The sequence below is a fragment of the Equus asinus genome, chromosome 29 (genome assembly GCF_041296235.1).
Source record: "Equus asinus isolate D_3611 breed Donkey chromosome 29, EquAss-T2T_v2, whole genome shotgun sequence".
NCBI classification, from domain to species: domain Eukaryota; kingdom Metazoa; phylum Chordata; class Mammalia; order Perissodactyla; family Equidae; genus Equus; species Equus asinus.
The window spans coordinates 38,963,323-39,105,892 of record NC_091818.1 but is presented as its reverse complement, the minus strand read 5'-3'; the positions used below and the strand labels follow the sequence as shown (position 1 = coordinate 39,105,892).

The window sequence follows — 142,570 nt, the reverse complement described above, 5'->3', positions numbered from 1 at the left end:
CTGAAAGTCTAAGATGAAGGCGCTGGCAGACTCGGTGTCTGGTGAGGGCTGCTTCCTGGTTCATAGCTGGCCGTCCCCTCCCTGTGTCCTCACATGGCAGAAGGGCCGAAGAGCTCTGTGGGGCCACTTTTATAAGGGCCCCACCTCCTAATACCATCACCTCAGGGGTTAGGTTTCAACACGTGAATTTAAGGGTGGCACAAACATTCAGGCCATAGCACATAGATCTTGATGCCTAGAAGATATTTATTAAAGTTTTTGAATGACCAAGGGCTCCAATAACATGAATCCACTTACTCCTCTTCTGATCCTAAACAGTCACCATGGAACCAAACCCCAGCTCTCATCCTTCAAGATAAGCTCTTTCCTGGAGACTCTTACTTGCCTCTGAACGTCCAGAGGATTTATCTTAGGTGCTGGGTTGTGAGTCGCTTCTGCACATGGTCCAGGACATCGTGGAGGGGTCGGGGGAGAGGAGACAGTCTTTTACCTCCATGACCCTGGTATGCTGGATGCGTCATCCAATTTGTTCCTACTTCTCGAGGGCCCTGCTAGTGGGCTCAACATAGCAAATGTGGGGGTTGGTATTTAATTGTGGACGGACACGCCAGAAACATCCCAAATCCTCAGCTTCCTACTTCTCTCTACGCATCTCCTTCCACCACTGCTCTGCTGATAGAGCAAAGGAAGAGGCACAATGAGAGGCCAGCATCGTGGTGCCCACTTGGGTCTGGGCAGCTGGAGGATGAAAAGACAGCTTTAGGTGCATGGGCTGGACTCCCTCATGGGCCAACTGGGAGGCGATGGTGTGGCGGTTCAATCCCTTAGAATCGCACGACGGGAAAGCTCAAGGTGGACTCAGATCTCAGCTCCCAAATCTGGATGTGGGAAGGAGAAGAGAGTGTGCTGTTAATCCCTTGTTGCAAAGAGCCACTGTCCTGTCTAAATATAAAGGGCATGGCGTGAACCCATCAGAAAGTTATTGCCACTTCTTTCTGAGGAAGGTGGGAGGCGGGGGTTGCTGTGGGCAGAATTCTCAAGAGTGTGAGCAGCCACAGTTGGGCCCAGAGGAGCAATACAACAGGGAAACGCCACCCTCCACCCCACATGACAACACTCTCCAGCCCCTTAAGTGACAATGGGAAGAGAACATGTCTTGTTTCCTTGTTACATACCCAGCACATGGCACAAAGTCTGGCATAGATTAGGAACCCAGTAAACATTTGTTGAGCAAATAAATTTGTAGAGCAAACTCACGCACAATGAAACTGCTGATCTGTGGCTTTAGAGCAAATCTTTGGGACCATCGTAAGTAGTTAATATGGAACAGATGCAGCATGGGAAACTTTGAGACATAAATGAACACGTGCTCCCCTTGGGCTTAAGGATTTTGATAAACCAGCAAGAAATCGGGAATAGAGCCCTGCCCTTTGTGTCCTTTCAGCCACAGATCCTACAACCTACATAGGCTCATGAATAGTCCCCTGAAAACGTTCAGAAACTCTTTTCTCTCTCCTTCCCAAGTTGGCGCCTCGCTCTAGTGGAGCAGACGAACCGTGGAGACACCTGGGTTCAAGTGGAAGTTCTGTGCGTGTGAGCAAGTATGTGTGGTCAACTCGATCAATTGATGGCCTCGCTCTACACCTCAGCCATGGGGAGAATGGAGATCACAATTCCTGCTTGACCCCACTCACAAGTGTGTGTAGATATCAAACGGAGGAATGACTTTGCAAAACACTTGTAAAACCCCAATGTCTAAAATGCAGCATGTTATTTCCATTTTCTAGCCTTTTCTGTTTTTTCCCCCTTTCTAAGGTTCTTAACTCATAACCTTTTTTTACCCTTTCCAACGGTCTTCTTATCTTTGTAGTGTTTACGTGGGTTTGTATGCTTTTAAAAATGCTGGAAAAATCCTTCTGATCTGTGAGCTCCACTTGGTTTTATCTTCATAAAACTGAGCAAAGGACTTTGTACAAAACATATATTCAATATATTTGGTGGCACTGATCTCGGCTGGAAGCGTGTGCTTGGGGCATAAAGGTAAAGACAGGCTCTTGGTCTGAGCTCGGGGCGTCCACAAAGCAATGGAATTCTCGAGTCCACAGCTTTGACATAATCAGTTTCTTAGTTCCATTAGGAAGCGCCTAATACATTTTGTGCAAAGTTGTCCTCTTTATATCCCCGTTCCTCCAATTTTCTTCTCAAATATTACTTAACCACAATATAGCATCTCCATGGGAACCTCTGTGCAAAGAGAAAAGAATCTAAAACTATAGATTCCAAATTGCGCCAAAGTAGGACATGCGAGCATTGGGTCAAAAGAAGGAGATGGCTTGGGGGTCCCCCAGGACACAGAATTTCATTTTGGTTAAAAGTAGACCAAGACTTTGAATGATGGGGGGGGGGGGGGGGGGCTTCATCCAGCCAAGCATCTCAAAGCCGTGACTGACTCACAGTCAGAGGGGAAGAGCCAAATGCTGAGAAAGACTTTATCTCCCACCTCCCAGAAGTTGATGTTCCCCAGAACAATAAAGAACAATGACCACACCAAACATTTAGCAAGTCTATGTTCGTTTTATCATTTAACCCTCAAAAACCCCCCAAACACACATCAGTACTATTATTAATATCGTTTGACCAAGAAAGATTCTGAGGATGAATAACGTGCAGAAAAGGTCACCAACCGGAAGTGGCAGAGCCAAAATTTTAACTAGGTTTTCTGGTTCTTTTTACAGTTTTCTTTTTAGTTAATCTATAAATTTATTTTGGTTTTAAGTGCCACAGGAGTAAAAAGTTTATGCTGTTCACACTTCAGTAATACTACAACTTAAATGCTGTAAATTAATGGGATCCACGGCATTTTTCCTCTGGAGTTTGCGGAAAGCTCCCTTGATTGCTCACACCGAGGATTCAAATCCCGCATCATGAGATGGGGTGATCTGAGTTTCTCCAGATCAACGAGCTAGGCATGGGGACCTCCTATGATTCTGCACGTCTCGCCTGGGCTACACCACAGCCCTTCTGTGTTAACGGGGTAATGAATGTTCCTTCGTAATGGAAAGTCATTTTTATACATTGTAACTTTTGATGAAGTTGATAGTGATGACGTGATCAGAGTGGGTTTAAACCTCCTGTTTTCCAACCATGCATGTGATTTACAGAACTTGTAGGAATTTTTATAAAAATTGTAGAACATTCAGAACAGAACAGAAAAAAATCGCTTACAATTGCTACAAACTGCAGGCTATGGAATATCGGGAAATTTGTGCACATTTCCTTCCGGCCTCCTTTCGAAGTCCATCACTGGCATCACACTTTGTATGTTGCTACTTTGTTCACTTAATATCATATTGGATTTTTTTCCCCACGTCACTAAGAATTATGTGGGGACATTTTTATACCTTTCAATATGGCATGACTTGCCGTAATTTATTGAACTCTCCTCCCTGTAGTTGAACATTTAGGTTCTTTTCTTTTTTTTCTTTAAAGATTTTATTTTTTTCCTTTTTCTCTCCAAAGCTCCCCAGTACATAGTTGTATATTCTTCGTTGTGGGTCCTTCTAGTTGTGGCACGTGGGACGCTGCCTCAGCGTGGTTTGATGAGCAATGCCATGCCCGCGCCCAGGATTCGAACCAAAGAAACACTGGGCCGCCTGCAGCGGAGTGCACGAACTTAACCACTCGGCCACGGGGTCAGCCCCATAGATTATTTGCTTTTTTAAACAAATGTCATAAATAACCATGTCTATTTTTACTTAGTGCGCATCCCAGAGTAAGCTGATTGGATAGAAGGAAGGGACGTTTTCACTATATGTGCTGCCAAAGCGAGCACGGAAGGCACATCGTCAAACTTTTTTTTTTTTTTTAAAGATTTTATTTTTTCCCTTTTTCTCCCCAAAGCCCCCCGGTACATAGTTGTATATTCTTCGTTGTGGGTCCTTCTAGTTGTGGCATGTGGGACGCTGCCTCAGCGTGGTTTGATGAGCAGTGCCATGTCCGCGCCCAGGATTCGAACCGAGGAAACACTGGGCCGCCTGCAGCGGAGCACGCGAACTTAACGGCTCGGCCACGGGGTCAGCCCCCACATCGTCAAACTTTTGCAATGTGGTATGATGCCAGCAAATTGTTTGCACAAAGGCTGGCTCAATCTGCACTCAGCGAGGGGGACACTCTCATTGCGGGGTCCCAGGTCTCCCCAACACTTTGGGATTCACCCCTGGATTTCCACCTCTAGGATCATCAGGTCCCTTCCCCTCAGAGAACCTGTGCCTGTCTGAATAGGTGACAGAGCTGGAGAAGGATGCCCCAAATGCCTTTCAGAAATCCGTCAAGATACCCTCTAAGCACAGGTGTGGGTGCCCTTGTGGCCCAGGGGCCACTCCCCATACATCCCCTGGTCCCCACTGTCCTGTCTTCTCCGTGTGTCTGTGCTCTGGGACCCATGGGCCACCCCATCCCCCACACCTGTCTCCCATGCAGGTGGACGGGCAGGGGACATTTCCTGAAACAGCCAACCCTGAGGAACCTCCCCCTGGCTGTGTCCCTCTCCCCATGTGCCTCGGCTATGTCCCCACCCCACGAATGCAACAATAGGGTGCTGTTGGACCCATCTGGGATCACTTTACAAGCCCTTCTGGCTGTGGGTTCCTCCAACACCTTGATGTGTAAATAGGGAGTTTTGGTTTGTCTTCCCCCAATACCTGTCAAACCCCTAAACACCAAAGAAGTGGTCTGTGAGTTTATTAAGAGTTCCGCCTAGACTTGGGCTGTCTGCAAACATGTTCTCAAGCTGTAGGGAGCTCCCTCTCACGTTTGTATTAGGATTGGGGGACAGTGGAGGTGGCATTGGTATAGGCAGTGTTGAGGGTGCTACTAGCAAGTTTCCATTTGATAAATGATGCAGATCGGAGGGCAGAACCATCTGGGCCTTGGGCCTCTTAGGATTCCAGCAAAGGAACGTGTCAATCTGGAAGCAGGCTCCTTGTCAAGGGTCTTGAATCCACCAGCTGGTCTGTGATGTGAATGGAGAAACTAATGCTCTCGGAAAGTTTACTATCAAGGACCACAGCTTCCCTGTCTCTGGGTCAGTCCTAAAATGAGGAGAATGATTTCCTCCTTGGAGACAAGAGTCTTCCAGTTAGACCGGGATGAATAGATCTGATTACACTTGTTGTGAGCATTCACATCTCTTGTTCTCAGTTGTGTGATTTTCTAGGTCAATAACATTATTTCCCCAATTGTGAATAAAAGCCAACTGTAAAAAAAAAATGAGATTGAATGCCTCCGGCTTAATATACACTGTTCTACTGAATTATGATGATGGAGTTCATCTGAGAGGGTCTCAGAATGAGAAGAGAAAAGTCCAGAAGTAATTGTTGTTCTACAGAGGCTGAATATGGGGCAAATTATTGATCAGATATAACTGAAATCTTTTTATGATTAACTTTGTCATAACGTTTGAAATGGAAAGAAATGGGACAATGACTCAAAGTTAACTCTGTCCTGTTGCTTCTTCAGCGAGAGAGCAAGACCACGCCGGATTCCACGGCACTGAAAGCAGGGCCTGGTGAGGAGCAGAAAGCAGAGGCTATAAATACTTGGGCTGACAGAGCAGCAGATGGTTGAGTTGGGAGAGGATGTCTGGGAGGGAAATGTGCTAAGTGGTACTGGCATATGTTTCCTTAAGTCTTTGACCTGCTTGTTTCTCAAAAGACTTAATTAAATGCATGGAAAAATAGATTGGGAAGTTGTGACAGCAAAAGAAAGTTAGAAAAGAAAAGGGAAAAAAAAAGAAAGAAAGATTCACGGAAGCATGTGCCTCTCTCTCCCTATGGGATCAATTTGTATTATAAGTAATCATTTTATTCATCCTGAAAAATAGCAAAACACCACCTCAAATTTCCCATCCTCCTCCCTCTGACCATCTCTCCCATTGGTACTAGATTGCAAAGCAGAAAACCAAGAGAGCAGTTGGGTGGGAGGTCTGTGGGCAGGCGCAGAGTTGATGTGACCCCATAGAAACTTCCTGTTAGTTCTCCTCTTAGGAACATCTGCATAGGTATTCATTGTGCAGCCCTGTTGGTAAGAACGGCACTATCATTCTGAACTGTTTATCCAATAAAGTAATAGATTTCCAAAGTGTGATACCAGTCTTGCTCATGTTAAACCAAGACTTAGGTTTCTGTTTGGCTCGAATGGATATTTTCTTTGACTGAGAAGTTACCCATTGACCCTATGTATGATTTATCCTTGGTTCACTATATCATAAACTCCCTAAGGGAAAAGAGTTGTCTTCCTTCACCCAGCGTGGGGCTTCAAGCTTGAGCAAGAAGATGCTCATTCATTATCCAATTGCATTGTTTGTGTCTCGCTAGATTATAAATTCTCTGATGGCACCAGTCATGTCTTCTCTTTTAATGTTTTAATGCTCTGGAGCAGCTGACACAGTGTCTTGCACTCGGATTCTCACTAAACGTGGAATCTGATAGTCTGTGGTGGGCGGGATACACTCTCTTCTCTCCTCAATGGAAGAAAGCCTCAAGAATGGAAAATGGGCTGCTGTGGGCCCACCTGTACCTACCGGCTGTACCAGTGAATTGGGGGCACGCGGAGGCTCAGGCTGTGAAGCCAATGTTCCACCTGTCTGGAAGGTGGAGCAGGAGGAGCTCTAAGACTTGCATTCATGAAACTGATGTAGGATGGAAATAAGAATTCCACAACTCACAATCAGAATCCTTTGACCTGTCAGGCAAGTCAGGGCCACTAGAGTCCACAGGGGATCAAATTCTGGTCTGAGGAGCTGATCGCAGTGGTAGAGTGGCCCAGTGCGGTGTCAGGATCCCCATCGCTTTCTCAAGGCCCTGCTACCTGCAGCCAGTGGGGACTCCTCACCTGCTCCATGGAAGGGCATCCTACGGAGAGCTGTGCTTGGGACTGGCCAGTGGTGTACTGCTTTCTAAAGCGGAAATGGAAAAAACAATTCTAGAATTCATATGGAACACAAAATATCCTGCGTAGCCAAAACAATCTTGGAAAAGAACAAAGTTGGAGGCATCATACTTCCTGATTTCAAACTATATTACAAAGCTAAAGTATTCGAGACAGTATGGTGCTGGCGTAAAAACAGACACCAATATCAATGGGACAGAATAGAGAATCCAGAAATAAACCCAAGTGTATATGGCCAATTAATTTACGATAAAAGAGCCGAGAATATACAATGGGGAAAGGACGGGCTCTTCAATAAATGGTGTTGGGAGAACCGGTCCAGTCAAAAGAATGAAACTGGGCCACTCCCTTACACCATATGCAGAAATCAACTCAAAATGGATGAAAAACTTGAACCTAAGACCTGAAACCATAAAACCCCTAGAAGAAAACATAGGGGCTAAGTTCTCTGGCATCAGTCTTGACAATAATATTTTTGGATTTGACACCAAAAACCAAGACAGCAAAAGCAAAATAAGTAAGCGGAATGAAATCAAACTAAAAGCTTCTGCACAGCAGAGGAAACCTCCACGAAACGAAAAGGCAACCTACAAAATAGGAGAAAATATTTGCAAATCATGTATTTGATGAGAGGTTAATGTCAAGATATATAAATAACCCAAGAGCACAAAAACAATTTGCTTAAAAGTTTGGAAGAGAAACTGAATACACATTTTTACAAGACGACATACAGATGGCCAACAGGTAACTGAAAAGGTGCTCGCCATCAGATCATCAGAGAAATGCAAATCAAAACCACAATGAGATATCACCTCACACTTGTTAGAATGGCTGTCATCAAAATGACAAGAGAGAAGAAGTGTCGGCGAGGATGTGGAGAAAAGAGAACCTTGTGCACTGTTGGTGGGAATGTAAATTGGTGCAGCCACTATGGAAAACAGGACGGAGCTTCCTCAAAAAATTAAAAATAGAACTATCATGTGATCCAGCAATTCTACTTCTGCGTATGTGTCCAAAGGTAATGAAAACTTACTCTTGAAGAGATGTCTGCACCCCCATGTTCATTGCAGCATTATTCACAGTAACCAAAATACGGAAACAACCTTAGTGTTTGTCAATGGATGAATGGATAAAGAAGATGTGGTAAATATGGATACACACACAAGAGTTATATTATATCAGCCGTGAGAAAGAAGGACATCCTGCCATTTGCAACAACATGGATGGACCTTGAGGACATTATGCCAAGTGTAATAGGTCAGACATAAAAAGACAAATAATGTATCCTATCATGTATTTATGAGATCTAAAAATGCCAAACTCATAGAAACAGAGACTCAAATGGTGGTTACCAAAGGCTGGGGGATGGGGGAATGGGGAGATACTGGTCAGAGAGTACAAACTTCTAGCTCGAAGATGAATAAGTTCTGGGGCTCTACTGTACAGCATGGAGATTATAGTTAATAGCACTGCATTAGATACTTGAAAGTTGCTAAAAGAGTAGATCTTAAATGTTCTCATCACATTAAAAAATTGTTAATTATATGACGTGATGCAGATATTAGTTAAGCTATGGTGGTAATCAGTTCGTAATATGTAAGTGTATCAAGTTAACAGATTGTCCTTCTGAAACTTATACAGTGTTATGTCAATTATATCTCAATAAAGCTGGAAAAAAAAGAAAGACGGGCGCATTGCGTATATAGAGAGAGTGTATATACACGTATACACATGATGTGGACATGGGTGCACATGGAGGCCAGAGGCTCATTTTCAATCACTGTGGGCTCTCAGTGTGTGTGCCAGATTTTTCCCCCCAACTCTGATCCTTACCTATGATAAGTCAAGTGGTATTTATATTGCATTGGAGGAGTGGTTTCAGGAAGAAAAATTTTCCAGGAAGTCATGGATACATAGTTTCTTCCTTCTTCTTTTTTCTTAATGCACTGCCCTGAGAATAGGTTACTCTGCGAAAATGTGTCTAACCTCCCTGGGGCGGACAGGACACTTGGATAGTTGTCTCGTCTTGCGTGGAGAATTGGCTCTCCAATCATTGCTTGGCAGTTGCCGCCTTCTCTTCCTTCCGTGTCTTCCTCCACGTTCCCCTCTCCTGCCTCCCCTCCTTCCTCTCGCCTGCACCAGATGTCCAGCTGACATCACCACGAGACTGTGTTGGTTTGCGAGAAGGGGCATCTCTCCTCTGAATCTTACAAATAAGCTCATCCTTTCCTTGCATTGTTCCTCAAATAACAAAGACCAGTTTAACCCCCAGGAAGGCGAGCCAGTCTGGAGTTTTATCCTTCCGGAACGTGACAGATGGGATATGAAGCATGTGCTTCTGTAAGTGCCCTTATAATGAAACTTCTATTCGGTACCCATTCTATGGTTTCTTGCAATGCATCCTGGAAGAGGAAGTCTTTGCTCGGGAATATCCTGCACCACTAACAAAGGTCTCCACACACACTCTCTACAGAGAGGCGTCTTGGTGTACAATATCTCCATGAGAAAAAAGTACAAGGATCATGAGTGTAAACTCCAAATTTGTTTGGATTTTTTTTGTTGGTTCATTCTATTCTTTTTGTTATGAAATATAACACAGATGCATAAAAGTGCGTAAAACATAAAGGTACAGTTTAATGAAATATTATAAAGCAAATTCCAAGTTAGCCAACGTCTAACACTAGAAATTGCCAACATTCCAGAAGCCCCACCTTCCTGCACACCCCTGCCCTGTTGTGATGCTCTTTGTCTCCTCTAGAGGGAGCTGCTATCCTGACTTCCTTTCCCCATAGTCTCTGGCTTCTATGTGTGCATGGTTTCCGTATCTTTTACAAAGTTTTAGCACTTAAGCATCTCTAAAAAATACAGTTTAGTTTTGCAAATTTTTGACCTTGTATAAACAGAATTGTATAAAATGTATTATTTTGTCTGACTTACCTTGCTCAACATAATGTTTTAAAGATTTAGCCAAGTTCTTCTGTGGACCTATAGCTCGTTCATTTTCTTTGCTCTGTAATATTCCACTGTATGAATATACTACCATTTAGCTGTTGATTTTACTATTGATGGACACTGGAGTGTTTTCAGTTTAGAGCTATTACCAAACATGCTACTAAAAACATTCTTGCCCCTTTCTAAGGGAATGCACAGGCACGTATTTCTCTAAGGCAGTGGTTCTCAAAGCGTGGTTCCAAAAAGCAGCAGCGGCAGCATCTGGGAACTTGTTAGAAAGGCACATTCTTGGGCCCCACCTCAATGTACTGAATCGGAAACTCTGGGGTGGGGCCCAGCCATCTGTGTTTTAACAAGCTCTCCAGGGGATCGTTGAGCACACCAAAACCTGGGAACCACGGTGCTAGGGAACATCCAGCCTAATCCAGGGGTGGAGTTGATAACATAGGAGGATTATAGGATATGCACACATTTCTTCAAGTTTATTGCATGATGCAAGAGATAACAAGTGTTGGTGAGGATGTGGAGAGAAGGGAACATTTGTGCACTGTTGGTGGGAATGTAAATCGGTCAGCTGCTATGGAAAACAGTGTGGAGGTTCCTCAAAAAATTAAAAGCAGGACTGCCATATGATACAGCAATCCCATTTCTGGGTATTTACCAGAAGGAAACAAAAACATTAACTCAATAAGACATCTGCGCTCCCAAGTTCATGGCAGCCTTATTCACAACAGCCAAGACATGGAAACAACCTAAGTGCCCATCGACGGACGAATGGATAAAGAAATTGTGGTGTATATAGACAACAGAATATCATTCAGCCATATAAATGAATGAAATCTTGCCATTTGCCACAGTGTGGACCTTGAGGGCATTATTCTAAGTGAAATAAGTCAGACAGAGAAAGACAAATACTATATGATCGATCTTATATGTAGAATCTAAAAAACACCAAAAAACCAAGCTTGTAGATACAGAGAACAGATTAGGGGTTGCCAGAGTGGGGCTGGGGTAGGCAAAATGGGTCAAGGGTGTCAAAAGGTACAAACTTCCAACGATAAAATAAGTCATGAGGATGTAACATACAGCATGGTGGCTGTAGTTAATAATAACGTATTGCATATTTGAAAGTTGCTGAGAGTTAATCTTGCGTCTTCATCACAAGCACCAAAAATTCTCTATATGCGGTGACAGATGTTCACCAGACTTATGGTGGTGATCAATTTGCAATATATGCAAATATCAAATCATTATGTGGTACACCTGAAACTAATACAACATTGTATGTCAGTTGCACCTCAATTAAAAAAAGAGCATTTTAAGCGTATCTTTACCTATTCAGACAGCATAGCCAACTATAAAAAAAAAAAAAAAACACGGTTCCCATCCCAGCGAGGCTGTTCTCCCTTCTTGCCCAGCCTGGCATTGTTGGTTGGTGTTAAGCCGATTGCAGACTGCTCGATACAATGTCTTGTTTCTAGCGTGCAGACAAATGCAGCGCTTTCCAACAACGTGTTGTCGTAGCCTTAGAGATTTCCAGCTTCAACAATGTAAGTTGTTTTTTCCCCCCATGTAACCCGGACCTGGATCAATAAAGTAAAGGCGTAATGACTTTCCCTGCTTTATTTTAGCAGGTCATCTGATGCTATCTGTTTTTCAGTCTTAGTCAATATGGGGTCTCCTGGGAGGCAGAGATTATATCTCTTCCCTAAACCCATTTCTCCACAACCACAAAGAAAAAGCCGGCCGGGACAAGGATACCGACCAGTGCTGGTAATTTTTTAAGTGATTCTCAAATGATAACTCGCCAGTTTCTCTCGTGATAATTTCCTTTGCCTCCGCTGTAAGCAGTGGTGGCCGCATCTTTCACTTAGAGTTCACAGCTGTGTTAACATCAGGGCTGTGTTTTGGAACTGGGCAAGGTGGCCACGTGGCTCGGCTGAGGCCCTGCCACACATCACTGGCAGCTCAGGGATAAGTTTTAACGATCAGGCACAATAAATTGTGCTGCATCATCAAACAGGAGGGGAAAAGGAAATTCTTCCGCTCACACCTGGTTTTCTCAGGCTGTGATAAATTTATGACATGGTGGGGGTGCCATTCCCCATTTCTTTTTTTTTTTCTTTTCTTTTCTTTTTTATTGCAGTAACATTGGATTATAACATTATATAACTTTCAGGTGTACATCGTAATATATTTTGAATACTGTGTAGATTACATCATGTTCACCACCCAAAGACTAATTAACATCCATCCCCACACACGTCTGCCTAATCACCCCTTTCACTCTCTTCCCTACCCCCTTCCCTCTGGTAGCCACCAATCCAATCTCTGTTGCTATGTGATTGTTTCTCATTGTTTTTATCTCGTACCTATGAGTGAGATCATACAGCATTTGACTTTCTCCCTCTGACTTATTTCACTCGGCATTATACCCTCAAGGTCCATCCAGGTTGTCACAAATGGCTGGATTTCATCGTTTCTTATGGCTGAGTAGTATTCCACTGCGTATATGCACCCCATCTTCTTTATCCATTCATCCCTTGATGGGCACCTAGGCTGCTTCCAAGTCTTGGCTATTGTGAATAATGCTGTGATGAACATGGAGGTGCAGGTATCTTTATGCATTTGTGTTTTCACGTTCTTTGGATGAATACCCAGCAGTGAAATAGCTGGATCATATGGTCGATCTATTTTTAATTTTCTGAAGAAACTCCATACTGCTTTCCATAGTGGCTGCACCAGTTTGCACTCCCACCAGCAGTGTACCAGGGTTCCCTTCTCTCCACATCCTCCCCAACACTTGTTTCCTGTCTTGTTAATTATAGCCATTCTGACTGGAGTGAGGTGATGTCTCATTGTAGTTTTGATTTGCATTTCCCTGATAGCTAATGATGTCTCACATGTTTTCATATGCCTGTTGGCCATCCGTATATCTCCTTTGGGGAAATCTCTGTTCAGATCTTTTGCCCATTTTTTAATTGGGTCGTTGGCTTTTTTGTTGTTGAGACGTCTGAGTTCTTTGTATATTTTGGATATTAACCCCTTATCTGATATATGGTTTGCAAATATCTTCTCCCAATTATTAGGTCATCTTTTCATTTTGTCGATGGTTTCCTTTGCTGTGCAGAAGTTTTCTAGTTTGATGTAGTCCCACTTGTTCATTTTTTCTTTTGTTTCCCTTTCCCGGTCAGACATGGTACTTGAAAATATGCTGCTCAGGCCGATGTCAAAGAGCGTACTGCCTATGTTTTCTTCTAGAAGTTTCATGGTTTCAGGTCTTACAGTCAAGTCCTTAATCCATTTTGAGCTAATTTTTGTGGACGGTGTAAGATAATGGTCTACTTTCATTCTTTTGCATGTGGCTGTCCAGTTTTCCCAACACCATTTATTGAAGAAACTCTCCTTTCTCCATTGTATGTTCTTGGCTCCCTTGTCAAAAATTAGCTGTCCATAAATGTGTGGTTATTTCTGGGCTCTCAATTCTGTTCCATTGATCTGTGTGTCTGTTTTTGTGCCAGTACCATGCTGTTTTGGTTACTATGGCTTTGTAGTATATTTTGAAATCAGGGAGTGTGATACCTCCAGCTTTGTTTTTTCCTCAGGATTCCTTTGGCTATCTGGAGTTTTTTGTTGTTCCATATAAATTTTAGGATTCTTTGTTCTATTCTGTGAAGAATGTTGTTGGAACTTTGATAGGGATTGCGTTGAATCTATAGATTGCTTTAGGGAGTATGGACTTTTTTAAACTATGTTAATTCTTCCAATCCAAGAGCACAGAATATCTTTCCACTTCGCTGTGTCTTCTTCAATTTCTTTCAACAATGTTTTATAGTTTTTGGTGTCCAGATCATTCCTCATTTCTTAAACCTGCCCCTTCCTTCTTTCCCTCCCTCCTCATTTCTTCAACAGCTTATGTCAAGCGATTAAGACCCTTAAGGAAACATTTTGGAGCTGCCCAGTAAGACTGAGAAGATGAGATTCCACATGGCATAATTTCCCACAGATCCTGTTTCCTGGGGCTTTGAAGCTTAATCTGGTTTCAGAAAGTCAGCATTTGTGGGGGCATTTCTTCTTCCTAATTGGACTTTCACATCAACCGTGACAATGGTACCCACGAAAGCTTGTCAAGTGACTTCTCATCAACCCTTAAAAAATTGTTTCTCAGGAAGCATCAGTAGTATTTTCATATGAATTAACCTCATGTGTGACCATGATCATTGTCTGTGTTCTCATTTTGTATATGGGTAGACTGAGGCACAAAGAAATGGACTTTTTGAAAGCCATAAACTTAATATCTGGAATGCATTGCTCCTGGGCTGGGTCCAGCATGGCTGTGAAAACAGTATAGAAAGGGGGGGCTGCTCTGGATTTGCATTCCAGCTCTGACATTAAGTGGCTGTGTGACCTTGAATAGGTCATTTTACCTCAGTTTCCTCATCTATAAAAAGGAAGAGGCTGGATTAGATGCACAGGGCTTTGAGGTGCTAACACTCCCTGATTTCCAGTTTCATTTCCCACAGGGCAAAGGGCGTAAATTTAAACATACTTACAATTTGCAACCTACACGTACGATGGAATAAAATACTTTATTCATAGTGTTAGAATTTGCAACAGGGGAAAAATATATAGGTTGAGTAGATTTATAAGGAAAACTGTGTAGGAGTCATGAATAAAATATAGCTCTTGAAAGCTTTATTGACCAGATCCGCATCTTTCACGGGCTTCCCGTTTGGGAAACGTTGCGCTCCCTTACTTATCTCCTGGAAGTGAAATAAGGGAGAGGAGGGCTGTCTCAGAAGCTCCATTTTTAGCACAGTGCTTCCAGTCTTGCTGCTATTTCCAAAACACTAAGCATAAAGCATTAAAATTGGAGCAGCCTTCTCTTCTCTTCAGTGTTTATGAGATAGACATGCCACTCATTTGTTCTGCCTCAAAAGTCAGATGACTTTATCCGCCAAAGATGATAATTCAGCACGCAGGTCCTAGAATAAATACATTTGATTGAATTCATTTTGTTTTGAATAAAATCTTACCTCTCCTTATTTGTACTCAACTCCTGGTAAATTTGAAGGAACAGAATAAAATATGGATTCCTTTACTACCTTCTTTCTGGATCTTTCTAGATTAGCATTTCTTAACCTGCGGTTAATGGACCCCACTTAGGGAGCTCACTATGCATTCTCTCCTGAATGATAGAAAATGGTTTTGAATGCTCTGAATAGAATCAAAAAGACTTCAGGTGTATGTCTGTACCTGTAACTTTTTCTTTTTAACCTGGGAAGAAATTTCAGAGTTTTCATTCTATTTTTAAAGGAGACCATGACCCTCCAAATGATAAGAATCACTGCTCTAGGTACGAACTTACAACTTGACTTGTTGACAATAGAAGAGTTCTTTTTTTCCACTTTCTGAGCCAATGGTAACTAGATGACTTGAATAGAACTAAGGTCTTCATTTGAACTAGTGATTGTCTAGCTTTGAAAAATACCCAATTTCTGAACTGTCAGCTTTGTAGATCAGAGCATCTATCAGTCTGGGGAGATGGGGAACTCCACGCCCTCCAGACTAAGCATCTCTTTGTGCCCCATTTAGTGCAATGTTAACAGGCTACGTTTATTGGTCTTAAGAAAATCCTGTTGTAAAATGAATTTATACAAGATGTGAATATCCTGAGACCTGCAATCTTTTTTAAATTGCCTGTCTTTTGGGAGGATGATTATGTTTCTTCTTTCTCTCTTTACCAAGCAAACAAACAAAAACGCTACAAACTCTCTTTTTCGCTCCACAGCTGAGCTCCCAGCTCAGATCACTTTAGTGCAATATTTATACCTCTGACTTACTTCCCATTTCCTCCTTCCTGTTCACCAGATTTGAATTCTGACTGAGGTCAAGCATATAAAATGTTGTCTCTAGAAAGAAGGTTGGCAGAAATTGAGTAAATACAAAGAATTTTAGTGAAATAATCTGACCTGTATAAAGTAATGCAATTTAGAATCTAGGCCAGGAAGTTTCCTTTTTCTTTTTCCCATATCCACAAAATTAATCATGTTAATAATCTTTTAAATGGGCTGCAAGTGCTTACTGGGATCTAAAGTAAGGAATTCACAAGAAAAAAGTCTATAGAAACTATATTGGTGGAAACTTGAATTCCACTTGGTTCATGCATTTACTGAGGACCTCCTGAATGACAGCACCGTGGGAAATACTGAGGAAGCAATGTTAGAGCTTCCGATCCCGTGATGGGTTCAGTCTCATCGGGTAGATGAAGTTTGCACCAATGAAACAGCAAGCGAACAATATGTGGAACATACAGTTGAGTTTAAAACACACTCTCATTTAATTCCATAGGAAGTTAGAAGAGGTCTGAATTGGAGGCATTGAAACAGTTGAAAGCAGAATTTTAAAAATATACTTGGGTGTGGCCCAAGAGGTGGAGGGAGCGCTCGAAGCTGGGATGACAGCATAGCAGAGGCTCTCCTGGGAGCCGTGAGAGAAGAGGAGGAGTGGAATCGACTTGGAGGAACGTGGGAAAATGTAGGATGAAAGGATAAACCTGGGGTTGATGGTGGCGAGGGCTGAGTATCGCCCTGACTGGTACTACGGCTGCTAAAGAAAGAGGGGATAAAAGGGATGGACTCCAGCGAGAGTGAGGAATCCTCTCAACTTCTGGTACCATTAGGGTCAAGCAGTTATGGCACCAATGACCCACTGAAGGTTTGGACAGGTACAATGTAGAGTGACAAAAAAGAGGAGAGGATTAGGCGATGAGAAAGGGACAAGGAGGAGGAGAAGAAGGAAGAGAGAGAGAGAGAAAGGTGGGAAGAGCCTTATTTAATAGCTACCTACTTGTGACCAGGCCTTCATAGGGCCAGCCCAATTTGGTGGTGTTTCTGCTTTATGAAACACTCTGGTGGGTAGGGTAGCTTCTCATGTAACAAGTGCAACTCCTCAGAGGTGTTGCGATGCTCCTAGCCAGTTTCTTTCCTGGAACTGAGAGCTCCTGTCTTAGATGAACACCTTCACTCACCCATAATTATTCAGGAGGTTTCCGATAAATACACGAATTAAGCAGAATTGAAATTTCCATCAATTTCATTTATGAAGGATGACCTTGATTTCTTCCATTCAGATTTCTTAACTTAGATCCCAGTATATGCTTGGAGTCCACTTAAAAGCGTCTGGTCCAACCACCTCACACTCGTTAGGATGGCTACTATCAATAGAACAGAAAACAGCAAGCGTTGGTGAGGATGTGGAGAAGTTGGAACCCTTGTGCACTGTGGGTGGGAATGCAAAATGGTGCAGCCACTATGGAAAACAGTGTGGCAGTTCCTCAAAAAATTAAAAATAGGACTACCACATGGTCCTGCAATTGTATTTCCTGATATAAACTCAAAGGAACTGAAAGCAGGGTCTCAAAGAGATATTTGTGTACCCATGTTCATAGCAGCATTACTCACAATAGGCCAAAGTGGAAGCAACCCAGATGTCCACCAAGAGATGAATGGATGAGCAAAATGTGGTCCATACATACAACGGAAGATTATTCAGCCTTAGGAAGGAAGGAAATTCTGACACGTTACAATATGGATGAACCTTGAGGACATCATGCTAGGCGAAATAAGCCAGTCACACACAGACACACACACAAAATACTGCATGATTCCACTTATATGAGGTCTCTAAAGTAGTCAAAGTCATAGACACGGAAAGTAGAACTGAGGTTGGCAGGGCTGGGGGGAGGGGGAAATGGGGTCTTATCCTTTAAAGAGGACAGTTGAAGTTTTGCAAGATGAAAAAGTTCTGGAGATGGATGGTGGTGATGGTCGTACAATTACGTGAATGTACTTAATGCCCCTGAACTGAAGACTTAAAAATGGTTCAGATGGTAAATTTTATGTTGTGTGTATTTTACCACAATAAAAAAATTGAAACTAAAAAAATTAACGGTATGGTCCAAATGACTAACGTTGCCCGAGGCCCCACCCAGTCGAGGGCCCTCTGCAGCCTCTCGGAGTCTGATCCTCGGACCCAGGAGCTCAGCAGATGCCCTATTAAGCAGTTAATTATTTCCCTTTGATACTGGCTTTTTAATCTTTTAATACAACAGTTTTACTGTCTCTGATAATTACTGTGTCTCGATAACTCTTTTAAATCTAACGAGGCGTGGCAAGCTCTGCTTAACAAGGCAACACTCCATTAGCTTCTTGCCTCTCTGTCATCGTATCGCCCTCGTTTACTGTGTCACCAGCCAGACACTAACCTGCCACTTGCCAATGGCGAAACAGTGTGAAGTGACCTGCTGTCAGGACAGCTGTAGTGGTACTTAATAAACTGCCGGGGCCACTCCCAGTGCCGCCTTTTGTCCTGCCCACAGTCCAGGCTGAGAGGACTTCAGGTGTAAATCAGTTTTCCACTCACCTAAGAATAAGATCTGGAGGCAGGCTCCTCTGCTTTCTCCTCCTCTGCTCCCAGGAATTCTAATGTTTGGTCTCAAGGGTCCCTGATGGAGAAGCAACGAGAATAATGCAATGAGCCCTGGGTTTAGTCCAAAGACGCTGGGTCAGGCTTGCTGAGCTGTTCGCCAGCTGTGTGACTTTGGGAAAACCATTTAACCTCTCTGAGCTTATTTCTTTATCCCAAATACCGTATTTCTGAGCATCATTTTGAAGTTAACTGAGTTCATGGCTATCTAGGTTACCAAGCCACATTAAGCTGGAGGAAAAAGTACGATAGCCCCTTTAGTCTACTTTTGAATGAGTTAGGGTAGAGAGTCAGGATGCCATCAAAAATCTGTCTCTTTAGGTCTTCCCTCTCCCCCATACTCTGTAACAACCGCCACCAATCTTCTAATATATCCTTCCCAAATCATTTGGGATGTGCTGGGGGTTTATTTACTCATTCAGCATCCAGCTGCGGTCTAGGCAATGTGCACAACGGTCAATGAGACAGCGACAGCCTCTGCCCTGGGGACACTCATCTTCTCCATTAGCGAGAGCTCGATGGAACGATTACAATGGCCGTGACTTCACGCCGAGGATGAGAAGAGCAGAAGGTCAGCCACTTTTCACTTCTCTCTTCCTGCTGCCCAGAGGCCGGCACATCTACAGCAGGTCAAGTTCAAAGTTCTACCTCCGTACACATGGTGGCCTTTGTAGTGAGTGAGTGTCATGAGAAGGTGAGGAGGGTCAGCAGGCAGAGGTTGCGTGTGTGGCGTGGTGGAAAGTGCAGAAGCTCCAGTGCCAAAAAGGATCAAATTCAAGTTCTGCCTCCCTCACCTGTGAGCACGGTGTCCCCCGGGCGAGGCCTGGAACTCTTGACTCATCATTAAACTGAGAGGGTAGTGTCTCCTTACGGGAAGCATAAACGGACTGAAGCGTCTGAAAACTGCAGACTGTAAATTACTCTTGGAAATACTATCATTGATTTTGATCATTTCCTTGGGCTGTGGGTCACCAAAACACTTATGATAGAAAGGGGTGTTATTAATTTAAATTTGCTCTAACTGAATCATTAAAATGGCTGCAATTTCGTGCCAAGAACAGTCTGTCCCTCCGCCATCTTTTTATACTCATACTCTTGCTTTGCTTCCAGGTTCATTCTGTTCCCAAAAATGAACTCCAGAGGCAAGATCACAAGGAAGTCTTTCCATCGGATCAGGGTTACTGCCACGATTTTGAAATGCATCTCGAACATGCATCTTTAATAGAAGGTCGGCTCTCAACTGAGCGCACAGATTTCTTTCATTTTGGGAAGGGACAAGGTTAAGTCATTTGTCACCGGTCATTTCCAGGTTATCATCTTGTGAATTTGGTCAGCTTACAATAAACATAACAAACTACATTTCTGTGCTTCCAGATCAGGAGAGACCACTGGACGGTGACCCTCAAAAACCCCTTCCTTCGCCCAAAGCAGAAGACCACGTGGAGTGCGCCTTGTAAATGTTGACAACAGCGGGTGTTCTCCACGTTGCCGTGGGGTCTGCTGGCTCTTGGGAGGCTCAGGAGCCCCCAGGAAAACCACGAGTCTCTGTTTCCCTACTGCCACGTACAGTACCCCAACATTGCCACCAAGATGCTTCCTTCCAGTCTGTTCCAATGACCTAGAAGTTTCTTTTGCCCACAAAGGAGTTAAAGAGGTGGGAGGTTCAGGCCCCCATGAGTTAGCATGCCCTGTTCCAGGGTAACAAACTCCCTCTGCTCCGTACTCACAACTTCACTATAATTCTGCAAATTGGTATTTGATTTCCTCTTTATTCCACCCCTCTGTCCCCAGGAGACTCATCCAAAGGAGAGCGGGACAGGCTAAAGCCAAACGGAGGGGTGCTGGCTCAGGATACACCTTCGACTCCTGTCTGCCTTGGACTGTGAGCTCCCGGAGGATGGGGATCACAGCTGCCCAGTTCTCCTGATGTCCACAGCCCTCAGTGCACGACCTTGCACAAAGTAACACCCAGCAAGGATTTCTTGAGTGGATGAACGAATAACGAATGAATGCCGACTCACCTTGACCTTGAGGACCACCCGCACGCAAAGCTGTAGACTCAGACCTGCTCCTATAACCATAAGGTCCTCCCTTAGGGACGCTCTTCAGCACACTGAGTAATGCGTGACTCTCATCCCCCCAGGCTGAGGGAGCCGTTAGTTCCTCTCGCAGCGGGCTACCATGGCGGCCTCAACATGTCTAGTCACTTGTCTTTCTCATCAAAGTCATATGTTCATTCACTAATCCCTGCTTTCTTTCAACACAATTAGCTGAGCATCTGCCATGTGCCAGGCACCATTCTTTTTTCAATACATAATACGTTTACACAGCTCAAAGTTCAAAATTAGATAAAAAGATATAAACTAAGAAGACTCCCCCACTGGTAGCTATTGTTCCTTATTTTTTATTTATAAGCAAATATAAATATATAAATCTCACTTTGTGTGTTAGAAAGCACTCTATGTATATTCTTTGTCCCTGGATCTGTCCATGTCTGCACATAGATATCTTCTGCAATATTTTTAACATCTGTATAGCATTCCATTTCCATATGTACCATAGTTTATTCAACTTATTTTCTACTGATGGGCGTGGGTTGTTTATAACCTTTTGTTATTATAATACAAACAAAGTCACAGTAAATACTTTTGTGCACATGTTATCGTATACGTGCAATTGAATCTGTAAAGGAAATGCCCAGAAGTCGGGTCGCTGCATCAAAGGATAAACGCATCTGCATTTTGGGGAGATCAGCTTCCCTTCACTAGGAGTTTATCATTCTGTACTGCTGCCGGCCACGTAGGGGATCCAGGCATTGTCCCAAGGATCAGTCGGGATGCAGTCGGGACCGAGATGGACAGGAGCTCAGCTCTTATGGAATGGATGCTCCATAGTGGATATTCCAGTGTGGGCAGCCTGACAACCTTCAAGTGCAAATACAAAGGTAACAGCAAATTGTGATAAAATGCTGTGAAGACGATAAAACACAATACAGTTGTGCATTGCATGATAACATTTTGGTCAACAACAGATCACACATATACGACGATGCTCCCATAAGATTAGTACCATAGAGCCTAGTTGTGCAGGAGGCTATGCCATCTAGGTTTGTGAACATGCACTCTGTGATGTTCACACAATGACAAATCACCTAAGGAGGCATTTCTCGCAACAAATCCCCATGGTTTAAGCAATGCACGGCTACTGTGGTGGAGAGTTGTGCAGAGTGGTTGGTGAGGGGTGAGCCATGCTAGATAAGATGGTCAAGGAGGGTCTCTCTGATGAGACAACATTTGATCCAAAACCCAGGTAGTGAGAAGGAGGCAGCCAAGAGATCAGAAGAAGAATGTTCCAGAGCATATGAGGGGATAACATGACAAAGGTATTTAGGTTCCTTCTGGAAAACAGTCTCTGCCAAACTCACCCAGATTTCTCTCAGAAACAGGTGGATCAACGAGACGTATGGCTTAGTTCTGGGATTCCTGTTTTACGTTAATCAAGGGCCATTGAAGTTAGTTGTTCTAGATATTTCCAACCCCAAGAGTACATAGAAGTTGGGTGAGATGGAGAAAAGGCAAGTTCACTTAGTTGCTTAGAAGTGGATCTCTCTGTTGTTTACACATAAGATGTTTTTCCACAATATTTTTAAAATTTCCAGAATCTGGTAGATACACAAATTTTTTTAAATTGTGTTTTTAAAAAAACCTATAACAAAATTTACCACTTTAACCAAGTGTACAGTTCAGTAACGTCAGCTCTATTCACATTGTAGATTCTTAAATCTTTTTAAGATTATTTTATTGAGGTCATATTGGTCTATAACACTGGGTAAATTTTAGGCGTACACGATCATATTTTAGCTTCTGTAGAGACTGCATCGTGTTCACCACCAATATTCTAGCTTTTATACGTCACCATACATACGTGTCCCTTTACCCCTTTGGCCCTCCCCCCAACCCCTTCCCCTCTGGTAACCACCAATCTGTTCTCTTTATCTATGTATTTGTTTGTTTATCTTCCACATATGAGTGAAATCATATGGTATTTGTCTTTCTCTGTCTAACGTTTCGCTTAGCATAATACCCTCAAGGTCCATCCACGTTGTTGCAAATGGCATGATTTTCTTTGAAAAGATAAATAACATTGACAAACCCTTAGCCAGAGTCACTAACAAAAAAAGAGAGAAGGCTCAAATGAATAAAATCAGAAAGGAAAGAGGAGAAATTACAATGGATACCACAAAAATACAAAGGATGATAAGAGAACACTATGAAAAGCTATGTGCCACCAAACTGGATAACCTAGCAGAAACGGGGGATAAATCCTTAGACTCACACAACCTCCCCAAACTGAATCAAGAAGAAATAGGGAATCTGAATAGACCAGTCAGAAGCAAAGAGATTGAGACAGTCATCAAAAAGCTCCCAAAAACCAAAAGGATGGGACCAGATGCCTTCTCTGGTGAATTCCACCAAACATTCAAAGAAGATTTAGTGCCTATCCTTCTCAAACTATTCCAAAAGATTGAAGAGGAGATGATGTTTCTTAAGTCATTTACGAGGCCAATGTTACCCTGATACCAAAACCAGATAAGGACAACACAAAAAAAAGAGAATTACAGACCATATCACTGATGAACACAGACACAAAAATCCTCAACAGACTGTTAGCAAATAGAATACAACAATATATATTAAATGGATCATACACCATGACCAAGTGGAATTTATTCCAGGGATGCAGGGATGGTTCCACATCCACACATCAATCAATGTGATACACTCATTAACAAAGTGAGGAATAAAAACACATGATCATCTCAAAAGATACAGAGAAAGGATTTGACGAGATCCAACAGCCATTTATAATAGAAACTCTCAATTAAATTTTTTAACTGAAAAATTAGCCTAGGCTGTGAAAAAGATTGAAACAAGATAAAAATAACTAGAACCCGGAGCAGAGTTACATGAGTACCTATGATTCCAGACTTCCAGGGAAATCAGAAGAGGGAGCCGTCAGTTGTGGATGAGAATGCAACCGAGGGTCTTCCACATCTGGAAATGTCCTTTCTCTAACAGATTTTGCTTGAAACAATAGGATCAACTCATTCTCACTGACCATTCTCATCTCGGTTATAACATTGTTGCATTTTTTCCACTCTTACAGTGCACTTTCATGCTTGGGAAGGAATCTCATCTTTTACTCAGCAATAGAAAATAAGTAACACCATTTAGCAAATGATTCAATCAAGTCAGATCAACAGCAGGCAGGTCAGACTCTCTCCGGGGCTCACCTGCTAGCCTTTGCACCACCTGCAGGCACAGTCTGACCACCACGGGTCATAACCATCCTTTCAGGTTCCTGCTGAACCAGCGGGTTGCCAGAAGGATTCACTAATTTCCGCTCATGTTAGAATTTTATGCCTTTTATATACTCTCCTATATTGAGTGGTAATTGCCTGGAAAGTGAGAATTGGCTACTTTATAATTTTATAACAGACCGATGAATTTTGAAAATCTTTTAGAGATATACCATGTCATCTTCAGTGACAATGGGCTGCACTCTGAGTCCTCCTTCTCCTTTATGGAGAGAGGATGTCCACATAGATATGCGATAGAAAGTAGCTCTACTATCGAGAAGTGAAATGGGAAATGTATTGATAGTGAAAAAAATACATCCATGAGCGTCATCTTCAGCCCCAAGAGAGAAACTGTTATCGTTTCTTTCTCTTTAAACAGTCGCTTTCCCTTTGATTCAGGTTGCCTTGTGAGAAGAATCCACTAGATGGTGCTATCCAGCCGTTTATCTGCGGCGCGCGCGCCTTCCGCTGGGTGGAACCCAATTTTGAGATTTGAAAGCTAGAGGGCAAGATTTCCTTAGAAATAACTTATCAATTTAAAAAAACACATAAAATAAAGATCCCTTGGAGTACAAAATGCCTAGGAAGGTCCCAGTCATCCCGCTACAAAGCTCAGTACAGCAAGGAAGCCATGGATGTGCCAGGATTTTGTACAAAAGAGAGAATGTGCGATTTCATGGAAAACCCTCAATTTGGAGACGTTTTGCTGTTGCCTGGGGAATACGTCTTTGATCCGTGTGCTGTATTTCTCGTCGATTGCCCACCGTGAAAGGAGGCCTCGGACGCGTCGGGTGCTTCCTCCATCCCCACGTGCGCGAATGCCGCGCAAGGACCCTGCTCCCTGAGCCTGGGAAGCACCGTCATCTGGAAGTCATCAAGCCTCTTTCGGAAACATTTGATGTCACCCTTTGCACCCGCAGCTCATGTTTCAAGGCCTTTCCTTGGGTTTGAGCTCTGCGGGCGCGGCGCTGGCTTGAAGCGCTCATTTGCACACGTCGATCTGCAGCTTCGGCCACCAGGGACGCTGGGCCCTTCTGTCCTTCCTCCCCGGGACCCTCGGCCCCGGGCCGCCTGCGCTCTCCATTCCTTTCTTCCCACTCCCTTTGTCTCCTTCCTCTCGCATCAGGCTCTTGCTTTTTTACCCGTTTTGTGACCTCTGAACAGAACAGTCTGCCACTTTCTTTCTTTTATAATTTTCCTTTAAAAAAAAAATTTTTTTTTTTTGGTGGGGCTGCATAGGGACCGATTATTTCCGATTCACAGAGAACTGCCCTTGTCCTTGGTGGGCTATGACTTACCAGGCCTTCCTGCCTATGACCACCTCTCGACCTGGAAGTGCGGGGAGCGAGTCCCAGAGGCTGAGAAAGGGGCGCTCCGTCGCACTAGATCATCAGGCTGATGAGATGCGGGGTGACAGCGCTCCCCAGACCACCCCGTGGCGTGTCCGCTTGCATTAATATCAGCGTTGTGATGGCGGTGCCGCTTAGCTCCTCAGAAGGTGCCTGGTCACACTTAGGAAGGGAATTCTGGCAAACAGGCCACCATTCCATTCTTGTGTGACCTCCACAAATACTGTCTGATGCCAGAGACCTCTCCTCGGGGCGCCCTGCTTTCATCTGCTTGGGGTGCCTCTACAGTACTTGTTACATCATTAGGCAGATTTGGCCCAAGTTGTCTAAAAGCCATCACTTAAAATCCTTTCCAAAACGAACTTCATTTTTTAAGTTGAACAAGAGGGGCGGGTACGGAAGAGTAGGAGTGAGTGTGCACAGCCTGTGCAATTACTGGGTGGGCTTTTGCAGCCTAAGTAGAGTCGTTGGAAGAGTCAACTGATTGACCTTTTGTTTAACCAAAGAGATGAGAGAGAGACGTGATTGGTTGATAGATGGAGGGATGGATGACGGATAATGGATGATAGGTGGGTGGAAGATGGATAGACTTTATCCTCCAGTGTATTTTTCATAACTATAAAGGTAACCCAAGGAAGAGGCAGAAATAATTTACTAGTTTATTCCACAGAGAAATCCCATTGAAAGGTGAGCTGTTCGTCTAGTTTTGGTTAAATGAGCTATAGATTCCCCCTCTGGTTTGAGATGTCTCAGCCGGGTGCTGGGGGAGCATGGACGGGTTGGGATGGCCCTTGGCTCCGTCCATGGAGGTAGCGGGCAGCTATGTGGGGGCAGTGGGGCCTTTCTCTGTAAACAGGAGCCACAAAGCAGAGGAAGCCTTTAGAGGCTGAAAAATAAACACGGTATTTATTCTGCCTTTAAATGACAGAGGTCTTGGGACCTCCACGAGACACTCTGTATCTCCATTTCAAGGAGGCCTGGAGATGCAAGTCTGATGCCGCTCTGCTTTGACCCAAGAAAGCTCTCCTGGGCACTTGACTTCAGAGGAAGACAGGCTACTTGCATGGGGGGACATAACAGACAGTTTTGGCCCTTTTATTCAGAAATTAAAATATTCAACTTGAAGTCACACCAGAAAACGCTCTTAGCGATTTCTCTAGAGGTCTTAGACAGTTCCAGTGATTTATGCATCCATCAGGTCTGTATACCTGGCTGAAGCAGCCACTTTAAAAATGAAAATGACTAATTAAGACCAGGTCCACCTAACCCTTCTGCTTTTTAAAAAGGAACCCCCTAACAACAGATTTGTTGTTTCAGGGACTGGTTTAGATACAATGGGCTCGCTTGATTACAATGCCACATGCTTCAAATATTTTAACTGAAACTGATCAGGCCCCAGGGAGACCCTCAGTAACGGGGGAGGCTGTGCAAATGCCCCCTGGGGAGAAAATGGAGATTGCTTCAAAGGTTTCAGGCTTGTGATTAATAACAATAAGAAAAAAGACTCTACACAGCTCTGGGCGAGAGGTTCAGGTCTGTCTTTTTTACATCCTTGTCTATGGATTTTCCTACTGCGCAGCTGAAAACATTGTTGTGGAATTCTGATTTTTCTTTTCCATCTCTTCCAGTGGACTGTTTTAAGGAACCAAAGGAAGAAAGGCATCCTTGGAGAATCTGGTCCGATTTGACCACTTTCAATGTGGAACTGAAGAAGATGGAAAAATTTTACCAATTCCCAGATGGTTTTTTTGCCCCAATGATAACTTGTAATCACATTGCTTTTTGCTCCTGAATATTCCAAACATGACCCATTTGGGGGGTAATTTTTCTTAGTTTATCAAATAACCACAAGACAAAATAATTTGTTCTTATTCCTGTTACACACCACACATGAAAGTCAAACGAGATAAATCTAACAGTTACCAAAAAAGCACAAACTATTTCAGAAATACTTATTGACTTTATTTAACTTCAGCTTATGTTAAAAATGCCATCGGTGGGGCTGGTCCCCGTGGCCAAGTCGCTGCGGCTGCCCAGGGTTTCACTGGTTCGAATGCTGGGCGTGGACATGCCACTGCTCATCAGGCCACGTTGAGGCAGCGTCCCACATGCCACAACTAGTAGGACCTGCAACTAAGGTATACAACTATGTACAGGGGGAGATTTGGGGAGAGAAAGCAGAAAAAAAAAAAAAGAAGATTGGCAAGAGTTGTTAGCTCAGGTGCCAATCTTAAAAAAAGAAAAAATGCCATTGGTTAGGTATATGGATTTTGTCCAGATTTCTAGTTTATCTGCCGATCTGTTGATTTTTCTGAGGATGTTTCTTAAACTCTCTGTAATTTCTTCCTCTGGGGAAAACAAAATGGCATTAGTACCTATGGTCAGAGCTATTGTGAAAGTAGATGTAATATAAATATTGTAATTTAATTCCTCTATTGAAGTCATTGGGAAAGACATCATAATGTAAAAAGAACTGTAATATATAGTTTATGCCCATCTCATTCATTGCTAAATGTTTTTCCTATGCGAATGGCATAGAATTAAATGCATTTGCAAATGTATGATAGAGAATATAGTACAGTTTCACGTGGAATGGTATAATAAAACTAGGACATTTAAAGAAACCTGTTTCTCGGCTCTATGTTACCTCGAAACAAGTAATGGGAGCCCTTTTCACACACTTGGCTAACATGTCCATATCAGATCTTACAGAATAGGACCCTTTTCTCTCTTTGCAGGCAGATTCTCTCTCTGAAACATGCCATTGTCCTTGCAACAAAAATTAACTGAATTTTGTATATAAATAAATATGTATAATATATTTAATTTGTCACTAATTGCTATGCAGCTGAAAATTGGCTCTGGCTAGCAATTAGCAGTGCTGAATGAATCTATAATTGATTTTCCGTCTTTCTTTGCCACCATGGCGCTTTTTAAGCAGGAAAACCTGATGTCACGGTGATAAGCTTTTCCTTTCCTTCAATCCTTATTTATTTGACTAATAGCATTTAATATTAAATGAACACGTCTTTGGGAAAACAGCTCAATTCATTTTCCCTGGATATGCTGCATTGCATTTTGCTTTTGATCTGCAAAGATGGATTGGTCAATTTCTTTGAAAGCTATTGGGGATATGGTGGTCATCAGAAATGAGACAAGCTGGTACAATGGCATTCGATTCCACAGATAGTGATTGGAACCTACCACTGCATACGAGACGCTGTGCTGGGATTGTGACATACAGAAATTAATTAGTCTCTGCCCTTCGCTTGTGGTTTTGTGAAAAACACAGACATCTGATTCTCCTGCCCTGTTGTATGCAAGGTCCCATCCTTTCTGTTTATTCCTATGCATAGTCAATTATTCAGCCCTCTTTCGTCTTTAGATTCATTCATTCATTCGTTTGTTCTTTCAACAAATCTCTACTTAGTACCTACCATGTGCCAGGTACTGCGCCGGGTACCAGAGAGAGACAGAGGTACAAAACCAGCCCTGGTTCCTGTTCACAGAGCTCACACTTCAGCGGGGAGAAAGATGTCAATCAAAGAATCATCAAGACCAAAGGCAAAATTGTACCCATGACAAGAGCTGTGATGGAGAAGGGTGGTGGGTGCTGTGGGTCATGCGACAGTGGCAGGCGGGCCTGGCATCTGAAAGTGGAGGAGGGGCTGAGAAGCGGACATGTGAGCAGAGCAGAGAGCACAGGGTGGGAGAGGAGGCCATAGTTTGGTGAAAGACTAGAAAAGAAACGAGAGCAGAAGTCCACCCATGGCGGGCTGTGTAGGAATTATTCTGAATGGAGTGGTGACATGCTCACACTTGGATTTTTAAAAGATCTCTTGGGCTGCAGTGCAGGGGACACACTGAAGCATGCCTTGCTGGAGGTTATAACTCCAAAGGATTCGTGATACACGCGTGAGAGCAGAAGGATGCTCGTGCGTTGATGCCTAAGTGAAGGGCGCTTTGTTGTTTGCACTTCCTTGCCAATCCTAGTGGACTTGCTGGGCTGGTCTTTATAATATATCCTCCCAATGGCCTGAGGAATGAAGTTACTCCCAGTGGAACACGAATGAATAACATGGATTTTATTCATTATTTTTCTGTTGTAAGAAGCTCTGAAAACACGGCAGAGTGAGTAAAATGGTAGAAGAAAATAATACCATGACCTCCTAACATCCTCATTACTTTGCAGACTATTCTCTCCACGAGGGCAGAGACCATGGCTTCGTTGTCTAGAAACAATGCCCATCTTCTTTAGCCAAAGAACTACGGGAGAAGATGGGATCATTTAGATAAAATGGGATTGCTGTTACAGAACTGGCTGCCAATATAAAGCCTTGAGTTTTTTCAAGTCAGGAAAAGGGAAGCCACGTTTCCTACAGTGGAGACACATTTATAGGTCTTTTTTAATGGACAAAGCCTCTGAGTGTTCGTTTAGCAGCTCCTGTTCCCTTTCCTCTCTTCTTACTTACCCAATGAACTTTGTCTTGGGTGCTACTTTAGGTCTGGAGTGAAATTAGTGTCCTGTAAGTGGGATGTTGAGGTTCCATATTCCTATTGGTATCTGGAGAGTACAGTAAGAGATGAAATCCGGGTTGGGTGAACTTAGTCTTTGCACCATAGAAAGAGACATTGTGTGGAGTTTCTGTTTCCTCAGAGCCTCAGCTTAATTTCCCTCACAGTGTGGGCCTTCATAGAAGGTTCTTTGTGAGATCAGTGCTACTCTTGTGTTCAGGTAACAATGGGAGTTTCGGAGCTAAAATGACCGACGTGCCACATCGGTCAGGGTTCACTTGCAAAGAGCAGAGTCTGCCCTGGTTAGTTTACGCAGAGAAGGATTTATTACGGGGCGTGAAAGGACTCCCAGAGTCATTAGTAAGACTGAAGTCGTTGAAGAAACTCCAGGCTGAGTTTCCAGGAACTATTCCCAAAGCCACATTGCAGAAGTAGGCCACCAAGGAGCTACGATTCGGTCTCACCAGAAAGCCATCTGCCACTGCGGCTGCAGCTCTAGGAGGCCCCAGTGTCTGCCATGTCCACACCAGCACATGCCTCGCACGCTGCCCTGCTCCCCTCTAAATCGGTTTGGAATTCAAGTCCCAAGCGATTGCTTCTGTTTGATGGAACATAAATCTCATTAGGTGCCCTGTATTCATCAGGGCTCTGGGGAGAAACAGAACCAATAGCATGTGTATACATATAGTAGGGGATTTATTTTTTTCAATTAGCTCACGTGATTATGGAGGCTTGGCAAGTCCAAAATCTGCAAAGTGGGTTGGCAGGCTGGAGACCTAGGAAGAAATGAAGTTGTTGGAGATGAAGTCTGAAGGCCGACTGTTGGCAGAATTCCCTTTTGCTGGAGGAGCGTCAATCTTTGTCCTATTCAGGCCTTCCACTGACTGGACGAGGCCCACCCAATTTATGAAAGATACCCTGCTTTACTTAAAGTCCACTGATGTGAATGTTAATCCATCCAAAAACACCCTCACATAAACATCCTGAATAATGTTTGACCACATATCTGGGCATCCCCATGGCCCAGTCAAGTTGATGTAAAGTTAACCATCACTTGCCTGGTTGCAAGGGAATCTCATAAACATCTCCCCTCTGGCTCTCTGCAGTATGGGAAGGCACCCCAGAGGGAGGTTGGAATAGATGCGTGGGAGTCAGTCTGCAGAATCTGCTAGATGTCTGCAGAGACATGCCTGTGAAATTAGAACGACACATCTAAGTTTATTTACAGGATCTTCTCGGAGATTAAAGATAAAGTGTCACTGTTGCTATTCTTGGTTTTAATGGAAGGTGAACAATTCGATCAAAGTTCAGTTCTAAATGTGGGGAAAAAATATCTCCATTATAAGCACAACTGTTTAGCTTATTCGAGCAAAAGCAGAGTCCTACGCTAACAAAGAAGCACTTGTCAAAAAGATTGTCCTGGGCCTGTTGCAGGGTGTTCACAGGGGTTTCCTAAAACTAATGATTTTCCTTGTAAATAATGTAGAAGTCTCCTCATTTATGTCCGTTTCCCCAAATTAATGTAAAGTGACCAACTTCCAAGGTCTTTAGCTTCTCTCAAAATTTCAAACAAATGCCTTCTCCTTGAGAGAACACCTCGGGTCCACCCACCAGAACGTAGCAGATCAACTCTCAAAGCTTCTATCTTGAACTTTGAATAGCACTTCCGTCACATCAGGCACTAATTAAAACATGCAACATAATAATCATTCACATCTCTATGGTGTTTCATATTTTGAAATATTTTTATGTGTGTTGTATTCTTGGGTCTTCATGACAACTCGAGGTCAGTCTTTTTTTCTCAGATGAAGAAAACGGAAGTTCTGGTACATTAAGTGACTTGCTCCGTGTGGCACAGTGGTTAGTCCTGGAGGCAGCGAACCCATTCTCCTTACTCTACTCCAGTCAAACTTCCTCCAATCCATAGCTTACCTTCGCTAGGTTTTGTTCCAGATACATTACATTACTCCAACACTATCAATAAGACACTAACTCTTAGTCTTGGTTCACGACATCCTATCTGAGCTCCCTCAGGCAGGTTGTGAAATATGCTGAACCTTAATTTTGATTCACTCTCATTGAAATATCTTTGGGGTGTATATTCAGGGTATACTCAAATATACTCTTTCTGTTTTAACGTTTCTCAAACAGTTCCACAAGGGGGCAACAGGAGTTCTTGGGGTGGTCAAAAATTCTAGCACAGTCTTTCTTGTGACAGTTGGTTAGACGTTCTTTATTCATCGCCAAACCAGAAACCTTAATATTTCTGAGTTTTGTGACAAAAGTTCGAAAGAATTTGCTCTAGCGTACTTGGTAAAAGTTCTATTTTAACCCACTAATTTGAACTGTTTTCTTATCAGAAGTACTGGCTAAATTTAAGTTTATTTCCCTCACCCCCGTTTTCTTGTCTCTGCCCTGTTTTAGTTTGTGCTGGTCTTTTCTTATAATTAGGTCCCTCTGAGGTTTATCAGACCATTCCCACCTCTTAACATGCCCCACACGAGCCTCGCGGTATCCGGGCAGAACCACCCTAAGAACTAAGGTCATAATAATGTCAATATAATGGTGTAAGCTCCTCAGAGGCAGGGAGCATGCCATGCACTTCTGTATTCCACAAATGCACTGTACGATGGGCCATCTTAGTATCTGTGTGACACTGTGATTTGGCAGATGCCCTCTGCACATAGCAGTCACTCAAACACTTGTTGAATGTGTGGAAGAATGAAAGAGGGAATGAATGAATGAATCAAGAACCGCTCTTCAGGGGAGATGGTACAGGAGGACCACAGACTCTTGAGTCCAGTACCATTTCTGCTAAATGATGTTTCACCCCTGGAAGCAACGCCCGTCCCTCGAAGCCTTGACTTTCCCATTGATAACAGTCACAAACCCTGTTGCCTATCTCGATGCCTCAGTGAAATTGAAAGGCAATATGTATTTAACCAAGATGGCACCGTAACCTTGCTGCATTTTCACATGCTCTGATTTCCTGCTGGAGTTCGGCTTGAAGTAAGGGGTTAATATGAGATCTGCTCCATTTATTGATTACTGTGTAACAAACTACACGAAAAGTTACAGACTTAAAACAACAATCATACCTATTTTTCTCATGAATCTGCAGTTCACGCAAAGCTTACAGGGATAGCTTGTCTCTGCTCTGCTCACTGTCAGCTGGGGCACTTCAAAGGCTGGGGATGGAATCTTCTGAAAGGAGTCTTCACTCACCTGTCTGGTGATTCACGCTGGCCGTTGGCTGGTACCCGAGCTAGGCTTGTCTGCTGGAACTCTACATGAGGCTTCCTTACAACATGGCGGCTGAGTTCCAATGGTGAGTGTTCTGAGAGAGAGTGATGGACGGAAGCCATGTCATATTTATGACCTAACCTCTGAAGTCACCCAGCATCGTTTCCACTGCAGTCTCTTCACTGAGGCCCCCACAAAGGAAGTCCCACTCAAATTCAAGGGAAGGGGAAATAAAATCCACTTCTTGGTTGAGGCAGAGGCAGCGTTCTGGAACAGCATGTGGGACCAGAAATATTGCTGTGTCTATTTTTGGAAAATGCAATCAGTCTCAGAGTCCATTGTGTGGGAGTGCCCAGAGAGCCATATGGTGGCAGTGTCATCCTTTGACGATAGTTGGGACTCTGAAGGGTAGATTACCCTTGTCACCATGGTATGATGTCCTACTACTCTCCAATGCCAACTGGGAAAGGCTATCTTCTCACAGTGGGCATTGAGCATTTCTCTCTCCTCTTGACTCATGCTATCCTAGCATCTTTCAAGTCTCAGCCTTTCCTGGCTGCTCCAATGCCTTTCCTGGCTGCTTAGTTCACAATATTCTCTCCTTTCTCTGAACTTCCACTCTCTATGTCACTGACAGTGCCCTACACACACTTCCTTCCATTATGAGGTAATTCTCTATGTTTATGTTCACCTCTCTAGATAATAACCCCTTGGCATCTCTTACCCTGCCTTTCACAGAGTGGGCATTCAATAAGTGGGTCTTTATTAGATCACACATTCATTACATCACTGTAAAGTTAGTCTCCATGGGTTACATATCAACATGGAAGAAAACTACGGCCCCATGACCTATTTAGAAATGGGACATCCCACTTCAGTGCTGGGTGGCCCTTCAAAGATGAGAAAAGAAGTGTCAGATTTGTCTTTGTGTTTTTCTGGTCTTCATGCAATCGTGGCTTTGTACTGCTGGGGACGGAAAGAACTGGATCATTTCATGATGCCTTAGAATGAAGCATACAAGGCACTGAAGCATTTAGCTCTGGGGGTGGTCCAACAGAAAGATGCTGGGTCTGGTCAGGATTAATGCAATCTGGTCGGGCCCTCCTCACTTTCTCCCTTTGTGTGGGAGAAGAGCAGCTGGTGGGAGGGTGGAAGAAATGACTATTTCAAGTTGCTCCAAAGCCTGGGAGTGGGTGGGAATAAAGTCACTATCAGGTCAAGTTAATACTAGCTAGAGTTAGGGAAGTAAATGATGGTGAGACTTTCATTTACCTATTTAGAAGGAGTTTAAACGTCCTTCCAACAAAGTAACACAGTTCTACATAATGTAATGCTTATGATTCTTCAGAAGCAATTTCTGCTGACTTCCTGAGCCTCCGTTTTCTCTGTTGCTTGAAGGTTATGTATCTTTCCCAGTGGGGAGAGAATTTGTGCTTGTTCTCCTCCCGTCCTTTTGCTTAATAACCTTACTTGCAGCTGTCTTCAGTAATGTTCTTCGCAGAGGGGGTAGGCAGACCCTCCCTCCCACCCCAAGGACTTGAAGAATGTGCCCTGTTTAGCAGTGAGAAACAGACCACGAGATGCACTCAGCAGTGGTGGGCACCCTGGAGGCCAGAAGGAAAAGTACTGAGGACTCGAGATGAATTATAGCCGTAATGAGTTGTAGAGGAATCGCTTCGCTTCTCCAAGAGTCAATAATCCAAAATTCCGTTCTTTTTGATTAGAATATGATGTGCTGTTTTCAGGTCAAGTTTACTTTTCAAATTGTGTCCTATTTGTTTAATACTACAGTTTCTCTATATTGCACACCAATCTGTGGCAGTGAACTGTCCCTTGGAAGTTTATTAGGTTCAGGAATGATGCAAGTTTAAACCAGGCATCCGTTCAGAGATAACAGCTGACAAATAATGGCTATGAGATTGATTAAAAGGAGAAAAATTTTTATTCTAGCCTACTAGGTGTACCATTTCACTCCCCTCAAAGACTGAGATTTGAGAAGAAGCCTCATTTTATTTTTTGCACTCTTGATAAACTCCTTGACGGCAGAGACAATTGGTCTCTTAGGAGAAAACCCCATGGCATGTCACACACCACCATGCAAACAGCGAGTGTGTGGGTGCCAGGTGGTGAGAACTCAATAATATCATGTACAAAGAACACGATGAACGTTTGACATTCTCAACGTGGCTGGTCCTTTGCAGCCATGTCTTAGACACACATCTGGCCAGCCGCCGAGGTGTGGGGGATGCTGTTGCCATGGCACCATGCAGTATTTCCACAACACGGCCTTTCCACATACTGGGCAAGCCAACTTGGATGGTTTGCCCTGCATGATGCTAGTCCGGCTGGAAAGTGATCAAGGACCCTTGGGGATTGACATTCTGATTTTTGTGTTTGAAAGTTTGCTTCTGGCTAAAACCAGGCACATGCATGAACACAGGCTCAAGATCTAAAGGGATGATTCCAGAGGAAGACACGGAGTTACTCAGAAGGTTTGGACACACTCTGCCACGTTTCCTTCCCCTTAGGGTTTTGTGAGTCGCAGGGCGTGCCGAGTGTGTTAGGGAGTCTTGCGTCCGTAGGATGCACGCAGCTGTAGAGAGAAGGAGGAGAGTGAGCACACGGTGGGGAGGAGGCAGAGAGCTAATGAAAAGGACTAACTTTCCTGCTTTCAAGATTTTAACCTTTTCTCCAAAAGAACAAAAGGGAATTCAGGAACTTATTTTGAGCTCGAGATTAAGGAAATCTTTTTGTTTCTTGGCACGGCAAACCATCCCCCATCTGGGGCTTGTACATGTCATTGAAAAGCGAGTTCTCTCCTGTCATAAGTAGAGCGTGGCAAGCATCGCTTGGAATCCACATGTGGGCTCAGATCTTTTTAATCAGTGATTTTATTGAAGTGTCAAGTATCCAGGGAACAGAGTTCACTCACTGCATTTACTCAGAACCAGAAAAATCCTTGACTTGAGCTGGTGATTTCTGCTGATGACCCTGCAGCTGACCAAGCGCTTCTCTGAAGAGGGGTCCTGGTACTGCTGGATCGCCATGGCTGCTTCCACCGCCGCTGTAATGCGCATGTTCCCCCTTCTCAGTGTGCAGAGTGACTCCTCCGTTCTCAGTGTTCCCAGGTGACCCCTTCCCCAGGGCGACTCATCGTACCAGTCTCCCTCAGTTCTGGTTACCCCCTCATCCATCCTAGTTGTCAAAATGGAAAAGACATCTGAATTTTTATCTTTCAAAATTTCCCAGCTGGTCAAGCAGGAAATAATTATCTATTTGCTTTTCTTATCTTCTCTACTAAACAGTAAATTCCTTGAGGACAGATATCACTCAAGACTAACATGTTTTGTGTTAACATGGTAAATACATGGTAAATATCTGTTTAAGCAGCATAAGTCAAATATTGTAATGTTTTCCATATCAACCAGAAGGCAATGGTGCCATTTTGGAATCCCTTAACCTACTAGGAATTTTTTGGTGGCCACATAGATGAGTTTTTGCCCCACAATATCCCACTCTTTTCATATAATATATGGGACAATAATTTTGTAGATCTGTAACCAATATTTATTTCTTTTATTTTTCTTAAGAAATGTATTTCTACATGTGACTTTACATAGGATACTCCAGGCACTGCACATTCTTCCGCTGAAATGACACTTGATTCACATAGACAACTAACATTCTTAGAAACATCTAGGGTTTTTTTTGGTGAGAGTGCATAATATGGGATCTACCCTTAACAGATTTTTAAGTGTACAATACAGTATGGTGGGTTTTTTAAATTTATTTTTTATTTTTTTAATTGCAATAACATTGGATTATAACATTATATAGCTTTCGGATGTACATCGTAATATATTTCGAATTCTGTGTAGATTACATCATGTTCCCCACCCAAAAACTAATTATAGTCCATCCCCTCACATGTGAGCCTAATCACCCCTTTTGCCCTCCCCCCTTTCCCCTTCCCCTATGGTAACCACCAATCCAATCTCCAATACTATGTGTTTGTTTGTCATTGTTTTTATCCTTTACTTATGAGTGAGATCATACGGTATTTGACTTTCTCCCTCTGACTTATTTCACATAGCATAATACTCTCAAGGTCCATCCATGTTGTCGCAAGTAGCTGGATTTCATCATTTCTTATGGCTGAGTAGTATTCCATTGTGTATAAATACCACATCTCCTTTATCCATTCGTCCCTTGATGGGCACCTAGGTTGCTTCCAAGTCTTGGCTATACAATATAGTATTGTGAACTATGGGCACAGTGCTACACAGCAGATCTCTAGAACTTATCTTGCATAACTGAAACTTTATATCCATTGATTAGCAACTCCTTATTTCCCCCTCCCACAGGCCCTGGCGACCACCATTCTATTCCCTGCTTCTCTGAGTTTGGCTGTTTTAGATTCCTTGTATGAGCGGGATCACGCAGTATTCGTCCTTCTGTAATTGGCTTATTTCACTTAGTATAATGTTCTCAAGGTTTATCCATGTCATCGCATATTGCAGAATTTTTTCTCTTTTAAGGCTGAATAATATTCCATTGTATGTGTATACTATCCTGGTCCATTTGTCCACTGATGGGCATTTAGGGTGTTTCCAAGTCGTGGCTATTGTGAATAATGCTGCAATGAACGTGGGAATGCAGACATTTCTCTGAGATCCTGAATTTAATTCCTTTGGGTATGTCCCCGGAAGTGGCATTGCTGGATCATATGGTAGTTCTATTTTTAATATTTTGAGGAACCTCCATGCTGTTTTCCATAGAGGCTACACCATTTTGCGTTCCCACTAACAGTGGACGAGGGTTCCAATTTCTCCACGTCCTCACCAACACTTGTTACTTGTTGCTGTTGTCATTTTATAAAAATAGTCGCTATCCTAACAGGTGCAAGGTGATACCTCATTGCAGTTTTGATTTGCTTTTAATGTTAATAGATGGGGTTAGTGGTTTGATTCTGGCCACTTATTTGCTCAGATGAAATCCACTATTTAAAGAGCCTGACAAAGTCCCCGGCATATGGCAGGGGATCAGTAAATGCTAGTATGTTTCCTTCCAAGCATTGAAGAACTTAGCAACAAGCACTGGCAGCAATTAGAGCCTGGAGCTTTGTACTGGCTCTGACTCTGCCCTTTAGCTTACGGGACCATCAGGAAGTCACGTGTTCATTTCTTTCATCTGTTGAGAGGGATTGATGGTTCTTTTTGAAAAGGAATCAGACATTCTACTTATTTATTTATTTATTTATTTATTTATTTTGTGGAAGATTAGCCCTGAGCTAGCTGCTGCCAATCCTCCTCTTTTTGCTGAGGAAGACTGGCCCTGAGATAACATCATGCCCATCTTCCTCTACTTTATATGTGGGACGCCTACCACACATGGCATGCCAAGCGGTGCCATGTCCACACCCGGGATCCAAACCAGCGAACCCTGGGCCGCCAGAAGTGGAACGTGCAAACCTAACTGCTGCACCACCGGGCCAGCCCCATGACATTCTATTTAACGTACTTTGTGATCCTGGAAGAAAAGAGTGCTCAGGACCCCAGATCATTTCCCTACTGTTTTCAACATAATTAATATGTGTCTGGTACAGGGACTCACATTTAGCAGATAACCAGTAAAATGCTTGAGTGAATGAACAAACAAAGCCCCCACCCATCAGTGTAGTGATGCGTCATTCTTTGGCCACCCGGCTCCTTCAGGCGCATGTCCAGCTTTGGGGGAATCCTCCGCCATGGGTCCTACCTCCCAGGTGGAACCTTCGGACGCTTTATTTTTGGGGGCCAAGTTTCAACAGTTTGAACCAGAAAGCTCTGCCCTCTCACCTCGTTTTTCTTTTTGCCCGGGGCGTGCTCCCAAGAGGCGCTTGCTGGGGAAGACAGATTCTTAGGCGAGGACTCCAACCTTTGCCTCCTTTGTTCTTTTTTGGTTCCAGTTCTGCAGCCTTGATTTTCATACGGAAATGGAAGCAGGAGGTAGAGCTGATGGAGAGGGAAGACGTTTGGACATTTACACCCCAAAATGTGGTCCAAGGGCATCCACCTGGGCCTCCTCTGGGAGCTTGTTAGAAATGGATAACTCAGGTCCATCCTCCTCCTGACTCGAAATCGAGATCGACAGTTTAACAAATTCTTCAGGTGATTCGAAAGCACTTTAATGCCTGAGAAGGCTGGTTTCGAGAAAGGTCAAGCAGACGTCCTGAGAACTGTGAAAGGGAATGTGCCCTTGAGCGAGTCAGAAACAGTCACTCAGTTTTAGCACCAACGAAGACAGAAAAATGCCAGAAGGATCTAGAAATGAGGGTGTAGTTCTAACGCAAGCATTCCATTGTAGAAGCTACTGGGTTCCCTTAGTTGCAAATCTTGGGCAGATTAACAGTCTGATTCGGCCCTGGTAGGGGAAGGTGCCTGAGGGAGGAAGGCGAGGTGGGCAGGAGAAGGAGGAATGGGAGAGAGAGCAAATTATTTTCTTATTAATTTTAAAGTCAGGCATATCCATTATAAAATTTTTAAACATTACATAAGAGCATGAAGCAAAAAGTGGACATTAGAATTGCCTTCCCCCAAGATTATATTAATTATGTAAAACTGATTAAAAGTGCAGACTCTGGAACCAACCTACCAGGGTTTGAACGGCATATCCAGAGCTTACCAGCTGTGTGATCTTAGTCAAATTACTTAACTTCTCTGTGCCTCAGTTTCCTCTGCTGTAAAATGGAGACAATAGCAGAGTTAGTGACATGTGTAAAACTCTTCAAACCCTGCCTGCACATAAATTTTATGTGTTGGCTGTTATGATTCTAATATTTTAGTGATTTTTCACATTTAAAACTTTGATCCCTTTGGTATTTCAGTGTAAGGAGTGGGAAAGGAATTAAGGAATTTATTTTTCTCCCTGAAAGTCAGTTATCCAAACACCGTTTATTGACTAATCACTCTTCTCATGTCTTATGGGTTGAATTGTGTCCCCCCAAAAGATAGGTTGATGTCCTAGCTCCCAGCCCCTCAGAACGTGACCTTCTATTTCCAATAGGGTCACTGATGATATAATTAGTTAAGATGCAGTCATACTGGAGTAGGGTGTGTCCCTTATCCAATGTGTCTGGTGTCCTTATAGGAAAATGAAAAGACAGAGACACGGAGGGAAGATGGCCATGTGGGGACAGAAGCAGAGACGGGAGTGATGCTACCCCGAGCCAAGGGATGCCTGGGGCTGCCAGAAGCTGGGAGAGGCCAGGAAGGGACCGCCTCTAGAGGCTTCAGAAGGAGTGTGGCCCTGACAACAGTTGGGCTTCAGACTTCCGGCTTCCAGAACCATGAGACAATACATTTCTGTTGTTTCAAGCCACTCAGTTTGTGGTACTTTGTCATGGCAGCTCTAGGAAACTAAGACAACATATAGTGAACGTATTTTTCGTCCTTTTGACTTGGTGGCTTATTCCTATGCCTAATGATATGTTTTAATGATCTGTAAACCCCATTCAGAAGCAAAAGATATTAAAAAATTCCCATTTTTTCCCAACAGATACTTTTTTTTTTTTTTTTTGCTGAGGAAGATTCACCCTGAGCTAACATCCACACCAATGTTCCTCTATTTTTTAGTATGTGGGCCATCAGCACAGCATGGCTGCTAACAGAGCAGTGTAGGTCTGTGCCTGGGAACCAAACTCTGGCCGCCAAAGCAGAGTGCACTGAACTTAACCAATAGGCCACCAGGGCTGGCCCCCCAACAGGCAGTTTTTGAGATAAAATTTGACGTCTTGATACTGACAGGGCTGATTCAGTAACTATTATCAGCCACTGTACAAATTCTCACCCTTTTCTGAAAGTCTGAGCCTCCTGTCAGCCCCACTGCCTACCCCAGGGCCCCAGACACTGAGATTCTTTACACCATGATGCCTCAAATAAAGCGTCTAACATCTCAGCCGCCGTCTCCTTTTATTAATTGGGAGAAGTTTATAAAACATAGCAGGACGCTGCTGCTGCTGAATAAACTCCATCCGTGGATTGCACTGAAGACTGTGTTCGAGCGAAATAAGTCTTCAACCCCTGGTTTATGACAATGTTAATTCTTTTTTAAGGACTGCTGGTGGAGGTGGAGAGAGAAAGCACCAGTGCCAACTTCTATTTGACTGGAGTAAAGAAAATCAGTTTAAAATAACGAATGACACTCCAGGAACTGTGAGGTTTCCTTGGGGAGCTAATGAGCGTCCACTGGATCTTAGCGCGAGAGCCCCTCTGCAGCCTAAATAGGGAAGCATTTCCCAACAGCTAAGCGTCAGGAAATATGCTTTTAATTATCACTTAAGATGTAACCTGTCAGAGGTATTAGTATCACTTGTATTTAATGAGAATTGATTTTCAGACTGTATTACCCAGGAAGCCTAGGATAATGGAAGCCCTGGTTCTTTCCTGAGACCTCTAGCCAGCATATGTTTCCATTTCGGGGCTCGCCCACATGGCAGCCATCAGATATCCGATCTGCCCATATGCGGCCCAGGCAGAGGCCTGCTTATTAGCCTGAATGCGATTTCTGATGAATGAGACCCCGCAAAGCTAAGCCTGGGGGGGTGCCCCAGGGAAAACGAATTCGGTGTGGAATTTTTCACCGTGTTCTGCAGACTGGCCTCGTGAGTGCAAGGACATGGTGCAGAAATAAAATGTGCTGACAGGAGAAGCATCCATTTGAGTGATGCCCACCTCTGGCTAGATCTTCCACTGGTTTCCTAACACTTTCTGAAAGGGTCAAGCCAGCCCTAGAAAGGAGGCCAGGTGTGCATGTGCAGAAAGGAGGCCAGAAGAAGGAAAAGATGCCTGGTTATTCAAGTGTTCCACAAATTTAAATCATTCCTTTCTCGTATACCACCTTCCTGTTTTTCTTGCCATAAACTTATATTGCCTTTATAATGATTTACTTAGTATTTTCCTTTAAGTTGACTTGGTAAATTTTATACATTGCCTTTGCACAGAAAACTTAAATCGTTACTGTAAACAGATTTGTCTTACTGGTTTGGAAATAAAACTTTTCATTTTTTTTTTTTTTTTGAGAAAGATTAGCCCTGAGCTAACATCTGCTGCCAATCCTCCTCTTTTTGCTGAGGAAGACTGGCCCTGAGCTAACATCCGTGCCCATCTTCCTCTACTTTATACGTGGGACGCCTACCACAGCATGGCGTGCCAAGTGGTGCCATGTCTGCACCCGGGATTCGAACCGATGAACCCCGGACTGCTGAACTGGAACCTGCAAACTTAACCACTGTGCCACCAGGCTGGCCCCTCAGTTGTATTGTTTTAATTCACATATAATATTGTGTAAGTTTAAGGTCTACAACATGTCGATTTGATACATTTATAGACTGTAACACGAGGGCTATTGTAGCGTTAGTTAACACTGCTATCTCGTCATGTAATTATTTCTTTCGTTGGGTGGGAATAATTGAACTTTTCAGTTGTAGATGGATATTGTTGCCTGCTGATGGTCTCGCCCGAGATGGCTGCCTGTGATTTCTTTGTTAAAATGGATATTTGAGAGGTGTTAAAGGCATAGTAACACGATCTGGGACCTTCTCTTTTTCCTTGTCAGAATTGGAAGGATTGAAAGAGAATTGGATGGGGAATAACTTTTTCACTGTGAGATCCCATATTATTGCTTTTTACATCTGCGTGAGACCTAAAAGAATGGTGATGCGCATCCCTCTATCTGGGAAACAAAGACATAAGCCGTGCCTAATCTTGTGAGGACCGTGCTGGAAAATTAAGTAGAGGGGAGTCAGAGGAAGGTGGAAAAAAGGAGACGGGAAACCAGAGCAAGCATCCCCATTGATCGAAGAACTGCTTCTCTCCATTAAGCAAGAAACGTAATGATCACAGTGGAAATCAGCCCCACCCTGGTCTCTTGGCCCCTCCCTTTAGTCTACTCATCCACTTGGGGAGTGTTAATTGCCTCCCACGTGTTAAACACCACGTGACATACTGGAGCCGCAAAGACAAAGAATCCATGTCCTCAGGAGCTTGTCTAGTTTGACAGAAAACAGAGAGGTGTGGAGAGCTGTGGGGTCCACCTGAATCAGATTTGGGGGGACAGGCAGCAGCAAAGGGGACAACGTGGTTTGCGGGCTGTCACCCTAATGGAGGATCCCAATACTGCAGAAAATGGAAAGCAGTCAATGAAGTGGCACATTTGGGAACAGAGCGCACAAAGTCTTGGCTGTTCGGGCCCCTTGACTTTCTGGACAAAAGGGCAAGAAGTGTTCCCAATGTCACTGTGTTTTGCTCACTATGAAAGTGAAATATTGGTGCTCGACACCAGGTGGCACCCAACCTTAAAGTTCCAAAGCCTGGAAGTAGTGGTGTCTCCATTAGAAGTGGAGCTGTCTGAACGCACCAGACAGTTTCACTGAAAGGCCTGATGTGATTCTCGTGGACGGCCCCTAGTGTGGATACTAGTCAGTGGCCCCCATTGGGCTCATCCTGTCCTCCCAGGTGACCTTCCCCAAGCCAAGGCACCGTGGGCAGTTGTTTCCTGAACTTGTTGACCGTGGTGTTTGAGAAAGTGGCCAAGAGCCTTGTTCTGCTCATCCCAGGCTGGACCATGGTAAGAATTTGGGTGACCTTTCTGGCAGCTCGGTGAGTTGATGTTCAAGAGAATGGTGAGGTTTAGAGCCAGAAAGAGGATTAGATCTGGCCAACTCTTGGCTACTCAAGCACTGATTATAGACATCCACCCTGCCACTCATATTTGAACCATTTCTCTGGTCCTCCCGGGGGACGTAAACCAGTCCATTTTACTCACCTTGCAGCAGTGTTGGCAAAACACACATTAGGGCAGAAAATGAAACCTCTGTAGAGTTCCCTGAGGCTGGAAGAAGTTTGTGGATTTCAAGACTTATCTCTGTGCTCCTATGGCCGTGAATAATTGAGAGTTGCCTCTACTAGATTTCAATTCACTGTCCCCAAAGCATCACTCCTTCCCTTTGCCACACAAAATTGTGAGCTATATGCTTAATAATCATTTTCCTCCACATTTCCTGATAACAGGTATAAGCCTAAGGGCATTTTTGCTGTCCAGGGAGAGGGTTACCACAACGTCGATGACTAAGATGCTAAGATCGATTGTACTCCATTATTGTGTGGGGTTGTTACTCTCCTCCGTAGCTCCAGAAGGTTTCATGGACCACAGTCCAGACCCTCAGCTGGAGCTGGTCCTAGCAATGCTTGCTGTGTGTTTCAATGTCCATGTGAGTGCGTCTAAAAGCGTTTCCGAGAACAAAATGGAGAAGCAGCCAGGCCGCGGGGCAGGGCAGGAAACTGGCCTTGGATCTCCTCAGCTCAGGATGTGGTGGAGGCCAACAGGATTGTGTGTAGTCTTTGACAAAGGAAGTTCTCTCAAAGATTTGGATCCCCCCAAGGAACCCGTAAAGCCATAAAGCATTGTATCCTTTAAGTTGAGAGTGAAGAACCCCCAAACGTGTCCACAGGGCAGAGTGCACCGCCTGAGGAACATACCTCAGCTACTCCAACTGGAGTTTCGCTTTGCTTGTTCTTCAAAGTATTCTCCTCGGGGCACAATCTATCCTGGTTTTATGTGAATGGCCTGGAAATCTTGGTGACGTGAATGCTTTCCTGATGCTTCCTGTCCTTGAGATCCAGACTCAAAATAAAGGGGGCATTAACGGGAAGTTTAGACTAAGATGGTTTCTGGCTGTCATTGCCTCGGTTCAGTCAAAGGACAGGATATGGAAAATAATCTGTCTTTATTTCAACCCCAAATGCATCACTTATAAGGAATAGAATGACCCCTTAGTCACGTAGAACATTCTGGTATTTTTGGCTTATTCAAATTGCTATGGGTCTACACCATACTCACGATCACCTCCTTCTCCTTAGGTCGTTTTAATTATGAATATTGCTCCCACATTCTTACCTTTCCTTGGCCACTGGGGTCTTCTTTCATCAGACGCACACCATCAGAAGACCAGGAACAAGTGGTCGGGGGGCTGGAGGAGAGAGAACTAGAGACACACAGAGCAAAGAACCCGAAGTCCACTCTGTCCTTGTGTTCCCCCTTTGCTTACCAACATTTTGCGATAGACACACACTTCACCATCTTTCACAATCTAGTTTCAGGGTTTTAGTCCAAATCGATTTCTATCTCAAATAATAATCATGTATGTGTCTTATTTCCTTTTTGAGCCCACATTTTCTGGGTGGTGGACAACTCGCTCATGAGGAAGTGCAAAAAGAAACAAGTAGTAGTGACAATCTTCATTGTAGATGGGAGGCGGGCAGTCTACCAGTCACAAAGCAAGAAGGGTGTCAGGTACAGATCTCTACCCAACTGTGAACACGGTCCCTCGGCTGAGTCAACATGCGTTATGTCAGGCATCTGGGTACAGAAAGGGTGCAATTAGATCTGTAACATTCATTACAACAGATAAATATCTACACACACATATATATTCGCTTATAAAATTTGCCTTTATTGTAGAAACTTTGGATACTACTAAGTATAAAAAAGGAAATAATAATCATGCATCACCCTATCACCCAAAGATAATTACTATTATTATTTTGGCACATTTCTCCCAGTCTTCTTTTCTGTGATTTGTATATGGCTTTCTTTTTGATTACTATATGTATGAACATTTTTCCACGTCATTAAGCATTCTTGCAGAAGAAGACACCCTCATGGGATTATACCATGACTAATGTCACCAGTCCTCTTGTGTTAGACTCTGGAGTCATTTCTAGTTTGGCTACATCATTGTCATCGTCCGCGAATCTCTTGCCCACATCTTGAGGATCTTTGCAGACGACATCTCTTGAAGCAGGACACTAAGTCAAGGAGGACACGTGTTTAAGATGGCACTCAGTGCCAAGTTGCCTTTCAGACAGATGGCACCAATTTTTCCTCCCACCATCAGTGTGCAAGTGTGCCCAAGCGCTGGGTATATTTCTGTCTAAGGGGCGCCAGAGTGGGGTTTCCATATGGAGTCCAGGGTGAGCGGGAGAAGGCTCAGCTGTGCTGAGGAAGAAATGATTGCCCATAAAAGAGGAAGATGGTTCTCCAAAAGTAAATGAAGCCTGGACCAGGAGTTGGGAGTCCTGAGTCCAGGTCCTGTCCCAAAAAGCTTGAGCCACTTTATTTCCCTGGACCTCAATTTCCTCTCCTAAAAAAGTGAAGTGGCGAACGAGACAGCCACTACAGACAATAAAAAGCCGTGAAATTAGGCTTCCTGCTGCCAAGTGGCTCGGAATTAGGCTTCCTGCTTCCAATTAGGCGTCCTCCTCCCCATGTTAGGGGGAGCTGCCTGGGCTGCAGTCGTGGCACTGCGTGAGAAGCCAGGTCTCTGTGATGCTCATTCCCCAGGAGAAGGAAGCCCTGTTTGTGGCCAAAGCATGCAGAAAGGCTTCCTCCCCTCTTAACCAACGAGGTCAGATCTTAATAGTGACAACCAGATTGGAGGGCTCTTAAAACATTCCTGGCCACACTAGAAGTCTCCTTCCAGAGTTGAGGAAACCAAGTGGACCCTGTGCTCGGGACCCGCCTGAAGGTTTTGCGGCTTTGGCGGACAAGACAGGAGTGCCAGCCTCCTCATCCCTCACTGAGTGCCTTCCTCCTGTGGTTGGCTGCCTAAAATGCTGTCAGCTTAGTTGTTTCATGAATTACATGGATGTAGGGATGTAATGATTGAGTTATAACCCATATGCTATGGACTGAACAGTGCCCCCCAGAATTCATATTGAAGCCCTAACCCCCCATGTGACTATATGTGCAGAAAAGAAGGAATTAAGGTCAAACAAGGTCATAATGGTGGAGCCCTGATCCAATAGGGTTAGTGTTCTTATAAGAAGAGACACTAAAGGGCTTTCTCTCTCCCTCCCTCCTACGTGTGAGGACACCGCAAGAAGACAGTGGTCTGCAAGCCAGAAAGTGTGTCTTCACCAGGAACCAAATTGTCCAGCACCTTGATCTTGGACTTCCAGCCTCCAGAACTGTGACAAATAAATGTCTGTCATTGAAGCCCCTGCCCCCGAGTCTGTGGTATCTTGTTATGGCAGCCCGGCCGACTAAGACAGCTTACACCTGAATCAGGAAGGCTCGGCACTCCGTATAAGAAATAAGCTGGGCTTTCACGGAGGCATTAAAACTCCAACCATAAGAACAAAGCTGAGACAAGAGCTCAGTGTCTTCACTGATACAATAGAAAGGGTGAGGTTGGGGGGGGGGGGGCCCAAGTCAGGCACAGGTGGCAGAGGTTCAGCCACTGATCATATCCCTCCCACTCTCCTCTATGACAGTGTCAGTCGGGACTGGTTCCCCGCTGCTGATCAGGAGACAAAGGGTCAGCTCAGTCCTATCCCTGACTCTTGTGTTCTCCTGCTGGCAGTAGCAGCATCCAGACCAATGTGGAGGGATAAAGTACGTTCCAGCAAGCTCCACACAGGAGGGCAGCCTTCATTGCCATCCTTGGAGAGGCACATTCTAATTCTCTCTCTGGCAGGTGGTCCAGGGAATCGCACACTTTTGATTTCCAGCAGAACAGAAAGATAGAAACATGATGAGGTTTCCTCCACACCCATGATTCACAACTTCCCCCATTTCCCGAGAGGCTGATGGTGCCAGGCAGGCTCATGGCATCAGAAGCCAAGTCTAAAAAAGGACCATCCTGGAGGGAGCTGGCCACTCCTTGGGTATACTTGAGTCTTTGCTGTCTTATTCAGAAAGGCTAGTTAGGAACCAGTGTTCTGATTCCCTGAGGCATTGGTGATGATTCAAGGGGTATTGCTTAGTAGAGAAAGTTAGTTGCTTGACCATTTATTGAATATGTAGCTAGCTTTTTTGAATACTTAGTATATGCCGGGTGTGGCACGAGACTCTCTCCAGGCATTAGCTCGTTGATTCTTCCCAACCACTGGGGGGCAGTCATTAAGATCTCCATCTTACAGGTGAGGAAATTGATGCTCTAGACACTTTCCCAAGGTCACGGGGTCAGTTATAACCCAGGGAGGACCAGGATCCTTTCCCGTTCACTGACTGCTCTTCATAATTTGCCACGTGGGAGGGTTAGGTAGACATCCACCGGCCAGGGGCAGGATCCCACTCCCTTTGTCACAAGCACCAATAATTAGGACTATTAGGACTCAATCTTTTTCTGAATTTTGGCTAAGTATCCTGAGCCTCACCTCTGAGAATATGTTTCTCACTGTTCACTGGCTTGGCTTACTCGAACTGTCAGAAGAGGTGTTTTCCTCCTTATAGATAATCTCCTGGGAATAGGTCTCTTTAGAAAACATTTTTTTTCTCCCAAAAAAGGACCCAAAGAAGATAAAGAAATCAAGTTAAAAAGAAATTCATTCTTTGTGGTCTTCTGTATTTTCCAAGGTTTTCTTATTTTTTAACAATGAATATGTATTATTTTGCAATCAGATAACAATAGTGCTTTGTGTGTGATTAAAAATGGAGGGCTGTCAGCCCCACTGCCAATGGGAGCACCGAGTGGCATTTTGCATTGTGTCCCCCCTCTCTCTCTCCTTGGGGTGCTTGCTTCATGGAATGTTCTTTCTGCGGCTCTCCTAATGAGAGAGGCCAGTGTGATGTCTTCCAATCAGGGAACAAAGCACTCTCACAGACATCATCTCCTGTCAGCGACTCCTAAGTGAAGCGAAGTCGTTTTCAACAGTTGGTAGTTTATATGCTAGATGAGAAAGCTGAATATATTTGCAATAATTTTAGAAGTAATTCTGGAAGTAGGAGCATCTACTACTCATCTCATAGACCCATGGCAACCTAGGACCTTCCTCTTTCTTTTAAGAAAAGAATATAAAATTGTTGAAAGAATGGTTTTAGCAATGGTCCATTTTGATTATTTTGAATTATGGCAAATATTAGTTATTAAAAAGGTTTTTCTTCTTCAAGGTTGAGCTTCTTACCATGGGAAAGGTCAATCACAGGGCTATGGGTGTAGAGGTGGGAAAGGAGGGTGCCAGGAACGCAGTGTCTTGCTGAGGTCAACACAACCACGTGGGAACCTTTGCTGTCACCTGAGCGTGTCAATCCAAGCACCTCTTCAGACCAGATCAGAAAAGTGGAAAAATTTTTTAAAGTATGCTTTATGGTTTATATGCAAGCACTTGGGTGACTTATTAAGAAACATGGGAGCATATCAAAAGGAGACGAAGAGGACAGGAGAAGGAGGAGGAGGGAGGGGGAGGGGGAGGGGATCAAGAGGAAGAGGAAAAGGAGGAAGAGGAGGGGGAGGGGAGGCAGAGGAAAAGAGGTGGGAGTTACCCTATCTCGATATTTCCTTTTAGAATTCAAAACACACTTCTGGTTCTGTAATCCGTTTGGGCTTTTTCTCTTTGCCTCCTGCCACTCAGGAAACTTCTCTTTACACAGCCTTCTTAAGGATCAAGGTCCCTACTCTGAGGGACCTGGGGTCCCTTTCACTAGCAGATGTTCACTACCTATTGGCCAAGCTAAACCGTGAGTCACAAACATCCTAGAGGCCTGTGAAGCTGTGCGTCCCATCACTGACCCTCAGCCCAGCTGCGCCACTGAACAGAGGATCCAGAACATTCTGGCAGCCCTGCCTGGGATTTTCCAGACTGCGCAAGCAGCCCACGGTCATAGATCCGGCCCTCACTGCCTAGCTCCTCTTCCCTCTTCACTTTGGAGCCCCTGAGGGTTTTGCTCCTCAGTTTGAAAAGTAAAGGACTCAGAAGATTTTTTTTAATTGCAGTAAAATATACATAACATAAAATTTACCACTTTAACCATATTTTGTATGTTATTCTATTAATGTAGTTAGATTATCTTAGCTACTATTTAAAATGTTTGCATCCGTGTTCATAAATAAGTTTTGTCTATAATTTTCTCCCATTATGCAATTTGTCAGGTTTTTCTATCGATGTTGCGGTCACTTTTTTTATTGCAGTAAAAAACACACGGGCGAGGCTATGCACGTGTGGGGGCGAGAGTATATGGGAATGCTTTGTACCTTCTGCTCAATTTTGCTGTGAAACTAAAATTGCTCTAAAAAATAGTTTATTTAACAAAACATGCAACAAAATTTGCCATTTTAATGGCTTTTAAGTGTACAATTCGGCAGCATTAAGTACATTCACATGGTTGTGAAGTGGATTTCCAGAACTTTTTCATTTTGCAAATCTGAAGCCCTGGACCCACTAAACAACTTGCCTTTCTCCTCTTTTCCCAGCCCCTGGTAACCACCATTCTACTTTCTCTTCCATGAGTTTGACTGTTTTCCAGACTTCACAGAAGTGGAATCATACAATATTCGGGTTTTTGTAACTAGCTTATTCCACTCAGCATAATGTCCACAAGGTTCATGCATGTTGTACCGTGGGGCAGAACTTCCTTGGCTGTTAAGGCTGAATTTTATTCCATGGCATGGATAGACCAAATTTTGCTCAGCCATTCATCCGCCGACGGACACTTTGGTTGCCTCCATCTCCTGGTTATTGTAACGATGCTGCTATGAACATCAGTGTGCAAATCTCTCTTCCAGATCCTGTTTGACCATATTTTTTTAATACTCAAGTGTTACTCTCTAGCAAATTTCAATTATACAACATGTGTTATCAACTATAGTCACCACCCTGTACATTAGATCCTCAGACTTTATTTGTCTTATAATTGAAAGCTTGTACCCTTTTAGCAAAGAACAGGTTCTTTCCATACCTTGGCTAACGTGAATATTATGAACACGGGGGTGCAATATCCCTTTGAGATAATACTTTTGCTTGCTTTGGATATATACTCAAAAGTGGGATTGCTGGATCACATGGTAGTTCTATTTTTTTATAATTCAGTGGCGTTAGGTGCATTCCCATTGCTGTGCCTGGGCGCTCAGGAATCTGAGATGAAACACGCAAGCTTGGGTTCCATCAAGAAGGAAGGTCACCGGGATCTCCAGGCCTGTGAAGGGTTGTTAGGCTGGCTGTACTCTCCCGGCGGGAAAGGCTTCTCACCAGCCAGTCTAGGAGATGTGGCGAGGTACCCTATCCCAGAAGGGGCCTCCATCCCCAGCCTCTACCGCAGGGGTTTGATGCGAGGCAAGGAGGATGATGGTGATGATGGACGTGGGCCCTCCTGCTGCTCCACTCCTTCCCTCCTCCTCTCACCCCTGCTCTAGTCCCAGCATCGAGGCCCCAACCACTCCCCCTCAACCGTCCCCCCACCCGCACTCCTGCCCCCCACCTTCCTCTGCAGACCCCATTGTGTCACCAGACCAGCAGTTGAATGGCCTGCTCTGAGCAGAGTGGGCCCCTTTCCCATCCCTCCGGAAATGCAGGAAGCCCCCAGGCCGCGGGGTGGGGGGGGGGGGGGTGCCTTCACTCCCCGCATCCCCCCTTAGCCCTCCCCTCTCCGCGGGCGCTAGGGTTTCCGGCCTGGCGGGGCTCAGGCGAGGCGGGGAAAGTGCCTTGGGGTTTATCAGAGTTCATCGGACTGTCTACCAGCAGGCGCCGGCCTGCCAGCATCGCCGCGACTAGAATTTCACCGGTTTTCTCCGCTTAACACCTCGCGCCGGCGCCCCTCCCCGCACGTAATCCGCTCCATTCTTCTTCCCCCGCGAGCCCGCTGCCCCGGCCGCCGGGACCTCCCGCGGGGACACGAAGGGCTTTTCGGAACCTGCCCGATGGTCCCCCCTTTCTTGTCCGTACTACACTGAGCTGTAATCCGAGCAGCCCCAGGCAGAGGGGCGCCGGGCGAGGAGGGAACGAGCCAGCCCGGGAGCTGATAACTCCAGCCCGGCCTGGGCGCACCGTGTGGGCACCAGCGGGTCACTGGGTCTTAGCTGCCGCTGTGACCCTAGAAGCAATCCAGAAGAGGCCTACCCGCGCCTGACCGCGCAGGGAGGTCCTGGTGAGGGCTGCAGTGCCCATGTCAAAGGAATTGAAGAGCTGAAGGGGGAAAACCCAACAATTCTAGGTGCTGTGCCTAGATTCCGCCTCTGCTCCCTAAAAGGGATGGGCAGATGGAGTCACGCTGGGACGTGGGGGTCCCATCCTAGATGAATTAGGCTTGGGTCTCAGCACGAGGCTCTCAGGTCTGACTGTGGTTCGGCTGCCACCTGAATAGACGCAGTAAAAGATCTCGTGATTCGGATAGCTTTAGTAAGCGATTAAACTGGGGTTTAGCTGCTTTTTTTTTTTTTTAAGAGAGAGAGATTTCCTACTTTAGATTTCCTATTTTACCAAGTGCTCAAAAACATCCATGACTCAAAAGATGTTAAGCATCAAGGTGTTGTCATCTAATAGGACCCTCCCATCCATACTGTTCTGCAACTTGTTTTTAAATTTCATGTACGTTAGACAGCTTTCCGTATTAATACACATCCATCGACCTCATTTTAATAGCTGTAACCATTGTATTAACATGCCCATAATGAATGGACACGGCCACCTTCTGACGGCCATTTAGGCTATTTCTTGGTGTCTGTGTGTTTGTTTTTATTATTATTAGAAAGGATCAAGGAACATCCCGTATACATAACTTGGCAAATTTATGTGAGTTTATGAAATACATTCAGGAAAGTAAAGCAAAAGAAAAAAAAATGATGTTATGATCTGTCAAGACCCCTGTTGGCTCCCTAACGATTGGGAACTTGCATCCTTACCTCCCCCACCCTCTTGCCCCCTCCAGACTCTAGGATGAGGTGCCTGGGTTGGAAAGAGCTGGGGGGGGGAGGGCGGGGCGTGGCGTGAGCAAGCAGATCAGACCCAGGGGATGGGACCTGAATTCCCCGTGGCTCTGGGGCTGTGGGGTGAGGGGACCCCAGACAAAGGGCATGACAGAAAGGAGGAGGAGGGATGGAATGTGCACCTGCCCTTCGTGGGAAATAGAAGCAAGGGGCACGCCAGCAGAATCTCAGGGAGACCCCCAGAAACCTGGTCCCTGGTCTAAATACGGGCAGTTCGTATTCCGTTTCGCTTCATTCATCCAGACTGTGAGTATGGAGGATGTGCAAATGAGCTTGGGCAGTGACCCCAGCGACGTTTTTTAAAGTGATTTACCTCGGGGCCATGAGATTCTTCCCACACTTCCCATCCTCCTGTTTTCCAGCCTTGGGAACTAACTCTCACTGGCCTGTGGCCCCAGAGCTCAGTCTTTGCTGGGCTCTTTCCTTTCTCACTCCCTGCCAGACGCATATGCTCTCCTGGAGACTTGCTTATCTCCTCTGTGGAAACGAGGGCACGTCCCACTAGCATGGCAGAGAAACAGAGAAGGTCCTCACACTTCTGCCTCCTCAGCCTGTCTCTCTCTATGCCAGGTGCAGCCCAGAGGCTCATTAATCACGTCAATGGCAACATTGTCAGGGCTTCTCCCAACGAGGACAGGTGACATTTAGAAGTCACTGAATACGCACGTGATCTCTGTCTCTCCATTTCTGTGTATTGAACCGGATTGGGGGTTGGGACCCTGCCTCTCCAGCTGGCTCTCCCGGCCCAAGCTCCCCAGATGTGTTTCCATGTCCTCTGAGCAGACGGTGACTTGCTTAATCCTGTGGTCTCTACCTGGCGGAATTCCCTGCCCACTTCGTGCCCAGACCAGAGGCAGAAAGCAGCCCAGCATTCCACAGAGTGGATGCCTGCTTTTAGAGGGAAAAGGCAATACTGAATCACTGCACTCGGGGACATGTAAAAGAGCACCCTTCGCCATCCTTTCTTATCTTTGCCCCCGCAATACAGGTGGGATCCTGGACTCAGGGTCCAGCAATCCGCCGCAGTCACTGTTTTCTCCGAGGCATCCCAGCGTTACGAGAGCACACAGGCACCGCGACTGCCGCCCAAGCTCCATGAGCACAAGTCCCTCAATCTCCCTGAAACTTCAGTTCTATGCAATTTATTTTCCTTTCCTTTATAGTGTTTTTATTAAGAACAAATAAGTTCTTATATAAAATACTCCCAGACATTTTCTCCTCTAACCGTTACCAGTTCTGTATGACCTGCATCAAATGCCAGGCGTCCGCCCCCAGGCTCTGAACAGTCTCTTCCTTTTTAAACTCCTGCACATCCTACCTGAACCTTCGTAAGGGCACACTGCTGCTTGTCATCTTTGATAACTAATTACACAAAACAGTACCTCCAGGGTGGCAAAGGGAGGACACTCTCTCCCCTCCACAGAGTGCCCAAGAAATATTAGTTGAATGAATAAGTGAATGCATTTGTTTTGAAGCATTCTGGGAAAATTGCATGAAAAATTTAAAATGCTATTGTCCTTTAATCATATGCAAAGTTTTATACTGTCTTCTAAGTTCTCCAAGTGTTCTGTTTTAGTTTTCCGGGCAGGCAGATGAAGGGATTGAAAGGGTAAGTGGTGGTCTACAAGTTGTCGAGGAGAGCTTTTAGTTTCTGGAATATTCCAGGGCTCCAGCCTTCTTCAAAAGCAAATACATTTCACCTTTCAGCCAAGCCTTTAGACTTAGAATGGTTTCTGCCTTCTTCTGGAAAAGTTTGTTTCCTCTGGAACATTCCACATGAACTTTCAGAATAGGAGCTGGACGTCAGCGTTCTAGAACACTTATAGCGCTTACCGATGTGAGGCAGACTTCCAGTAGGAAATTTAATAGGATAAAAGAGTATCCATATTCCACTAAGACATTCACTCACACTCAAATATCTGGAGTATTTTCTACACTGCCCTTAGACACTTCAAATAAAATTTGTTTATTTCAAGAAAGCACACTAAAACGGATTTATAATGAATTTTGTACTTGTAGCACAAGGAAGTGATTTAATCGACATGTCAATAAACTCAGTGCATGGGATTTTCATCTTATAAAACCAGAAATCCCAGTGAGCCATCAGCACTTTGGGCCTTCTCTTACACAAGCACAGCTGTTGTTTTGAGAAAATAATATGATGAACAGAGAATTTTCAGGAAGAACTGTGGGTCAATGAAAACTGATTTTGAGTTGGCCTATGAAATATACCAGTATGTACGCACGCGTGCACACACACACATTTCCATCTTTATCTGCAACAATCAAAATAGAAAAGGATCCTGCCGGAACTGCTCCCTTTCATCCCAGATCCCAAATCCCAATAATACAGACACTCTGAAGATGGAAAGTTTGCTTTTATTCCCGAGTTTGAGGTGATGATGGGATAACTAAAGGGAAGGGCCCCCAGTAGGCAACACTGCAGATTTATATTCGGGGCCATCTATGCAGAGCCAGATGTTGAAGCCATGAGTTGGGTGGGATCTCCGAGAGAGAAAATGTAGACTGGAAAGTGCAAATGACCAAGGATGAAGCTAAGGGTGAGTCCAGAGACTGTAGGAGGACAGACATTCAGCAAAGGAGAATAGGAAAAAACATTTTTAATCACATTAAAGAAGCAAATGGGTCCAGCATTTCAACAAAGAGGAAGAGGCCAACAGAGTCATGCGTGGAGATGGAAGACGCTATCGCTGGAACTGGACGTTGAGAATGCTAATGTGACGTCTGAGACACAGTTCCATCAACCTGGTGAAGACAGAAGCTTAATCTGATGAATTAAGGAGCTGACTAGGAGGTGGAAAGAAATGAGAGTTCAAATATCTACTACAAGCATAAGCCTGACACCGAAATAAAAGAAAAGATGGAAGCCTAAGAGCCCGATCAGGGGCACCAGCTTCAGACCAGAGGAGACTTCTGAAGTCAAGACGGAAGAATTCGATGGGGACTAGGTGTCTGGAGAGTCTAGAAAGAAAGGGAATAATGGAGGCAAATGGCCAGAGGAAGTGAGAAGAAAGGGGATCCAGGCTGAAGGGAGACAATTATACTTGGAAGGAAGGGGGTATGAAGATGATAGAGCCATGTGATGACACAGCCAATTTGATAGGAGATGGTAAACAAGGGAGCTCCTTCTGCAGTTTTCTCAGCAAAATAGGAGGCAAACTGCGGTGGAAGCTGTGGGAGGAGCTGGTCTAGAAAGCTGAAGCAGAATGCAGTAGCCTTTGACGCCAATGCACTTCAGGGAAAACAGATGATGTAAGTTTTGCTGGATGCCAGCAGGAGCCCTGTTGACTGAATGGACCCATGGTAGAGCTCTGTGCCTTTCCCCAGGCATTCTCCGTATCTCGGGAGGGGAGTGAAGGAAGCAGGTGATGTGGATGCAAGGCTGGAGACAGATCTGGGACAAGGTCAAGGCAGTGAGGAACCTGGGGTTCCACCAAGCATTATCCATCATGGGTTCTCCATAACCAACGAATCTACAGTGCGCCGTCTGAAACCAAATGGGGCAAGAAGATGGCTTCAGTTTGAAAAACGTTCCCAGCTGCCTAACATTATAGGAAAAATATTTCATGTGGGTGCCTCCATATATGCTCTTCTTCCTTGCAGCTCAACACTATCCATCTTTAGAATGGTTTCCCAACACCTTCCGACCTTCCTAATTGTGCCTCCTCTGTGCTCAGGTAACAACCCTCTGCAGAGCTGTCTTACAGGATTCCTCACTCTGTTTCAATCTTTGCATTCATTCTATCTTCCGCTTTAAACCATGAACTCCATGGAGGCATGAACTTTGTCTGTTGTCCTGTGAATCCCTGGGCCTGGACCTCGAAATACACTGGAGTCACAAACGAATCCTTTTGCATTTATTCCTTGGAAGATCAGGAAGTTTCTTCATCTGCAGGCAGAAGATAAAGATGATAGGATCTTAGAAATGATCTAGTCAAGTGCCTTCATTCTACAGGTAAAGAAGCCAAACCCAGAGAAGTTGACTTCACGCCCTTGGGTTCAGAATTTGCTTGTTTTCTCTTTAATACAGCGTCCCAGTGAGGTCTCGCTCGTGTTCTGTGTCTGGGTTGGTTCTAATCAGCAGCTGCTCCAGTCAGAATTTAACACTGCTCAGTGGGAATCTAAGTAAGATCAGGCAGGACCACTCATACCTGGAGGTGGGGATGCCCGAACCACAAGCTAGAAATGCTGCTTGACTCAGAGCGAAGTGGAAGAAGCACCGAGCAAGAAGATGGGCAGTGTGCGTAAAAGTTTTGGGATCCCAGGGTCCCCAGAAAATGATGAACTGGGAGGCCTAAGATACTTCTCTGTGTATTTGATGGTTTTATAAAAGGTCAGGAATGGCCGCTGTCCATTTGCTGTTCTATACGGGATTTTATTTTGTTTTAACATTCTTTGGATGTCACTACTTCATCTACATGCCATTTTATGTAATTTAGAAATTCCTACAAACAAGCAGTGCAGTTAGCATCATCAAGTTTTATTTTTTACAGCCCTAATTCCATTTTCAAAACATAAACATATCAATACGTTGTTTGTTTTTACACGTCATTCTCTTACCAATTTTTAAGGAAAATGTCTCCTGGATGTGAACTCTCTTGTACCCTATTTATTATTTTAAAGTGAGTAAAATAAATATTTAAAGACACATTTCTAAGTATTTGCTTAGCTGTATTATTTTATTTGCTGTTTATTTTAGCCAGACCACGTTTTTATGGTTCCAAGAGTCCTTCAAATTTTAGTGAGAGCATTGTTTGTAATACATTCTGGATAGCTTGAAGAAAGGAAACAGAATTTATATTTTGAGTGATTCAGTGTCTTAGCTCGGGCTGCTATATCAAGAATACCATCGACTGGGGGCTTAAGCAACAAGCATTTATTTCTCACACTTCTGGAGGCTGGAAGTCCAAGATCAAGTCATCGGTAGATTTGTGTCTAATGAGGGCCCACTTCCTGGTTCTCAGACGCCGTCTTCTTACTGTGTCCACGGGGTGGAGAGGAGAGAGGTCATCTCTCCCGTTTCTTCTTATAAAGGCACTAATCCCATCATGGGGGCTCCACCCTCATGACTTAATTACCTCCCAAAGGCCCCACCTCCTAACACCGTCACACTGGGATTTAGACTTCCATATGTGAATTTTGGTGAAACATTCAGTCCATAGCATTCCGTTTAGCCAAGAGATAAATGTAAAGAAATCAATCCTGTCCCTCAGCCACCTGTGAGGTTACATGTTAATTAAAGATTTAATGTTCCACCTGATAGGAACAAAGAGCTGCCCTTTTCACTTCCCAGTAGCCTGCGTCACAGAAGATGAAGCACCTAGAATGGTAGGTAGAGAATGTCCAGCCCACTTTACTTTGGGAATGTGAAACTTCAAATTAGGAGACCCTAAAGGATGACCATTCAGATGCCTGTCTTTCAGATGTGGGAGGATATGAGAATGCAGAGATGGAGACATTGAAGATCCTAGCTGGCCAATTGTTATGACTCATGAACACTGGCCCTGATGATAACCTGCGCTCTAGCTCCTCTAATTGCGACCTAATTCTCAATCTCATTCAGCTGCTCATTTGGTCCCCCCCCTTGCTATGTATAAATGCTCAAGGAAAATCAGTGCTTGCTCAGATGGTGAAATCATGTCAAAGCCAACAAAATAAGTTCTGGAGGTTCAACCTGGCCCTGATGTAAGTCTTATATAACGTGGGACATATCAGCCAAGTGCCTCCTGCCTCAGTTTCCCCAAGTGAGAAGAGAATTCCTCCTTTCCTCTGCACTGACTTTAAAAGAGCTTGCTGTTCAAAACTCATATGGCCAACAGAAAACACAATATTTTCAGTCAAATTAAAAGATCCTAAGTCTAAGATTGGTGTTTGAATTTCGGGCTCAGAGATATCACAGTTTCTGGCTAAAATAGAAATTTTAATGGTAAATACCTTTTGCAGTAAAAAATGATAGATAACCGAAGAGGAGGAGGAAAAAAAGTGGTATTTGTCTAAAGTAAAAATGGTAAAGTAAAAGTTCAACTTTGATACTAAAAAAAATTTTTTTGGGGGCGTGAGAGTAAATAATGGGTCGCCCACTGGAACATTTTTCTCTGCTCTTGGATAAGTAGCCACAGAAGCAGTAGTAACTGGTAATGACTAGCAATACCCTGCTCTCTGCAGCTTCGAGGCCCACACCTGGATCACAGATCATTGCTCCAAGTGCCAACACAACAGGTTGGCCTCTTGGCTCACAGGATGCCTGCCCAGCTGGGAGTGAGATTTCATAATCAGAAGGTCCCCATGGAGCGGGACCAGGCATGGGCTAGCCTGGGCTCAGGCTTTTCCTCCTGCTCTGAGCTCTAAAATATGGAAGCATCTGCCAGCAGCCTGGGCTGGTGTCTTCACCTCGCTGGCAGGAAAACAGGCAGCTGAGTTTGGGAAGATGCGAGTGAAAAATATCACAGCTGGCAGGCCGTCGTTGGGTGGGTTCACCAAGTGGACAGAGACTAAGACTCTGAGACAGAACTGAAAACTGCCCCCGCACTAACTTAATCTCCTGAAGCCGCCTGGTCCAACAGGGACATGTGGATGTCATTTTGCTGCTCAGATGTTTCCCATCGGAGAGTAACTATGAGAAACACTGCTCTTGACTCTGATTTCTCTCCAAGTGCTAAGTGTGCATTATGTGGAGTCGCTCCGCCTGGAAGAAACCTCCTGTGAAGCCAGCACAAAAGCCTTTCTTTAATTCAGTCTCACATCAAAATATTCTATTTCTCTGACCCAAAGCTTTCTTTCTCCGCCGTCTGGCTCAAGTGCCCCCGGCATCCATCTACATCCTGACCACACTCCTCACGCCATGAGGATGAGGTTTATTGAACCTGAGTGATCCTGAGATGGCCAAAGAGAGCAAAAAGCAAGAATTGGTGATGAGGATGAGAAAGGGGCACCAATGCCATCAGCAGCCTCATCTCCCCTTGATAACATGAACGAGCTTCACAGAGGGTGTCTGCAAGGAGAAGGGTGACAGTCACGGACTTTTGAAGCCCCCACTGATTTTAACCTTTCCCTATAGGATCAGAATTGTCCATGTTCTGGAACCAAAGCCCCTCACTCATAGGTGATTTCCCGGCTTTGCCTATTTGAGAGGTGGGAAGGCTTCTTAGATTTTGTAAGCATGTTCAGCCCACGTGTTGAGGATGTGCAAGTTGGTTCCTGTAGGGAGGCTGATGGACGCGCTCTGGGCTGGCTTCACCTCCCATTCCCGTCCTGCGAGAACCTAATTTACCACCTCTTGGAGGACCGCGAGCAAGTAAGACCTGGAATTACGACAAAGGCGGAAGAGCGCCAAGTGAAAAACTTGTCATTTGGCCGGCTCGCCAGCACCAAGACAGGCCAGTACAAAACATCCACATGGGGCTGTCCTGTTTATTAAAAGCACTTAGCTTCCTGGAATAAATAGGAGACTATCCAACAGCAAAGTCAAGTGGTTGACAAAGCCCATCAGAAAGATAACGACATCTGGGATATAGATTTTCTCTTTTCAATCAATTTTTTTTAAAAGGAAAACTTATTTTCAAGGGCAAGTTACCACAGCAGAAGAAAATCCTCTCCAAAGAAAAGACTTAATTGTTTACAGTGATCAAATCCACATGCTATTTCATGACCCGTGGCCTGGGCCCAGTGAGAGGTTCCCCTGAGGCAGAGGTTGGCCACACATCTGGAGAAGGCCCCAGTACTAAGAGGAGAGGTTCCTAAGCATTAGTATAAGGCAACGAACAGAGTACCCAAACTTGGTCATTTCCACAGAGAAAGAAACTTTGCACAACCTTCCCTCATCAGAGTTACCTCCTGGTAGCCATGAGACAGACAAGCCAGTTGGTACAAGTTAGAGACTTCTTGCTTTAACTAGGCCTTCCCCCTTGATGCCACCATCTTTCTCTATTGTGGATAGGGAGGGGGAGGCAGGAGGAGGAAGGAGAAGGAAATAACATTTTCACTTCAGCTTCCTGACCCTACCCTTTGCTCAAGCAGACGTTGGACCTACACGCCGCCAGGGGTAGGTCATGGGTTGCTGCCAATGGCCAAGAGACGAGGCATGTGCAAGCGACAAGAACTGCACCATGGTGTCCCAGCAGACCATTTCCCTGTCATGGGCTCTTACGTTAAGGCTGCTAGTGTCAGAGTGCCCTGGATGTTCCCAGGCCAAACGCAGTCTCTGAGTCAAACGGATGGGCAGCCAGGTAATCCTTGTACTTCCCATCAATCAGTTTGTCGGCGTTGTTCCTGGCAAACCAGCAGTCTATCTGCTCTTCCCCGTTGTAGATTTTTCTCTGCTTCCAGACCACCGGGACCTGGTGCCCTTTCACCTTTAGGACGGTCTCAGGCCTCTCGCCTGCCTTAGGGAACGGAGGACTAGTAAGGTTCTTGCTGAGCCTGGCAGGCTCCTCTGCGACTCTGGCATCCTGGTTCAGGAACTGACCTGAGAGGACAAAAAAAGCATCAGGTCTGAGTCAAGTGCTGGAGACACTGTTGAAAAATCAAACTTCCATTTAGGCCACCAGTAAACAGCCAATATGCATGTGTTACCCAGAAAAGGGGAATTACTGATAACAGAGGCAGGAAGTTTTTTTTTGAGGAAGATTAGCCCTGAGCTAACATCTGCCGCCAATCCTCTTTTTTTTTTTTTTGCTGAGGAAGATTGGCCCTGAGCTAACATCCGTGCCCACCTTCCTCTACTTTATGTGTGGGATGCCTGCCACAGCATGACTTGATAAGCACTGTATAAGTCCGCGCCTGAGATCCGAACTGGCGAACCCCGGGCCGCCAAAGTGGAACGTGGGAACTTAACTGCTACAGCATGGGGCTGACCCCCGAGGCAGGAAGGTTTTTGATTGACTGTGATCCTAGGCTGGACTCTGCCAGAAGGCACATACACCTTTCCCAGTGTCAGTGACAGAACACGAGTTTTACAGGATGTGGAGAGGAGACACCTGAGGTTTTCTTTGTGGCAGCCTCCACTTCTGAAAGCTGCCCAGGTGCTAACACTGGAAAGCTGCCTGACTAACAAATAGAGACAACCAAGGTCTGCTGAGAGGAGGACAAAATGGGGGCAGATAAACAGGGAGGAAGGTCAGGTCTGCCCCGCCCTCCCCAGTCATAGTCCCCGTCCACACTCTGCATTCGTGGGTAGGTACCGAGGGTGTGGGGAGCAGTCGGTTCGGTTAGTTCCTGAGATGCATCATCAGAATTCTCCAGGTCAAGTGAGGCCACGTTTAAGGCTGAAGGAACACGCGTCTGCGTCTGTGTGAGGCAGCTCAGGCTCGGCAGCCAGGCGCTCCAGCTCAAGTGCCAGGAAATCCTGCTTTCTAAACTGAGCCCTGGCAGCAGCTCCCTCTTCACTTGTGGGCAAGGGGCCCATGTGAGATTGCACAGTGAATAAAGCCAGCCAGAGCGGCCGCTGCTGCTCGCAGCCATGTGGGGGGCGCCCACAACAGGGACACGCTTCTCTCGCTGCTCCTGGGCTGGGGACGGCCCTTTATTGGTATCTTCTTGCTGAGAGGTAAGGAGCCAGACCTGAGCGGACTACTCCCAATTTCTTTACTCGCTTTCCCAGAAGGCCAGCGAGAACTGGTTTATAAAGCCCATTCCTATTCCAGAAAGTCGTCAGCAGGCAAGAAATACAATTTTCATGATCCATATACATGTATACGCACACCACATTCCTACTGAATTTCTCCATCCAGCTAAAGACACTGGCAACGTGAGCTTCGCCTTGGGAAGCTGAACTCGGTCCCCTGCACCCAGCGTCAGGAAGAGCAGCCGCCTACCTAACAGTCCGTGGCAGTTGCCGGAAAGGCCTTTGCTGTTGGAGATATAGAAGCCCAGGTGGTCTCGCTGGTAGGGTGCTGGCTTTTTGTAGAGGTGAATGAGGATGACGAAGGCTATGGTGCCCTGGATGGTGACGGTGACGTTGGCATTGGCGGACACCGACACCTCCAGCCCCCGACTCCCCACCACCACGCTCTGGTTGCAGGGGAGGACCAGCCTGTCCCCACCATCCAGGATGACTCTGCTTGGCGTGATCTCCAGGTAAGACCTCTCGGGCTTATTGACGAGGATGGTGATGGTGCGAAAGTAAGTGCGCTGTTTCTTGTGACCGTTTGCAGGCGCGGGGGCCCCGATTAACTCTCCGTTCACTGTCACACCTCGAAGACGGAGAGGAATAGGACAATGGTTAGAAAAACGATCCCACTTTCACCCTAAAGGTGTCTAATCAGAATGTCCTCCCTCCTCTGGCCCTACCTTGTATCTCTAGCACCATGAACATCGACTCACACATAGCCGCCACTCAGTGCCTACTGAATGAATGAATGAATGCATGCGCGAAGGTAGGAGTGAATTTTTTCCCCATGTTTAACCAGTATCTTGGGGTAGTGGAAGGACGACGTAGGTTTGGGTCACAATATCATAGAAGGGGGTTTACATGTTTGCTTTCATTCCAGTATCTGGCCATGGTGACATAAAGTCTTGTGTGGCCTTGACACATATTTCGCATCTACCACTTCCTACGGATCCTCATGTGGAGATCCTGTGATGCCACTGAGCGGTGTGGTCTAATGCAAAGATCAGAATGATTTTTAGTCCAAAAACTCAAGTTCTGCCACTTTCTAGGGGTTCATCCCTGGACAAGTCACTTTAAAAAATTGGGCCTCAGTTTCCTCATCTGTAGAATGGGGGTATACAGCCTAACAGAATTGTTATGAGGATCGCAGGAGGTGGCATGTGTGTAAGCCGTCAACTGCCATCAAATAGAACACCTTTCTTTTCTCCTTCATCCTCATTAACACAACTGCAGCTTCTCTAGACTGGAGTAAGGCCTGTGAGCCAGGCCCTTCGGGTTCCATGCTGTCTGGCTGGTTGAATAACACACAGATGGAAGTTCCACAGGAGATGTTTGGGACTGAATCAGGCGACGCATGGAAAATGTGTTTTGCTCTCAGGCAAAGAGGCAATTTGCAATAATAAAAGATTGCTATATAATGAACTCTTGTTTTCTCTGCTTTGGGGGTAATCTTCCCCTGAGTCTTGACTAGCAATGCCTTGGACATTCCAGGAGAACATTGCCTTTCCTGGGGCAAGGGGTCAGGGGAAAGGAGAAATCCCAGCATGAGCAGAGCCCAGGTACTTCAGCCTCAAGGCTCCAAGCATCTTTCACTGAGTTTTCGATCATGGACACCACGCTGAACACAGAAACAATGAGAACGGCTCCTTGGGGGTGGGCACCTCCAGAGATGGGTCCATTTAGGCTCCATCTCAGTCCTGAGCCCTCTGAATTAGAAACAAGTCAAGATTTAGCTTGAAGGGTAGGAAGCCCTGCAAGAGAATGTGGGAAAGGAGCCCAGGATCAAACATTACATAGTTAGATCACACCTGTTACCGGGCCGTGGGATGCTCTGTCACCTAGCCGTCAAGAAATTCATTCTCTCAGAACTGAGAGGTCCCAGAATGTCCACCCCAAAGCTTGTCCTCACAAAGCTGGGCTGTGTGGCCATCCACATGGCCATCCCCGAGGCATTGTTACCTGCATGTAGCTCAAGAAGCTTTTCCTACACTAATCTCTTTTATCCAGTCCCTCTAAAGAACGAAAACGATCAGAGCCCACGTCACATGGTGTTCACTGCACATAGAGCCATGTAATTAACATCTGAGCTTCACGTCTAAATCATCGAGGAACTGAGAGATGAGTTTAGGACTCCATCCTGCCCACCATTAGAGTTTTTGAATGGAAAGACATAACAACAGTATATCACGAATTTATATACCACTTGTGCATTCACAAAACAACTTCCTATCCATTATTTAATCTGGTCTTTACAATAGTCTGGTGAGGCCAGCAGAGTAGGAATAACTATCACCATTTTACAAAGGAAACAACAGAAGCTTCAGAATCGAGTGCCCAAGACCACAAAATGAGTTAAGTCAGAGAGCACAGATTCCAACGCATTCTTCCTGAGTCCAGCCCAGCACACAGTCCATTTCCTCTAATTAGTCATCAACAATGCTCACTGAGCATCTATACATGCCCCTTCTGTCCATCTTAGGAACAGAGGGGGACATGATACTGACCTTGCCCTTGCCCAGAGGCCACGATGGAGGGCAGAACTTACCAGAGTCCATGTGATCAGAGACTAGCCTTAGGATGTCCCCGGGCTCCCCATCAATGTTGAAGCAGACAGTGAGCTGGCTCAAGGGGAAATCCACAACAAAATGAGGATCTCCGTCCACTGCCACAGCAGGAAAAAACAGTGAGAAAAAGAAAGAAAAGACATTCATTGGGTGCTTTCCATGTGTAAGTACCCTGTTCTCGTTTCTTGTGAATTACTTATTTAATCCTGTCACCCATCCTCAGTGTCTAAATGAGGAAGATGACGGGGAGGTGAACTGGCTCATCAAAGTTATGCAGTTAGTGTGGGTGAAGTGAGTATTTGAACTCAGGTCCCCTGTATTCAAAGATAACACTCCTTTCACCACACTTCAGTCAAACATAGACAACTAAGCTTTGACAGGTAAGCAGCTCACAGAAAGGAAGAGAAGGATCGCCATACACCCCCCACTATTGCTGAGCCCACTTCTTCCGTTTCCTGTGTGGCCTCCCCCCAGTAATTTCCTTCCTCCTCTGACAACCCGGGTGACGAGACGTGGATGAGAAGACTTCCTCTCCTAGGGCCAGAGGACCACGGCACTTGAGACATTCACAGCGCCAGATGGACGCAATCCTTGCATGACAGTAGCCATGAGCAAGCCCAGTTTAGGGCTGGTGACAAGTGATGCACACAGAGTCACCAGGAGGTTAGGCAGTACAGTGAGCCATGTCACTGGAAAACCCTCCTCTGGGTCAGACTAATTTTATTGCTCTCAAATTTTCGTCCACAGACAAGACCACAACATTTGGCTGGCCCCGTTCCTTGTCCATTCTCCTCATTTTCGCCTCCACTAAAATGAACAACCTTGCTTCTTACGGTACAGACAAAATATTTCCCGAGAGTCCACATCAATTCTCTTCTCTCAAGAGATTGGGGATTTAGTTTCCCTCTAATTTATATGCCAAACACTACATGTTTCTGACCACCTCTTTACCTTACATGCACATGTATGCATACTCGTGTGTATATGGTGGGGGTATGGGCAAGGGGAGTTTCAGTCTTTTCAAGCTGCAAGCAAATTAATGTCCTTGGTGTCACTGCTGAAAAACCCTTTCTGCCCCCAACATGACTCAGAAAGGCCCTTAAAAGAATCTGGTTGATCTCATGCCTCAAGCACCCTGTGAATAGCAACATATAAAGATACACAAGGTACTGGTCTTTTGTAGATGGAAAAAATGAAGCCCAGAGGAGATAAAAGTCCTGGTCCATATTTTTGGCACTCTTTAAGTATGACTATAACTATGTGACAGTTCGAGAGTTTCTTGTGCTCGAACCATATCATTCCTACTTAGGTCCTCCAAATCTCTTTACAAGGAAAAATGTTGCTGGCTTCAAAAAAGAGAGGAGAGATCTGACAGCCATTACTCCATGCAGCATCCAAGAACAAGGTTTTTTTTTTTTCTTGCATTCCATAATGCCTGTGGGTGTTCAGAGGAATCACGTGCCATCCACTGGAGACTGTGTGTTTCCGATCCCCATCGCTAATCTCCAAGATGTCCCTGGCTTCATGTATTTGCACGTCCAGCACATCAGCGGCAAGGCAATAATAAAGACTTACAAAGGAGATGTGTACATCTTCAGAATAAAACCCAGCCCTTGTGTTATTATTCCATCTGGATTTTTATTATAATCCCAGGAAGTTGGCCAAAGGAAATTTTATGGTATTCTTATCTGTTCTTCCCTTTCAAAGCCAAGCATTAAGAAACTAATAAAAGAACAAAAATTTTTTTAAAAAAAATCTGCAAGTTGCAAATATTTGTAACACCAGAAACTGGAGGCATGTAGACTTCAGATCTTTAAAACAAATGCCTTTTAAGCTCAATAAGGATGAAAATGCGCCTCTGCTCTCCATCTAGTCTTCCATCGGGCTCCTCGGCACTGTGTTATTCATGGTGTTTCTACGCAATGGTTTAATGATGATCCTGTTTCTTAGAACAGCCTCCCGCCGCTGGCTTGCACTAAATAAATCTGAGTCATCGTGTCTTGTTCTATGAGCTGGTATTTTAACTGGTTTCTTGGAATCCCTGGTTGTCCACTTTCTAGACATCTAAACTCTCAAATCACACACAACCACATTCTTTCCTTTACCTGATGTTTTGGAGATTTTAATTCTTGGGGTGTACGGTTCCTTGAGAGCAGGTCCTAGAAAGGAGAAGGAAGAGAAGAACCACTCTCATGCACTGAGGAGGAGGAGGTGAGAGGTACAGGGAGAAGAGCGTGGAGATGAGTAAAACACAGCTTTCAGATACATTTGCGGCAATTTAAAAATATCCTCTGTTTTAAAGAAGGAGCTTGGCCTCACGACATACAAGCAAAGGTGTAATATGTGGAGGCTTAATTACTTTATTCTCCTATAAATTAGATAATATTCTTCTCGTCTGTGACTTCTGTGTATATAATAGGGGGAAATATTCTATCATACTCAAAGTACAGTTATGGGGGAGGGGTAAAGTAGAGTTGTTTAATGGCTACAGAGTTTCAGATTTGCAAGGTGAAAATGTTCTGGAGATCTGTTTGACAACAATGTAAATATACTCAACACTACTGAACGCTACCTGACAAATGGTTAAGACGGTAAATTTTGTTATGTATTCTTTTTTTCTCACAATTTAAAAAAAATACCAAAAAAAGTAAAAAAAAAAAAAAAAAAAAAACAGTTATAATCCAGTGTCCACAGCCACGTGTGTAAGTACAACTCATAAAGCAGCAGGCAAAAATAAATATTCAATGAAAGAACAACCTAAAAGTAAATCAATTTCTGTAAAGAAAATGCATATCTTATTTCAAATTGTATGTATTAAGAAGATTATGCTCCTCTTCACTGATTTTTGTCCCTCACGGAAACTAAAGATTAAAGTATCAATGGTTTTTAAGTGGCCCCTTCTCCACACTGGTCTGTGGCCAGCAGGACACCGGCAGAAGTAGGCAGACCACGAAGGAGGAGGGACTTCTCAGTTTGGAGGGCTGCTGTGAGGAGCCTCAGTGAGTGGCTGCTGTCACAGACACTCAAAAAGACTAAAATTAAAATTGCAAAATCATCAGAGCTTTAGGAAAAGAAAGATTGTCTTGAGTCCTCGCTGACGATTCAGGAAAATCCTATTTCAAACAACTCTTTAGAGCAATCGATCGGTTCTTCCCTCGTCTGTGTCCTTGGCTCTCTGAGCCTCCTGTCATTTGAGTTCGATCTCTTCTGAAGCTACTGAGATTTGAGTCACTGACATACAATAAAGGTGTTACTCAAAAAGCCATTTTCCCTGGACGTGGCATGGATCTCATAGCATGAGCTAACAGCGTCATGCAACTTACTTTTCATCACAACTAAAATTGCACAAGTTTTGCCAAGATAAGCTTCCCCCCCTTTCTAAAAAGGCACCATATAATTTTAACCTTTACATCAGGGTCGGAACTTTGCAATAAATTTCTAGTTCTGCACTCGTCTTGAGAGAGAGTATCTGACCTACACTCATGATGTACCAAAGACTTCATCCATCTGCTCCTTGCAATAGTCCTTTGGGGAAGTCATTATTATCTACAATTTACAGATGAAGGAATAGAAGCTCAGAGAGGTTCAGAAACCCGCCCCGAACCACACAGCTGGTTAAGGGAGTCGGCGAGCGGAAGCTCAGCTGTCTGGAGCCTAAGCTCATGTTCTCTCTGCCATGGCCTGGTGCTTCTCAGAGTTTAGAGTGGGAGGAATAAACGAAACAGCATTTGCAGGCCCCGGGTTAATGTCAGTTCCTTCTCCTTTGGAGATGTGACCTAGCCAGGAATTAAATAAAAATGTTACGCATCAAAAACACACTGTTTTCCACAAACAGATATTACTGAGCACAATCCTCTCCCTTGACTGAACTACTTCTCCTGTTCTTGTCGCTCCTAACTCCGTCCAACAAAATGGCATTGAGACTGATAAGGACAGTTTCTGTCCAGATTCTGAGTGATAAGCATTAAAGGGTGAATTCTCTCAAGAATCCAGAACTTAGCTCCTCCCATATGTTCTCAGGAAAATAAAATCAAGCCCACACCTAAAAGGACCTAACTGGGAAGTCCATAAAAATGACTTCCACTTAAAATGAACATTTGTTTATTTGTTTGCCCATCTCGGTGCCTCTGGGAATGCCTGGGCATGGTTGGCCTTCAATATTGATGATTTACTGATACTGATATCGATGATTTACTGACTTCACCAGGCACCATTTCTAAGACAAATGCCACCTTTTCTAATTTCTCTACAGAGATCGACAGTTTAAAACAACACAAACACAACAATCGAACACACTCGCTGAAGATAAAAGCTGCATGTAGAGTGACTGTTTATAAAATAAGACAAACTATTGCCAAGGTGACCTTGGCCTGAAAAGCAGTCAGAAAGGATATATTTGGTTCTTGCCATTCTGCCATCACTGGGGTTTCATTACCTGGCTGCAGGGGGGCGCCTCTCAGGCTCTGCATCACGGTTTCCGGCCCTATGGCGGCCGACATGCCATGGGTGTCCTCCAGTTTCTCCATCGGCTGGGCGGATTTCTTCAGCTTCAGGGATGTGAACGGGATGAGGAAGCTATAGTTCATGGCCAGAGCCAGAGCCTTCTGCCTCAGTTGCTCCTTCTCCCGCTCATCATCACTCTGCAGCCAGGAACTCAGCAGCTCCTTTGTGGTCAGGTGGCTCCAAAGACGCTCCAGATGGTTGGGGTCCTCCTTGCCATCACCCTTGGGCCTGGAGCTTCCCGTAACACCATTCCCAACCTTGTGCGGCCCCACGGGCACGTCTGTCTTCAGTATGACAAATTTCTTACTATTGCTGGCCGTGACTTCCACGTGCAATTGATCCATCTTCCTGTCCACCAGCTTCCCGGCAATGATGATCTCTGAGCCGTTGAAGTAGTTAGGGAACAGGGTTCTGGTGGCATGCTCCACCAAGCTGGGTGGATAATCGATGCGGATGTCAGAGAGGAGAGGGGTCCTGATTTCATCATAGAACCTGGAGTGGAAAGACAGAGAGAGAATCAGGGCCCTGCCCTGGCTGCGGGCAGGTCCTAAAGGATATTATGGACTGTCAGAGGGGTGGATCTGATCGTAGAAGCAATCAAGTCCAGCATTCTGTCCAGCAGAACATGTCTGATAGGAGCCCATGAAGTAGTAGCTTGAACACTCCTGGTGACAGGGAACTCACTACCTCACATGGCTTCCTCGCTTCTGTTCAACTGCTCTGATGAGAAGGAGGAAGCTCCTGTAGTAGATTGAGATCTTCCTCCCTCCAATTTCCACCCACTGGTCTCAGTTTTGCTTCTGGAGCAACACAGCATGAACTAGTCTAACCCATCTTCAACATTTAGATGCTGGGAAAACACTGACATTTAGATGCTGGACAAACACTGCTATGTGCTCCTTGAAGTCTTCTTTTTATGTAGCCTCATCGACCCCCAATTTCATAACCATTCGTTTTTTTTGTGGAAGATTAGCCCTAAGCTAACATCTGCTGCCAATCCTCCTCTTCTTGCTGAGGAAGACTGGCCCTGAGCTAACATCTGTGCCTATCTTCCTCTACTTTATATGTGGGACGCCTACTACAGCATGGCTTGACAAGTGGTGCCATGTCTGCACCCGGGATCCGAACCAGTAAACCCCAGGCCACCAAAGCGGAGCATGCAAATTTAACTGCTGTGCCACCAGGCCAGCCCCTCATAACCATTCTTCATAAGACACAATTTCAGGAAGCCCTAACCACTCTTGGGAACTTTCCTTTGTACACACCCACGTTTCTCAAAGGGCCTCTTACCACATTTTTCTTAGAACCAAACACATGGTCCAGATGCACCTGAACCAGCCCGTTATACTTGGGAAAGCTGACCTTGACTTTGACACCGCACTTTCGTGTAACGCAGCATTTGCTTGCTTTAGCTTTTCTCCTAATTATGTCATACGGTTGGTTTTTGCTGAGTAAGGAGACAATTAAAATCCCCTTTCCAAAGATCTAGAGAGCACGGGCTGTGGAGTTAGACTTCCACCTCAGCCACAACGTTGCTGTGTCTTGGGACATATGACTTAACCTCTCTGAACTTCAGTTTCTTCCTCTGTAAAACTGGACTGTTAAGAGTAACTACTTTGGTAGACTACTAGCTGTCTCCACAAACCCATTCTCCCCTTTTTTTCCCATAATAATTGAGTTTTAACTGGGCACACGCCCATCCAGCTACAAACTACATCTCTTAGCTTCCACCGTGGCCAAATGTGGCCATGTTCTCACCAATGGAGTATGAGTAGAAGTGATACACACAACTTCTGCACGATGCTTGCTTACAACAGAACAGCTTTCTCTGCCTTTCTTTTCTTTCCTCCTTTTTGGGGCTGGAATACAGAAGTGGTAGTGACCTAACTACAACCTCACAGTGAAAGGCGACACCTAAGGGGAGTAGAGCAATAACATGGATGGAACCTGGGTCTCTGAATGACCTACTGGAGCGGAATCCAGCCTGTCCGGACTATTACAGGGGAGAGTCATCCGCACGACAGCTCGTCTTTACTGTGCTACACCCACTCCCAGGATTTCTGCAAGGATCATGTGTAGTACACGCAGAAATGCCTGGCATATTGTAGGTTCTTGATAAATGTTAGGTATGGATAGTGCTTTGACTAGTGTGACAGTGCAGTTGGTCTGTATCAAAGCAATTGCTTTTGCTTATGAACACAGTGAATCTCAATTCTATTATACAATGCATTCAATTCTCTCTCTCTGAATGTAGTTTTGAATAATTTTGAAAATGTGGAAAGAAAATCTGTATTTTTATTTAAATCTTTGACAAAAATGCTGGGGAAAAATGGTGGCTAGCCCCACACCAAGGACTTATCTTTATTGCCCACCTTACAGACCTCCAGTTAAGATTTCTCATTAATGAATGTTCTTTGATTATGGCTTTTAAATAGCTATAAATCTACTCAAACCTCACTTTTCCTTTTAAGTATATACTATCTGTGCCACAAAGCAGATTAAAGGGCATAATGCTGAACTGGGGGTCGACACCTCCTCAGACCAACGACAAAGGCACACCGAGTATTTGGCACCATGAGGTCTGGGGGGAGACACTAAACTGAGTTAGAAGACCTAAGTTCCAGTTTCTTCTCCACCTCAAAAAATACTATAATCAGTGGCCATTTTTAATTGGTCATTTTGCTTCAAAATAAAAACGTGATCATTTTAACTAGTATGCAAAAAGAAGATAACACTACTTTTCCTACCTACCCCAGAGGGCAGAATTAGAGTAAATGACCTAGAAAGCTCTTTGAAACGTCAAGGAGACAATATAACCACAAGAGCTAAAGAACTCCTTACACGCGAGCACCATCTCGCCCATACTTTACACAGGTTTTCTCATTAAATTCTGTCAATCAATCATAATCCTCATTTTATAGATGAGGAAACTGAGGCACAGACCGTCTTAAATCTTGCCTGAAGTCACAAAGCAGGACCAGAACTTGAACCCAGATCTGCCTGGTTTCAAAACACAGCATGACGTCTCCTGGTGTCATGAGTTATGATCGTGCCCAGCAGACTTGAGGTTAAGGGGCGGCCAGACATCCTCACTTCTGAGTCTTTCACGGAACCACCCCCTCAACCCCCCTCTGAGCCCCTCCTTGTCCCAAGAGGGCAGACAACGGACCCGATGAGCTGTGAGCCCGCGTCGTCCTCATCGTGGACGCGCCGTGTGAGGCCACAGTTCTCCAGCGACAGCTTCTCCAGCAGCTTGAAGTCCACGTCATCCCCAATGCCGATGGTGAAGATGCAGATTTGGCCTCGCGTGGCCTCCTTGGTGTTGTTCAGAATCTTGAGGGTGTTGGTCTCCCCGACCGTGGGTTTCCCATCCGTCAGGAAGATGATGAGGGACACGCTGCGGTCTTCAATGTCGTTGTGGGCCACGTAGTTGTTGAGCAGCCTGATGGCCCTCTGCAGGGCCCCGTTGATGTCTGTGCCTGTGGGACACCAAAGAGGACAGCTCAAGCCTTTGCATTCGTCTCCTTAACCTGGGAGCACATTCATGGCTGTGGTTTACTCGCAACCATTGAAACACTAGCAGGAGTGACGTGGGGGACAAGAGGAAGCAGTCACTTGCAGATTTGGGGTAATTCCAGATTACATGGCCTGTCTAGAAATTTGGCAAGCATTTGCTAAATGAATAGAAATGGCACGGGATCATCCCCCTGTCTGTAAGCTTCTCCTGAAGGTATCTGCTGGTACCCCGGCTGAGAAGTCTTCACTACCTTAGCATTAATGGTTTCTACATCTTTCTCTGAGAATAGCTTTGAAAAGGGCAGGAGGGTGTTGGGTGCAGGAATTTGGAGGGAGAAAGAGTCACAGAGGGAAAGAAAGGGCACCGAAGGAGGAGGTGGGGCAACTGGAGACAGTCTCAAATGACTTCAATGCGGCGGGGGCTGGAGGGTGCTGACTGAGGATCTGACCAGCTTTTTCCTGCCTCCGTTGCCTTCCTTTCCTCGCTTCCCGCCCCCAGGGGATCCCCTCTGCTCTTCAGAACCTTCACACACACGGAGGAGGCTTTACATTTTACACCTCCCGCCCCCCACTAGTTCTGCTTTTGAGGAGCTTGTCCCCAGCAGCTCTGATCAAAGTCAGGGGACAGTGTCTGTGGCAGGTGCTCAACAGGTGTTTGCTTGGGGGATGGAGAGATGGACAGTCAGTCGGCTGAGGTTGAAACTGCCAGCTAATAGGAGCTTTCTGGACTAGCTAAGAATTTCACTCCACTCTGCTGTCGCTGTTCTACCATCACCACGTGAAACCACGAGTTCTTACTGTGACTGTGAACACTACTGCCCTTTCTGACTCTAGTGGGGTTTTTTCCCATGGTTTTATTGACATGAAATTTACATACTAAAAGCTTCACTCACTTTAAGTACACAATAAATCATTTTTAGTAAATTTACGAAGTTGTACACCCATCACCACAATCTATCGCCCTGACTGGAGTGATCTTTATCTACCCGCAAAATGTACCATGTTTGGGGGAACTAAACATTTCCCCTGTTGCTCCACATCCTCAGAATTTCTGGCTGAAAAAACATATATGTCCACGTCTGCACAAACACATGGATAATTCTTTCTAAGATGTACACAGAGTCCGAACGTAAGGGAAAGTTACAGCTGAAACAGTATTTAACATTTCTTTGGGCTCGTTGACTCGCCTTTCTGAACGCCCAGGCTGGTTTCACATTGCCTCTGGATGTGTGGGCATGGACTAAAAGGCAGATGTTTATTTTCTCTTTAATCTAGAACTTAGCAATGGTGCCAGATTGCTCCCTCCACTTTAAAGCCAAGGAGAGCCCAGGCAAACGGATGGACTTAGCCTTCCTAATAGCAGGCACCAAAGGCACAGGTGGGAATCGAACCTATGTTAAGCCAGTGCATCTCCCACACACTTAACAACAGGCAGGCTCTCTCCACAGGGAAAGTCCCAGAGAGCTGTCCCAACCATTCCACAGAGAGCTCACCTGGGGTCATCAAAGGATCCAAGGGCAGCAGCAAGAAGGACTACTTGGGTACAAATGGCCATATCTGACACTTACAGAGGACCTCCTATATGCCGCTTGCTGTTCTAATTACTTTAAATATTTTATCTCATTTCCTAATAACAACTCCATTCACCACCCCATTTTACACATGAGGAAATTGAGGTATAGAGAGGTTAAATGACTCATGGAGGGTGGAGCTGGATTCAAATCCAGGCAGTCTGGCTCCAGAATCTATGCTTCACCTCTAATGCAAGCCTAATGCAACCCCTCTCCAAGGTGACAGGTTAATTTCTGTTCTCTTGCAGAGGCTGGGGTGATGAAGTGCCAAGGAAAAATAAAGGAAACCAATAAGGTTTCCAAGGTTTAGATTCCAAAAGAACATAATACACATTAACTATTTTCTAAAGCTTTATACCCTCCCCACAAACATCATTCTAATAGTAAGCAGGACTATTAAAATAAATTCAACTTCACAAATATTCATCGAGCATGCACTGTATGTCAGGAGCTATGCCAGGAACTAGGGGCTACAAAGGTGAAGAAGAGCTTCTTTCCTCAAGGACTTTACAGTCTTGTCAACTTCCTGCCATAGATCATCGCTATAATATTAAATGTTATCTTTTATTTCTCCCATCCGCCAGTAAAGCAGTTCCTACATCATGTTGTTGTGGAGACTGGTAGGAAATCCCATTATAAGTCAAAATTCTATCCAAGCAAGATTTGGGAAATCAGACCTTTGTCTTGGCTAGGAAATAATGAATATACGAAAGATGAAAAATCTCAGATGGAAGAAGACTGAACTGGGCCTTTGTATGTTTCCAGATAACCAAAGCAGAATTAACTGAGACAACAGCTCCAGGAGATGGCGTCTCTGGAAAGGGCCTTTAAGAGAAGGGGGAGGAGGTCAGGGTCAGCTCCAATAAACACTCCAAAACCAAGCACCTGCCATGTGTCCACTGAACTAGAGATGGAAATTACAGCAAGGTCCTGAGTTGGAGGAATTTATATTGAGCACACTTGGGTCACCTGTTCTGATTCTCTAATCTGAGAATTCTTTTTTCCCCCTCAAAGCCCCAGTACGTAGTTGTATATCCTAGTCGTAAGTCCTTCTAGCTCTTCCATGTTAGCCGCTGCCACAGCATGGCTACTGACACACGAGAGGTATGGTTCTGTGCCCGGGAACCTGGCCCGGGCTGCCAAAGCGGAGTGCACCAAACTTTAACTGCTAGGCCATCAGGGCTGGCTCTCTTAGAATTCTTTATGACCTTTTCCCTCCTCTGCATACTCACCTGGACACCATACCCAAGCCAAGGGTGCAAAGACTCAGAGCCCATCATGCTTTTCAAACACAGCACCTCCCAGGCCATCTGGGATTCATGCTCCACTTACTCTGCGACAGCCCAGCCAAGAGGACTGGTGGATCAGCAGGGCATTCCCACCCGCTGCTTCCTAAGGTGCTAATATTCAAGCACACGGATCATCTAGCTGGCTTTAACTCCACATCCAAAAACAATTTACAAAAACAGCTTCATTGTTCAGGACCCGTGAGCTAGGCCAGGAAAGCCTCCAAAACCTATCAGGTATTCCCCCATAACTTACTTGACCATCTTCGTTTGGGGCCTGGAAGAGGAGAATTTACAGATTTGGTGTGCAGAGAAACATAAGCGCCTGGGAAAGCTCTCACCTCTTATCTCCTTTCCTGCGATCGGCTTCAGCTTTCAAATCCCCATCTCTTGGCAGAAAAGTAGCTACTCGCTTATTATCACGTTGAAGCTAACGTGAGAAGAAGGACTCATATTTACCTCCCGTGGGCGACATGTGGTGAATGTAGACTTTGCCGTCTCTGACGCTGTCGGGAGTAACTGATACCAAATGGTCCTTCCACACTTTGATCCGGTTGGAAAATCCAATGACATTGAAATGGTCCTGGGGTCGGAGGTCATGGAGAATCGTGAAGAGGGCATCTTTGGTCTAGGCAAACAGAAAAAGAAAACCAGAGACTTCCAACCACATCAGTCCACACGTCCCCTGGCTTGGAAACTGCACACCAGCAACAATCCCAGGGTTAAAACTAAGTGCCTACTATGTAAAGGGACTGGATAAATGTCAAAGAACTTTGTCACCTAGCTGGAAAAAAACTGGCATAAACTCGTTACAATTTTATACAAGACGTGAATGGGTGTTTGACACATGAAATGTCATATGCTGTTTCAGGCCTCCGTAGCTTCACCATTGCTCTTCTCTTGACCTAGAATGTTCTTCCCTACTGCCTTATGCCCATTTTTCACCCGACAAGGCCCCAGTCATTCTTCAAACCCAGTTAATGAGCTATCTTCTCTATTCGAAACCTTTTCTAACTCCTCCAAAGAGAGCTGAGCCTCTCTCCTTTAGGCTGTGACTGTCCTCGATATTCTCATATTATAAAGCGCACATGGCCCAGTCATGCTTCTTTGCTTTATATCTCCTTCTCTTACAATACTGGGAGCTCTTTGTAAGCAGGTTCCCTTCATCTTCACGTCACCTGCCATGTAGGAGAACTCCTGACACACAGGAGGCGCTAGAGAGAAGTCTAGCGAATGAATGAATGAATGAATGTATGGGCATTTCATGAATTACAAGATTAAAGGTACAAATGATAAATTCCATAGGAATTTAAGGAGAATGAAAAAACCGTGGGCTGGAGTGACGGGGGCCAGCGTTACAGAGAGGGAGGAATCTGAGGATGAGCCTTAAAGAAACCGGATAACTTGAGAGACTAGAGAGGGCATTCTGAGAAGGAGCAAAGATGATAAACAGGACAGTTCAAGCCAAGCAAAGAGGTGACACAGGTGCGTTCTGGAGACGCTGATGGATAAAAGTGTGCCGTGAAGTCACACATGACTTGTGCAAAGAGGAAAGAGCCATATGAAATTAAAAACAGGAAAACTCTAGGAGCCTGGACAAGAGTTTCTAAAACAATCGACCAGATATTGTAAGAAAGCGCTGTTTTCTCTAAACAGCATCGTTGCTAGACATTTAAAGAGATTCGGCATCTTAGGTAAGGGACACTCATTACCTAATTGCCATCACGATGGCATCTGGAGCTTTTCCAGTGGTGACAAGCCTGGACTTCAGAGCGGGCCATCTGGGTTTGCCCTGGATCTGTCACTTACTATCTGTGTGGCCCCGGGGCTCTGGGTTGTAAGTTCCATCACTTACTATTGGCCGTATCTCACTGTGCCTAAGTTACCCCATCGGTAAAATTAGGACAATAACAGTACCTACCTCATGAGGCTGTGACGAGGATTCAATCAGTTTAGGTACTAAGAACAGGGCAAGGCAGACAGAAGTTACACACGCGTTTGCTAGTGGGTGGGTGGCAGCGGAGTTAGAAAGACGCGCTTAAGTCTGGGGCCGTGATTTCAGAATGAGGCGTGCTGCAGAACTAGACGATTCCTCTGAAAATTCTGTCAGTCTCTTCCCAGATTCTGCGACTCTCTGCCATTGCTTTATAACCCAGATTCAGATGGTATCACCTCTCGCTCTATAATTTCCACCTCTCTGTCTACGCGAGATAGCCACTCCTGCTTTCTCTCTTCCCTTCTGAACTGCCCTCTTCCTCACTCCTTAGTCTTACTCTTCAATTCCATATCCAACTGCTCTCACTCTAACATCCCATTATGGGCCCCCGAATTTCACAGGAACCTCAACATCCACTTTGGAAAACTATTCTGGACGTGTCTGCTTTTAAATCCGTACATTACATTCTTTCCCACATAGTTTAGAAAACTAAGCATTTCTAGCCTGAGGGGACAAATGTTCACCTATCATTCCTCCTGTGGATCCCGACCGAATTAATGACATTCGTGCCTCAACTTCCCCCATCCCTTCATTCTTGGACGGTGAAAGCAGTGGAGTTTCATGATATCACAGGAAGACATCGGGAGCCAGTATTTTCTGGGGGCCGTCTACTCCCCAAGTACTATGCCAAGTGTGAGAGCTTTTCAGACGCTGAGGTGACTGACCCATTTAATCCTCACAGCTCACTGGAAGCACAGTGACTACGAATATTCCCATTTCACAGGCGAGGAGACGGAGGCATAGACGGGTGAGCATCATGCCCCACGGGAGCCTGGATTAAAACCCAGGAAGTCAGACTCCAGGGCCAACACCCACACCAGCAGCAGTGAAATCTCAGCCCCGAGACTGCTGGCACGGCAGAGATTCTGAGTTATAACCCTTATAACATGCAGCTTATTTGGGGATTCCTTCCAGGTCCCTGTATGCCGACGGGCTCTGTTTCTTTCACTTCATTTCTGGCAGCAATTAATGGATTCTTCTCCTATAAGATCCTTGCAGAAAGCACTGAATAAATTCTGCATCCACCCAAGGATGAGAACAAGGAATATATTTCATTAAATACATCTTTTCATACTACAGGAGGTTGTCCTATGCCCCCAACTCGCCCCAGGTCTTCCACGAGAAAAGAATGGCACTGGTGATGCTAATTTTCACGCGGGGCCTAGGAACCCAGCTCTAGTCTCTGTTCTCGCCTTCTGGCACTGGGCCTGTCCTCCCTCCATGCCATCACCTGATTGTTCAGAAGACAGACTTACTAGCAGCAGAATTTCCTGTCCTCTCCTAACCCCGACTCCCATCCCGAGGAAATGTGTCTGAGGATCTTGTGAAAATAAGCAGAACCCACACCGGAAACTTCTGGGCACTTTCTGGAAGCCATTTTAAAGTATCTGTGGGCTATTTACCATGATGGCCGTTCCCTCCTTCTTGAAACTCTGCTTGCCTCTGGCTTCCCTGGCACCACCCTGGATCCCCTCCTCTCTCTGACCAGTCCTCTCCTTGCCTTTGCTGGCTCCTCCTTCTCAGCCACCCTGGAATGCCTACATCCTCAGCCCACCTCTTTCAAGACACACTTCCGCCAGGTGAGTTTATCCACTCCCAATCATTGTATCGCTCACTTCCAGACCAGTCTCCAGAGCTCACCTCTCTCATTAGATCCAAACCAAGCTGCCAAGCATTTCCCCTTGCCCGTCCCACAGGTATCTCAGATTCAACATGTTGAAGATCAGAAGCTTTGCCTTTCCACCCTGCGGTTTCTCCCCTGCGGCTCTCCATCCTGGAGGACGGCACCTCCAGCCACCCAGCGGTCCAGGTGAGAAACCCAGAGATCATGTCCAATCTTCTTCTTGCCCTTCTCCCTAACCCTACGTCCTTCAGTCCCCCAGTCCTGGCAATTCCATCTCCTTTTGCAGCTCTTCTCTTCTCTTCCTAAATATCCTTGTGACCGTAATCTGGGCTTGCACCCCTCTTCCCTAGAATGTCAACAGACTTTTTTCTTCTTTTGTATGTTTTCTTAATGCAAAAAAAAAAAAATTCATTAAAAAAGATCAGAAAAAAAATATATGAGACTCACAAAATCCCACTCACCTAGGGGCAGCCACCATTAAAATGCTGGTGTATCACACCTCCTTCAGAAACTTCCCTCTGCGTGTGTGTGTGTGTAAGTCAAAGCAAAATACGGTCATATAATATATCACACTAGAAAGTTTTTATTTACTATATCATATGCAGTTTGCACACCCATGTCATTTAATGGTGGCGCTATTTTCTATTGCATGCATATGCCATAATTTAATATTTTTGACTCTTTGAGCAGCACTGCTGGAAGCTCATTACTCACACGTCTTTGTGCTCACTCCTATCTCCGGAGGATAAATTCCCACACATGGAATGGGTGTGACACAGGGCCTGTACTTCCTACAGGCTTTCAGTCTGCCTTACACTGCTGCCAGAGTCAGACTTTCAACCTCTTCTGTGCACGACCTTCGGGGGCTCCTCACGAGCCTCAGCAAACAGCTTAAACTCTCCTCCATAAAACAAACGGCCCCAAACTACCTTTCCAGTTTTGTTTCCTGCTATTCCTGCCCCACTATAAACTCTAAAGTCTACTTTCTCACACACTCAACTTCCCTACCTCACCAAGCTCTTTCGTGACTTCATGGCTCTGTACAAACAGCTCCCCGTCCTGTCCCTCTTTTTTTTTTTTGTGAGGAAGATTGAGCCTGAGCCAACATCCGTTGCCACTCCTCCTCTTTTTTTTTTTTTTTTGTTTGAGGAAGATTGGCCCTGAGTTAACATCTGTGCCTCCACGGACCCCAGACCACTGAAGCGGAGTGCACAGAACTTTAACCACTCGGCCACGGGGCTGGCCCCTCCTTCCCCTCTTTTCTATCCACTGAACTACAGCTTGTCCTTCAAGACTCACCTCACACATGCCCTCCTTGGTGAAGCCATTCCTAACTCAACTGCGAAGACAAGAATCAGCCCCATCCTTTGAGATGCTCATCGCTCGACGCACATGTCCACTTCGGCACTTACCACATGACATTATCATTACTTCTTCAAAATCTTTCCCACCTGGGGACCTCCGCACTTCCTGTTCCCTTTGCCTGGCATGCTCTTCCTTACAGTCTGCACTACTGCTGGTCCCTTCTCACCCTTTAGTTCTGGGCTTACACACCGCTCCCCTGTTCTTGCAAGCATGGAGCCCTGTTCTTTCCCTTCGCAACGTTTATAGAGCGAATGCAATCATATATTGGTGCATTTACAAATCCGTCCAGCTCAATGCTATGCTTCTTTTTTAAAATGTGTTTAATTAATTTTTATTGAGGTTACATTGATTTACAACACTATATAAAATTTAGGTCTACATCATTATATTTCGATTTCTGTGTAGACAACATTGTGTTTACCACCCAAAGTCTCGTTGCCATCCATCGCTGTACACATGTGCCCTTGTGTCTATGCTTCTGAGCACAGGCATGTTTTCTGTTTTACCACTCTGTATTTAATACCCAGCTGTGCCTGGCCACATGGCAGACTCTTGATGCGTGCTTCCTGAATAAGTAAATGGTGAATAAATTGCCTATTTGTCACACTGTGGAGGGAGCTCCTCAAAACAGCTATCCGCTTGTCCTTCCTCATCCTCCCAACGCGATGTTTTGTACATTTTAGGCTCTCAGTAAATATCTGTTGAATGAGTAAATGAGAGAGAGAGGTGGAATTCTACTGTGAATACAAGGAAATAGGAGAAACCCAGCCCCCAGCCTTGGGAACCTAAGACGGAGAATATTGAGAAGGTTGATGTGTAGGAAACGGAGAGCCGACTGACGGATAGTTTAAAGTAAAAATAAATAACTCAGACAATGACGATAAACACATGTGGGTGGAGTGCCCTACGCGTTGACACTGACGGCATTAGCCAGGAAGCTGGCGACTTTGACTCCTCACCCTTTCTTCCTTCCAACACGACCCCAGCATGAGCATCAGAAGGGCCCGGCGTCACTCCCAGTTGAAGTGGCTAGACCTCTGCAAAGTCTGAAGGTCCACAGCTGGACAGGACAGGACAACAGCAAGCAGTGGCCATCCGGGACACGACACGGTTGGGAGCCCAGCTCTAAGCCAGGCCCCTGGGACTATTCCCACTGCTCTCTGTCGGAACTCAGAGCTGGCCAGGCCCACAGGGTGCAGGCTCGCACGAGGGGAAACTCGTCAGGACTTGTTTGTTTAGCTGCTGGCATCCTTGGGGCTCCTTAAATAGTGTGTAAAGACCTCCAGAGGGCTGGCCTGGCTCCCTCGCTGGTATTTTTCTCCCATAGTGATGGATAGTCTGCTTTAGGAATAGCTTTCTGAGCCTCTCCACCCTGCTCTCCCTAGTTCAGCAACTACAGGTTTCTTATGACCGTGTAAGGCCACAGCTGCAACTTATCCTCACATGCACCGAGGGCGGGCAGGCCAGCCGGCCCACAGTTGTTGCATTAGGACCTTTTGGATGGCCTCCCACCCCTCATCCCGAGGGGCCTGGGGGCAGAAGCTGCCACTGTTGCCTGCAGTCCCCGCCACCCATTAACCCTCTGGGGGTTCAGATCCTCTCCTCAGATGGGCTGATGTGGACCTGGGAGGTCCACATTCCGTAGAAGGCTAAAAAGGCAAGGCAGGCGAGTGTCCGGACAGAAGAGTCTACGCAAGGGGGCTGAAGCTGATATGCCGGCACAGGGTGTTTATGTGCTGAAGAGTCACAGAAACCTCGTCAGACTTTTTCCAAGGGTACAGTCCAGAGAACAGGCTATGCACATTCCAGAAAGATCAGAGGCAGCCCAGAAAGGCAGGGAATGTACAATCCAAGCTAGTCTGCAGGCCCGAACTACCCTGAAGACTTGAGGGCCTGGACCACATCCCATTCAGGTCCCTCCCAAACCTAAGACTGTGGGATGTCCACTAAGAAGACCTGGAGGCTGTATCAGTGCAGGCGACGGATTAGGCTGGCCACCACCTACCCCTCAATGCCCTCTCCAACCAACTTGACCTGAAGGAGCAGACAGCGGACACCCCAGCATGCCATGCGCCTTGGACTTCTTCCCCCCGCCCCCCACCCCCACAGCTCCACCTGGTGGCCTTCCACTTTGGGAAGAAGCCAGCCTGCTGGAGACGAGGAACCCCCAACACACCACTTGGAGTGATGACGCCCTGAAATTAACTTGCTCATAGGTGGCCACAGGAGTCTGTGGAAATGTCTTCTCTGGAAATCTTTTAAAATAGCCATATACAATTTACGACTGTGCGTATTGCATAGAGTTCCTACGGGGATTAATATAATTGAGGCTACGGGTCTGATTAATGAGGAAGGCCAAATGTCTGACATTGTAAAGTTACATTCGCTCTTCAGGGCCAGAAGAATAGCTCCCAGCGAGTCATCATCCTCATTTGCCTTTATATTCGGGGACAAGGACTGGGCTTACTTGCAGAGAGGGGTTTGGGTCACTTCATCCAACGACTAGGTGGTAAGCCTGGCGGGAAGGACTTAATAAATCTTGGGGAGAGAGGGTGGCTGGGAAGAGGCAGGAGAACCATATCTGTGCCTGGAGAAAGAGAAATAAGGAGCACGTGAAGGCCTGGCTGAAGAGGAGTCAGAATTCCTCAAGAGATCAGCTAGCAAGAGGCCCAGTGGGTCTCCTCTGTGCGTCTGTGCCGGGATCTGAAAACACCAAGCCAGAGGTATCCCCCCCTCCCCGCCCCCGCTGATCCAGAGGGCAATCCGCGAACACCGGCACGTAGATGGAAGCAGAAGGGGCCCTGACAACACTCCAGATTGTTTGGACGGAAGGAAGATAGGATGAAAAGGATGTATTTCTTACTACTTGGGTAGTGAAGAAGTTCCTTGCCTGGAAGCTAGCGACAGACGAGATTCCTTTGAATCCTCGCCATGTGGAATCACAGAGAATAACGATTACTCTCTGCTTGAAACTATTTTACAGCGATGAATTCTTCTTCTATGTACTTTCCTCGGGTTAAAAGGAGGAAAAAGGTATTTCCTTTGAAAACAGTGCCTTAGAAGTTAATTCCAGCTCTGCCTTAGGTTTATTATTAAATCAGTCTTTTAATCTCTGTCCATTGAAATTCCTTCAGAAACAAGGCGGGATACAAATAAATAAAAATAAACTCTCTGTTTCAGATTCTCCATTCGTCCAATATGGTTGGCAATGGTCCTCCTTGTTCTAGTGCATCTTCAGGAAAGAAGATTGCATAGTGTCCTCTGAAGCTCTCTAGAGGAAGGAGCAGAGCTGGGCCCCCAAAGAGGCACTCACGCTGCCCTTGTGTGTGCTACCACCAGGGGAGGGGGGTCCGGGTAGCAGCTCTGTCCTGTGCACTTTGGGCCGTGCATTAAGCTGCACTAGGGTCAAGGGATGGAAGCTCCCTCTCCCCCCAGCCCCGCCCCCCACTCCCTCTCTACGAAACTGAGCCCAAGCAGTTGCAGGCTCTTAGGGCAGCCCTCAAGGGGGTAAGGATTCCACTGAGCGAACTACCACATCGTGAGTGACTATTGGACATTTCCCAAGTAGAGAAGCATTATCTGATAAGACCCCCAGAGCAAAATGTCAATGGAGCCCATGAAAAACCCAATTGCCTGCCCACTTCTTGCTACCACTTCCAGCAGGGTACCTGCTGAGGCAGCTTTTCTGAGATATTTCTGCATCGGCGCCAAACCACACTCACCACGAACTTACTGACACAAAAGGCTTTTGTACCACAAATCCTGGCTTGTTGGACACAATACAAGGGGAGCCCCTGACATCATAGAAGAAACCCGAGTTTAAGGGTATTAGATGTTGGCCATCCCATGTTTCCCCCAGAATTGTGTGCTGCTCTCCCAGGAAGTCCTATGTCTTGCCTCATTCTAAAATGTTTACCAAGAGCTGACATGTTCTCTTTCATTGGTCCACGCAGTCCTTTTAAATGAACCCAAGAGAAAGATGGTCTATAATGAACAGCCTAAAACAATCCAACAATGAAAGTCTGATCTGAGCCATGAAAGAGAGTCTTGATCCACAGATACACACCATGAAGACAGCCCTGAGTTCCTGAGAGATGATACTGGGAAATGGAATACACCCAACACAAGCTTGGGCTGTGGGTCAGCATCCTCCCTTCCTGGGTGGGTAGAGACAACCAACACCAGCGGGGAGAAGGAGAAAGCATATCTATATTGTCCTTCTGTCGGCCTTGTATCTATATTGTCCTCCTGTCGGCCTCTAGTCCTTCCTGATGCCAGCCGGGGGAGGTCCTCAGTGCCCAGGACGTCCAGCTCCTGTGTGGTCATATGGCACTACAGACATTCTATTTGAGAGGACAGACAAAAACTAAAAACAGCCTGTGACTCCATCAAAGTTTGCAACATCAGACCCTCCCCACAACTGTAAACACCTGGCTACGCCAGCAATGAGGAGAGTGGACACGTCCACATCCCAGCGTCAGTCCGAACACTCCAAAACCAGCATCCATGGGGCGCTGTCCCGTGGCAGGAGTCATGGTCGTGGCTAAGACCAGAATAGCCACGACTTGCCAGCAGATGTTGTCAGTCCATGGGTATCAATTACGCTTCAGGGCGGGTATTTCAAGACCAACAAAAACTTGTTCTGTAAAATGTAGCAGAATCTTACAGGTGCATGCTACAAGCCTTTCGATGATTTGACGGAAAGCTTCCTGAATTCTTATCATGCGTGACACACCAAGTAATCAGATTTTTTAAAAGCCCAACTTTAGGAGCGAGGTGATAAATTGAGTGAGAAAGACCATTTCTCCATAATATATTTGCGACTATATCATTGTTATACTTTAAAAAATCGAGCAATGGATTGGTTTCAGAGAAGAAACCAAAGCACAAAAAAATAATGTTACTCCCCTACCTACAGTATAAGTATACTTCAAGAGGTTACGTAAACTCATAAGGGAAATCAATGACGAACACAACGCCTGGTTCCCTCTCGTCACCACTGTGCCACAAATATCTCCGGAAATGAACCACGTTATATAATTCACATTAAAAATAAATGCTTCAAACTACAATTAAGAAACATAAAGTACCCAGAAAAGACGTCTCAGTCAAATTTGAGGAATCCTGTTGAAAGACACTGAAACTATTTTCCTACTGGCCAAAATGTTCCTTTTGGAGAAAGAGCAGAAACTAATAAGCTTTCTTCATACAAATGGAAAATTTGGGACATAAGTCTTCAGATCTTCCAATATTTTAAAACAGTTTAGTAAATGTTAAATACTGACTTGACCTTTCACCTGGAAGTAAATGCAGAAAACACTATTTCTGTGGTCTCTGCATTTTAATGTTCACACTATTATGAAGAGCATGTTTCCTAAATTAAGCAAAAATCACAGGGTTCCCATAACTAAACACATTATTTTAAGCTATTATAATTTCATTTACTGTTTGAATTCTAATTTCAAATGTTCTTTCAATGCAGTATTATGCTAGATTATATTGCAACCCTGGTTCTGATTACCTATTTACATACATGTTTACCCAATCTGTGTAAAAAATATAAAATTATTCTCTTTTTTTTCTTCTTTTTCTTCTCCCTAAAGCCCCCCAGTACATAGTGGTAGGTCCTCTGGTTGTGTTATGTGGGATGTCGCCTCAGCGTGGCCCGACGAGTGGTGCCATGCCCATACCAAGGATCCGAACCCTCGAAACCCTGGGTGGCTGAAGCGGAGGGCGCGAACTCAATCACTTGGCCACGGGTTGACCCCTAAAATGATTATTTCTCCAGAGCAAGAGAAAAGCACCTTTTTATAAAGGTTCAGATCTAAATACCAATATTACTTCAGGACTGGTTTTAAAAGAGAATGATTGGTAAAGACTAAATTCTGGTTCAATTCAGCCTTAACTAAAAAAAAAGGTCTGAATAGGTTTAGATATTAGAACATCTTTTGCAATGTAAACATAACTAAATTTCACTAATCTTTGTGTTTGGATAACATTATGCTAACTTGAGAAGCAAACCCTCTCTCGTGTTAAAGCTCTGGCTAATGTTAAGATTCATTATCTAACGTTTTGACTTTGCTTTGACGAATTATCAAACACCCAATAATGTCATCGTACATTTTTTCTACAGAGCTCTTTGCCAATAAAATTTCTTTGGATCATTATGATGTCTTAGGCATATCCATTTTTCGTGCTTAATGTGTAAATAGCCCAAGACTCCAAACAGATTATTTTTTCACTACCCTCATTGTCGATCCCATGCCTCTCTGGCCAAGCACATAGCCTTACTGCATCTATCTGTAGGCCCTGGGGGGTCATCCACAGGTATGGCTTCCTGCTCTAACCGGAAGTAAATAAGAGGATGCTGACCAAGAGAAGTTCACTTAAGTTCACGGCCCTCCTTTGTAATTTATGTCCTCCATGCATTGCTCTGACACAACTATTGGCTAACATGAGTGAGTTCTCGGTCCCCAGTGCCTCGTCTAAATTCTGAAGTTTATATTGCCCAATTCCATGTTTGGATTCTGGAGCCTTGACTGTTTCATTCTACAGATTTTTTGGTGTCTGACTCTCTGACTGCCCTTAACCCATTCAACTTTCCCTTGCATATGAGTTCTCATGATTTCTGTTTCCTTGGGTTAGGTCCACGCTGTGCCACTCATGCTACTTTCCCAGGGATGTGCCTTGGCAAACATCAAGAACATAAGAGAAAGATATGCAGAGGCTGTGAAAAAGTCATGCTAAATATGAGATAGTGGACCATTTATGTACAAAGTAAACACAGCATGTCAGCACATGTAGATTGTATATACAAGAAATTCATTAGAGGTAGTGGAGTCACCCTCCCTCAGCGAGGAAGGCATGATATCCCTGTCTCCTTCCATCTTCCCATACTCTTGAAGACGCCATGGACCAGCAGGTGAGATTTTTTTTGTAGGAGGAAAGAGCTTATAAAACCAGGTGAACTCAACTGTTGGGGGTTGGGGAGGGTTCTCGGTTACTTTTTCTTGTCATCTCATTTGCACTAGGAGATTGATCCTGGGAAGCTAGAGGGTCCAGAGTAGAGAAGGCAGGAGTTTTTTTTCTGCCCATTATTTCACTAATGGTGAGGTCCTTCAAAAGAACCAGGTTATGCAATGGTCTCAGGCTCACCTCCCCACCTCTGAGGGCGCAGGCTCTCATCCCCCTTCCACGTGGGCATTAAACCTCAGGCCCTAGGACACAGATACTGGCAACTCACCTGGAGAAAGCATCATTTAACTCCAGTGCTCACCACTTTGCTCCTCAGTTCTCCTGTCAATCTTAGAATCTTGGGTGTTCTTTGCTTGTTTACGAGCTCAGCTATGCACTTGAAAGACTGGTTACAATTTACCTGCCTCTCTAAATGTTCTTATCAGGATGGTTTTCAAGGGAGCTAATCCAAAATATTGCCAGAATCTTCCAGATACAACATATTAGCTCTTGTTTCATGCCTTTCTCCATGTTTTTCCCCAACCGAGAATGCACTCCCTCCTTTCCTGCCAAGAAACTTGCATCCCATCTTCAAGGACTAAGTCACCGGCATCACTAATCTTTTCTTGACTACCCCACGCTCTTTTCCTTCCCTAAAACTCTTCCCACCATCTACGTGACATGACGGATTTAATTAACATGAGATTGTTCCACGTTTCTTTTCTGCAGCAAAATTCTAAGGTCCTGAATTAAAGTGACTTAAATATGATGCTTCTCTTGTATATACGTTTTCTCTTGCCTCCATGTTTTTCACACACTATCCATCTGTCTCTCTTCTTGGATCCTCTCTCCCTTCTCATCTCACCCACTCAACTAACTACTAAAAGACCTTTAAGACTCACTCAACTATCCCTCCTCTGAGAACCATTCACATCATCCTCTACTCCACCCTTAGAAAGAAGTGATCAGCATCCCCATTGCGCCATGACTGGCCCTTACATATATTTGTGATTTAAGGAGAATGTTGCATACAATTTTCACATGACTTCTCTTTTCCCGTGGACTTCTTGAGAGAGAAGACTCTGTCTTATTTATCCTCATAGCCTTAAGGCCTAGTACCTCTCCCACAGCATATAACCAATATTTATTTTGTTCTTTGAGAATCTGAAGTCTGGAGTCAAAGCCCAGATGGCATCTTTGGGGAGAGTCAGGGGTCCAGAACAAGAGGAGGGAGTGGCTGTGATATCAGCCAGCAGCTCTTAGGAATTTTACCCAGTTGTAGTTTCAATCAGCCAGCCAGGGTTATGCAATCCTGGGAGTAACAAAGCTTCCTGACAGGCTGATAAGCACGTCCTCATTTGTTATCTCATTTAATCCTCTTTGATTTACAGAGTTTATCTCATTGTTACTTGCAGCAAAAGTTTCCTTACGTAGCCATTTCCAGAGAAAGTCTGTCAATCTGGACTGGAGAGACTTGAGTGCAAAATTAGGATGCCATGAAGGGAAGCTAGGCTTTTGGGTTATTCTAGGACCATGCTTTCAGATGCTGACAACAAGGCCGGTAACCTGAACAAATGATGCAGGAGTGTGCGAAGCTCTATATTGTTAATTTACTCTTTGTATGATAGCCACATAGCGCCTTCACTCAGATTCCCAAGACTTTTTAAACATGACTTCATCTGGGTAAATCTTAACTGCCTCAACAAATTTGTTTTTAAATGAGTGCTTCCAATTTATTTAAAATTATGTATATTATCATTGTTGAAGAGCAAATTTTTTTTTTTTGAAACAAAAAACTCCAAATTTTCATTGGTGGCCTGGGGGAAAAAATATTTTGCCCTCTGTCCATCATTTATTTCCTCATATTCTGAACCAGAGTCAAAAAAACCCAGTTTTCTCCACTGCCTTCTGTTCACTGCCCCAAGGCCCAGATCTCTGTTTTGTAACGTACTTCTGAAATGCGCATCTGCTGGTGGCAGAGATTGGACAAGAGCGGCTCAGTAGACGAGAATAAATACCATCAACTGAATGATCTCGAGCCATACGCCAATGAGTCATCGCTCTAGACCAGGGTCAGCAAACTACGGCCTGGGGGCCAAATCCAGACGGCTGCCTGTTTTTAATCGATACAGTTTTGCTGGAAGACAACACGCCCATTTCTTTGCCTATTCCCCATGGCTGCCTTTGTGCTACAACAGCAGACTGGGGTAGCTACGACAGAGACCATCTAGTCTGCGAAACTTAAGATATTTACTATCTGTCCTTTTACTAAGAAAATTTGCTGGACCCTTTTCTAGAAAACCAGAAATGGAGAAGCTAGACATTTCTGTTATTGTCTGGAGCCATGCTTTCAGCTGCTTACAAGGCCTGTGGGCTGAAAAGGCAATGCACGAGGATCCAAACCTCATATTGTCCATTTTTTTTGTATGATGGCCTACCTCCGGAGGCCCTCCAAATTTCTTAGCCAGGATCTCATTTGGTGTGGCTGCATCCCTCTTCTTCTGAGCGCCTTCATTTCTTCAGGGAGCTCTCGCTTCCTAACAGGGCACAGTTCCCCTGAGGCCCTTCTGGGTTCTGCTGGCCCTGTGGAGCATTCTTCCAGGCTGCTCAGTGAACCTCGGACTGTCTGCCATTGATCCCCATCACTTAAAGCTACTTGCTCCATATCCTGTCTTCCCAGCATCCTCCTTTTCAAAATGTGGCAGATCCACCCATCTTGAAGAGGATGGCTAGAATGAGTGTACCAACAGCCATCATTGGACCTCACAGTCACCCGCCTTTTCCTCGCTCCACCCCTGTGCTGTCTCCATGCTTGCACTCAGCCTGTCTACTCCAAATGGTGAAAGAGAAAGAAGTCTGCATCTCTGTACATGCCCAAGACGTGCTTAAAGTTAAATAAAGTTCTAGTAATTAATTCTATGCATCAGAGTAGAACAACTCCATTAGTGTGTCACACACACCATGCTGTTGGCTGAAGCCTCTCAGGGCAGATGACATCTGTGTGCCCTCACTTGAGATGGGCAGCGTTCCACATCACGTCACTTGGCATAAGAACAGGTAGAGCCCGAAAGCTTAAGAGGTGGTCTGCAGCTACCTTATGGTCTACCTCTAACAGTACAGTGAAGGATGTTAGGGTAAACAGCTCTAGAGTAGGGTAGACGGGGCTTGCCTCCCAACTTCTCTTTTTTATAACTTGTGTATTCGGTGTAGTTATACCATCTTCCTGCCCATCACACTCTGATTTTTAAATGGGCGTAACCATGTCTATTTCATTGGATTGCTGAAAGAGTACATGAAAAAATGTGTGTAAAACACTTAGAATGTTTGGTATGTACTGGTAACTCAACGGTAGCTACTGTGCCTTAAAAATGCATGCTACATTTAATGTTCATGTGCTCCGTACGCTTTTCAGCAAAAATCATTGCCTATCACGTGTCAAGAACTGTGCTGGGACCTAGGAATGTGTACTTTAATGATCGAAAACAACATGATCCGCAAATCCATGGAGCTTACAGACTATTTGCCTATAAGTTTGCACACAAAATGCCCAAATAGTTCCTGGAAGCCGAGTTTTGGCCAGTGAGGAAGAAACTGATGTCCTGGAGCGTGAAGTAAGCCAGTGGATGAAGCACAAGTGACATTCAGATGTCCATTCGCCAATTCATTAGTTCACATTTCCCCACCCTTTAATTTGGCAATTACAGATAAGAAACATCACGCTTGTTCTTTATCCTCTAAAACTGTTGACTGAATTAAATGGATAGGAAATCAACCTTCCAAAAGTTCCATGGGAATCCAGGATGGGCATGGAATGGCACGGATGATGGGAAGGAATTTGTGAAAGTTGTAGCATGAAAAGCATCTGGCAAATGATATGTTAGTACTGCTTGGTTGCCAAAAAGAGTCTCTTGGCCAAGCTCCTAAATATGAAGATGATAGCAGTAGATCTAATTATAGAGACTAGGGAAAAGAAAGAGAAGGTGTAGACGTTGGTCAAAGGAAAATGTATTTAATAGACACATATTATCCCCAATGTTCTCAAGGACAGGTATGTTCACCAGTGCCAACGCTTTAAGCATGCAACTCACAAAAATAAAAAATGTCTAACCCTGATCATGGGTTTTTGTTGCTCCTCTCAGCTCCCCCTCTCACAGAGAAGTTTTACAAGCTCAAATTGGGAGGCAGAAATCTTGCCCAACCTAGCACCAGAGCCATCACTCGACACATTTGTCAACAAAAGCAGGTGAGAGAGAAAACAGAGCCAAGCCGTGTGCCAGCAACCCGCGGGAGGTTCTGTAGCTGTTTCCAAGCTAGTTAAGTCCTGGCTTCCAGGCTCACATTCCCACTGGGATTAGGACCAGAGCCAGAAAATGCCAGATGCACACAGCTTCAGGAACTCCCAGTACTGACACACACTTTCCTGAGTATACATTTTAAGATTAAATGATCTGTATAAATCAATTGTTCAAGTAATTATTAAATACCAACTATGTGCCCTACATTGTGACAAATACACTGAAGGATCTCAGGCCCATCAAAGATGAAGGGAGCCAAGAACATCCAGCCTAACAGTGAATGATTCTTCACAGAATTTGAGTGGATCAGTGATGAATGTTGGATGTTGCCAAGCCCGTTGACACATCAGGAAAGCCCTGTGCTTGGGGGTGATTTTCCGTTTCACCAGTGGACATGATATTGTGTACAAGACTCTATGAAGAGCCAGCTAAGCTTTTCACTCATGGCTGTGGCCTTAGAGAAGCTGAGAGCTGCTAAAATGATCCGCAGTTTTCAAAACCACTCAAGGCAGCGATGAGCTTTAGAAGTTGCCTAGAGGCTCTGACATGTGTTTGGCTGGTGTAGGGTGGTTCTCTTGGAAAGAGGCCACGCTGTAGCTTGGAAGCCAGCAGAGTGCATGCCAGGCTTTCAATGCCTAGCAAAGAAAGGGGTTTTAATATCCAGTAATGAAGGAAAGGGGGAGAATAACAAGCGGAGTTACCTATCCATCTAGCATTACATTGCTCTTGCCCAATGCAAGGAAATCCCTCCTGAAATGCAGCCTTCTCAATAGGGCCTTGAAATGGCAAACTGCACCCACTTTGCATCCATTCACGTTTCTATCATTGCACACGAGAGCAGGGACCCACAGAGTATCATGGTTGGATCCACGGGCTGCAGAGTCAGACCAGGCTTTGAAGCCTGCCTCTGCCATGTACTAGCTTGTTATCTACCTTTGCAAAGCCTCAGTTTATCCATCAATAAAATGAGTTTGACAACCAAGTTGTCATAAAGATGAAATATCCTCCATCAAATAATTCATGTAGTACCTCTAGCATAATGCCCAGCATGTTGAAAATGTTCCGTGCTATATTTCTAAGAAATGCCCAAATTATTTTATCATCAAAGGTAAGTCTACGAGACCCTGATTTAGTTCATAGGTTTTCCCTGTACAGTTTGGGGCAGAATTTCTCTTTCTGGGGGATATTTGGTAGGAAGAGTCTTGATGGTTCTCCCATCAGAAGTGGAAGAAGACCCTCATCTACTGGAATGGACTGGGTTTGAAGCTAAACCCGGAAGAGACTCAGGCACCTGAAGGTCTGGGTCCTTCACGCTGCTGCAGCCTTTGGGTGACTGAAGGCCTTTGTGTGACGATGCAGTAGAAATGATCATACATTTTACCATTTTGGTGTCTCAATATTTATTGGGAAATAATTTAAAGATTATAATTTTGTTGAGTTCTATAAATGCACACTGTAAAAATGGTCATTATAAGCAAGTTACGTTATTTAAAGTTTGACATGAAGATAAAAATAGCATTTTTCATTTGCATTTCTGTAGTTACTAGTACATTTGACTCTTTTTCTTTTACTCTTATTGAATCTTCTTATTTCTTTGTTGTAAACTGTTTCACATTCTTTGCCCATTTTCTTATACAGGATTAATTTTACTGATCTGGCATAGCTCTTTGTAAAGATAGACTCTTGTTGCTGTTTCTATAGCACTTTATATAATAAAGATAAACATCTTTTTGCTACGTAAATTTTTCCCAGTCTTTTGTTTACTTTTATTCTGTTTTATTTAAAGTGAAAGTTTAATAATTTTATAAAACTCAAGTTACTGAGTTTTTTTCCTTTGTAATTACTTTCATTGCTTTTAGGCTTACAAAGTCGTTCCCTAGTTGAAAACTAGTTAAATATGCACCTATATTTTCTTACATGTTTTGGGGTGTGGTTCATTGATTACTTTTAACTGCTTAATCCATTTGGAATTCTTACTCTGGTAACAGTTTTAAATGTTACAATTTGGGACAGTCTTTCTAGAAAATGTGTTTGTAATGTGCATCAAAAACCACAAATCAGTCGGTATTCTGTGCCCCACTTCTAAGAATGTAACTAAAGAAAATGATTGGGCATGCGGTCAAGGATTTCCACATCAAGACTGTCATCCCAATGCTGTTTATAAAGCAAAAAGTGGAAATAAAAGTCCCCTATGGGTGGTGGAGGGAGTAAATGTTCTTCAGCTGCACTGTCCAATATGGTAACCACTAGCCACATGGAGTATTTAAATTTAAATTTATTAAGATTAAATAAAATTAAAAATTCAGTTCCTCGGTCACATTAGCCACATCTCAAGCGCTCAACAGCCACGTGACTAGTGGCTACCATATTGGATAGCACAGGTGCAGAACACTCCCATTCTCAAAAAAGTTTTTATCTAATAGAGCTGCTCTGCAGCCCTTAAAATCAAGTTTTTAGAGAATATTTAATAACATTATATATATTCATAATATAATGGTAAGTAAAAATATCAAAATGCAAAATATCTGATGGTAACACAAATTCAGATTGGATGCAGTAACTTTAATCATCAATATCTTCATCAAGTTACAGTTTTTCAGAAGAAACCCAAACCCTGCCCTCATGAAACTTATGTCTTAAAGTGAAAAAGAGAAAATCTGAAGATTCATAGGTACACAGGAATTTAATGACATAACACAGGGAAACCTAGCAAATGGCACCTACTCAGTAATTGTTCATTGATTTGAACTCCAAATGGGAATTATCACACTGTCAGATGCAAGACCTAGTTAACACTGTATTCTGTGGCCAATAGTTGTCTCAAAAGGAGCCATGACATTTTATCTTCTTCCAGATCTTTTTTCTCACTACTTTGTTAACTCTCTGACACTCTCGAGATTTAAGAAAATATGCATTTTGTTTAGCTTTTTCAGTTATTCTCAGTGGGAAGGTTGAGTACACATTACCTGTAGATTTTCCTTATGGGTACCATTTCCCAAAGTTTTATTCACACATAAGTGAAGCATTCTTTTGTGGTGTTGATTATTTGTTGGTCTTTGAGAAGGCTCACTGCCTTTCCTATTTAAATACTCTGTAAAGTTCTTTGCTCTATATACTCCAAGTTCTTAAATTCCATGTGTTGGCTAAGTTGATTTTGTGACTTTGGTGGCTGGATACTAGATGTCAACACTACAAAAATTTAAAGAGGTGGGCTCAGCATTTGGGATCACTTTTGTCTAAGGAATGTGTGTCAAGGCCAAAGACATATCTGAGAGGCTGAGCATCACTTTAGTAGCTTAGGGGACTGAAAATTGAAGTTTAGAGCCCACCAAGGATAGGTGCGGTGATAAACCCTCTATACTTTGTGCAAAACAGACATAAACCAGCTCTTGGAAAAACTGCAATCTAGCTTCAAGCCATCTGAGCTGCCCAGAAAAATCTCAAGCAGTGAAAATGGACTAAAATGATCCCAGATTGTAATTCCCCCAGGTACCTGACAGAAACAAACCAAAACTTTCTCTGGAGGCATATATCATCATCCCAGACCTCAGATTATTTCTACAAACAATTTTTTTTAATATAATGCCCATCATGTAATCAAAGACAACCAGTCACACAAGGAGAGAAGATAGAAAACAATAAAAACAGCTCCTAAGGGGCTCGAGAGTTTGGAATGATCAAATACTGAGTTTGAAATAGCTATGTTTACTGTGCTTGAGATAATAAACAACATTATTAAAAACTTTGTAAAATAACTGAACATTCTAAAAAGTGACAGAGCAGATATGAAAAAGAACTAAATGAAACTCTAGAACTAAAAAATACAACTGAAATAACTCAATAAATGAGTTTAACAGCAGATAAGACCTGAAGAGAGAACTTGTGAATTGGAAGATAGGTTTGGAATGAAGCATAGAAAGGCAAAAGTTGAATAAATAGAAGTGTGTATATATATATATATATATATATATATATATGTAGAGAAAATCTAACATTGGAATCCCAGAAGGAAAACTGAGCTGAAGCAATTTCATAGATAATGCATGAGGATTTTCCCATGAACCCACAAATTCATGAAGTCTTACAAACCTCAGGTAGAAAAAGTAAGAAGAAATCCATACCTAGAACCATCATGTTAAAACTAAAGAAAACTGAAGACAAAGAGGAAAATCTTAAAATCACTGGACAGTAACACATTACCTTTAGAGGAACAACAGTTTAAAATATTGTGGACTTATCAACAGCAACAACGGAACCCAGAAGACAATGGAATCTCCCTTCAATGGACTGAGAGAAAATGGCTGCCAACCTAGAATTCCATATCCAGTAAAAATATCCTTAAAGAATGAGAAGGAAATAAATCATTTTCAGACAAACAAAAACTGAGAGAATTCTTTACCAGCAGACCCATAAAAAGATACCAATGAGTGTTCTTCAGGCAAAAAAAAATGTCATCCCAGATGGAAGGTCAAGATGTGAAAGGAAGGAAAAGCATTAAAAATGGAGGAGTCAGCAGGCTGAACTCTGTATGGGAATGCGATCCTAAAGAACTACAAGAACTGACCTACAGGGTGAGGTTATCCTCCCCTTGTACTAGTTAAAATTATATTTGGCTATCCTCTGAAAGAAAACAGTTAAACCCAATCCTCACATCACATTTTGAAATATATTCTTTTACTATTTTGGGGTGGAGGAAAATCAGATGCCAGGAAGAAAAGATCAACATGTTACACTACACAATTTTTAAAATATAAATGGCCAAAGAAAGCATTTACAAAGTAATAACTGAGAGAAAATATTTCTAATAGTTTAACCACGAGAATTAGTTTCAAATGCATGTGGAGTGGGATCTAAGAGTGGAACCGGGTGGGACAGAGGGCTCTTACAAGGTTTGAGAGATTATTTAACTCATTAAACCACATATTTAGTATTAATTGACAAAAATGATAATGAAGTAAAAAAGAACAGCTAAGAGATCTAAGTTTTTGAGGAAAGCAGAGCGATCAGTTGGTCTGGCGGCCAGTAGCTCTTTCTTCCTGCTATGTGAGTTGGAAATACATTATAAATGCAAAATTCTGATATTTATAATACCCAAGTAAGATAATGAATAGCTTTTCCAGGAGTTTGTCAAGAAATGTGAATAGTTGTATTTTCAGGATAATTTAATTTTTCAACCTAGACTACATGTCCCCTTAATGTCCCTCTCAGCCCTAGAATTCCAAGATTCATCCTAAATACCGCGAGAATATCACTCCTGAGCTATTGAGATACAAGTCCTTTGTTTTAAGGGAAGGCCAAGGGGGCTGTCGATGATTCTATTTTTTGCTCTCGAAGGACATCATTACTGAACAGAGTTACTCCATCGACAGTTGTGCCGTTGAGTGGCCCTCTCCATGTATTCCTGTCTCACTCACTTTATCCACTCTGACAGTCCCTTTTATTTCAAGCTGTTTCTATAGCATGTCCCTCCGCTCTCTTAAAACCCCCATGTGGAAATGACAGTCTAGTCAATGGCTTAACTGAACCAATTCAGGAATGTTCTCTGTAGGGAGGAACAACTGGATGGTAAAGCAGACCTTCGGCATCAACTGAATTTAACACACAGAGAACATCAGAGTCCCAGGCAAAAGTCAGAGAGGAAGAAATGGGCGGCTTGCACTCACTCACCTGCCGGAGTTTGGTTCCCACCATGGAGGCACTGCTGTCAAGCACAAATACCACGTTCTTGGGTAAAGGAGGAAGGTCTTTCGGGGCAAAGTAGTGCACGAAATAGCCATTCAGAACCTGTTGGAGGGAAAAGAAAGTAAAAACGGCAGCACCCAGAATACAGAGGAAAACTAACTAAAATGGATGTTTATGGAACTTCTAAACGTCAAAGACAGCATGAAACAGATTCTGGGGTCAGATTCCATACTGAGAGCAAAAGTACCCACGGTCCTTATCCCTCCAAGAGAACCAATAGAAACTTAATCTGTATAAGGATAAAATTGTCCCTTAAAAATGTGACTATGGGGGCTGGCCCAGTGGCACAGCAGTTAAGTTTGCATGTTCCACTTTGGCGGGGCAGGGTTCGCCAGTTTGGATGCTGGGTGCGGACCGACATGCTGCTTATCAAGCCATGCTGTGGTGGGCGACCCATAAATAAAGTAGAGGAAGATGGGCACGGATGTTTGCTCAGGGCCAGTCTTCCTCAGCAAAAAGAGGAGGATTGGCAGTAGATGTGAGCTCAGGGCTAATCTTCCTCAAAAAATAAACATTGTGACTACGTTGACTAATCTACCCTGTCTAACCTCTGCCACTTGAGAATCCTGCTTCCTCCATCATCTGGTTTTTACCAAGCATCTCACAAGTTGAGACATCAAGACTGTCTACATTCTGGATGTACACTAATACATTTCAATACTCCCACCCTGTCTCTGAGGCAAGAAAACCCAAAGGGTAATGAGCCATGGACCAGTCTCTCAATCAAAATTGAAGATGTACTAAAATTGTCACTTCATCTAAAACACCACAGGGAAAATTCTATTCTAGATTTCATTTGCTCTCCAGATGACTGAAGCAGGAACTAGACACCCTCAGCCTCCAGCACGGGAACACCACTAGTCTCCATGGAGACATATTTTGGGTTAAAACAAATTTCCTAGGAATCAGGAAGTTCTCTCTCCCATAGGTAAGCATTGGAATCCCTAGTGCGGAGTCTAATGAAAAGAATCAAGCAACTAACATGAAATAGCAACAACAAACCCATTACCTGGATGTCCCCAATGCTCTTGTCCCTATTGACATCATATCTAAGGATGAAATCTCCCAAAATGCCATTCTGGGCAATCTTGGCTTGTTGTACCACAGTAGGCTTAAAAGTGACTTGGGCAAAAGTTTCATTTTGGTTGACAACTGTAGAAGGAGGTGGCCCAGAATCATCTGCAAACAAGACATAAACATGATTAGTAACTGAATATATAAATATCTTTCTGAATAGAAATAAGAACTGTTTTGCATAGACACAGAGCGTTAAATTTTACTTTAGATCAGGTTTGTGTATTCCAGAAGAACTTCCTAGACTTCGTACTGATAATACATCACAATGCGCGAGATAGGTTATCACATATTTCTCCTTTATGTCTCCTTTTTAAACTTTTGTGAGAATTTTTTTTTTTAAAGATTTTACTTTTTTCCTTTTTCTTCCCAAAGCCCCCCAGTACATAGTTGTATATTCTTCGTTGTGGGTCCTTCTAGTTGTGGCATGTGGGACGCCGCCTCAGCGTGGTTTGATGAGCAGTGCCATGTCCGCGCCCAGGATTCGAACCAAGGAAACACTGGGCCGCCTGCAGCGGAGCGCGCGAACTTAACCACTCGGCCACGGGGCCAGCCCCTAAACTTTTGTGAGAATTTTTCAAACACATAAAAGTCAAGAGAATAGTAAAATGAACCTTATGTACCCATCACCCAAATTTAACAATTATCAAGTTTTACTAATCTTTTGTGTCCGTGTTTATACATGCCCTCATCATTTTTTGCTAGAGGATTTTAAAACAAACCCTAGACATCATATTTCATCCATAAATACTTCAATATACATCTCTGACTATAAGACCCTTTTTTTTTAGCATTACCACAAGTAACAAAATTAACGCTCAATGACTTATTATCGTTGAACACTCAATGTGTATTTAAATGTTCCTAATACTTTAGAAGATGTCTTGGAAGGGTTGATTTGTGCGAATCAGGATGAAAATGAAGTCCTCACATTACATCTGGTTTATGTTTCTTAAGTCTCTTTTAATCTACAAGTGTTATATGTGCAGCATATATGTGTTGTAAACACTAGTTATTGGTCCTACAGAGCTCCTCCCATTCTGTATTTCCTGATTGTTTTTTTATCCTGTGTTTTAACTTGCTCCTCTATTCCCCTGGTTTCCAACCTTGGCTCGCACTGTAACATTTGGGGAAGCTGGAAAAAATACCGATGCCCAAGCCAAGAGCTCATTTAATTGGTCTGGGACACAGCCTGTGCATCAGGACTTTTTAAATTCTCCATGGAGTCTAATATCCAGTAAAGGTTGAGAAGCACAGCTCCATCCCCTGCAGCTCGTGGTGTTCTGGTAGGTAGAGCTGGAGGCTTGGCTAGACTCTGGTCCAACGCTATTGACAAGAACACTTCATAGGTGATGCTGAGTACTCACTACTTTATCACATCAGAAGGTACCTAATATCTACTAGTCTACTTTCAGTTGTAGTAAGATTGATGGTGGGTTCTGGTATTGTCAATCTGATCACCCATTATAAAGTCCCTCATCGATCTTTCACTTAATAGTTTTATCAATTATTGATAACGTTTGTCCAGATACACTACTCCACTAAAGGCACAAAAGGATGGCTCCTAATTCTATCATTCCTTCCATATGGAATTCCTCCATACAAATCACCTTTCCCCCATCAGTCATTTGGCTGTCCTGACATACTGTTTGTCCAGAAAGTTTATGGCTCTTTTTAAAAAACATTTCCCATAGCTTTCCCCAGCGTGAATCTTAGGATACAAATTAGAATTACAAGAAGATAAACAGACAAATGGATTTTATGTGATTTAAGAAAAATTAGTGAGATGACAGACTAAGCAAAGCACATCCCATTTTTCACTCCTGACCTTCATATCCTGTTAGGACAGAGAATTATTTCACAGACTATCCACCTTTATAAATTCAAACAACATCATTCTTAGCAACAGAAATCCAATTTTTAAGATCTGCATGCACCATGAAGAATATGGAAATAAAATGGAGAATTTGGAAGCATCCGTATATGTGAAGACTTCTTATCCAGATACTGAATCAAAGCCAGGCTTAAAACTGCTTCTAAGCGTCTGATTATCTTTTTAAATCTATTCAAGTTGATAGTATGGAGTAACCTGACCAGCAATTTTCCATTCCTAATTAGCAAAATAAAAAAGGAAATGAGGCTTAATTTGCCCGAGGTAATTTGTAGTTAAGAATAAACTTCCTTCAGTTAAGGGTTTGTTAGACATTAAAGTCAAAGGAAGTTTAGCCAATTCCTTCAACAGAACACACAGTTCTTTTTCAGAGACAATTTAAGCGTCACCTTAACAGGAAGCACAGGGCAGACCTGATTCTTCTATTCTTTGCACTTATCAGGGGCAGGAATTTCAGGAGTGACCAGAAAGCCAGCAAATAAGAAAGTTCATTCTGGTAGCAAGACAGTTGTATGAAAGATAACATGCTCCCCACAGATGTGCTCATCTGAAGAAGGAGCTGGGAGAATCCTGATGGCACATTGACAAGTGCCAGCCTCCGGTTCGCCAGCATGGTTGATGATGGCTTAGAACCATGAGACAGTAGGAAGGAAAAGAGGCTGGAAACGGAAAGGTCCTCAAAATAGAAGGGAACTGATGTTCTCTGGAGTCACTCTCTCATTGGTGAGTATTGGTAAAGCACCAAGAGGGAGGGGCATGATGAGAGCCACTCACTAGGAACTCAGGATCACGAATGAGTCAGAAGGACCCGCATTCAATCCAGGCTCTACCCCTTATTATCTATAAGGCACTGGGCAAATTACTGAGTCTTGGTTACCTCATTTGTAAAATGGATTACTGGTCTACCAAAGTCACACTATTGGAAAGACTAAGTCACGTAATATACTTAATGCCATTCTGATTCATGGTAAGCAGCCATGCTAGCTAATATTATTATGAACTTTAAATAGATACAAAATCGAAGAAGGGCCAGGAATTAAATGCTAGATAATACAACATGTCAAACTTGCAATGAAATGCATGCAATACTGTATGCAACGGAAAGGAAAGAACTTCTGCTATCTACAACGTGGTTGACTCTCACAGACATTTTGAGTGAAAACATAAGATGTAAAAGAGTGTATTCTCTAAGCTTCCATTTATACAGAGCTCAAGAGCAAGCACAACTTATCCATGGCAATTGAGGTAGAACAGTGGTTACCTTTGGGGGTGAGCACTGACTTGCAAAGAGTATAAGGGAATCTTTTGGGGGTGGTGAAAATATCTATGTCTTGACCTGGAAGTAGTTGTATGGGTGTATACATATGGAAAACTTCATCAAGCTGTACACATAAGATTTTCATACTTTATTCTATGTATATTCCAATTTTAACAAAATTTAAACTCATAGGGAGTTGGATAGCAGAATGGATTGAACAAGCATTCCTTGGCAAGGGACATATTATTTGCCGAACGGACCCCTATCTGTTATTTTCCTTAGGCTAAGTCCGTTTGTGTCGGCACTTCTATGGGGATTAGGCGTCTCCGGAGTGATTCCAGCTGGCAGGGTTAGGATGACGGACAGACTTACTGGAAGCACATTCCGTGCAGCATCGGTAAGCTCTAAGAAAGATGTCCTGACGGCGGAGGCAGCTTTCACAATTCACCTCATCAGAGGCGCTCGAGCGAACCCAGGATGAATCAATCTCCTGCGCAGATGCTACTGAGCAGTTCTTGCCCCGTGCGCTTGGACCAGCAGCTTCAGCATCACCTGGGAACTTGCTAGAAATACAAACTCTTGGACTCACCCTGGAAACTCTGAGTCAGAAACCCTGGAGGTGGGACCCAGAAATCTGTATTTTAACAAGGCTTCCAGGTGACTCTGGTTCCTGCACAGAGGCAATGGTCACGCGCCTTTGCTGTATGTCACTAGGTGGCACTAGGTTATCTATAACTTTAAAATTCTACATTAGATTTGACTCTCTTCACAGTCAGCACGTACCTACTTTTTCTTGTTTTAAATCTCTCTCATTGAAGCGCTCTTTACAACTACCCTAAATCAATACCATTCATGGTTGAATGAAAGCACTGAGGACTAAAAAGTATAATTTCTCTCTTCATAATTTGTTTGACTAGGCTCTTTGATTTAAGCCATGAGAAAGGATAGTGTATTATTATTTTGGTTTCCTATTGACCTCTGACGTTGCTGGTTCATGATGAAAATTCATGAGATTTCTCTAAAGGGGCTTATTTTATATGCCCAAGAGTGGGTTGATTCCCAACATGGTTACTCACCAAGGGGCCTAGCTCCTGAGGCTGACGTCCACCCATTAAGTACCAGTCAATGTGACCCAGTGAATTTTCCACTACCTATCACACACACAAAAAAGTTTGCCTGGAAAAATTCCAGAGTAATATCTCTAGAAAATAAAATCCTCTATTTATTAGAGGAGGAAAAAAAAATCTTTTAATCAATGAGGTTATTATAGGCTGCCACACAGTTACTGACCAACATCCCAAAGCAGAATAATACTATTTAGCTTTTCCTTACTGTGAATTGAGGCTCAGACTGCTGACCTCCACAAAATAGTTCATAAGCACAGTGAGCTTTCCTAGCAGGGCCCTCAGCTGTCCTGGGATGTGTTCAAAAGATCATGAAGAGTGCAAGGAAGACATGGGGAGCAGGTCAAAAGAGTGAGGACCTGACCTCCTTTTCTAAAGAGAACTCACATCTTTTCCTTCTCTTGGTTTTCTTTCCTTCATGCCCACTTGGTTAGGGGTAGGAGTGGGTGCTCCTGGTAAGTGCTCTGAATTGGCAGAAGCAGAGTCATCTAAAGTCACTGTCTTGTTTCAATTTAAGTATCAGTGGTCTTGTGCAAGATGACTTCAGTGACACACAACGGCCTCCAGTGAGGCCTCAGTGGGAGTCACTGATGGCTCTTCCTCTACCCACGGGCTCTTCCCTGCTTCTCACATCACCAATGTCCCTAGGATGCTCTTTCCCTGTCTAAGCCCTGGTTTTTTGAGCAAGAAGGTCTTTAGAAGTCATGTAATACCAAAGAAAGTAGGCTCTAGAGTTTGACAGACTCATAATGACTGACGTAATGTCTCTGAACCTCAGTTCTACATTTGTTAAACTGGAGTAAATCCAAGTCATAGAATCATTGTCAGAATTAAGTAATGTCACACATATAAGGAACCAAGCATGGTGCCTGGCACATAGGAGGCACTCAACACACACCAGCCCCCAGCCTCTTCCCCTTCATCATTAGCTTCTCGTACTCTTTGTCTAGGATGATAGGCAAGTCGTGAGAAAAAGATACTCTGTGATAACACACAGTTGACATTTTGTGATAACAGATTTCTCTATACCACTGAGAGCTCAGTAAAAACAGATAATCATTGTTTGGGGAAAAGAAAAAGCATCTCATAATCAACATTCATAACAGGGAATTCAAGAAGGTTTATATAAAGAACAGTCTTTATAAAGCATAAAGGAGTTGGTAGACTCCCAAAGTCCCCTGAAATTATATTCAGAATTTTGCATGAAAGTGCACATGTACATTATTTTCCTGGAGAGAAGGTCTGTAGCTTTCCACAGTTTCTCCAAGGAGTCTACTTTAGGTCAAGACCCACGCATACAAGTGCTAGTAAATATTCCTGCCTTTGCTTCTATCTTGCAATGGCAAAGCGCTTCACATATCTTGCATGTGGCGTGAAGAGAACAAAAGGTACATCCTTAGTTTTGTCCAGGAACATGGATGTTATTCACAAATAAACATTCTCCTCCTAGACAACCACATGGCTAAAAAAGCAAGCCCACTGCAATGTACAATGTCCAAGGTGAAAAGAATTAGGAGCAAAGAACCACAGTCAAGGACGCAGCTGGAAGCCACGCCCCTTTGGGTCAATGGACGGAGGGATTTCCTGGCCTCTGTTTCCTGTGGGCCTTGGGTTTGCCTACTGTCGGAGAAAAGCAGCCAACACCTGGTGATTCCACAAAAGGATTTCCAAACAAACACGGCCTGCTCTTTTCCTCTTGGAAAAGAGGCTAAATAGTCTGCTTGTTTATGTAACCCGCTCACCTGGGCTCTAATGGGGACATTTCTTAAATACAGGGCAGTCAAAAATACTGTGAATAATTATGCAACTCCCTTTGATGGTAGCAATAAAGACAAAATTCAAGCAAATCGGCAGAGTATTCAAAGAAAAAGTGATGAGGATGTAATGTACAGCACGGCGACTACAGTTAATAACACCGTATTGCATATTTGGAAGTTGCTAAGAGAGTAGATCTTAAAATTATCATCACCAGAAAAAACTTTTTTAACTAGGTACAATAAAGGATGTTAACTAGACTTATTGTGGTGAATATTTTGCAGTATACACAAATATCAAATTATGTCATATACCTGAAACTAATATAATTTAGTATGCCAATTATACTTCAATTAAAAAATACATTGGCTAAGCCTCAGGAAAAGTGGTAAAGTTGAGGCAATGAAGATGAGAAAGAATTTGGTTGAAAACCTTCATAAGTTCCCTTTTATATATAGTTTTCTTATTGGAAGGGGGTTTTCTCGCCTCTATTGATATTTGGTATTTTGGAAAATAGCATCATACAGAATTTACAGCTGAAAGATTCAAATTCAATTCAATCATTTCATGGTTAAGTGGTGTTTTCCCAGATTCCTTTTAGAAAACTAATTTTCTTCACTGTTTACTCAATGCTTTCTTCCTAAAATAATACCTTACTGAGTCTTAGTTTGCCCTATTTGATTGACTTCCCCAGAGAAGCTATGCATGAAAACAAGCACAGCTACTTCAAGAACTACCTCACACATTCTAAAAGCAGGTACCCCGGAAAACATGCATCACCCCTTCCTGATACCATTTTGTGTGTCCACTGGAGACCTCAAATACCAGCTGTTCTAAGTATTCGAAAACGAACCAAATGGAAGCCCACCAAAAACAGCCACAGAGCAGCAAAGGAAGATAAGATTGAGAGATTTCTGTTAAAATAGAACTACCATATGATCCAGTAATCCCACTTTCGGATAAATCCCCAAAAGAACTGAAAGCAAGATCTTGAACGATATTTGCACACCCATGTGCATGGCAGCACTATTCACAACAGCCAAGAGGTGGAAGCAACCCAAGTGCCCATCACAGATGAAAGGATAAACAAAATGTGGTCTATACATACAATGGAATATTGGTTGTTGTTAGTGCCATCAAGTGGATTCTGACTCCCAGCAACCCTGTGGACAACCGAGTAGAACCCTGCCTGGCCCTTCTGTGCCATCCTTTCACCTTCTGGAGCTGTGTTAGACAATGCTCCGCTGCTGTTCACAGGGTTTTCATGGCCAATTTCTTTGGAAGTGGGTGGCCAGGTCCTTCTTCCTAGTCTGTCTTAGAATGGAAGCTCTGCTGAAACCTGTCCACCATGGGTGACCCTGATGGTATTTGAAATACAAGAGGCAGAGCTTTCAACATCCCAGCAACACCCATTGGTCATGGTATGACAACTGACGGATGAGTGGTGTGGTTCCCTGACCAAGAAACGAACCCAGGCCTCAGCAGTGAGAACACAGAATCTTAACCAGCAGACCACCTTAATAGAATATTATTCAGTCATAAAAAGGAGGGAAATCCTGTCATATACCACAACCTGAACGAACCTGGAGGACACGATGCTAAGTAAAATAAGCCAGTCACAAAAAGACAAATACTGTATGATTCCACTTATAGGAGGTATCTAAAGTAGGCAAATTCATAGAGACAGAAAACATAAGGTTGGTTGCCAGGGGCTGGCGGGTGCGGGGGGAGTTGCTATTGAATGGATGTATTTAGCATGTCAGTTTGGGAAGAGGCAAAAGTTCTGGAGCTCTACCTCACAGCAATGTGAACGAACTCAACACTACTGAGCCATATACCTAGAAATGGTTAAGATGGTAAACTCTACGTAATGTACTTTTCTGCTGTAACTAAAAAAATTTTTTTAAGTTTATAAAAATTGTCAACTCTTAGTTCTTCAAAGGCAGTGAGAATGCCTTAGACATCTTCAGATTTCAGGCATCCCACACAGTGCCAAGAACATGGTGACAACTCAAGCATGTTGGACGTGTAACATGGAAATGACTAAACACTTCAGCACATAGTTGGGGAGATGGAGAGAGGAGCCTTCCACAGAACTAGAGTCTCATCCTGAAAGAATTTTGGTGGGTGTGGCAGATGCTCTTGGTAAGCCATGTCACGTGCCCTGGCCCCACGTCTGGTTTCAGCCTCAGCTATGGTGGACAGTGCCATAACCCTGGGACAACATCCCCCTTTACACACTAAGACAGCAGGAAAAACAAGGAAACAAAGAGGGAAGTCTGAGAGAGAAGAGTACATTGCTGACCAAGGTCAAGTCAAAGTAAGAAGGCCACCCTCCAGGGTCTCTCTGAGCCATCCGGTTCATAGCTGGTCTGACCAAATTACAGCCGATGTCAGAAGAAACAAGATAACGTGAGTTCTCATACAGGCATTAAAAACAAAACCAACTACGGAGCCAAGTGATTCATACCTGAATAATTTCTGCACTGAACAATGCTGGACACCCTCCCGTAACACCAGATTGTTTCCTGGCAAACGTACAGAGGCCACACAGGGCCATGCCCTTCCAGCTGCAGAGTGGAGGCTGGTCAGGGGGAGAACACGCAGCAGCAGGGAACTGGAACTGGGGGTGAATGAGCAGTCACAGAACAGCCTTTTAACAGGGCAAAGCTTCCAGATTTAGCAAATAGAAAGACAGGATGCCCGGTGAAATTTAAATTTCAGATAAACAACAAATAATTTTTTAGTATAAGTACATGGCAGATATTGCATGGGCCATACTGTTTACCAGAAATTCAAATTTAACTGAGCATCCTGTATTTTATTCGACAATCCTGGCAAAGGAATGATCTAGATTTTTGTAACCAAAGTCTGGTGGGACCGAATTCTCTCCCAATTCCTCTTTCACAACAAAACGGGAGCGACACCCGAGATCTGGCAAAAAAAACCAACTTAAACCAGGAAAGTGTTGAAAACCTAATAGCATTTTCATCGCCAACAGTTACTTATTCCTAACTCGTTTAACAAATACTTTGTAGGCGCCCAGTCTATGCCAGGCCCCACACTAGATGCCTAGAATACAATCCTAGGAAAACCTTCCCACCAAAAGGCAGAGTCACAAGGTGAACCGACCAAACAAAGAAAAACTTCAATGAGATTTTTAAACAGATTCAATTAACCCCTTCCTGGACATCTACTGAAATACAAGATGGTGCTAGTCTCAGCTCAGAGGTGACATCTTGCAGAACGTGTGGCTGGTCATTAACCTATTCTCAAAGATCTCTGCAGTGTCAACAACCTCATCTTCCAACACAAAGGGTGATGACACTGTATTTCGAGTGGTTCTCTTCTTTCTAATTAAGCTTCCTCGGTTCTTAAGATTATTTGAAGGTCAAAATTTTATAGGAAGCTCACATAGGAGTGACATGATTAAAAAGCAAGCCATAAATTGAGTTCCACCTCCTCCTGTTGTCTGCTTTCCAGGGCACGTAAAGGACGCATGGCTAACAGCTGGAGAGCACAGCAAGCATCACTTCCAGAGCACTGGGAGGCAGTGGGATTCCAACAACCAAAACTGTAATTTTTTTTCATTTTATGTTTTTGAGATAAAATTCACATAACATAAAATTCACCATTTTAAAGTGTACAATTCAGTGATATTGAGTATATTCATAACGTTATGCAACAACCACCTCTCTCCAGTTCCAAACCACTTTCATCACCCTCCCAAAAAACTCTGTAACCAGTAAGCAGCCACTCCCCACTCCTTCCCTCCCAGGCCCTGGCAATCACCAATCTGCTTTCTGTCTCTATGGACTTAGCAATTCTGGTCATTTCACATGAGTAGAATCATCCAACATGTGACCTTTGGTCTGGCTACTTTCACTTAGCCTACCGTTTTCAAGGTCCACCCATATTGCAGCAAGTATCAATGCTTCATTTCTCTGGGTGGCTGACTAATATTCCATTGTATGGCTATAACCACAGTTTGTTTATCCATTCATCGATTAATGGACATTCGGACCTTTGGGCTATTGTGAATACTGTTATGAACATTCGCGTACAAGTATTTGAGTACCTGTTTTTAATTCTTTTGCGTATATACTTAGAGCAATTGCTAGTGATTTCTCTACTATATGGTAATTCTATGTTTAACTTTTTAAGGAACCATCAAACTGTTTTCATCAATGGCTGCACCATTTTACATTCCCACCAGCAACATACAAGTGTCCCAATTTCTCCACATCTTTGCCAAAACTTATTTTCCATTTTTGTTTCTTTTATTGTTGTTGTTATTATTATAGCCACCCCAGTGGGTGTGAAGTGGCACTTCATTGTGGTTCTGATTGTCATTTCCCTAGTGACTAATGGTCTTGAATATCTTTTCATGTGCTTATTAGCCATTTGTCTCTCTGCTTAGGAGAAATGTCTATTCAAGTCCTTTGCCCCTATTTTAATTTTGGGTTGTTTGTCTTTCTGTGGTTGAGTTGTAAGAGTTCTTAATATATTCGGGACACCAGACTCTTACTGGATACTGACTCACTGTAGGCTGTCTTTTTAGAATGTATTTTTTTAAGAGCACAAGCTGATCTTCTTTATCTTGAGGATGGAGCACCCTCAAAGATGAACCAGACACCAGGAGAACATGAAGACAGTTATAAAGGTCTCCTCATTCCTGAAACTAAAATTTCCTTTCAATGTCAGATTGGGGTGACGTCATACGAGCCCGTCAGTTTTGACAGTGACAAGGAGTTGCGATTACTTGGGAACTCCAGCTGGGAGGTTTGGAGACAGAGTCAGCTGCCCAGGAAAAGAGTCGTAGGAACAAAGGGTAGAAACTAAGCCAAATAACACTTGAAAACAAGAAGTCAGGGTCTAGAGCCCAGATCCTGCCACACAATGGAATCACCAGAGGATCGTTAAAAATATGGACGTCTGGTTTCCATCTCCAGCGATTCTGGTCTAATTGGCATGAGTGAGACTTGGACAGTAGACCTGTAAAAGCTTCCTGGGTGATTCTAAAGTGCACCAAAGTTCAGGACCCGCAGAGCCAGGCAATGGAGCTGTGTGAAAGAGCCAAGATGAAGGTGGACACTAAGCCAGGCTTGGAAAAGTGGAGCTTCTCTCACCATGGTGCTGGGAATAGAGAAGAGCAGGAGGGAACAAGTCCCACAGGTCCAGGAAGCTCTGGTGAGAATGAAGGAAGGTAGAGAAGCTCTTTGGACACCAAAAATGCACTCAACGATCTTGTTTGTCTTTTCCAAGATAAGACGGATGCTCAGTTTTATGAGCTTGAGACTATCAGGAAGACTGTACCAGCTCCGTGGGAATGGCCTGTTGGTATTTTTCCATCTCAAGTTTCCATGTTGATGAGCAGAAGGAGCTGGATATGGGAAGAGGTTATTTTCCACCAACTGTGTGAGTCACTCTGTGTTGGCCTGTATCCCATAGTAAAAACGTGTTAGTAGAAAAGAGGAACGATATACACTTGAATAGGGGTCAAAAGTCAGAGTATTCTAAGGGCCCCATGAGATTAAAGGAATAACCTTGTTTAATTTAAAAACTGCTTCTGTAGATCAAGATCCTGATGTAGTTAATGTCCCTAAATTCTGCTGGGGAATCCAGAGTTCCCAGCATTTACCGAGCATCAAAATCACCTGGGGTGTTTGTAAAAATTCAGCTGTCTGTAATCTATAGACAGAAAGTGGATTAGCGGTTGCCTGGGGCTGGGGTGGGAACGGGGAGTGACTGCGAATGTACAAGAATCTTTTTGGGGCGATAGAAATGTTCTAAAATTGGACTGTGATGACGGTTGCGCAACTCTGCAAACGTACTCAAAATCATTGAATTGTACACTTAAAATGAGTAAATATTGTGCCATGTAAACTAAACTTGAATAAAGCTGTTTTTTAAAAAAGCAAAGACTAGAAAGGGTAAACGATGAAAGTCATAGTACCATACCCGTTTAGTGGTAGAAAAAACATTCAGCATTACTATTTAGCTTTACAAATAAACATGTTAAAAGCACTCATAAATTTTTCAGTTTCTGATATAAATTCTTTGAATATCATACCCAGAAAAACAGCTGCGTAGGCCTCACCCGGATAAATTCTAATTCAAGTCCGAGGAAGGACTCAGTCTTTTTACTCTTTTCTTAGTCCCTCTGGGTTACTATTGGGAACAGCCAACCTGAGAGGATATAAAGCAGGAGAAGAAAACAGCAAGGCTTCTTATTTTATCTTTCTCCTAGTCTTAAAGAATCTCATCACAAATGAAAATTTTTGGCCTAAAAAGAACCAAAACAAAACTGGAATCGTGGAAATGATAGTAATTTAGGTGCCATGGAACAAACAGGAAGTTTGAGATTTTCACGGAGAGAGTGAAATAACCAGGCTTGAAGCAATCACAGGGATGGAAAATCTATCTCGGCGTAAGTCTTCAGAAGCTGACACATCCCAAGGACGCTCCAGCAAAGTCTGAAGTTCAAATACTCTGTTCCACTGAGCCCACAAATCATTAAAATCTCTTAGGGGAGAGGAAGCGGGGAGGGGAGGCAGAAGAGAGAGGGAGCCTTGTCTTTCACCGTCTACCAACTTGTAATCTTGTGGATTTTGAGTTACATGGCCATGAGTCACATGGGTTTTGGATACACGAGTTAACTATTTTAATAATCCAGAAAGTATAATGCTTTGGCTTCCGAATTCCATCTCACGGAATTAGTTCTTACATTGAGAAGGAGTCCATTAATTTATGATTCAATAGCAGCGGGCCCAATCCTGATACAGCAGACAAGTAAATTAGGCAAAGATAGGTTATATTGCTTTTAGCCTTTTTTAAAGTTTTTATACAACTAGGGAGAGACTTGGAATTTGAACTCACACTCTCAGTATTTTACGAAAGCTCCCCAGGATGGTTGCTGTCAAGAATGAACGAGATGATAATATATGCAAGGGTTGAGTCCAGCATCTAGCACAGTCATCCTTATCTAGAATTGCTCCCCTCAAGATGCAAATGGGTCCATTCCTTAGAGAAATTCCAGAAGTCTGACTTCTAACCACCGCCAGTTCTCTCAGAGGAATGTCCTGGCTGGAGTCCACATCCACAGAATTACAGCTCATGTTCTGGTGCAAGCCCGATTCCAGTCTGATCTCTACCCTGGATTTCTTCTGGAAACATGCAATAGTGTTCAGACAAACCGCAACAACCTGGGCCTCTCGCTGCTGAGGCTGCCATTTTGCAGGAACAAGAACAGCTGAGCTCTGACAGATGGGAATGAGGAGGAAAAAGTGAATCCTGGCTCGGCTTGTGAAATCTCCATGCTCTGGAGAGCAAAATATCTGCTCTGGTACGAGAGCTAGGAAAACAATTTTCTTAAAAATAAACAGATCCCAGGAGATCAATGGTCTGGAAAAATTCCTCTGAGATTCTCTCATGTCCTGACTATAAACAGTAAGCGACTTTTCAGCTAATAATTGTAATTCATACCCGGTTCAAACATACATACACCTCAACTCGTACACGTCTCTGAAGAGTCACAGTGGTTCTGAAAATTAGGCAAAACGCACAAACATTTCATTACGGCAGCAAGAATACTGCCGGAACCTCCCACCAAGGGCCTCCACGCAAGCCCTGAGCCCCGTGGATTCATCCCAGACCCACTCGGCCCTCTCTCGATCCTACCAACCCCCAAAGAATCTTCCTTCTGAAAACATACTTCCTTCACACAGTTGTACAGAGGAGAATTTCCCTCTAAATTACAATTACAAAGAAATGAAATTTAAAAATATTCTTCATTATTAGTTTGGGTATGCATTTTTTTCTTTGCTTTTCTTCTCAAATTTGCAGACTTAATTAGCTATCTTTTTTTTTTTAAGATTTTGTTAATGCTTTATGGTGAGGAAGATTGGCCCTGAGCTGACATCTATTGCCAATCTTCCTCTTTTTTTTTTTATTTTCTCCCAAAGCCCCAGTACATAGCTGTATATCCTAGTTGTAGGTCATTCTAGCTCTTCTATGTGGGATGCCGCCACAGCACGGCTTAATGAGCCGTGTGTAGGTCTGCACCCAGGATCCAAACTGGTGAACCCCAGGCCGCTGAAGCAGAGCGTGTAAACTTAACTACTCGGTCCAGGGGCTGGCCCCTTAATTAGCTATCTAATGTTTAAAAGGATGGCGTCAAATAGTGTAAGGAGACAAAGGTTAATCAGACACAGAGCTGCCTTCAAAATCTCTTAGGATCTAACAGGAGAGATAAGTTTGCATAGAGAAAAAGTAAATATAAGGTGATAATGATAATAACAATGCTTAATAATTAAGCTCTTGCTTTGAGCCAGGCACTTCACACACACTAACACTTCCCGATGACCCCAGAGCTCATTATTACCCCTGTTTTGCAGATGTGCAAGCTGAGTCTTACAGAGCCTGGGTAATTTTTTCCAAGGTCGTAGTTAATAACTGAACTAGAATCAGTTCATCATACACACTGCCACCTACATGACATAAGGATGGTGTATGGTAGCTCATGCCATTCCTGAAGGTCAGAGACCATGACAATATTTTAACTTTTCAATTAGACCTGGATTGAGAATGTCAAACTCAGTGTTGGCAGTCAACACACAACAAAAGACCTGAGTCCACCACAGAACCAGGACACGCTCGGTCTTTGAGAGGAAACCACTTCTCACACGAGAGTCATTAACTAAACTGTTCTGGTGCAAGGAAAGCGTGTTTTCCATCCCATTTACTCTTTGTTAAGGAACAACATTCTCTTATTCCACTTGTCAACTCATTTCTCTGCTCTCCTTCCAATCTCATTCCTAAATATTCTCACACAAGAAGTCCTCTTGGCCCCCTCTCCTCACCATCACAGCGGTTGAATTAAGACTCTGCATATTCACTGACCACTTGGCACTCCCCTGACCTCAACGTCACAACTTTCTGCAAGCCTGTCATTCTGATCCTGGTGCAATTTTTCAAGGCATCTGTCTTGTTATCCAACTTGACATTAAGCCTTACAGGTATATTAGGATAAAGGCCAACAGCAGTGAATATTTGATATAAACTATTAGTTGAAATGAATATAGTAATTAAAAGTAGGTTATATTGAATTTTTCGTTATCATTTCAACAAACAGAGTGCTATTTTAAAAATCAGAATTTGAGAAACACCTAAACTAAGCAGTCCTGCTAATGAACCAAAACGTCTATGTCTTAAATCAAATTTACAGTGCACGTTTTTCATTATTTAATTTTACAAAGAATCTAACACATTGTTTAAATGTTTATGTTAATGTTAAATGTTCAATGTTTTAAAACAGATTTTTTGAAAATGACCAGTAATCCCTCACCCCTATAAAATGATTATTTTATATAAATTTCTAGTCTTTTATCATCTTCGTATTTAACAAAGTTAACATATTTAACGTTATAGTGTATGTACAATTGTGTCTTTTTTTCCCCGTCACATGCTGAATTGTTTTTATAACCATATTTTACTAATCACGTCCATAGGGTTGAATATTTAGGATGACGGAATGTTTTTGCTACTACAAATATTATCGAACAGGTTCATACATAAACATTCCCATTATTCTAGCTGTTTCACTAGGTGAGATTCCCAGAAGCGAGACTCCTGTGTCAAATGATTTCAACATTTTTAAATCTCCTGATAGAGCCTGGCTTTAAAAAACCAAAACTGTACAGGGCACTGTCTTTGTCATGTTGCCTTTTTTTTTTTTTTGAGGAAGATTAGCCCTGAGCTCACACCTGGTGCCAATCCTCCTCTTTTTGCTGAGGAAGCCTGGCCCTGAGCTAACATCCGTGCCCATCTTCCTCTACTTTACATGTGGGATGCCTACCACAGCATGGCTTGCCAAGTGGTGCCATGTCCACACCCGGGATGCAAACCAGTGAACCCTGGGCCACCGAAGCGGAACATGCACACTTAACTGCTGCGCCACCGAGCCGGCCCCGTGTCGCCATCTTTCAGATTGCTGCAGACACTCAGGGCCTCTTTGGAAGAGGCGCCAGCACCCCAGATCTGAGCGTGCCCAGCCAGCACCACTCACCTTCGCCCCTCCCGCTGCCCTTCTGCCGGCTGTTGTGCAGTGGCAGCACCTCCAGCGACGCGAGGCCCGACCTCTCTAGAAGGTTCACTTCCACCGTGAGCCTCCCCACCAGCTGCTGGGGGCGCACGCTGATGATGTGCTCATACTTCCCAAGCCGCCGCTGCAGGAGCTCTTCGTAACTGAGGAGGAACACGGCTTTGTCCTTGCTGGGAATCACTACTGAGGCCCTGAAGGTCTCTGTCCCCTTCTCCCTGGAGGAAGAGAAAGGGAACTCAGCGTTGGAGAAGGCCAGGTCCCCTCAGGTCCCCGGCCAGACTCTCGGTGAGAGTCCTTAGAAAGAAAACATGGAAGTCAGTGTTGGGAGGAGAAGCGAGGGCTGCACTAGAGGAAGGGTAGGAAGGGTCAAAGACGCCGGAGGGTAGAGCACTCAAAGACTAGTGACTGCTCCCTCTCCCGGAGTCAGCCCCGAGGGGCCGAGGGGCCGAGGGGAAAGGGGACCTTGAACTCGGTCAACTGCTGGAAACGAGCGCTTCGGGTCAAGGCGTGAATTGATTCTCCTCTTTGCAGGGATGGTCAAATGAACCTAACATTTTACGTAACTGTAAAATAGCTAATATATTAAGATTTTACACCTTGGTAGGGCTTGGTCGATGCATTTGGGGGAAAAGTAAGGAATAAAAGATTGCCAAGCATGCAGAAATACAAGCCATTCCAAATGCTTTCAGTACATGGAGTGAGGGTTCACTGATTCAAGATGGCAGATCGGCCATTAAAGGAATAAACCCAAGGAATAAGACTGGGAGGGGAACCATCAGTGTGTAGGACATTTCCAAACATTTCTGCAAGACTTGGGGGCTTCAGTAGGGCAAGAAGTCTATAGCTCAGACTATGAAGGAAGGGACTGGAGCAAAGGAGAATGCAGACTCGGAGAGAATGCAGGCCCTGGTTCAGCAGGACACCGCAGATGGGTGTGAGAAGGAGGACCAAACACCAGGAGGAGAACTCCAGGTCCATATGTGAATGAATGACTGAGACGATAGGATTCCTACACGCCTCTCCCCAGAGCTGAAAAGAGACACAAGTACTGAGATGGAAAGTTTCACTGAGAGGTGGACAGAACGAACAAAAGAAGACTGACACCTAAACCCATTATTGTAAAATGTCAGAACATCAGGTAGAGAAAACACATAAAATGAATAGTATTAGACCACATTAGATGCATCGTCAGTAATACTGGATGTTATAAGACCCTGGAGCAGTAGTTTCCAAGCATGGATGGTAAATTATTCTGCATCTTAAGTTCCATACACAGTCAAAACATTAATCAAAGTCTCGGAAATTCTGCCTCTCACACACCCATTCTGAGGAAGTTACTTCAGAATATACTCCGGCAAAGTGAAGGTGAAAACCAAGAAAGTGGAAGATATGGAATACAAGACGTAATGAAACCAATCCAGAAGAAAATGAAAAGAATTCCCAGAGTAAACATTATGTGACAAGGCTGCAAAGCAATGACAGCATTCCATTGATCTGGAGACATCCATTCTTCCACGCTTAAGAGCTCTGAAATCAGAATGAGTCTCCCAGTCAGTGATGCCTTCCAATTGCTGTTGGCAATGACATGGATGACATCACTTCCAGAAACTTGGGCATAGCTGTTCATTTAGTCACCACTTCAAATGAGTTATGCGACTTGCTAGACGTTAATAGTGACAAAATAAAGTTTTACCTCATAAGGAAAAAAGAGACAATTAGAAACTCCAGGAAAAACAGAGAATATGTCACTTTTCTTCAAATGGGCTGGTAGAGAAGGAAACAAAATCTTAGCATACTAGGTGACTCTGCAGTTAATGTTATTTATGTAGTCATTAAAAAAGAAATGTTATTTATTGGTTTTCGAGGTTTCGATTCAGTTTATAGACAAAACAAAGAATACAAACATTGTGACATCAGAATTTAAATGTTGATAAGTCTGACAATGCAAAAGTAGATGATTAGGTAAGAAAAGACAGGTACTGAGAATGGAAATGGAGAGGTGGAGTGAAATGAAGAAGAGGAAATACCATTTAAGATGGTAGGGCTTAGACGCAATCTAGGTGCCCAGCAAGGGACAAATGGATGAAGAAGCTGTGGTATTTATACACAATGGAATACTATTCAGCCATAAGAAACGATGAAATCTGGCCATTTGTGACGACATGGATGGACCTTGAGAGTATTACGCTAAGTGAAGTAAGTCAGAGGGAGAAAGTCAAATACCATATGATCTCACTCATAAGTAGAAGATAAAAACGATGACAAACAACACACAGAAAAAGAGATTGGATGGATGGTTACCAGAGGGGAAGGGGGAGGAGGGCAAAAAGGGTGATTAGGCACATGAGTGTGGTGATGGATGGTCATTAGTCTTCAGGTGGTGAAAATGATGTAATCTACACAGAAATCGAAATCTATAACAATGTACACCTGAAATTTATATAATGTTATAAACCAGTTACCACAATAAAAAAAATGGTAGGGCTAATCTAAGATGGTGTAACTGCTTAAATTGATGGAAGAAGAAGGAATGATAACATAAAAATTTGGAATACAGAGGGAAAGCGGGCGTGTTATAAATATGCTAACGCCTCTTTCTTCAGAGCAGAGAATCAACAGATAACGTCTGATTTTTATCAAGAAATTGTTAAAAAGCAAGACTATTGCCATATTTAGAGTGAGGGAGGGAACTACAAAATAACTACAGAAATATTAGAAGTGGATGTTTCTAGGAAGTGAGAACTGGGGGAATGGGAGTGGTAAATGTCCCCTTTTATTATAAACCATATTTTATTATCTACTATATTGTTAACCAGGCACATTTAGTTATTTATTATTACGATTAAAATAAAAAGGAGATAAATACTTAAAGGAAGGGAAGAGAACAAGATGGCTAGGGAAAGAGGTAGAAAATGCGACACTTGGCTGAAGTGCCTTTTTAATTCCTTCACTAAGCGGCACTTACCCATTATCTTCTGTGGTTTTATTCCTTTTCTCTTTTACCTTATCACCATTTTTCTTTGCCTTCTCTGTAATTTCTCCCTGATACACCTTGTCTCCAACAAGCCTGAAACACAAGCGACAGCTGTGTTACCAGCTCGCAGTTTCAAGACAAATTCAAACACAGATATCATAACCATGGCAACCCTAGAAAATATTTTTATTTGCCTCTTGGATATGCTGAAAGAATGCACTCCACAACAGGGCCACTACCTTTGAGTCACTCATTTCATTCTAGCGCAATTTTCAACAGGTCCAAATGGTGAGACCCAACCCACGGTTCCTCTGTGATACTGCAGGAATAAATCCGAAGGTCTGCTCAAACAAACTTCCATGAGGATTCACCAACTTGAATCTTGCCCACACCCAAAATAAAACCCAAACACCGATTTTGCATATCTTTACCTCTTAGTTCAGAAGAAGAAAATATACTCTATCTAGTATATCCAAGCTTTCATGCTGTCTCATCTTTCAGCTCTCAACTTAAACACTGCCTCCTTTGAGCCGCCTCCCTGGTGTTCCTACCTAAATGAGCCTCTCTCAATCCTACTTGCCATCTTTATAGCATCCGCGACTGTCCGAAGTCATCTCGCTTACTGATTTGTTTACTTATTTAATGTTTCTCCCACTAGAATTTCTAGAGCAGATGAACACTGTCTTTGTCATAGAAGTAGACCAATCATGTGAAGAGTGCCTGGCCCAGAGGGGGTGCTCATTTGTTGGAGGCAACAAAGGGGGAACGGAAGGAAGGAGGGAAGGAGAGAAGAATGGAAGGAAAGAAGAGATAATAGGAGGAAAGAAGAGAGGGAAGGAATCAACCTTCTGACCTGTATACCATCCCCTGGGATATAAATTCTCAGAGCGAAAGGGCTGTGGACCACACATCATCTCAGGCTCACCCGGACCACCCCACACAGAAATCTTCATTCCAGGGTCTCTGACCAGTGTGTCACCTACATAGTGAAGTTGGTGATGAAAGCGGCGGCTGGGATCTGCATCTGAAACACAATTTCCTGGTCCTCAGACGCTCTGTTCAGCATTCTGCAGGAAACCGTAGTGAAGGCATAACGAGAAATAATGGTAGACTTCACTGAGAACTCTGTCATCAAGGGTTTGGCTTTCTGTTGGAAGTAAAACACACAGTATTTTCAGTGATGCAGGAAAGCACGATTCAGCCATCCTGGGGTAGGTGTGAGTCTTTTTTCCCATAACAGAAATGACCTTCAACTCGGGAGCCCTTGGCTCGTGATTCCTTTCTTCTTTCTTGGTCTTGTCCCAATTTTCCCACTTTTTACTCCCTCCACTTGTGAAACAACCATGGTTAAACAATCAGTTCATGACATAGAAGCAGATCCTTAACCCAACTTTAACAAATGGACACAGTGAAGATTTCCAATTTAACAAAAAATATACATTGCTTAAATAGCTTAGCAAATGGTTGGAATTTTAGAAGTAATGGATATAATACTTTTCTGTTATAAACTTTTAGATCACATTTATAAGACCACTGAATTGATCAAAACATCAGAGCACGTCTAAAGAAATTCTCCTATTTCCAAATTAATTTCAATACCCACTTAGAGACTACACTCTGGGGCTTTCCCATTTGGACAACAATCACATAACTGTAAAATGAGAATCAATACTGAGCTCAGGAAAGTTGTCTGGGGAATTAGAACTCAGAAAAAGGAAAATCTATACTAACCAAATTTACCCCAAAACCTTGGATAAGGGCAGTAGCTAGATGGCACAAAGTTAAAAGCAGGTTAAAACTATTCAGTGTTTTTTCTAGCCTTCACAACAGTGTTACATTAATGACAGCTGGTAACAGAAGCTGAAGAAGCAAAGAAACACTAATGAGGAAAGTCTCTGTTAACAGAATGATTCTCCGACTCCAGGAACTGGCTGAGGACTAAGATGCTACAGGGATGTTACAGACTGGATGTTTGTGTCCCCTAAAGGTCATATGTTGAACCCCTAACTGCAAATGTGGTGGCGTTTGGAGGTGGGGCCTCTAGAAGTGATTAGGGGTAGATGAGGTCATGAAGGTGGGGCCTTCCTGATGGGATTAGTGCCCTCATAAGAGGAGACACGAGAGAGCTCACTCTTGCTCTCCATGCATGTTCGCAGAGAAAAGGCCATGTGAGCTAGAACATGGCCACCCACGAGCCAGGAAGAGTCCTCACCAGAAAATGAACCCTGCTGGATCTTGATCTTAGACTTCCCAGCCTCCAGAACAGTGAGAAAGTAAATTTCTGTCTTGTAAGCCACACTGTCTGTAGTGTTCTGTGATGGCAGTCCTAGCTGACTAAGACAAGGTGTTATTGCATTAGCGTCTTGGGACAGACATGTGAAGTAGATGCTTTTATTCCCATTTCATAGATGAAAGTTAGTCAGGTGTAGCAAGGTTCTGTATTGGCCCAGGCCAGCATTAATGGAACGGGAACGGGACATGAACTCACTCCTGTTTGCTCCAAAGTCCACCCTCACCGCCATCAAGCTGGGCTGGCTGGCGGCTCTCTGTGGACATGCCTTCCTTATCTTGATGCACTCGAACCCAGCACAGTCTTTAGCACATAGCAGACTCTCAACAAACGCTGAATAGAACCAGGTTGACCTTATAGGACTCTAGTGTCACCTGTTGGGATCGTCCTACTGTTGATGTTTTATTCAACCTTCATCTGTTTTTTAAGTTCTTTAGAGTTCTAAGATAGTTCTCAAAATAGATAGAAGGTGCTGGCCTGTTGATACCAAGGCTTATTGCTCCCGTGATAGACAAAGGTGATCTTGAACCTTTGGATTTAAGAGTTTTCTAGTTAAACGTTTGAGTCAGATCATGCTGTTCCCAGCAACCAGAAGAAGTTGAAGAGATCTTTTATATGATGTATTAGAGACATGGGACCGAGACTCCTTCACAACAAAGCATTTCTGAGAACACATGCACCACTCACAAGAGAGTGGGCTGCGAAGAGCAGAGCCAAACACACAAGCAGGGCCAGAGAACGGCCGAGTGCTGGGCACAGAGGTCTGGGGATCATTCATAAGTGTGGCTGAACTTCCAGTCTCGGTGACTCGAAGGGATAAAAACAAATGTGAAAAGGTTTAGGAAAAATGTTAAGGGAATGTGTATCTTTCTTAGAATGTCTGAAAGAGACAAGCCTATCGAGCTAGTGAAGTGATGATCAAGTAGAAAAAAAATCTAAAGGTATTTGAAAGACCTTCACCTACAAGAGGAAAAAAAGTTCTCCAATTTGGTCTGAGAAGGAATCATTTCAGAGTAGTGGTTCTCAAAGTGTGGTCCCCGGACCAGCCCAGAAACTTGTTAGAAATGCAGAATCTCAGACTCCATTCCAGACTTACAGAATCAGAAACTCGGGATGGGGCCAGCAATCTACGTTCTAACAGGCCCTCCAACTGATTCTGATGTCTACTCAAGTTTAAGAACCACTGTTTCAAAGAAATATAATGAGGTAGCCCTCTTCGCGGACTTCCTCATCTATGAAATGAAAGGGCTTGAGTAAATCACTAAAATTACATCCACTTCTGAGATCCAAGCATCTAAGGCAAAGCCAAAGATAAGGAGTAAAACCCTTGGGTTTTGGGGAATTATTCCTGAATTCAGAAATAAATGATTGGGAGAATATTCATTATGAAAATCTAGTCTCTTTAGGACAGAATCTGTCTCTCTCCCCAGGAGCGATATGGATTAAAAAGAGATTCCAGATGTGGTTTAACCAAAGGCTTCTGTTAAAGGATCTCATTAAAAACATTCAACATGTTTCAGTAAAGACAATGAGGATTAGGCTGGGGACAGTAATGATAATGATCTTAATAGCACAACAAAGTGTTGGAGTTTTTCCTAATTAAAATTGTATCTCATCATCTTTCAAAACAGGAACTCTAAGATGCATAAAAGCATGAATTGAGATGAAGTGTTTTACTTTGACTTACGTTATTTCTGGACATAGGTTTTCTCCCTAAAATTATCCATGTTTAAACCAATACTTATATCTCAAAATCTGAGCTGCTGGACGTCACATGGCTCACAGCTATACTTATGTGAATTTGTGAAAGTCTAAATACAATTGCACACAACTCTAATGTCTACAGATGCATTGGGAAATAAAGAGGAATCGATGTTTTTAAAAAATCCTGTGAACCCAGAAAATGCTACCTATCACTCTCTGCTTTATTTAAAATTTACACTAGTTTTTAAAAAATCATCATACGCACATGGTAAAAACTTCAAATTACCCAGAATATAAAATAAAAAGTAAGAGTCTCCCTCCTATTGCCGACCCTCAGTTCCATTTGCCAGAGGGAACACATAACAGTTTGCGGTATATCCTTCCATGAATATGTACTGTATTGATCTGGTTTCATTTCACCTAATGATACAGTGTGTTCATCTTTCTTTATCTGCGCATGTTCCAGTTATCTAGTGCTGCATAACGAATCACTCTAAAACTTAGTGGTTTAAAACAACAGCGATCATGGTATTTTTCTCTCATGAGGTTAGAAATTCTAGAAGAGCTTGGCTGGGGGACCTCGCTCATTTGCAGTCAGAGGGCGCCTGCCACTGGAACAGTGGGTCGCTGAAGCTGCTCAGGGCCGGCTGGCATCTCTCTAGGTCATGTTGTCCCAGAGCCTCTCTGTGTGGTCCTTCCACATGGGCAAGTTCAGGCTAACTCACAGCATGGGCTAGCTCACACACCAGTCCATCGGCCTGATTCCGTGGTAGCTAGAGACTTCCCAAGGTCATATTTCCCCACAGAGAGGTGGAAGCCACAGCCCCTTTTATACCCAACCTTGAAAGTCACATAGCATCACTTCTACCATACTCTACTCATCCAGTCACAAAATCACACTCATTTTCAAAAGCAGAGCACACACACCCTGTGCCAATGGGAGGAGTGGAGTATCAAAGTGCCGCCATCTTTGGAAAATGCAATCTGCCTTTGTACCAACAGATCTAGCTCATTCTTTTTTTAACAGCTGCATAGTGTTTCTTTTCACAAATGAATTAACAAGTCCTCTATCGTCCATCAACTCTTTATAATTATTTTTCATTATTTGAAACTCTCTTCAGATGCCCCTTGTTCTCCAATTCATCTATACAAGGGGTGGGCAAACTCTGGTAGGTAGTTTTGTACATAGAGTTTTATTGGAACATAAATTCATTTACATATTGTCTGTGGCTACTTTCCTGCTACAATGCAGAGTAGTTGAGTAGTTATCTAATTGCAACAGAGGCTGTACGGACTGCAAAGCATAAAATATTTACTACCTGCTCTTTTAAGAAAAAGTTTGCTGATGCCCAGTCTACGCTATTTAAACAGATAAGGCCCTGAGATCAGTCATTCACATATCTTTACTGATTCCCATGTCACTGAAGAGATCCCAAATTAAACAGCCCACAGACATTTTTATTTGACTTGCACAATCTTTTTAAATTTTTCAAGTTTAGGTGACAACGTTTAAAAATTAGGAGAGTTCCATAAAAATCCATAATGCCCAGTTCTCTTGAAAAACAAAGTGGGCCGAATCTGGCTGCACATTCCCTCATGACCATAGGCTGCTGGCACTAATGGTGGCTGCCACTGTGGATCAGACCCACGTCCCATACCTCCAGTGCCCCAGGCCCTCCCAAGTCCAGTTGTCTCACTGACATTAAGACTGAGAGTACATAGCCATTTTCACTGGAATTTTTCTGATTCCCAGCCTATTCCATTCATTTCATTCCTGTTCTACTAGATTAAAAATGGCCACGATGTGTACACCTAAATTCATAGCAGCATTTTTCACAACAGCTGAAACATGGAAGCAACCCAAGTATCCACAGATGGATGAATGGATAAACAAAATATGGTCTATACATACAAGAGAATATTATTGTCTTAAAAGGGAAGGAAATTCTGACACATGCTCCCACATGGATAACTATGAGGACATTATGCTAAGTAAAATAAACTGATGACAAAAGGAAAAATACTCTATGATTCCACTCATATGAAATACCTAGAATAATCAAATTCATATAGATAGAAAGAATGGTGGTTTCCAGGGTACGTGGGAGGGAGAAATGGAGAGTTATTGTTTAATGGGGATAGAATTTCAGTTTTGCAAGACAAACAGAGTTCTGAAGATGGATGGTGGTGATGGTGGCAGGACAGTGTGAATGTACTCGATGCCACTGAACTGTACACTTTAAAATGTTAAGAAGGTAAATTTTATGTTATGCATATTTTACTACAAGAACAAAAAGTTGAAAGAAAAAATAATGCATTTTTTTAAATGGCCACAAATTCTTTGCTTCCCCTGCCATTGAAAGGTGGAGTTTAACTCATTTCTCTTTGAATTAGGGCCTTAGTGACCTGCTTCACCTATAGAACCCACTGGAAGTGATGTTCTGGGACTCCAAGGCCAGCTCACCAGAAGCCTCATCACTTCCATCCGGGTCTCTCGGAGCACTCTCTCTGGAGGCCCTCAGTCACCATGTTTGACTGAGACTGTCATGGTGGAGAGGCCATTTGGAGGCATTGTTGGTGGTTGCGGCAGAGAGCTCAGCTGCAGGCATTCCCGCCAAGGACCCAACGCATGAGTGAAGTCATAGTCAGCCCGTCTGCCAGCTGAACACCACTGAGCGACCTCCATCAACACTATGTGGCCAGAAGAATCACTCAGCTGAGCCCTGCCCAAATGCCTGCCCTACAAATGGCATAATAATAAAATACTTCCTGCTTTAAGCCACTGAGTTTGGGGGAAGGATTTTATATGGCAATAGAAGCTGGAACAGCTGCCTAGTCCCTTTAGACATTTGAATTCGCAGTCCGACTTTAGCATAAGTTGCACTGGAGCTGGACTTAGTCATTTTGTTAGTTATTTCAATCTCCATGCTATTTCCGATCTCTATGCATTTTGTTTTGTGAACTAGACTTCTGCATATTAGAAATACCCTTGAAATCCTAGTGGAAGAAGTTACAGTATAAATTGTAAAGACAAGATATAAAGAAGAGACTCTCAAGTGCAATTCCCTGCTTTACCAAGGTAGGTCAAAGCAGTTTTCTTGCCCCAGGTCACACAGGTAGGAAGTAAGTCAATCCAGTGTGGAATCGGGAGTCCCTGACTTCCAGCCCTGCCTCTTTCAAAAAGGATTCCAGAGGCAGCCTGGCCGTTCAAGGCTTTCCACAGCGACGGTTGTGACACAGCCAATAAATCATAGACCTCCAAAAGCACACTTAACATAATTCAGTCTTTGCTGTTGATTCGAAAGTTGCCTGGGAAGCCCAGTTCTCATCCATTAAATTCTAAGTATTCAAGACACAGGACATTAAGCTGAATCCATTCTGCATGGTCGTCATATTCCGACATTTCCAAAAATTCTCCCCATCAACTTATCACTTAAGTCTTTCACATAAAACTTGAGTACTAGTAGGGAAAAAACTTAAGATTACCTCTTAGATAAATGAAGTGTACAGCTCTCTGGGCATAGCATTCCAAATAAAATTTAGCTCCTTCAGTAGAGGGTCCTTGACTTGGACTATTTTAAAAATCATTAAAAATCTTCTTCAGAGCCTGCCCCAGGGGCCTAGTGGTTAAGTTCGGCACACTCTGCTTCGGCAGCCTGGGTTCGGTTCCTGGGTGCAGACCTACACTGCTCATCTGTCAGTGGCCATGCTGTGGTGGCAGCTCACATACAAAAAGAGGAAGACTGGCGGTGGATGTTAGCTCAGGGAGAATCTTCCTCAGCAAAAAAAAAAAAAAATCTTCTTCATTTGATACCCTTGAGACTATTTTCAATGCCATGTTGATTTGTTCTGATTTGTGAGACAATTATCAATTATAATTTTATTGAACTTAAATGAGAAAATTAGACAACATTGACAAAATACTAACCTTAACTACCATGGTATCTTCTTTGGCCTTAAATTAAGGTTAAGGATGTAGCAGAATTTTCCACAACATTACACCAAGAAGAGGAAAAATAGTTTATGGGCCCAAGAGACAGGCTTGTAAAAGTTTTAAGAAACTATTTTAGGGTGCCTGCTTCTGCCCAGTTACTGTTTCCCAGAGGAGCCCCTGATCCACTTATACATCACGGCACTTGCCTTTCTGTTACAGCTCTCTCGGTCCACCATGCACCAAAATCAGTCATGCGCAAATCCATACCCCTCTGCCCAAGGGACCCACCCAGGACCCCTCCCCTACGAGGCTGCCAACACGTGGGGAACAGGGCCCATGGCTTGTTCCCCTTTGTTTGTCACCCACAGCTCTCAGCATAGAGTGAAACTCAAAAACATTTATGGAATTGAATTGAATTTTCTGAATCTTGAACAATTAAAGAAAAATATATATCCCAAAAAAGGAAATGGTAATAAATTAGTATTCATTAAGCACTACAATAGACTAAATTCTATAAAGGATTGGAAAGAAATGTTACACATGGTTCCTTGTTTCAAGGCACTTACGACCACATTGGGGATAAAGTGCAAAAAATATAAAGCAACATAGGAAGATATAGGGGATAGGGGATATATATGTGTGTATCTGTACATACGTACACACACACACACGTATATGTGTGTATATATATATGTGTGTATATATATATATATATATATATATATATATATATAGAGCCAGCCCTGGTGGTCTAGTGGTTAAGATTGCCGCCACAGCCCAGGTTCATTTCCCAGGGAACCACACCACCCGTCTGTCGGTTGTCACACTGTGGCAGCTGTGTGTTCCTGTGATGCTGAAAGCTCTGCCACAGGGATTTCAGATACCAGCAGGGTCACCTACGGTGGATAGGTTTCAGCGGAGCTCCAGCACTAGAAAGAAGGACTCAGCCACCCACTTCCCAAAAAGACTGGCTATGAAAACCCTATGAACAGCAGCAGAGCGTTGGCTGATACAGCACCAGAAGATGAGAGGATGGTGCAAAAAGATCGGGCAGGGTTCCGCTCTGCTGTCCACGGGGTGGCTAGGAGTCAGAATCCACTTCACAGCACTAACAGCATAGACATATATTTCTTTTTTTTACTTACTGACTATAAGACTTTTCAGTTTTCCAAAGAAAGGGAAATCAGTGAGGTCTAAAGGTCAGAAATAGTTTTTAAATAGATGTAGAATTTGTATGTGGTGAAAGAGAACAAAAGGGACATGCTAAAAACACAAAAGACATGGAAGCTGGAAGGAACCATATCACACACCTGGAACAAGGAATAGAGCAAGCAGTTTAATTAGAAAGACCGTGCATTGTGAGAAGACTATTGGACAGGTACCCAAAATTGTCAGGAAATGAACAAGCCCAAAAGCCAAGCACAGAGCTTGCGATGGCAGAGCTCCATGAAAATGTGTCATAGAAGGAAGGATATAAAAGGTTGCCTCAATTTTTCCCAGTGTACACTTCTTAAAAATCCAACATGCTTTCTATATTTATATTTAATTCATTATGTTGTTTGGGGATGTCAACTGGAAAACAGGGGCAAAGATCAAGTCTTCTGTGACAATAAATTCTTCATTATTTTTCCTACAAAGGCTCAGCAGATGGAGAAGCAGTTTGAGGCGGGGAGTGTCTTAATTAGCTGCTCAAGGGACCAGAGGTTTCTCTGTGACTCATCTGAGTCATTTAAAATCAAGCCACCCAGAGGATGTCCTGAATTACCCAAGATGCCATCTGGAAATGTAATGAAGAATGTTTGCGATGAAATGTAACTGAGAAATGTTTGCAACGGCATTTGCCAGAACCCAGGCCTCTTCCCAGAAGATTAACCTTTTGCTGTTTTATTCTGGTCTATTAGAAGAATAATGTGGTGACCGTTAGAAGAAGTAATTTTGGAGATGACGGAGAACCTTAGAAATCATCGAACTTGGCTCCCCATCACTTTATAAAGGACAATGATGTTGCTTGGCAGTTGGCTGACTCTGGGTCCAGAGATCTCTGCTAAACCTTATTGCGTCTCCTTTCTGAGAAAAACAACATGGCCCATGTTGTTATCACAGGAAGAGAAGACCTCCAGACAAGGCACATCCTGAGTACTGTGTTCACCTCCTTGAGGAAATAATCTTACCCCTCCACAGATGGAAGGGTGGCATCAGCTCTGAATCCCCCATTTGCGCTAGTATGTTCCACTTAGCAATATTTCACTACATTTAGAAGACAGGAAACATAAAATGCAATGATCACCTAGGAGTAGGAAAAAACTCTACACTACACACCTCCTAAAAAGGACAAACCATGATGGTCAGAGTTGGGAGTAGGGAGATATGTGCATATATAACCCTGCCTGCTGTACTGACTATATTTTCTTTCTCTCTCTATTCTGGATGCTCTGGCATTTGAGGCCTTGATCCTGCAGAGACTGCCCCTCCTGGGGCTGGCTGTTTCTAGAGATAGCAAACAAACCAGCAAGCACACTTGTGATACACAGTCAACCAGCCCAGAGCCCGCACTCTCAAATTGCCACACACCTGGTCAATGTTCCCCCATCCTAAATCACACCGGGGCCAGGTACCAAACAACCAGGGACCACTATTACAGCCCAGAGCCTGCCAAAATCATTCAAGCTATCCAATCCTAAGCTCACTCAGCAAACCTAACCTGACTCGCCAGTTCCTTCCACTAAAGCCCAATAAAGGCTCTGGGCTGTGCCTTCCTCTCTGCTCATTCTGCCTCCTCACCAACCCAGGTGCTTCCCCAAGAGGCCCTGCATGGTGAGCCATGCACCCCATCCCTAGGGATCTGTGAGTATAAACTTCTTCCTTCATGAAGCTCATTTCCACATCTACGTGGCCTACCACATCTGCTTAAAACAAATCCTGCCTATAAATTTTATATATTTATTTATTAAAGATTGGCACCTGAGCTAACATCTGTTGCCAATCTTTTTTTTCCTTCTTCTTCTTCTCCCAAAGCCCCCCAGTACACAGTTGCATATTCTTGTTGCAGGTCCCTCTGGTTCTACCATGTGGGATGCATCCACAGCAAGGCTTGATGAGCGGTGCTAGGCCCGTGCCCAGGATCCGAAGTGGCGAAACCCTGGGCCGCTGAAGCAGAGTGTACAAACTTAACCACTTGGCCATGGGACTGGCCCCTATAAATTTTAGAATAGCTGTTACAATTCTGAATTAATTACATACTCTTTTTATGAAGCTCTCGGGTGTCACATATACAAAAATGTTATATTTTGAACAGCAAGGTTATCTTTGTGTCTGAGTCTCCATAGTGCTTAACAGATGCTGGCTTGGTTTTCCTAAAACAATTGCCTGTCGTCATCTCACCTCCCGAGGGCAGGGGCTGTGTCTTGGAGTTAATCCTACAGATGATATGAGTCATTGAAGACATTTGCAAAAGAAAGCAAAGCACAGGCCTACTGCTGGAAAGAGCATTCTGGTACCAGTTGGACGGCTAAACAAAGTTCATGTTAAAAAAGCCTAATACATGTAAAAGTAAGACTTTTAAAATTCAAAGAGATTTCTAAGAAAATCTAAGTAATCACATAAACAGTATAAGCCAAAGGGTCAAGAAAATCTTTGTAACCAAGAATGAAAACTCAGAGGCTGTAAAGAAAAGATACATTTTTTAATTTATTTACTTATTTATTTATTACTTAGGAACTTAAAACTTTTTTTTTTTTTGAGGAAGATTAGCCCTGAGCTAATTGCTGCCAATCCTCCTCTTTTAGCTGAGGAAGCGTGGCCCTGAGCTAACATCCGTGCCCATCTTCCTCTACTTTATACGTGGGACTCCTACCACAGCATAGCTCAGCAAGCGGTGCCATGTCCGCACCCGGGATCCGAACTGGTGAACCCCGGGCTGCCAAAGCAGAATGTGCACACTTAACTGCTGCACCACCGGGCCGGCCCCAGGCACTTGAAACTTTTATACGGCAAATACACCATAAACAAAGTAAGTAGACAAACAACAGATTTAGGAGCAAACTCTTCCAATTCAGAAGACAGAATATCTATAACACACAAAGATCTCTGACCCATTGACAATTAGGTGATAAAAAACACAACAGCAAAATGGGCACCAGACCTTAAAAAACAATAATTCACAGAAGAACTACTCTGAATGGCCGATAAATATATAAAAAAAAAGTCCAAACTCATACATAGTCAAGGAAATGCAAGTTAAAGGAACAACAAAATGTACTTTATATCTAAGAGACTGACAAATCAAAAAGAGTAATTATATCCTTCCTGGCAGAAATGTGCATATTCATCACTGCTGACAGACATGGAATATACACAGATAGTATTAGGAGTAACAGCATTCAAAAGGAGTCTGACAACATCTATCAAAATGTAAAATGTCTATGCACTTGGATCCAGCAATCCTGCTACTGAAAATCTAGGCCACAGAATCAAAAGCACCCATATGATGGAATAAACAAAATGTTTTTTGCAGCATTATTTACAGGGGCAAAAAAGAAATGAAAACAAATTGAAAGCTCATCAATATTAGAATGCTTAATAAATTATGGTGTGCCAACAACACGGAATACTTTTCATGATCTAAAAGAATGGATAGAGCAAGGCCAGGTGACGTATGGCTGAGCTAAAATAATACGAAATAGAAATAGAATTGAGAAGGCAGTTTGGTGTATTCGTTAAGAGCACAGACTCAGAATCAGAGTGTTGGGACTCAGATCTTGGTTCTACCACCTCTTACCAATTCTAACCAAGCAGAAATGACAGGAACGCAAAGTCTTGGTCCAAACAAAGATGGTCATGATTGTGACACTGGTCATGATAAAGCTAGAATTGACTCAAACACCCACCAGGTGTAAGGAGGCCTTGGATAAACCCGTCACCCTTGAGGAAGTGCTTGGGAAGCCACACCCCAGAGCCTGAAGGCATGTCCCCACATTCTGATATGTCATTGTACACACAGTAGTAAGGAAGAACTGAGATGGTTTCACGTCAGCTCTCAGAGTTCCAGAACGTTTGCCCAAGCTCCATCTGTTAGCCTCCTACATGCATTGAGAGCTTTGTCCAACGTGCCTCCTACGAAGCTTTAATTTACAAATGTGAATTCTTTGCTTGCTTTAGTTGTTCACTTCACAACAAAAAAAAGTCTTTATTTCTTGTGTAAGCATGTCATAAAACAGTAAAAGTTAATTTAGGTTTTTTGGTTTTTTTAAAGAAGGACTTTGAAACTCCATACTTTGTCCTTGTATTCCTACTAAAATAATGAGGTCTTTTCCCAGAAAGAAAAATCCACTTAAAGAAGTCTTATCAAAGCTATGCTGTTTCATATTAGAATTCTTCTACAAGCAATTTCATAAGCTTTGGGGGAGTCGCAAGCAAAACTAGCACCTGGTTCCAAGATACACAGAATAAGTGAAGTGTGGAAATTAATAGAAGAAACTTTAGCTAAATCAGAGTTAGGAGGGCTTCTAGAGGGAGCTCTCAGGTCGGATCACACATTGTTAATTACACCAAACAGGAGGAGAGGGAGGCTGGCATCTTTGACAGGAAGCACAACTACTTTACTACTGAAGGAAGATTTCTCTCCCTTGCCTGCAACAGCCCAGCCAACGAGAAATGCTGCAGCTCAGCCAATGAGAAATGCAGCAGTCCAGCCAATGAGAAACGCAGCAGCTCAGCCAATGAGAGACACCACAGCTCAGCCAATGAGAAACATCACAGTTCAGCCAATGAGAAGCCGTTGCCACCCTGAACTGTTACTCTTCCCCCAACGGACTTTCCTTTAGAGCAGCCCCTCCCTATTCCCCCTTTTTCTCTGTAAAAGCAGCTCCCCTCCTTTGTTTGCTGGGTTTGCTTATGGTTCCCCACAGCATGCATGTCCCAAACTGCCATTCTTTTGACTATTCCCAAATAATTTCATTTGGAGGAAAAAATAACAGGCAAATGTGGTTTTTAAGTTGACAGAGGGAACAGACTTTTAAGAGGTAACCATGAATATACATACCAGTCTTTGCAACAGCCTGAGTTGCCTCGGGACCCTGACTCCAACCTATAGAAAAGAGAAGAGTCATGAAAAATGATTGTGAGGTCATTCTTAAAGGAGTTACATGAGGGGGTTAAAATAAATTCAGATTCACAAAAAGGGCTATCCAGCCAGAAAAGCAGTTTTGACCTTGAATCAGGAAGCTTGCAGGCCAGAATCAGAATTCATCCCTCCTGGACCTGGCTGACTTCTTAACCCACAATGGCACACTACCTCATGATCTGAGTGTTCTTAAATCTGTTAGAGGGGCCTGGGTGCAATAAGAAGAACAAAGAGTTCATGACAATATTTGTATTCTGTTTTTCATTTTATTTTGGGCTTGAAAATCAACTCTTTGCTATTGTGTCTATTACAATGATAAACACGTTCAGCCTTATTCTGATGGGCTCAATTATTCAACTCAAAACTCCAGAAAACTCTGGAAGCAAAATAACTTACCTTGAATTTTACTACTGTATTTTTTCTGACGATATGCTACATGCTATACTTTCCCATGTGCAGAGGAGGTGAAGGGAAGGTGATAAAATCCTCATTTTGAAAAATCATGTCGATCAACCAGGCAGTGTGGACTAAAAGTCCCAGCTGGCTGTTGAACATTACTCACGGTAAGTCACTGTTTAAATAAGAGGAATGTTAACTGCTATTGTTGTGAGGAAAAAAATCATCCTTTCTGGGAAAGGCTCTTCAATAAATGGTGTTGGGAAAACTGGACAGCCACATGCAAAAAAGTGAAAGTAGACCATTATCATTCGCCATACACAAAGATAAACTCAAAATGGATCAAAGACTTGAAAGTAAAACCTGAAACCATAAAACTTCTAGAAGAAAATATAGGTGGTACACTCTCTGACATCCATCTCAAAAGGATCTATTCGAATACCATGTCTACTCAGACAAGGGAAACAAAAGAAAAAATAAACAAGTGGGACTTCATCACACTAAAGAGCTTCTGCAAGGCAAAGGAAACCAGGAACAAAATGAAAAGACAACTTCGAGAAAATATTTGCAAATCATATATCCAACAAGGGGTTAATTTCCATAATATATAAAGAACTCAGAAAACTCAACAACAACAAAAAACAACCCAATCAAAAAACGGCCAGAGGATATGAACAGATATTTTTCCAAAGAAGATATACAGATGACCAATAGGCACATGAAAAGATGCTCAACATCACTGATCATCAGGGAAATGCAAATCAAAACAACACTAACATATCACCTTACACCCATTAGAATGGCTACAATCAACAAGACAAAAAATAAGAAGTGTTGGAGAGGTTATGGAGAAAAGGGAACTCCCATTCACTGCCGGTGGGAATGCAAACTGGAGTGGTCACTATGGAAAACAGTATAGAGATTTATCAAAAAATTAAATGAAGAAATACCATACAATCCAGCTATCCCACTACTGGATATTTATCCAAAGAACTTGAAATCAACATTTCAAGGAGACTTAGGCACCCCTATGTTCATGGCAGCATTATTCACTATAGCCAAGACGTGAAAGCAACCCAAGTGCCCACTGACTGATGAAGGAAGATGTCGTATATATATATACAATGGCATACCACTCAGCCATAAAAAAATGACAAAATCGTCCCATTCATAACAACATGGATGGACCTTGAGGTTATTATGTTAAGTGAAATAAGCCAAACAGAGAAAAACAAACACCATATGATTTCACTCACATGTGGAAGATAAACAAACACATGGACAAAGACAACAGTTTAGTGGTTACTGGGGGAAGGGGATTGTGGGATGGGCACAAGGCGTGAAGGGGCACATTCATATCATGACTGACAAATAATAAAGTGCAACTGAAATTTCACAGTTATGAGCCGTTATGACCTCAATGAAAAAAAATTAAAACGTTTAAGAATTTAAAAAATTGTCCAGGGTTGGGCTTGGTGGCGCAGCAGTTAAGTTTGCATGTTCTGCTTCTCGGCAGCCCAGGGTTTGCCAGTTCAGATCCCAGGTGCAGACATGGCATTGCTTGGCAAAAGCCATGCTGTGGTAGGCGTCCCATATATAAAGTAGAGGAAGATGGGCATGGATGTTAGCTCAGGGCCAGTCTTCCTCAGCAAAAAGAGGAGGATTGGCAGCAGTTAGCTCAGGGCTAATCTTCCTCAAAAAAAAAAAAAAGTCCTTTCTGGAGGGCAATTTGACAATGTGGATCAAAAACTTGAAAAATATGCCTGGATTTTATGCATATCTTTTTTAAACAGCTTTATGAGGTATAATTTACAAACAATAAAATTCATTCAATTAAAGTGCACAATTCAATGTTTTTTAGTATATTCACAGGGTGGTGCAACCATCACCACAATCAATTTAGAATATTTTATCATCCTAGAAGAAGCCTTGTGCCCCTGAGCTCTCACCTCCCAACCCTGGCCTTTCCCCCAGCCCTAGGCAACCACTAATTCAATTTGTCTCTACGGATTTGCTCATTCTGGACATTTCATATAAATGGCGTCAATCTTTCGTGACTGGCTTTTTCCACTTACTACTCTCTTTTCAAGATTCATCCATGTTGTGGCACATATCAGGACTTCATTCCTTTTCATGTCTGAATAATAGTCCATTGTATGGATAGACTACACTTTGTTGATCCGTTCATCAGTTGAAGGATGTTTTGGTCTTTTGGCTTTTTGGCTATTTTTCACAATGTGGAACTTGCATTAAACATCACATGCAACTCTTTGTGTTGGACACATGTTTTTACTTCCCACAGGTAGAAAAACCCAGGAGTGGAATTCCTGGGTTGTATGGTAAATTTAACTTTTAAGAAATTGCCAAACTGTTTTCCAAAGTGGCTGCAACATTTTACATTCCCACTAGTACGCATGTCTTTTGGAAATTCTACTCACAGAAAAGTATCATAAGGGGAAAAAAATTCATAGAAAACAATGAATGTGAAGAAAATTCTTTGCAACTTTTAAAACAATTGATAAGAATTGGGAATAGCCTAAAATATCCTTTAAAAGTGGTTTGGTTAAATATATTATGATACACAGATTAATTAGAATACAATGATCTCTATTTAGGATCTATATTTATTGGCACCAATAAATGTTCATTTTATTGGACTTCTGTGCTGTTCACCAAATGCTTCTCCAGCTCTCTGCCAGAAGTATTGCATTTCCTGGCCCCCTTGTGGACGGCAGGGCCATGAGACTAGCTCAGGCGAGTAAGTTACGAATGTAAGTAGCATTTGTCACTTCTGGGCCAAGTATTTAATTACAGATGTGTGCTCCTCCAGAACTGCCTTTTCTCTGGCACGGGGATGAGCAACACTTGAGATGGCAGCTGCTCCATGTAGCCCAAGTTCCTGAGTGACCACAGTGTGCATACTTGCTCCACTGCCAACGCAAGACGGACAAGTTGTATGAGCAAGAAAAAAACGTCTGGTATGTAACACGTTGAGATTGGGGGGTTGTTACCACGGCGTAGCATAGCCTATCCTGACTGATAGATTCATGATGCATTTTTAAGTAATTGAATCAGGTAACAAAACACTATCTAACACAACCTCACTTTTGTAAGTATAAGTGTTTGCGTGTGTAGAATGTCCCCCAAATGCTAATGGCTATTGAATTCTTTCTCTTTAAACTTTTGTGTATTACCTCAATTTTTGACAAATTAGCACGTACTACTTCCATATAGGAAAAAAATAAAGATATTCCCACTTTGCAAACTGAAGGTATAACAGAAACTGTTTCAACCCCTGTTCTCTCCCTGATCCCGCCCCCAAAATATACACAGATTCTAAACGACCCTCAGACGCCCTCACAGAGCCTCCTGTTCTCCAGAACGTGGACTAGAAAGAAATAGCGCAGGATTTAGGTTGGGATCCACCACCTTGACTCCAGATGAGAACCAATCACTGGGAGGACACTGGTTTCTCTTTCTGAAATGAGGTGGGACATACGAGACGGTCCGAGGAAAGCCGTAACAAGCACCGCGGGAACGTCCTGACCAGTTCTGCAGGTTCCTCTCAGGCCCTTCCCTTCCTAAAATTGTGGAATAGGCTGGGGACCACTTAAAATAGTTATGGTCAGAAGGAAGGCCCAGCCCCTCTCAGGTATTATGTTCTTTGATTGATCTAAAGTATTTTCTTTGAAGCTTCCTCCTTTGCAAAATAGGCTTTTTGAGAAAATAAACAAGGCTTGAGGAGAACAAGAGAAGTTGGTTTTTCATTTTTGAGATGACTATCTGACGTCTCAGGGGACCACGATGGCTCCACTTCAGTCCACATTTAAACTCAGACTGAACCAGAAGCAAAACTTCCTGGTACACACGGATTCCTGGAGCCAGCTAGGACTGGAAGTGGAAAGGACACCAATGTCATCATCGTTGTTTTTAGTTAGGAATTCCTGATCCCTTTACGGTTTGAGAGTTTTCTCATCGCCTTTAAGAATCTGGGAGTGGGGCTTCAGGATAGATAAGTAACCACTTCCAGCTTAATGTCGAGGATTGCCATGAATGCCTGTGAGCACGGGGCGCCAAATCAAAGACGTAAGAGACGGCTCAAATAGGATTCTTTGCTCCTACAGAGCTGAGCTGATTTCTCCAGCGTCAGAACAGAAGATGTCCAGACCACAAAATTAATTGAGAAATACAAGCCAAGATCCTTGCCATCAAGGACCATACTACCTAACTTGAAAGAAATATACTCATGAAAACTTAAGAGACAAGGTAATTTTTATAAGTTTCAAAGGAAATGGAAAAAAGCAGAGTGCACTATGTTTTTGAGTGACCATGAGGGGCTTCATGATGGAGGCATGGCTAGAACTAGCTGTGTAGGATGTTTGTTGGAGTGGCATGAAAGGCCAGGAGAAATTTAAAGACAATCAGTCAATACAGGAACCATGCTGAGAAGCAGCTTCATAGCTCTGCCACCCCCTCTTTCACTCGCACGGACCAAGCAGCATTCACCACCAGGAGGCAGAAGGGCGGCTGAAGATTTCCCTTGCACAAAGAATGCACCAACAACACTAACGGGGCTGTGGAGTTTAGAATCTCCCCATCATCAGTTAGTCCAACTATAGGTAAAAAACCACAGGCACTGCTTAGGTGTACATAATTTGAGTGACAGGGAATATATTTTTCCCCCAGGGTCAATCACAATGTTGGCTGTGATTGGAAGAAAACAGAAATATCCTGAAAGCATTCTAAAAAGTCCATAAATGAGAAAGAGCCTGGGAAGAGATGAGAGCAGCGAAACTTAATTCCGCCCATGGTAGAAGATACTCTGAACATGCAGAGCATATACGTACTTTCCCTTCTGGTACAGATGCTGTAATGACCCATGGGGACTGAGAGAGACATACAGGCGGGGACATGCCCTCTACCCTTCCTCTTGAGCCCTATCACTGGGTCTGTGACCCTACGTCCCACGAACGAGCCAAGAGATGCTGCACCGGGCCAGCCTCAGCCACACACCATCAACTGACTGGAGGCAGGAGTTCCTGGGGGCTCTGAACTCGGAACTTATCCGCCAGGTGGCCCCACCTTCTGAGGGCCTTCTGAGATCCTGAAACCAAGACCCAGCAACTCAGGAATCAGTTGTCTCCGAGATCTGCTATAAGGCCCGACGCAAAACCAAGGGCTACAGCTTGGAAAGCCACTGGGGCTGCCATCTATCACCTGAGCTGAGAATGGTTAGTCTGGGAAGACTAGTTGGGTCATTCTTTATCACCCGCACAAGAGTTTCCTTCCTTTGGAGTAATGTTGCTACTTTAGAAGGCTGTTCAGCTAGTCACCTTTTGCAATTTGGGGCACCCATAACCTCAGTAATGGGTGAAGAAAGCTCATTTTGGAGCTAAAATTCCAATTTCCAGGCAGCTGAAAGAAAACAAAAAGCAACTGGCCTTAGGCAGGTCACCCTCTCTTCACCTGTGAAAAACAAGGGAAATGGCTCTGACTTGTGGAAAAATAACGAGGAGGTTCAGGATCCCCCACCACCCCAAAAAAGCTCAGGTCTCCATCCCGTGGCCCCATCTTCCCAGATAGACCCCGCTATTCCTTAGATTCAGAAAGCTTGCTGGGACCTCCACAAGAACTCCCCCAGCATGGCAGGCAAGATCGCTTTACGTTGGAGCATCCATCCAAGGCTTTGGGAAGATGTTAGTGAGAAGTCACGTACAGCTCACTGCCCGATTCTCAGGACTTCCTCACCCTTGCCCCCTCCCCACACCCCCAAAGAAACAAGATATGGCTGGTGTGAGAGTGAGCAGATCTCTAGCATCTCTCCCACAAGATCCTCCTCCTCCATTTCAACCATCACACCCATGCACATAAAGGAGACAGTATGAGTGGCCTGGAGCTCACAAAATCTTCTACTGACTTGACTTTTGAAAGAGTTAAAACAACAACAACAACAACAACAAATAGTTGCCTGGATTCTCTGTGTTTTCTCAAATGCAAAAATTTGCTTCTGAGTGAGATTATAAAAAATTAAAACGCCGGGAAAATTCTCGATTCAGACAGTATCACCACAATCGATGTGGTACCACAAGTATATACTGAACAGTCTCTATGTGCCAGGAGCTACAAATAAAAGTCACATTGAAACAAATGGCATTATATTATAAATAGGAAAGTGGCCTGGTCTTCGGAGGAGTCCCTCATATCCTCGCTTTGGCACCCAGCACACCTGGGTTCCAATCCAGGTTCTGCACACAGGACGCTGGGGACGTCCCTTCCCCGGGGGGACTTCCATTGCATGCTTAGACTGTCCTTGCAGCGGCAGTCAGAGATTTAACCAGACTGCACATAAATAATAAAAAGAGCTAGTATGACCTTAGTGCTTACCACACGCAAGGGCTTTGCCTGAATTAACTCATTTCATCCTCACCACAACCATAAGAGTAGAAGTGGTTTATGATTTTTCATTTAATACGTTATTATCATGCAGAAGCAAACAAAATGTAAGCTTCAAGATCCCTGACCTTGTGCAGTCCCTTAACAATGGGTGATATTTGTGGTGTTTGACACATATTTGTGTCATTTGCTGTGATTTATTTATCCTGCTAAATCAATGTTCACTTTATGGTTTGTTTTTTATTTTTGCAGGCTTTTTAGGTGAGGAAGATTGGCCCTGAGCTAACATCTGTTGCCAATCTTCCTTTTTTTTTCTCCAAAGCCCCAGCACACAGTTGCATATCCTGGTTGTTTGTCCTTCTAGTTCTTCTATGAGGGACGCCACCACAGCACAACATGGCTCAAGGAGCGGAGATGGGTCTGCGCCCAGGGTCCAGACTGGTGAATCCTGGGCCGCCAAAGTGGAGTGTGTGAACTTTAACCACTCAGCCTCGGGGCCGGCCCCTGAATGTTCACTGTAGCACCTAATTTTGTAGTCATCATTTGATATTCTTTGTCTTCAAGAGGGCCCTGCAAATTGTATAAACTTTACTCTCCTCTCAAAATCTCAATCCACCCCTGCCTGTAAGGCAGGAGCATTAACAACTCTATCCTGCCGATGAGGAAACCAAGGCCCAGAGAGGCGAAGTTAATGGCACAAGTACACACAGCCAGTTAGTGGCAGGATTCAGGCTGGAACCTGGACAGTCTGGCTCCACTTGGAGTGCTTTTAACTATATACTTTATTGCTTCTTATTATTTTGACCCAGAGCACCTAGCAAACTCTCTGGGACATTACGGACACTTAATAATTGGTGGCTATTATTATTTTGTAAATTAAAAGTTGATTTTGTAATAACAGAAATACGACCCTATCCTTACTGAAAGAAACCATATCAGTTTGAAACTCACAAATCAGATAAATCTGTAGCAAGCTGATTTCATACACGAGACTACTTTTTAAACACTAATTTCCTGAAAGATTCTTTGAAAGCAGTATTATTCTAAATGTGGTCCATGGATCACCTGCATCCAAATTATCTGGACTCCACCCCAAACCTAACGGATCTGTATTGACGGCAGTGGGGGGTCAGGAATACGAATGGTTAATGTGCTCCCCGACTGTCCTTTTGCAGACAAAAGTCGGAAAACTACTGCTTATAAGTGTTCTCACTATGGGTAATATTGTTTACAGATGAGGGGGAGACAGAGGGAACAGCAAGGAACCCGAATCTAAGATATTATTAATCATATTTCCAATTAAAGATAAAGGACAAATAAGACAACATCTCTGAACTCTCAAAGCAAATTAATAGGCATGTTCAGTCACATAAGACAAATTAAGTTTATATGTAATTTTGAAGACCATAATTATGGAGAATAGAACACTGACTACATTGTCAGGTACAGTTCTAACCTTTAAGGACATCAATTTGTCTATTCTTCAAAATCCTTTGAATTAAGTCACCTCATCATTTCCATTCTAGAGATGGGTAAATAGAGGGTCATAGACGGTAAGGAACACTCCAGTGAGTGCAGAGCCGGGATTTGAACCCAGGAAGTCTGGTTCTGGAGCGTGGGGCCTTAAACCCTACATCACACGCACATACATTTTTTTAATAAAGTAGGGATAAAAAGGCAAAATTGCAAATCTTCACAGAACTTGCTATGTTGGAGTTTTTGTCTGGTTTAGTCATTTTCAAGATGAATAAATAGTGCCGTGGGTTGAAGACGGCATGAAATCACCGAAATGGGCCAGACCCATGTTTTTCCAGGCAGGCAAACTGAGAGCGTTAATCCCACTTGCACAGACAGATGTTAGAGCTTTCATCCCCCCTCCTACTTCACAAACAGAATCTTTGTTTCAGTTCTTCCCACACTCTCCTCCCAGCAACCCTCAAAAAGTTTTAAGATCTTTCCCCTAAATTCCTTCTCTCAGCACTTCCACTGCCCAAGTGCTGACACGGTTCCAAGCACTTTAGGTGTATTAACTGCTCAGTCCTCACCCAATTATTTCCCACCTTTCATAGAATTGGACATCGAGGCTTCCAGTAACTTGCCCAGGGCCACATTGCTGCTAAGTGACAGAATCAGGAATCCAACCCAGGCAGCCTGGCACCAAGCCCACGCCCTTAACCGCGTACTAAAACACCTGCCATTTATTGAGCGCCCACTGTATACCAGGCCTCTACACAGACCAGCAGCTGAGTCCTTACAAGCATGCCCCAAAGGAGGTGGATTCCGTGCTGTGACCAACCAGAAAGGAAGGCTCACAGAGACGCAGCTTGTCCAGACCACACAACTGTAAAGGGCAGAGTAAAGACCACCAGTGTCTCTGGATCCAAAGCCTGCACCACCCCAGCCACGCACAGCCTCTTGGAATTTTTATGGGTGTTCCTCCTGACAACCCTACAAGAGAAGGGCCATTTCTTCCCTTTTGCAGATAAGCATATCCATGAAGCTGAGTCAACAGGAGTAACCAGCTGATGTTTATTTAGGGGGATTCTAGTCTTCACACCAAGATGCTAGAAACGTGGCGGAAGCCCATGCCTGCTTATTTCTTCCTCCCACCGCATGAAAACACGTCTTAAGCTAAACAATTTAAATATAATTTAAATGATATGTGTGTAAACAGCACCAGGGGATGTAGAGACGCACAGTTACTGATTGGGACACGGCCATTTCTCTCTATAAGGTCTTTACATAGATATTTGTGTGAACTCGTTTCACATTTTTTAAAAAGCTTTTCCATTCTTCAGACATCATATTAAGATTTCATACTTGCAGGTTTTATCCACCTGTGAGGTTAAGCCATTTAAAGCACAAACTCTGGCAGATGCGCAGAATATTAACTAGGGGAAGTGAGTCCCTGGTCCCTGGTCCTCCGCCCACCATCGGAGGACCACTGATAAGAACCCGATGAGGAGTCAGACGGTTCCAGGAGCCTGGAGCTTTTCCTAGATGGTCCTTTCTCTCCGGAACTACTAGCAAAGACAGTAACACAAAACTACCCCACACGTGTGCCTTAAAGAAGAACGTTGTGATTAACTAGGGGCTCTGGCTCAGAAAAGAGCGACAACAACAACAAACTAGCAGAAATCTGTACAGATAACAGAAGCCAAGAAGATTTGGGTCTGCAGGACACTGAAGTCCCAGGTGCAATTCTGCAGGAAACTTCACCAGCCAGACTCTCTCGCCACGAGGGACCAACAGATGGGGAAGCTCCCGAGCAGAAGGTTGGGGAGCCGAGAGAAAGGGGGATGCTGTGACAGGAGATGGGGTGTGACCCCTCCCTTCCTCACGTCCAGGACTGTTCAAAGGGGGCCTGTCCAGCCGCCAGGCGCCCGAGAAGGCCATGGGAAGGGACGGCAGCCCCCGCCCGGGGCCTCCCTGGCTCCCCCCACATCTCCACTTACGGGCTCCGAAGTGTCACCCCAGCTCCGCGCCTCTCCCAGAGACCCCGCGCAGAGCGGCAGCCCCAAGCACAGTCCGAGCAGCAGGAGCATGGCGCGGCGACAGGGTGGCGGCCGGCACTGGACGCGGCGGGACGCGCGCGGGGACACCGCTCCGGGATCGGCGGGGCGCGCACGGCCCCGCCTCCCCGCGCCCCCGGGGTCCCGCCCCCTGCGGGCCCCGCCCCGCGCCGCCCCGCGCCGCCCCGCGCCGCCCCAGGTCCCCGCTGCCCCGCCGCAGCTCGCCCCGCGGTCCCCTCCCGCCCGCCCTGCAGCCCCGCCCTCCTCGCCGGGATTCCCGCGGTCGCCTTCTTGGCCGCTGCCTTCTCCATCCATCGCCTGTGACCCCTGCCAACCCCACCCCAAACCTTCCTCCCTCTCCTGCAAGGTGTGAAATGCTTCTTCATGGACTCGCTTCATTCCTCTCT

At 43.9% G+C, this 142,570-nt stretch overlaps 1 protein-coding gene across 1 annotated transcript; it reads right to left on the bottom strand.

The window, feature by feature from the left end:
- Positions 1-60,004: 60,004 nt before the first annotated feature.
- Positions 60,005-142,296, bottom strand: ITIH5 (inter-alpha-trypsin inhibitor heavy chain 5). Its single transcript, XM_014841317.3, has 14 exons — positions 142,107-142,296; positions 131,782-131,826; positions 118,797-118,960; positions 117,805-117,906; positions 114,804-115,054; positions 98,645-98,814; positions 97,561-97,677; positions 76,119-76,287; positions 72,456-72,765; positions 69,219-69,778; positions 66,889-66,942; positions 64,765-64,881; positions 62,425-62,802; positions 60,005-61,076 (listed from the first exon to the last, which is right to left on the bottom strand). Exons 1-14 carry the CDS (start codon positions 142,194-142,196, stop codon positions 60,775-60,777), a joined length of 2,829 nt encoding a protein of 942 aa, XP_014696803.2. The 5' UTR covers positions 142,197-142,296; the 3' UTR covers positions 60,005-60,774.
- Between the last annotated feature and the right edge of the window lie 274 nt (positions 142,297-142,570).

Bases quoted from the DNA above. Each gene is read 5' to 3' on its own strand.
- ITIH5 (XM_014841317.3), bottom strand. From the start codon at position 142,196: ATGCTCCTGCTGCTCGGACTGTGCTTGGGGCTGCCGCTCTGCGCGGGG. The intron at 117,907-118,796 runs GTAGGTGACACA...CTTGTGTTTCAG, and splicing joins TTCATCACCAACTTCACTAT to GCTTGTTGGAGACAAGGTGT. The intron at 76,288-97,560 runs GTGAGTGAGTGC...CTGTTTGCCTAG, and splicing joins TGGGAACCAAACTCCGGCAG to ACCAAAGATGCCCTCTTCAC.